The sequence below is a fragment of the Oncorhynchus keta genome, chromosome 9, assembly GCF_023373465.1.
Source record: "Oncorhynchus keta strain PuntledgeMale-10-30-2019 chromosome 9, Oket_V2, whole genome shotgun sequence".
In the NCBI taxonomy this organism is placed as follows: domain Eukaryota; kingdom Metazoa; phylum Chordata; class Actinopteri; order Salmoniformes; family Salmonidae; genus Oncorhynchus; species Oncorhynchus keta.
In genome coordinates, this window is record NC_068429.1 from 46,036,391 (window position 1) to 46,180,569 (window position 144,179).

Genomic DNA, 144,179 nt, shown 5'->3' on the forward strand with positions numbered 1-144,179 from the left:
TCAAGTAAGTGACAGTGTCGAGCAAAGCACAATGTTGCCTCCAAATCGTTTTCTTGCCTGACAGACCAACTACAAAGTTAGCTGATTAATTACAAAGCTGGGACAGTTTCCAAATTAATTGCGTCGGTAGAAAAAAGGACAAAAACAATCCACTTGTTAGCTGGCTATGTAAACAAATGTCACTGCAACTCAATATCACATGCGCTCCACTGCGTGGGCATCTACCCTAACACGGCAGCTAAGCTGTCAAATAATAGGAAAATTAGTCAATGTACTACTATAGCCTATGAATATCTGTAGCTACATAGATAACATGACAAACCATGACCTAAAATGTTCCCTTTTTAATTTATGGGATTCATATCATCTTAAAAAATATATAGTACCTATTTGGACCGGTATTGACAGTTTCTAAACACCATCCTGTGGCCATTTCCAAATACCGCAGTATGTGGTATACCGTCCAAGCCTAGATTCCACATGTCGTACTCATTGTTAGGAAGACTTAAGGTGTTATTAGATGTTAATAAGTACTATATCTATTGAAGATTATATGAATCCTATAAAAATAAAAATAAATTTAAAGGGACAATTTGGGTGCAATCAAGTAGAGATTAAATTATAACTACAGAAACGAGTTCATCACAATTTCAGATGGTGGGTGTCGAAATCCTCATGCTTTTTGGGAGATGGAATGATCCAAAAGGATGTCAAGAGACTACACGCTGCTCAGTGCTTACCATGTCATTTGATACAGTACAGTATAATCATGAAGCTGAACAAATACAAAAACACTCCCCCTTTCAAGCACACAATGCTGATGTTGTTGCTGACTACCGTCACCACAGATCTACCGTGCCCATTCTGCCACACTGAAGCATCCAACCATCCCCAAGCTCAGTGGAAACATCATGGCCTTTCCCATCCATCCGTCCATTTCTACAAGGAATATCAGCTCAACGTTTTACATATATATATATCTTATACTTAAAATCACGCTTCCAGGATAGAGAACTGTGCAGCTACTGATAAAAGCTGCAATCGTAGCATCAGGCCCAGAGTTGTACATTTCACACCTCGCTGATTCATCTGTATTATGTACTAACCCCACATCACACAGGTTCCCCCTTCCCACTATTACTCAACAACTGGTGCACATCAGAAATGTGCAGGGGTGTAGCATTGACTGTGGTCACTATGGAAACAAAGCACATTACCATGGAAACTGGGAATAGCCTTTTAAACTTATGTAATAGTATAGCAATCTATCATTACAGTACACACCAACTCTACTCCAAATGAAAATGTGTTATTAACACGTTCCAGACTTGTTACAGAGAACTAGGAATAGAAATCCCATTCATGGCAGATTGCACTAGGTAGTAGTAGGGATACAGGTTGCAACACCATTGTCATCTTTGAACCCAAAATGAGCCAATGTCCTTCTGACTAAAGATTTGGTTCAAAATGCACTCTAAATCTCTCACTGATGCATGCATACCTAAATCATTTACAAAGTATAACCTTCCAATATAATTAAAGGAATGAATCATCCTGGGTCACACAATGCCTTGGGGGAAACTAACCTACAGAGTAGTATTGATTAGAGTAAGACGACTTTGGAGAAATTCTGCAACAGTCCAGATGCTGTCCATAACTTTTCCGTCCTTTCCCAGCCTGCATCCTGACAATGATGAATGCATTAGGAGAGCGAGAGATGGCGACTAATTGTTAGTACTACAATACAAGCTGTTAGCTAGCGAGCAAGAGAGAAGATAGATGTTAAGTTTCAGCTCTGCAGATGGACCAGAGTTACTGTAGGGAGGGTAGGGGAAGGGTCCATTGAGATGAACATGTGTGTTCTTGACTTTTGATCCCCAATAACCTCTGCCGAGTCCCCAACAACCAGATGTTGCAGTTCAGGGGAAATGGGAAGAGAGGCTGATGCTTCTTCCGATTTTGGACATTAACGAGGCAACACTCCATCTTAACTCCTCCTACACATTTACTGGTTAGGTTTTACAGTGCAGAAAACAACCCCCCGACAGTTTTTCTCGTCGTCAAGACCATTATGTAGGTGGATCTACTTTCAGGCGTTTCTTTTACACCTGCTAGATCTCCAGTAACAGTAGAGAATGTAATGAAAAATAACATTTCAGTTAGCTTATTTCAACATCATAGATAATGAAAGTGAAAAACATTTGAATTATTTGAGACACCATTTGGCTGTGTAATGTTATGTAAACCCCACTCTACACCCATTTAGTCATTATGTTGGAGGGAAAACCTATTTAAAATTGGCTTGTCGGACTGTGCAAACATTTAAAATTAAGTTTTTTTTCATCACATGCACAAGTACAGCGAAATACCTTTCTTGCAAGCGCTTTCCCAAAAATGAAGTAATCAATATCAGTAGTACTATAAAATAAAGCAGAACAAAAGAAGAAAGAAATAAGGTTGCAAGAAATAAGATCATTTTACCAAAGTGCTTTCAATCAGAGCAGAAAGTTCCGTTGAAAATACCTTTCCATCAAACCTAGTTCATAGAATTTTTTTTTTTAAACACCAGGATAAAAAGACCACTTGTGTTAGCTCCAAAAATATGCCAGTCAAGTCATTTTGTGAAAGGATTTTGCGAGGAGAGGAAACTGAAGTTTTGGTCTCAAACTCATCCTCTCTCACTTCCTGTGTGTGTGCCTCCATATCTGGATGGGTCAGTGATACATGGCGAAGTCCACTATGCTTCCAAACAATGAGTGCAGTCTAACTCCAGAGTGAATGCCTGTCATAGATGGAATCCATAATAATGATTCTTTGGGATGTTGGAATCCACTGCCTGACAACTGTTGCCTGTGCCTCAGATAACTAGCACCCCTAACTCATAACAGAAGAACGCATTATAGCCATGGCCCTTTACACTCATGTAAATGAGATGCTATGAGCATTGAACAGTGTGTTCTGTGTGTCTGTTGCAGTGTTTACATGGCAAAGCCCTGATAACCATCCTCAAGCATCCAATTTGTAGCCCAATGTGATAAAACTTCTATACTCATGAATGTTGAAGATGGAAATACTTCTGTGTGTTTCTGGCTATTAAAATACTATTGTGATTTCACTAAAATACTCTCTTACAGCTGGGGGACGAGTGGTTATCGACTGCGTAATGTCATTATTGAATCAGACTTCAAGTGACGCTTTATAATCCAAAGTAATGTAAAATTCCATTAATATTTGTGCCCTGAGTCACTTGAAATACATTTTTAGAAATAGAGTTAGATGCCATTTCATGTTATTGAATTAGAAGTCTACATTCCAGCATTGATTTGTTTTGAACAGAGATAACAATACTGAGATTGACATTTATGGCAGACTGATAGAGGTCCATGTACAGTGGCATCATATTCAATACATCATATAACACGATTTTCATCCCCATACAGTGGATTAGGAAAGTATTCAGACCCTTTCACGTTTTCCTCCTTTTGTTACAGCCTTATTCTAAAACTGATTAAATAAACATTTTGCTCTCATCACCCTACACACAACACCCCATAATGACAAAGCGAAAAGAGGTGGGGAGTTTCGTGCACATCAACTGAAATACCTTATTTACATAAGTATTCGGACTCTTTGCTATGAGACTCGAAATTGAGCTCAAGTGCATCCTGTTTCCATGAATCATCCTTGAGATGTTTCTACAACTTGGAGACCACCGGTGGTATATTTTATTGATTGGACATGATTTGGAAAGGCACACACCGGTCTATACAAAAGGTCCCACAGTTTACAGTGCATGCCATAACAAAATCCAAGCCATGAGGTCGAAGGAATAAGAGACAGGAGTAAGAGAGAGCTAAGAGACAGGATTTTGTCGAGGCACAGATCTCGTGAAGTTACCAAAAAAATGTATGCAGCATTGAAGGTCCAAGAACACAGTTGCCTCCATTATTTTGAAATGGAATACGTTTGGAACCACCAAGACACCTCCGAGAGCTGGCCTGCCGGGCTAAAATGAGCAATCGAGAAAGAAGGGTCAGGGAGGTGACCAAGAACCCGATGGTCACAGACAGAGCTCCAGAGTTCCTCTGTAGAGATGGGAGAACCTTCCCAAAGGACAACCATCTCTGCAGCACTCCACCAATCAGGCCTTTATGGTAGAGTGGCCAGACAAAAGACACTTCTCAGTAAAAGGCACACCAGCTTAGAGTTAGCCAAAAAGGCACCAAAAGGACTCTCAGACCATGAGAAACATGGTCTGAATACTCAGCAAGATGAAACCCAAGATTGAACTATTTGGCCTGAATGCCAATCATCAAGTCTGGAGGGAACCAAGCATCACTCATCATCTGGCCAATACCATCCCTACGGTGAAGCATGGTGGTGGCAGCAACATGCTGTGGGGATGGTTTTCAGTGGCAGGGATTGTGAGACTAGTCAGGATCGAGGGAAAGATGAACAGAGCAAAGTACAGAAAGATCCTTGATGAAAACCTGCTCCAGAGCACTCAGGACCTCAGACTGGGGCAAAGGTTCATCTTCCAACAGGACAAAGGCCCGAAGTCAGAGGCCGGACTTGAACATCTCTGGAGAGACCTGGAAATAGCTGCGCAGCAATGCTCCCCATCCAACCTGACAGAGCTTGAGAGGGTCTGCAGAGAGGAATGGGAGAAACTCCGCAAATACAGGTGTGCCAAGCTTGTAGCGTCATACCGAAGAAGACTTGAGGCTCTAATTACTGCCAAAGGTGCTTCAACAAAGTACTGAGTAAAGGGTCACTTTTGTAAATGTGATATTTCACTTTATTTTTAATACATTTGCAAAAGTTTCTAAAAACCTGTTTTTGCTTGGTCAATATTGGATTTTCGGCAGGGATCTGCAACCTAATTTTGGCCAAAATGAACTGGAGGGTTCTCTTTTTCCATCTATACAGAGGGTGCTCTAGCAAACAAACAGCAGACCTGAGGACACCATCCAACCTGGAACTGAGTGAGTAGTGTTTGGTCTGATACTATTTTGAAAGCCAAGAAGAAAAATGCAAATAAAAAAGTACATTAGAATGATATATATTTTACTTTATGGATTAGAGGCCGACCGATTATGATTTTTCAACACCAATACCGATTATTGGAGGACCAAAAAAGCCAATACCGATAATAAAAAATGTATTTGTAATAATGACAATTACAACAATACTGAATGAACACTTATTTTAACTTAATATAATACATCAATAAAATCAATTTAGCCTCAAGTAGATAATGAAACATGTTCAATTTGGTTTAAATAATGAAAAAACAGTGTTGGAGAAGAATGTAAAAGTGCAATATGTGCTATGTAAGAAAGCTAACGTTTAAGTTCCGTGCTCAGAACATGAGAACATATGAAAGCTGGTGGTTCCTTTTAACAGTCTTCGATATTCCCAGGTAAGAAGTTTTAGGTTGTAGTTATTATAGGACTATTTCCCTCTATACCATTTGTATTTCATTAACCTTTGACTATTGGATGTTCTTGTAGGCACTTTAATATTGCCAGTGTAACAGTATAGCTTCCGTCCCTCTCCTCGCTCCCTGGGCTCGAACCAGCAACACAACGACAACAGCCACCACATCGAAGCGGCGTTACCCATGCAGAGCAAGGGAAACAACCACCCCAAGGCTCAGAGTTAGTGAAGTTTGAAACACTATTAGCGTGCACTAACTAGCCAGCCATTTCACTTCAGTCACACCAGCCTAATCCCGGGAGTTGATAGGTTTGAAGTCATAAACAGCGCAATGCTTGACACACAACGAAGAGCTGCTGGCAAAACGCACAAAAGTGCCGTTTGAATGAATGTTTACGCGCCTGCTTCTGCCTACCACCGCTCAGTCAGATACTTAGATACTTATTTGTATGCTCAGTCAGATTATATGCAACACAGGACACGCTAGATAATATCTAGCAATATCATCAACCATGTGTAGTTAACTAGTGATTATGATTGAACTTATCTTATAAAAAAACAATCAATGCTAGCTAGCAACTTACCTTGGCTTACTGCATTTGCTTAACAGGCAGTCAGTCTCCTTGTGGAATGCAACGAGAGACAGGCAGGTCGTTATTGCGTTGGACTAGTTAACTGTAAGGTTTCAAGATTGGATCCACCGAGCTGACAAGGTGAAAATCTGTCTTTCTGCCCCTGAACGAGGCAATTAACCCAATGTTCCTAGGCCGCCATTGAAAATAAGAATGTGTTCTTAACTGACTTGCCTAGTTAAATAAAGTTTAAATAAAAGGTGTAAAAAAAATTATATATATAAAAAAAAACATTTATATTATCTTTTAATTTTTATTTTAAATCGGCACCCAAAAATACCGATTTCTGATTGTTATGAAAACTTGAAATCGGGCCCAATTAATCGGTCGACCTCTATTATGGATACTGAATGTTGAGTTAAGGCTGCCAGGCTTGCTAGGACAAACAAGATACAACTTCAATTAGCACTGAGGTGTGACGTGGGAGGTGTCGAGGCCTTTGGGCCCAACAAGTGGCAGGAGTCTTTGAAGCCCTCGCTCACTGTTCAAAGACCACCCACTGGCATGTTCAACAAGACATCTGCCTCCAGAAATAAAAGCTTATCCCAAGTGGGTGTGACACCTACTCCAGTTACCTGCTGCACTGCTGCTTGGAATCCACCTGGCGATCTGTTCACCCTCTGCCCTGGCCTGTCTCCCCCTGTCTGGTTCAGGTAACTCCACCACACTCCCCCCTCTCTCCTGAGCTGTCGCTCGCCTCCAGCACACACGCACTGTTGGGGCGAGTGACTCTGAACTTACAATGGCTTGCCCCAAGTCGTTATATATTAAAAATTGTTCTTGTGCATTTTGCTATTTGCCTCATGCATGCTTTGTTGACTACGAACTTTCTTTACCCAACCGTGGGACAGTCTGTTTGTTCCCACACTCGGGACTCTGACTTTCTATTGGTTACACAGACTTTTGGCCTTCCATCCTATTCTAACCACCAACAAGCTTTCTCTACCCTTAACCTTGTTCTGAACACCTCCAAAACAAAGGTCATGTGGTTTGGAACAAAGTATGCCCCTCTTCCCAGGGGTGTTATTATTACCTCTGAGGGTTTAGAGCTTGAAGTAGTCACCTTGTAACCAAGAGGTTGCAAGATCGAATCCCCAAGCTGACAAGATAAAAATCTGCCGTTCTGCCCCTGAACAAGGCAGTTAACACACTGTTCCTAGGCCGTCATTGAAAATAAGAATTTGTTCTTAACTGACTTGCCTAGTTAAAGTAAAATAAAACAAATATATACATCGGCAGGTAAGAGTGCTCTCGAGCGGCTAGATGTTCTTTACCATTTGGCCATCAGATTTGCCACCAATACCAATGCTCCTTATAGGACATATCACTGATCTCTATATTCATCTGTAAACTGATCATCTCTGTGTACCCGTCGCAAAACCCACGGGTTCATTCTTATTTATAAAACCCTCTTAGGCCTTACTCCCCCCTATCTGAGATATCTACTGCAGCCCTCATCCTCCATATACAACACCCATTCTGCCAGTCACATTCTGTTAAAGGTCCCCAAAGCACACACATCCCTGGGTCACTCCTTTTTTCAGTTCTCTGCAGCTAGTGACTGGAACGAGCTGCAACAAACACTCAAACTGGACAGTTTTATCTCAATCTCTTCATTCAAAGACTCAATCATGTTGAGTTGTCGCTGCTTTGCGTGATGTTTTGTTGTCTCTACCTTCTTGCCCTTTGTGCTGTTGTCTGTGCCCAATAATGTGTGTGTACCATGTTGTGCTGCTACCATGTTGTTGTCATGTGTTGCTGCCTTACGTCTCTCTTTATGTAGTGTTGTCTCTTGCATTGATGTGCGCTTTGTTTCATATTTATATTTTTTGTTTTTAATCTCAGCCCCCGTCCCCGCAGGAGGCCTTTTGGTAGGCCGTCATTATAAACAAGAATTTGTTTTTAACCGACTTGCCTAGTTAAATAAAAGGTTAAATATATATATTTTTTAAATATAGGAGACAATCTTTTTCATTCCAACTTTGCCTGACTCAGGTTGGCCCAGTAGTGTGAAAAGCGTACTAGCGTCTTCAAATTTGGACCTGCTGCCGACTGCTCAGCACATGTGAGGGTGGTGCCTGGGTTAAACAGATGGTGCTGTGTTATTATGCAAGAGCAAAAGCAGGAGGGACAGTGAATGTGTGTAGCTAGCGGATGGCTAAATTAGCATCAAGACATTCTGCATTAATATGGCCCCAAATTCTTCCTAAAGTTTCATTCCTGAAATCGAAATTCATTTAAAAAAAGTCATTTAAAAAGGGTGGAAAGATGTTTGGCATATATTTGGCATTTGCACAAAAAATGATTATTGAGAACTAACACAGTCCTCCTTAAAACTAGTCTAAAGTCTAGCCTGTTAGCATGGACATGTTATCTGCCTCAAAGGAGAAAGGAGGGTATTTAAGAAAATATCTTACTTCACAGTACCCACGTGCACTCCCACACTCATAATCTCTTTTTAATAACATCTACGCTGAAGCCAACCCTGTTTACATGGAAATGTTATCTGCTCCATGCTGCAGAGTGTAGAGCGTTGTGTTGAGGGGGCAGTGACCGTGCTTGGCGAGGGTTCTCTCAAGGCTTTATGTGGCAGTCAGATGTCACATGTAAGAGAGAGTGGTGGGAGATCGGTGTCTGAAGGGAGATTGGTTTGGAAAATGGCACACTATGAAATTCCATTTTAACCAAATGGACAATAAAGTATTGTAATGATCTCGATATAACAGTGGATCACATTCTCAGATCAAACTGTTTATTATACAAATCAAATTGTATGACTACACTAAGTAAATTGTTATATACCAAATAATTAACCCTGATGGCTCCCTCACTGATACAGGATGTAAGAGAGAGAGAACCATTAAGCAAGCCAATATAACAGAACCTGTTGTGCCCAGCCCCCCGCTGTTCCACCAACCACGAGTCCTGGCACCGAAATATTCCAGGCATTCCTTTGATTGGCAGACAGCAGGGGGACTGGCCTGCTGGACCCCACGAAAGCATGAGTGACCGGTAAACGTGCCGTGATAACCACACAACAACAGGATGTCAGAACACAGGCGCACAACTGTCCAAGCGGGTCGCTACATACAGTATCTATTCCATAGCAATGTAATCAATGGCATAATTGGTGGACTGGCAGCCATTGAGTGTATCCACGCCTAGGTTGAAGATGTAATAATTACATGCAGAAGCGTTCGAACAGAGTTGTATATATTTTTTTTATATATAATATATATTTTTTCAATTAAAAATCGTGTTACCAGTGCTGTTGCTTGATTTTATAGGATCGCATTGAAAACAAAAACAGCAGGCTGGGGAATCCAATAAGAAAGTGAATGTAGATGATTTTTTACATGTTTTTTTAAACTAAAGTAATATAATGACAGTAAAGCACTTACGCTATGTATTCGCTGAAATTCACTACGGTTGTGTTCATTTTTTGAGGGTGCAGTAGCCCGTTAATTAAATTGCTAGTGGTGTTTCTGTACATGTCCTACATGTGATGGCAGAGTTTGCTAAACAAATGCCCCTGATTGATACAAATCATCATGGTATCATTCTGCCAAGGTAGGCCTACTTTGCAGTCAACATTTAATTGTGAAGGTTTTTGGGGGAAGCCTTTAGAAATCGATGTGCTAAAAAGCGCATGATGACTGAATTGCGCATCGCAAAGATTCAACCAAGACTTCGTACCCAATCGTTTTCAATACATTGTTTACATGTCCATTGTTGCCTTAGCATATACTGGTAGATAAAAGTTGTAACTTATTTTCTACCTACCTTTCCTTAGTGGCTACAGATGTTTTTCTGTAAGTTGCAACAACCAGTTGAGTGCTGCACTCTCTTGCTGCCTGCTGAAACTGTGCGGCGCACATCTGAACATAGAGTATTTCACAGGCTTTGCATTTGTGTAAGTAACTTTTCGCCTGATTTCTCTATTGTACGACAACTACATAATTGATAGGGTGAAATACCTCCACCACACCACTTTGATACGCATCAGTGGGGATTAAGAAGTGAGTATACGCAATACCCACTGAACAAAAAGTGGGTATACGGCATATATCTGCATATAGCATCCACTACACCACTTAGTGCCACTGGGCTGGATCAACCTGTTTTTCTTTAAACATTGTAAAATATTAACCTAGGTATTAAAATATTTCATGACATCAGAAAACATTGTTTCTTGAGTTCAACACCGGACCCCCCCTTGCTGCAGTGCACTGACAAATCTTGCATTCTACACAATGAAACCCAGCCAATCGTTTGCACTTGGAGAAAGGAAGGAAAGAGAGCGAGAGAGAGGGGGAAACAAACTTGAAATGAGGAACACATTTTAATCATCATCCACACTGGGGTCAAGGGTTTTGGGTTGGTGCACTAAAACAACCTCGACCGCGGTAGACCGATTAATCGGCATGGCTGCATTTTTGGACTCTGATTACATTGCATTCTACGAGGAAACTGCGTGGCAGGCTGACCACCTGTTACGTGAGTGCAGCAAGGAGCCAAGATAAGTTGCTAGCTAGCGTTCATCTGCTCTTATAAAAAACAATCAATCTTCACATAATCACTAGTTAACTACACATGGCTGATGATATTACTAGTTTATCTAGCGTGTCCTGCGTCGCATATAATCAATGTTAATTTATCACCGAATCACAGCCTACTTCGCCAAACAGGAGATGATTTAACAGAAGCGCATTCGCGAAAAAAAGCACAATATACAGAAGTATATATATTTTTAAACCTGCATATTTAGTTATAAGAAATTAATGTTAGCAGGCAATATTAACTAGGGAAATTGTGTCACTTCTCTTACGTTCATTGCACGCAGAGTCAGGGTATATGTAACAGTTTGGGCCGCCTAGCTTGTTGCCAGAATTATACATAATTATGACATAACATTGAGGGTTGTGCAATGTAACAGCAATATTTAGACTTAGGGTTGCCACCCGTTTGATCAAATACGGAACGGTTTGGTATTTCACTGAAATAAACGTTGTGTTTTCGAAATGATCGTTTCTGGATTTGACCATATTAATGACCAAAGGCTCATATTTATGTGTTTATTATATTATAATTAAGTCTATGATTTGATAGAGCAGTCTGACTGAGCGGTGGTAGGCAGCAGCAGGCTCGTAAGTACTCATTCAAACTTTACTGCGTTTGCCACCAGTTCTCTCTACAGGCTGCTAGCCTAGTTTGTCTCTACTAATCCTCATAGAGGGGAATTACAGCCCACTAACTGACTGGAAAAAATATATCAACAGCTAGCAGACTAAAGAAGCAATAGTTTAGTGAAATATGCTCTGATCTCCAGTATTGCCCCAAATTTAACAGCAATCTGTATTCCAGAGATGGCATGGCACACATTCACCTGGGGTCTCTCTCACTAGTGCATAGCAAAACACTTTGCAGCAGAAAACGAAAACAAGTGTTTCTTATTGGACAAGTTCTGCAAGTCCCCCCATGTTTCAGTGAGTTTGGTTACGTTTGGTGCCCAATGAATAATACCCTGAAAACAGCAGGTCAAAGACAGGGTGATGGCACACATTCATTCGCCAGGTCAACACAGCGCCTCAGACATCCCTGTTCATCCTCTGAACAACCCTCAATGCTCTTACCAAGCTTTTCACTGCCTGGCTGCATGACAATTACCTATGATGGGATAACACTGTACAGAGAAGGACAAAGTATTAATCTCAAGGCTTTTTTCATAGAAATCCATAATGCGTCCTTATTCTTTGGGTTGTTGACATGTGTACTGTAGCCTAGGGAAGGCTGGATTGTCATCAATAGGAAAGAGTAATCAAACATCTCTTGGGAGATTGGAAGCTTATTGGATGATTGTTCAAATAGACAAAGAAAAATATGGGATGTTCAAAATTCAACATGAAATACTTCATCATTGTTACAGTGCACTGGGAAAAAAAACACATGCATGGTTGAATTAGGCCTAGAATAACACACACCAGCACAGATTAACTCAACAAAAAAAGAAAAGTCCCTTTTTCAGGACCCTGTCTCTCAAAGATAATTCATAAAAATCCAAATAACTTCACCAAAAGTAAGATGCACAGAGTCCCTGCTCATCTGCATGAACATGCCTTAGGCATGCTGCAAAGGAGGCTTGAGGACTGCATACGTGGCCAAGGCAATAAATTGCGATGTCCGTACTGTGAGACGCTTAAGACAGCGCTACAGGGAGACACGACGGACAGCTGATCGTCCTCGCAGTGGCAGACCATGTGTAGCAACACCTGCACAGGATCGGTAAATCCGAACATCACACCTGCGGGACAGGTACAGGATGGCAACAACAACTGCCCGAGTTATACCAGGACAGCACAATCCCTCCCTCAGTGCTCAGGCTGAGAGAGGCTGGACTGAGGGCTTGTAGGCCTGTTGTAAGGCAGGTCCTCACCAGACATCACCGGCAACAATGTTGGCACATGGGCACAAACCCACTGTCGCTAGACCAGACAGGACCGGCAAAAAGTGCTCTTCACTGACGAGTAGCAGTTTTGTCTCACCAGGGGTGATGGTCGGATTCGTGTTTATTGTTGAAGGAATGAGCGTTACACCGAGGCCTGTACTCTGGAGCGGGATCAAGGTGGAGGGTCCGTCATGGTCTGGGGCGGTGTGTCACAGCGTCATCGTACTGAGCTTGTTGTCATTGCAGGCAATCTCAATGCTGTGCGTTACAGGGAAGACATCTTCCTCACTCATACGCTACCCCCTGACATGACCCTCCAGCATGACATTGCCACCAGCCATACTGTTTGTTCTGTGAGTGATTTCCTGCAAGACAGGAATGTCAGTGTTCTGCCATGGCCAGCGAAGAGCCCTGATCTCAATCCCATTGAGCACGTCTGTGACCTGTTGGATCAGAGGGTGAGGGCAAGGGCCATTCCCCCCAGAAATGTCCAGAAACTTGCAGATGCCTTGGTGGAAGAGTGGGGTAACATGTCACAGCAAGAACTGGCAAATCTGGTGCAGTCCATGAGGAGGAGATGCACTGCAATACCTTAATGCAGCTGGTGTCCACAAGAGATACTGACTGTTACTTTTGATTTTGACCCCCTTTGTTCAGGGACACGTTATTCCATTTCTGTTAGTCACATTTCTGTGGAACTTGTTCAGTTTGTCTCAGTTGTTGAATCAATATAATATATAATAATATATGCCATTTAGCAGACGCTTTTATCCAAAGCGACTTACAGCCATGTGTGCATACATTCTACGTATGGGTGGTCCCGGGGATCGAACCCACTACCCTGGCATTACAAGCGCCATGCTCTACCAACTGAGCTACAGAAGGACCATCTTATGTTCATACAAATATTAACACATGTTAAGTTTGCTGAAAATAAACGCAGTTGACAGTGAGAGGACGTTTCTTTTTTTGCTGAGTTTAGGTGTTCAAATAACATCTGGCTATTAGCAATGACTGACTCAAAGGTTTGAAGGTCTCCAACTTCCTTTCCTGTCCCATTCATTATTCAGGCCTACTGTAAACCGTAAAATACTATCCAATTAGGGGCCACATACAGTTCTCTAACAACATTCCATAATGCTATGATAAATATCACAATAAAACACACCAATGCACTTGTTTAACCTAAACTCAGCGTTCTGTCCCGTGTAGGCTATGCAACATTCCCAGACAACAGCCTACTAGAACGTGTGGCTTTAGGAGCCTAGACCCACTCCTGCGTTTGAATTAGACTAGGTGGGTGATGGGATTATAGTAGTAGCCTACAGAGCCATTGTTGTTACTAACCCTACCAGTAGGCCAACACAACTATTCAGTGTATAATTCACTCTTGCTTCAGTTACAACAACAAAAAAGGTCCACACGCCCCTCTGCAAAGTCCATTGGCGACGCGTAGGCAACGTTGTAGCGATGCTACTAAGCAAGTTCGCTACATATTATACAAAGATAAATGAAAATAACACTTCCATAATTTACATGATCTCGCACCGACTGGATCGTACTACTATTGAAATAACATTATATGTTGCAACTTACCCTCGTTTATTCGAAATATGGTTGGAAAGACAGCACCTTCTAGATAGCGAGCCTGCTATTTTCACTATTTCTATCCGCTGTGCTTTCAAAGGGGTCTGGTTCTGCTTGTAGTTACTGCGACGCTCCGCCCAACAACCGCCCTCTCACTTGGGTTAGTTCTTTCTGGAATCCTTGGGACGTCCCTAACCTTACCTTACCACAACCGTAACCCTTACCTAACCATTTTTACATGTCAACTTCAATAGGGCAACGTCAGAGTTGTGACGTCCCAAGGATTCCGGAAAGCATGGACCCTCTCACGTGGGTGCGGTGAATGCCTGGCACGTATGTATAATTGGTTGTGCTCATAATCCATTGCTTCAAAGGCACAGGCCTTCGATTTATAAGAATGTATGGAGCAACACAATGTTTAAAAAATATGTTGTTTTTTTCATCCCAAAAGACATATAACAGTGCAGCCTATTTAACATGACTGTGCATAAAAAGCCAAACCTGATAATATATCACAGAAGATTAGCCTATACTGTAGGTATCCGAATGCCTCACGTTTCTCTAAGTTGGGGCATTTATGCTTTAGGCATAAATGTTAATTGTGTATATAGATAATTAATTTAATTAATTGCAGGACTTCTTTGAAAGACAATAACATTTAGTTGAGAACTCCCCCTTTAATGTGTCCATTACATTAATAGATAGAAATCATGTAGTCGACACACTCACGTCACCTTGTGGCATTGTAAGGAAATACAGGCTTTCCCTTCAAAAGTTAAAAAAGTCAACCACTCAATACTCTTCATGTTTTATACAATAGTTTACCCCCTGTAGTAGACCTCGAGATTAGAAATAAACCACATCTGCGACCATCTGCGTGTGTGTCTCTTTGCTTTGAACGGTGTTGCAAAAATAATACAAAAATAAATATTGTTACAAGCTGCGAAATATTATTGTTGCTACTGTACAGCACGAACCAATCATCTAGTTTCCACTAGATAGCACAGCCACAAAGTCTAAATAGGCTATATCAAAACAAAATGTAGCTTTTTGGTCTTCATTCAAGGTTAGTTTAGCATTGTGGCTAGGTTTAAAATCACATTTTAGGAAAATAAATGACAGAAATAGAAACTAGTAACGATCATTCTTTGGCGAATCCGGAAATGACGTCCTTTCAGAAATTACGTAAATTTAGTCTGCGTAACATCAATGCACTTCAATGCACAAACGTAACATCAATGCACGATAGTAAGATGTACATTCACTTTTATCCAATAGTAGAAAATAATCATATTTTCTGATTTAGGTAAGCGTCAAAGGCTGGTTGAATAACGGCAGCTAGCTAGTCAGAATGTTTCTATAGATATCAAACAGATAACGTTACATTAATGTACTTATTGCCAATTTCATTAACCATATTAGGAGGATAATATTTTTTTAAACGCAGCTAATTTACAGGACTTTGCTAAAAAAATTGCAGCTTTCATTGATGTGCAGCTAAACAGTCTGCCATACTCCGGTTTGGCAGGGCAAAACGTTTTGGTGATTTCTGGTAGGCCAATAATATATACACAATTAACATTTATGCCACTGTTATGTCTTTTATATTTTTTAAACATTGTGTTGCTCCATACATTTCCAATACTCTACTCAGCAAACTGGATGCAGTTTATCACAGTGCCATCCGCTTTGTTACTAAAGCACCTTATACCACCTACCACTGCGACCTGTATTGTCGGCTGGCCCTCGCTACATATTCGTCGCCAGACCCACTGGCAGCATGTTTCTGAACTCATTCAGTTATTTTTTTTACCTGATTAAGTACATTTGGAAATGTATGTTGAAAATTTTAGCAATATAAATTGCATTTAAGTTACAAATTATGGTTTAGCCCAATATCAAAGCAGTTTTAACCTGTCCAAATCAATAAGCATGCAGAAACAGTTCGTAATATTTAAAACCTAAACCGAAAATGTAGTATCTACACATACATATGCATCAACAGTAAATTCAATCAACTTTTTTTTAAACGAGCACCTTATAAACCATACACACGCACCAAAAACCCTGTTGTTTTTACAAGTGGCAGGGGGAGATTAAGTGAGAATTCAGGTTGTAAACGCTGTTGAAACTACCACAACTAAAAAAATGGAAACGAGATTTTTACATCACTGTTTTGAGAACAACCTACAGAAGACGGAGAGCTACATTTTTAGTGCTGCGTTTCGATTTTGGAGTCGCCAAATCGGAAAGAGCAACACTTATTTGTCAATAACGCGATATCACGTTGAAATAAATTGCGCGAGAGAGGGAAATTAAGGTTCCGGGTCCTGCTTAAACTAGCACCGCAAAAAAAAAGAAATTAGGAATAAGGTGTATATCACTGGTTAGAGGACAATTTGTAGAATACCGCTCGCTACATTTTGATTCAAGTGGGTTGCTATCTGGGTAAGTGTAATTGCAACACATTTGTTTGTGTTAGTCATTTCCATCGATGTCACGCTGAAGACAATAGAACAGGGTGTAAACGTTTGGGGTGTAGTCTTATGGCGTCGTGATGGCTATACACTTTTTTTTATACTAACATCACCAATCTGAGGTAAAAAAGGATGTGTTATTCCACTCAATTGTATGGGGTGAAATGCACGTTTTGTAAGGTAGTAACACAAACTGTCCATATTAGGGAAATTAGCGCAATATACAATAATTTAGTATGGCAAAATAATTAAACATGTTCATTTTAAGATAACAAACAGTATGTTGCCCACTCACACACTATTGCAACAATGACATATTTCTCACTCATTTAACCATTTAGAGAGTTTTAAAATGCTCTAAAATACATTTAGAGCAGGGATGGTTAACTTTGATAGGGTGGGGGCCACAAAAAAATCTAAACTCCTCATGAGGGGTGGCAGTTGCTCAAGTTCTGTTTACCCACATCCATACCCCCCACATGACCAGTAAAACATTTTAGTGGCCCCCCTATTGAGAACTGAGAGAATTGTTTTAGTGAATTAAAAAAAAAAAAAAAAATCCATGGGGAGTAGAGAAAATGTTCCAGTTTTCTGCAATTCTACAGATTTTGCCATTGGCTGGAGAGAAGATTTAGCCATCTTAGAACATGTCAGACCATTCTACTAATTTTGCCATAGGGTTAAGAGAATGTTTGCAGTTTTTAATGATATCTGAGTGATACTGACTAACAAAATCAATGTCGGGCTCCCTGGCCGGTAATTCGACCATGATAACAAGTTGAAAAAACTCACCACAAAATGTATGTTAGAAATCAAAAAAATGTTATCTGACATGGGCTAATTGACTGACATCAAGAGACAAATTGCTGAAGCATAACCAAATTTCGAAATTGCACCTTGTGTACTCTACTATTCTAACTCACAACAGTAAATTGAGACCCCAACTCTAGAAAACATTTTTTTTAAACTTTTCCTTTGGTGGGGAGGTTGATCCGATGGCCTGCAAAAAGGAGTCTGGGCTGGCAGTTACCACTTCCCTGATGGTAGAGAGTTTAAAAAGGCTCTTAAACAATTTAATCAGGGTACTCTAGACTAGAGCCTCAATAGTGTCTTTGCAGCAGCCTGAACGTTTGACCTCTCTACTATGGTGGTGGGCTGACGCTAGCCTTCTAGGAGCATTCTGCATTCTCCCTACAGTTTTCAGCGGTTAGCTTCGCCCACAACTGGCTCATTTGAACTACAATCCCAACATTTGCAATGCAACTTTCGAAACATGGTCCTTGTCTTTCATCAGCGAGAAACAATCCTTCAAATAAAGAAATACACCAACTGTTGCAGTTTTGCACAGATCCATATACAGCTATGTGTGCCTCCATCCAACAAGAATACACTTCCTGAGTTAGGTTTACACACACAGGTGTTCGGAGCACGCTATATGGTGTATTAGCACAGGGGGTCCTCTTTCATCTGTTTTCTGTAAACAAGCGCTGTAACATTGCGATATGGCCGTGTGGGTACTCTAACCTTATAAAGGTGTGTATGAACGTAACATTTTTTTCGTATTTTTTCCTACTGGTATGAAAGACGAGGTCCTTCCAAAACCGTACTGCAAGCGGTGTGTGTTAATGTTCAGACCGAGAGTCGGGCCTCTTAACAAAGCTCCTCAGTACAGAAGACTCCTTTGTCCAATGACACTTATGAGTAATATAATGGAACAATAATGAATAAAGATGCCCAAACAAGCACCAGTAGTGGGTGTTCTTCAACTGTAAAATGCACTAGATGGTGTAAGACATCCACAAAGAATGTCTGTCTAAATAGTGACTGCAGAGCTAGTTCAAACTGCAGTAGGATAGTTCTCCTCACAGGTGGGTGAAACAGCCCATGCTTGGTGAATAGCATTTGGCTGATGTCTGGGAGCAGGACACGGGAGCACTGAATAGATAATGTGAGAGAAGAGAATAAATGTAGTTTCAGCTAGAAAATGAACATCCTGACAGACTGAGGCAGGTTGCTCTGCAATCATCCTACTCCAACAATTGACAGGGATAATGTGGCATTTCTTATTTGTCTGTATGAATTAAATGAGTGTTTCCTGCCTTAATGACTATTAGCTTTACACTACTTGTCCTATAGAGTTGTTGTAGTCTTAAATTATTACTTGGAATAAACTGATAAATGCTCCCAGAATGGCATGCCAGCTAGTGATGAAGCTGTCTGCTCCTGATAGCTAAACTACTAAGGTTGCGGCATTTTAAGTTGGGAGTCATTTTACAGCTTGCATTGATGGTATCATATTTATATACAGTAACTAAATATACTGAACAAAAATATAAACTAAACATGTCACAATTGCAACGATTTTACTGCGTTACAGGTCATATCAGGAAATCAGTCAATTGAAGTAAATTAGACTAATCTGGATTTCACATGACTGGGCAAGGGTCCCACCCCACCCACTTGGGAGCCAGGCCCAGCCAATCAGAATTAGTTTCCCCCACAAAAGGGCTTTATTAAATACAGAAATAGTCCTCACTTTCATCAGCTGTGCAGGTGGCGGTCTCGCAGGGGAAGAAGCCGGTTGTGGGCTGGCGTGGTTACGTTTGACATACTACCAAATTCTCTAAAATTACTTTGGAGGCCGCTTATGGTTGAGAAATTAACATGCAACAGCTCTGGTGAACATTCCTGCAATCAGCATGCCAATTGCTAACAGGGATGTAAAACTATTTCTGCACAACATTTGAGAGAAAGAAGCTTTTTGTGTGTGTGTGGAACATTTCTGGGATCTTTTATTTCAGCTCTTGTTCAGTATAGTTTAGTATTTATTAGGATCCCCAATTAGCTGGTGACGAGGTAGCAGCCTCTCTTCTGGGGGCCAAAACAGGAAACGATACCACAAATAATATACATAGCTTTACATTTTACATTACAACATCAATAGTGATGCAGTCAATCTCTCATCAACTTTGAGCCAGGAGAGGTTGACATGCATGTCATTGACATTCATCCTCCATGTACATCGAAGTGCAACATGTGCTGCCCTGTTTTTAGATTTACAAATAAATACTAAATATTTGACTTGATAGCATTTTTTTTAATGGAGATCTCTCGAGCTGTCTACTACCTTAGATACAGAAGATGTAATTGGCAGACGTGATAGAAATGTGCAAGAACTGACATTGCCAACAGACGGAAATGTGTTCGGAAGAAATAAATATAGCATATATGTAAAAAATAAAAAACTCTTCCTCGACAGATCGATATTCTCAAACTAAAGCTGATAGCTTGCTACGGCCCACCATCTATACCGTCGGTGCATAATGGAATATTTAGCTATTTTTCGAGTCTTGTTTACTTGCAACATATCACATGTTCTCATATGCGCTCACCATATATAAGTGCAGTATTGCTTCCATTGCAGGACAATGGGGAGGCATTTTAGGCACCGCTGTATTACTGTAGATAAGAGTAGCCATTTTCCTAATGACACATTTGAGAAATTATTAACCTTGTTTTCCCTGTCCCCTCGGTTGCAGGTTGTCCATTGATCGTTGAGATACAGCTATGGTCTGCATTCCCTGCATCGTCATTCCCATTCTCTTGTGGGTGTATAAGAGGTTCCTTGAACCCATCATCTACCCCTTCATGGGTCCAATTATAAGCCGATTTTGGCCAGCAAAAAAAGCTGTCCAGGAGAGTGTCACAGGAACGGGTGATATGAAAGCCAGTGAAAAGAGCAATGGATGCCCAGTGATGAGCAATGGAGCATGCAAGGTAATACATTACCCAAAACCTGTTATTGGATTATGGACTCAGACAGTGTTCCACCACTAGTAGACTGCACCTGTAGCAACCTCCAGTGACCAAGGCTCAGACTGGCTATGAATGCTGAAGAAGGCATCGCACACATTGTATACTGAACAAAAATATAAAAGCAACATGTAGAGTGTTGGTGCCATGATCTGAAATAAAAGATCCCAGAAATGTTCCAAATGCACAAACAGCTTATTTCTCTCAAATTTAGTTTACACATTTGTTTACATCCCTGTTAGTGAGAATTTCTCCTTTTCCAGGATAATCCATCCACATCACAGGTGTGGCATATCAATAAGCTGATTAAACAGCATGTCCATAACACAGGTGAACCTTGTGCTGGGGACAATTAAAAAAAAGTGTATTTTTGTAACATAACACAATGTCACAGATATCTTTGGTTTTGAGTGAGTGTGCATTTGGCAAGCAGACTGCAGGAATGTCCACCAGAGCTGTTGCCAGATAGTTGAGTGTTCATTTCTACACCATATGCCTCAAATGTCGTTTTAGAGAATTTGGCAGTACGTCCAACCGGCCTCAACCGCAGACCAACGTTTATGGTGCTGTGTGGGCGAGCGGTTTTCTGATGTGGACAGAGTGCCCAATGGTGCGGTTATGGTATGGGCAGGCATAAGCTACAGACAACAAACACAATTGAATTTTGAATGCACAGAGATAGTGACGATCTCTTGAGGCCATTCATCCATTGCCAACACCTCATGTTTCAGCATGATAATGCACGGTCCCATGTCGCAAAGATCTGTACCCAATTCCTGGAAGATGAAAATGTCCCAATTCTTCCATGACCTGCATAAGCACCAGACAATGTCACCCATTGAGCATGTTTGGGATGCTCTGGATCGACTTGTACGACAGCTTGTTCCAGTTCCCGCTAATATCCAGCAACTTCGCTCAACCATTGAAGAGGAGTGGGCAACATTCCACAAGCCACAATCAACAGCCTGATCAACTTTATGCGGAGGAGATGTATGGCGCTGCATGAGGCAAATGGTGGTCACACCAGATACTGACTGGTTTTCTGATCCCTACCCGTACTTTTATCTGTGACCAACCTATGCATATCTGTATTCACAGTCGTGAAATCCATAGATTAGGGCATAATGAATTAATTTAAATTAACTTATTTACTTATATGAACTTGTTGTGTTGTTGTTCAGTATACATGCATAGTCTCCCTAGGCAGACAGGTTGCCTCCCACAATGTTCCAGCTTAGGTCTGGGATTTCCGAGAGTAATAAACGCAACAACAAAAAGAAACGTCCCTTTTTCGGGACCCTGTCTCTCAAAGATAATTTGTAAAAATCCATGTAACTTCACAGATACTAACAGTTTACAGACAGTAGGCAATTAAGGTCACAGTTATGAAAACTTAGGACACTAAAGAAGCTTTTCTACTGATTCTGGAAAAACACCAAAAGACAGATCCCTGCTCATCTGTGTGAACGTGCCTTGGGCATGCTGCAAGGAGGCATGAGGACTGCAGATGTGGCCAGGGCAATAAATTGTAATGTCTGTACTGTGAGACACCTAAGACAGCGCTACAGGGAGACAGGACGGACAGCTGACCGTCTTTGCAGTGGCAGACCACGTGTAACAACATCTGCACAGGATTGGTACATCTGAACATCACACTTGCGGGACAAGTACAGGATGGCAACAACAACTGCCCGAGTTATACCAGGACAGCACAATCCCTCCCTCAGTGCTCAGACTGTCCGCAATAGGCTGAGAGAGGCTGGACTGAGGGCTTGTAGGTCTGTTGTAAAGGCAGGTCCTCACCAGACATCACCGGCAACATCGCCTATGGGCACAAACCCACCGTCGCTGGACCAGACAGGACTGGCAAAAAGTGATCTTCACTGACGAGTCGTGTTTTTTTTGTCTCACCAGGGGTGATTGTTGGATTCGTGTTTATCGTTGAAGGAATGAGCGTTACACTGAGGCCTGTACTCTGGAGCAGGACCGAGGTGGAGGGTCTGTCATGGTCTAGTGTGTCACAGCATCATCAGACTGAGCTTGTTGTCATTACTGGCAATCTCAATGCTGTGCGTTACAGGGAAGACATCTTTCTCCCTCATGTGGTACCCTTCCTGCAGGATCATCCTGACATGATCCTGCATGTCAGGATGCGGCAGGGTAGCCTAGTGGTTAGAGCGTTGGACTAGTAACCGGAAGGTTGCAAGTTCAAACCCCCGAGCTGACAAGGTACAAAATCTGTCGTTCTGCCCCTGAACAGGCAGTTAACCCACTGTTCCTAGGCTGTCATTGAAAATAAGATGTATTTTTTCTTAACTGACTTGACGAGTTAAATAAAGGTAAAAAATAGAAAACATGACCCTCCAGCATGACAATGCCAACAGCCGTACTGCTTGTTCTGTGCGTGATTTCCTGCAAGACAGGAATGTCAGTGTTCTGCCATGGCCAGCGAAGAGCCCGGATTTCAGTCAATCAATCAATCAATCAATCTTATTTATAAATCCCTTCTCATATCAGCTGATATCTCAGAGTGCTGTACAAAAACCCAGCCTAAAACCCCAAACAGCAAGCAATGCAGGTGTAGAAGCACGGTGCCTAGGAAAAACTCTCTAGAAAGGCCGGAACCTAGGAAGAAACCTAGTGATGAACCAGGCTATCAGGGGTGGCCAGTCCTCTTCTGGCTGTGCCGGGTGGAGATCATAACAGAAAATGGCCAAGATGTTCAAATGTTCATAGATGACCAGCAGGGTCAAATAATAAGAATCACAGTGGTTGTAAAGGGTGCAACGGGTCAGCACCTCAATCCCATTGAGCACGTCTGGGACCTGTTGGATTGGAGGGCGAGGGCTAGGGCCATTTCCCCCGGAAATGTCTGGAAACTTGCAGGTGGAAGAGTGGGGTAACATTTTTCAGCAAGAACTGGCAAATCTGGTGCAGTCCACGAGGAGGAGATGCACTGCAATACCTTAATGCAGCTGGTGCCCACACCAGATACTGACTGTTACTTTTGATTTTGACCCCCTTTGTTCAGGGACACATTATTCAATTTCTGTTAGGCACATTTCTGTGGAACTTGTTCAGTTTATTTCTCAGTTGTTGAATCTTGTTATGTTCATACACATTTTTACACTTGTTAAGTTTGCTGAAAATAAACACAGTTGACAGTATAGGAATATTATTCCTAGCCACAGCAATGTTCAAATTATATATACAAAAAAATATGATTAGACGAAGATGCATAACATGCTAACAAGTTCAGGGCGGAACATTAAAGTGAACGTTTCAGATATAAATACAATGTTTACACTGTCAGATGTCACGTTCACGCATGTCTGGCGACATGGAAATATGATGGAATAGGACCAGAGTCAAGTCAGAGTTAACTGTTGTTTACAAAGCTGCTGGACTGTTGCTTTATATCTGTTGTCATTTGTCATCTGATGAAGCCATCTCTCTTTGCAGACCGAAGTCAATGGCCTGGTTGCTAATGGGGCAGGTGCAAATGGTTCAGCTACTGCAGCCTTTGACAAGAAGACTGACTGACATTTCACTTCACACCTTAAGTTATATTTATCACTGTGAAAGTGTTTTAATACAATATGGAGAAAAACACTAAGTTAATCATTATTCTATTTAGTTGAGTAATGTAGAATCGTTTAATGCTTGATTTAACATAGCAACACAATTGACATTTTCCATAATGCTCATTACAATTGCTTTGAGAGATTGATTAAAGATTGCATTATAATTTCAGGAATTGTCCATAATATATTTGCAGGAATTGTGACATTTTTGTGTTTCACTGTGAGATTGGCTGTGATATTCACCTATTCATTCCTCCCACTGGAGCAGCATCTGTTGTCAAAATGTGAAAGCTGTTCTGTCTTTGGCTGTGTTATCTAGTGGTTTCCTAGTTGCTAAAATTCTACACTGTTCACTCAATTTCAATGTATGTCAGAAAACGAGCACTGAATGGTGTAGGGAATCATTGTACGATCTAAATCACTGAATGATCTTTTCGATAACAAGAAATATTGTCGTTATCGCTGTTTGAAGCTGGTGGACCATAACTAAAAGTAACTTTTGGTGCTAGTGGACCAAAACCTATGGTCCAAAGCCACAACGTCAGAACATTTTGACAGCAGATGACTGTCTGGCGGGAGAAATCAATAGGCGAATAACACAAGATGGGAGGGTAAGTAATACTATGGAACACTATCATTCCACTATTATTGGCAAATATATTATTGACATTTTCTGAAATTACAATGGATTTTTTTTTTCAATCTTATGTGTAGCACCTTTAATAAATGAATGGTATTTCTGCCTTTGGTTTATCAAGCTTGAATCCCTGATGTGTTTATAACATACAATACATAGTTCTGTATAGTATTTAGTATACATTATATACTTCTGAAATAAATTATCAACAATTGAAAAAATTTACATCTTTCCTGTTTTAAAACATTATTTCTCTTTTACTTTGTGCAATGTAGAAATAAAGCTATATGGATTACTTTGATTGTTCCCTCCTACTGAGACCAGGCTAAATTAGATCCAGATCTGTTTGTGCTCTTGCCAACTCCATTGCTGTCATTTTTAAGAGAGCAGAAACAGACTAGCAAACAGGCTAGATCTCATTGCAGCATATAATGATTTTCCCATCTATTATTCAGAATACGTTTCAGCTATACCTGAAGTATTTATCATGCATATATGAGCAGACAGGGATGCCATAGATGCTTATATCATAACAATAATAGGATAAAAGACCTTGATTTTTTTTTCAAACCCACACTGAGGGCCAGATTCCCAGACACGGATTTAGCCTAGGCTTGGACTAAAAGCATGCTCGATTAAGAACTTCCATTGAAATGGCTTTTTAGTTCAGCACGAGGCTTCATCTATGTCTGGGAAAACAGCTTCCAGGGTTTTTTCAGCCTTGTCTTCTAAGTGGCTTGACCTCTTCTAGCTACTACTAGGGCCAGCAAAGGTGAAATATCTGCTCTAGTTACAATGACTAAGGTTAATATATAAGGAATGTTATTCCTAGCCACAGTAATGTTCAAATTATATACACAAAAACATGGTTTGAAGAAGATACATGACATGCTAAGAAACTGCCCCATGAAGTTTAGGGCAGAACATTCGAGTGAACGTTTCAGATATAAATAAAATGTCTTGAATCGACTTGGCTTTGATAACGTGTAAGTATCGAGTCTGTGCTGTGTATTTCAATCTTCAATTTTATGCACGTTCTGCCTAACTGTCAGACGCCACGTCCGCGCAAGTCTGTGGCGACGTGAAAATATGATGGAATAGGACGAGTCAAATCAAGAGTTCTCAAATCAGCAAACGATTGTTTATCATTGACATCTACATCATTAGCTACTGTTCAGTAAGCAGAAGACTTCAGAAGAACCTGGGAGACGTAAGCTAGCTAGGTGCCACGAGAGCAGTGAATTTGACAGGTGAGCTGTCAGCTAATGCTAGTGGCTAGCATAGTTGCTAGCCAGACATAGCTGGCTAGCTACTCGATTAATTAGCTAGTGTGTTATTTTAATCTCATGTCAGTTGCACATCTGTTTCACCTGACAAGTTTCACAGTCTTTAAGGAAGCCTATCAGCTGCGTTTAGGCCGTTTGTTTTGCGGTTTGCTAGTAAACTAGCTGCAGCTAGGTTGTGTGCTAACTAACGTTAGTTGACTTGCTACCGGACAAGTCCATCAAGAATATCTATTTTTGTGTGGTCGGTATTTATGTATATTTGTTTTACTGAAACGGTAACGTTATAGCAAACTGTCAGCCACAGACGCGCAAGGAGGGTGAAATGCAGGTTTGCGACTGCTGTAGCTAGTGAGGTTGCTATGGCTAACCAAGCTAGCTACTTACATTGACATGGTGTCACACCGAGGTAAAGTTGTTTTTATATTCGGACCTCAATACACATTCGCCAAAAGCCATTTTAAATGGCAAAAACAACAACTATTTCATTGCTTGTCACATAAACAAAAATCTATATGATTTATTCTATAAATGTGTAGCATACTTTTCAAACGTTTTGTTTTCGATTATCAAGCTAGGTATGATTTATTCTATAAATGTCTAGCATACTTTTACAACTTTTGCTTTGAGTAGAAATTCCAGTTTTGTTTGAATGAAAATACATCATCTCAAATATTGCATTTAAAGATGAAGAAATCAATAACTAATTCAGTGAATGTCTCAGAGAAAAGTGAAAGTATGCATTTATTTGCAGTAACTTTAAAGAAATGTTTATTTCAAGTGCATTGTTCTATATGAATCTTAAATTGTATGCCGAATCAATGTTTGCATTTTTAGTGCAACAGTTCCACTTTTTTAAGTAGTTACAAGGCACAACAGTCATTTATGTGTCTGTAATTTAACAGCAAAGAGGCCCCTTCCAATCATTTTCTATTTAGGCTTTGTTGAAGTCCTTCTTTGTCATCCTCAGACAAGCTGAATGGTACCATCTCTGGCACACATTCTATCTGCAGTATTAAAAACATAAAACAGGGTTATGTTTATTTACATGTAAATTACAGTTCTGGAATACCCATTCTGTTACACGCTTTTGCAATTAGGAACATTTTCAAATTTAATTGGATTTTTGTTCATATTTGCTAAAGTGACTTTAAATTACATGCATTTGACCTCAAACATGACAGACGCACACACAACTGAGGTGTTAATCATTGTTGAGTAATTCAGGCAATATAAATCATATAGTAATAAAGGCATACATTTGCAAAAAAACATGCGTTTATAAAAAAGGTATCACACATCAATGTTGTAATATCAAACATTACAATAACTAAAGGAGCCTAATGATTTTAATTAGATTTTTTTAACACTTGCAGCCAACAGTATTTTTCAATGACAGCATGTTTGTGGCGACAGTCTTCAATTCAGACACAGGTGTTAATAGGAGATGCAGATAGCTAATTTACGCAGGCAGTAGGCTCAGTCTTCTATCTGTTTCCCTTGAATGCGCTGTAACATGAAGATATGGCCTTGTGGGAACACTAACCCTATAAAGGTGTGTATCAATTTTTGTAATTTACTCATCTCTGATGTTTCCAAAACCGTACCACAAGTGATGATGTTCTGACCAAGCGACAGGGCGCTCTAATGGAGTGTCTAGTTTGAGAAACAGACATCTCACAAGTCCTCAACTGGCAGCTTCAATAAATGGTATCCGCAAAACACCAGTCTCAATGTCAGTTCCTCTATCCAGTGTCTGTGTTCTTTTGCCCATCTTAATCTTTTATTTTTATTGGCCAGTCTCCCAGGTCAGCATCCCAGAGTCGCCTCATCACTGTTGACATTGAGACTGGTGTTTAGCGGGTAACACGCCAGGATAATTTTTTATTTGTGTTATAGTCCCTGACATTATTTTAACATTTCTACAAACTTCAAAGTGTTTTCACCTCTCCTGGCTGACACCTACCCATGAGCCCCCTTTCTTTCCATTTACTGTAACCAGCATCCTTAACAACTGATCACCGACCAATACTGGACGTCCATGGACGTTGAAAAGCAGTAGAAATTTTGTCAATCTGAACCTGGCCTTGATTTCAATATGTCACTTTTGGTACAGTCCGGAGCGGCCTTACTTTGATCCAAACCGTAACCAATCATAGCCGTTGATGTTTCAGAAGTGTGGGGAATACAGTCCAGTAGAGCACAGAGTAAAGTCAAAAGTTGAGTATAGTATAGTACAGTACACAGTATCACACAAGTTATACTCCAATGTACTGTATTGAGCTGTACTGTACTGAACTAGCCTATACTCTACTATTCTGTTCTGTGCTGTACTCCCATTAGGCTCCTGAGTGGCACAGCGGTCTAAAGCACTGCATCTCAGTGCTAGAGACGTCACTACAGACCCTGGTTCGGTCCCAGGTTGTATCAACACTGACGGTGATCAGGAGTCCTATAGGATGCACAATTGGCCCAGCGTTGTCCGGGTTAGGGGAGGGGTAGGCCGTCATTGTAAAATAGGAATTTGTTCAAATTAAGGTTTAAGGAAAACAATACTGAGCTCTACTGTGCTGTACTTTGATGTCCAAACATTTTAAACATACAGTTGAAGTCGGAAGTTTACATACAATTAGGTTGGAGTCATTAAAAGTGATTTTTCAACCACTCCACAAATGTCTTGTTAATTAACAAACTATAGTTTTGGCAAGTTGGTTAGGACATCTACTTTGTGTATGATACAAGTAATTCTTCCAAAAATAGTTTTACAGACAGATTATTTCACTTCTAATTCACTGTATCACAATTCCAGTGGGTCAGATTAGAAGTTTACATACACTAAGTTGACTGTGCCTTTAAACATCTTGGAAAATGCCAGAAAATGATGTCATGGCTTTAGAAGCTTCTGTTAGTCTAATTGACATAATTTGAGTCAATTGGAGGTGTACCTGTGGATGTATTTCAAGGCCTACCTTCAAACTCAGTGCCTCTTTGCTTGACATCATGGGAAAATCAAAAGAAATCTGCCAAGACCTCAGAAAAATGTTTTGTAGACCTCCACAAGTCTGGTTCATACTTGGGAGCAATATCCAAACCCCTGAATGTACCACGTCCATCTGTACAAACAATAGAATGCAAGTATAAACACCGTGGGACCACACAGCCATCATACCGCTCAGGAAGGAGAAGCGTCTCCTAGAGATGAACGTACTTTGGTGCGAAAAGTGTAGCTCAATCCCAGAACAACAACAAAGGACCTTGTGAAGATGTTGGAGGAAACGGGTACAAAAGTATCTATATCCACAGTAAAACGAGTCCTATATCGACATAACCTAAATGTCCGCTGAGCAAGGAAGAAGCCACTGCTCCAAAACCGCCATAAAAAAGCCAGACTATGGTTTTCATCTGCACATGGGGACAAAGATTATACTTTTTTGGAGAAATATACTCTGGTCTGATGAAACAAAAATAGAGCTGTTTGGCCATAATGACCATCGTTATGTTTGGAGGAAAAAAGGGGAGGCTTGCAAGCCTAAGAACACCATCCCAACCGTGAAGCACGGGGGTGGCAGCATCATGTTGTGGGGTGGCAGCATCATGTTGTGGGGGTGCTTTGCTGCAGGAGGGATGGGTGCACTGGATGGGTTTAAAAAAATACATAAATGTTTGACCCAAGTCAGACAATTCAATGGCAATGCTACCAAATACTAAGTGAGTGTATGTAAACTTCTGACCCACTGGAAATGTGATGAAAGAAATTAAAGCTGAAATAGATAATTCTCTACTATTATTCTGACATTTCAGTCTGTGGTGATCCTAACTAACCTAAGACAGGTAAACCCCAATATGCAAAGGAGGATATTGCATACCTTTATACCTTTTTCTATTTTTCTATATCAACATGAATTGGAAATGATATCCATAATTATGCATTTCTGTGTATTACAGATCAGGGACACATGATGGAATTCCGTTACTGCAATTCTGTTGCCCTGTGTACATCCACTTCACTTACTGTAGTTCAATAACCCAAATTCATGTTTTCAAACTCAATGTGTTATGTCATAGCAGACACCCCATTCTTTCTGCAGACATCTTTGAATCTTATAGCTGCAATATGTGACTGGGTGACCTGGCAAGTTAACATAGAAATGTGAATTATAGATCATAATTCTCATTGAAAACAAGTCTAAGAAGCGGTAGAGCTGTTCTATTTTAGTTTTGACTGGATGTGTCAATGTGTAGATTATGTATGTATGATCTATCAGCAGAATTACTGTCTTACCTCAATTTGCCATGAAATTCCTAATTTGAAAGCGATTGTTTTCTTGACACTGTGCTGTGACATTTTCTCTGTATTTCCACCCACCTGGTGTGGCCCCCTAGCAATTTGAGTTCCAGCCAATGAGATTCAGCCCCTCACATTTGGGTGACAGCTAGCAAGAGGCCTGCCCAGCGTTATCCAATGAGGTTGCAGGGTGGGCTCAGTGGACACAGCAGAGGGAGAGCGAGCGCAATGACGTGATGCACATATCTGCACGTGATGTAGTATGCAATTTTCGGGGACCCCTTTTGGCTCGTGAGTGCAACATTCAGAACCACTGGCTAAAAAATTCTACAGAGATTATTTTACCAAACTTTGCATCTGCACAGTTCTTCCATTACATGGTTTTGTTAAATGTTGAATGTAAATTCTTCCTTGTGCATAGAGTATGGTCTGTTAAATTTTGACATCAATTTTATATTTTGCCATACATTTTCAAGTGAAAAATCAGTCTCTGCGCAATTCTGTTACTGTGGAATTTCCCACGACTGTTGTGATCAAACGAATGTGTACTAAAGGAAACCATAGACTAGAACGCAAACTCATACCACGCTATACCACTGTACTGTGTAATGAACATGCCATGTCACCTAATTCATTGCTATGCCCAGGCCAGGTAGTCATCTTTTTCTATTACCCTTGCTTCCATTTTGTAGCTAAATCAGAGTCTGTCACTTTTGGAGAGAACCCTGGAGTACTGATTTGATGTCATGACACATTGCTCCAAGCCTACATGTTTGGGAGAAGTGTATTGATCATTCACTCCAATAGTGTAGTAAATATTTGTCTTACTTCTTTAACGCTGCACTGTTGGGAATGGACTCGTAAGTAAGCATTTCACTGTAAAGTCTACACCTGTTGTATTTGGCTCATGTGACCAATAAAATATATTATTTGATTATGTTCATTATTCTGCAAAGTGGGTCATATTTTCTAATGAAGGTAAGCTCAAACGCTTAATTTAAAAAAATGTTCTCTGATGGATTTGAGGATGCTGCCAGACAGATGTGCATCATAAGCCAGATTTTGGCAGATGTACAGTGGCAAGAAAAAGTAAGTGAACTCTTTGGAAATACCTGGATTTCTGCATAAATTGGTATCTGATCTAAGTCACAAAAATAGACATACACAGTCTGCTTAAACTAATAACACACAAACAATTATACGTTTGTCAAAATTGAACATACCGTGTAAACATTCACAGTGCAGGGTGGAAAAAGTATGTGAACCCTTGGATTTAATAACTGGTTGACCCTCCTTTGGCAGCAATAAACTCAACCAAATGTTTTCTGTAGTTGCGGATCAGACTTGCACAACGGTCAGGAAGTGTTTTGGACCATTCCTCTTTACAAAACTGCTTCAGTTCAGCAATATTCTTGGGATCTCTGGTGTGAACTGCTCTGGAGGTCATGCCATATCATCTCTATCGGGTTGAGGTCAGGACTGACTGGGCCACTCCAGAAGGTGTATTTTTTTCTTCTGTTGAAGCCATTCTGTTGTTGATTTACTTCTGTGTTTTGGATCATTGTCCTGTTGCATCACCCAACTTCTGATGAGCTTCAATTGGCGGACAGATAGCCTAACATTCACATGTAAAATGTCTTGATAAACTTGGGAATTCATTTTTCTGTCAATGATAGCAAGCTGTCCAGGCCCTGAGGCAGCAAAGCAGCCCCAAACCATGATGCTCCCTCCACCGTACTTTACAGTTGGGATGAGTTTTTGATGATGGCGTGCTGTGCCTTTTTTTCTCCACACATAGTGTTGTGTGTTCATTCCAAACAACTCACCTGCATCTGTCCACAGAATATTTTGTCAGTAGTGCTGTGGAACCTCCAGATGCACTTTTGCAAACTTCAGACATGTAACAATGTTTTTTTTTTTTTTTACAGCAGTGGCTTCTTTCCTTGGTGTCCTCCCATGGACACCATTCTTGTTTGGCGTCTTACGTATCATAGACTCATCAACAGAGATGTTAGAATGTTCCAGAGAAGTCTTTAGCTGACACCGGGATTCTTCTTAACCTCATTGAGCACTCTGCGCTGTGTTAGTCTTAGTCATCTTTGCAGGACAGCCACTCCTAGGGAGAGTAGCAACAGTGCTGAACTTTCCATTTATAGACAATTTGTTTTACCGTGGACTGATGAAAATCAAGGCTTTAAGAGATACTTTTGTAACCCTTTCCAGCTTTACTTAAAATCAATTTTGGTTGAGGCACGGTTCACATCAGGCAATGCTTCTTGTGAATAGCAAGCTCAAATTTGGTGACTTTTTTTATAGGGCAAGGCAGCTCTAACCAACATCTCCAATCTTGTGTCATTGATTGGACTCCAGGCTAGCTGACTCCAGGCTAGCTGATTAGCCTCGGGGTTCACATAATTTTTCCAACACATTGTGAATGTTGAAATAATGTATTCAATATAGACACAGACAATACAATAATTTGTGTGTTATTAGTTTAAGCACACAATGTTTGTCTATTGTTATGACTTAGATGAAGATCAGATCAAATTTGATGACCAATTCATACAGAAATCTAGGTAATTCCAAAGGGTTCACATACTTGTTCTTGCCACTATAATTAGGTAGCTCATTAAAGTAGTTCCTTAAATAAGATAAAGAACATTTCTGAGATGCCATACATTTAGCTACTGACTGACTGTGTAGTTAGACCCAAGCTTAAAAAAATTACATCACTGAATGTAGCCTAATGCAGCTCTCACCAGAAATGCAACTCTCACCAGAACCACTGCTTTAAACCAGGGCAAGGTGACCGGAAACATGACCGAATACAAACAGTGTAGCTATTCCCTCCGCAAGGCAATCAAACAAGCTAATAAGCGTCAGTATAGAGGCAAAGTAGAGTCGCAATTCAACGGCTCAGACACAAGAGGTATGTGGCAGGGTCTACAGTCAATCACGGATTACAAAAAGAAAACCCGTCCCGTCACGGACCAGGATGTCTTGCTCCCAGACAGACTAAATAACTTTTTTGAGAGCATGCGCAGACCAGCTGGCTGGTGTGTTTACGGACATATTCAATCAATCCTTATCCCAGTCTGCTGTTCCCACATGCTTCAAGAGGGCCACCATTGTTCCTGTTCCCAAGAAAGCTAAGGTAACTGAGCTAAACGACTACCGCCCCCGTAGCACTCACTTCCGTCATCATGAAGTGCTTTGAGAGACTAGTCAAGGACCATATCACCTCCACCCTACCTGACACCCGAGACACACTCCAATTTGCTTACCGCCCCAATAGGTCCACAGACGACGTAATCGCAACCACACTGCACACTGCCCTAACCCATCTGGACAAGAGGAATACCTATGCGAGTGCTGTTCATCGACTACAGCTCAGCATTTAACACCATAGTCTCGACCCCGCCCTGTGCAACTGGGTACTGGACTTCCTGACGGGCCGCCCCCAGGTGGTGAGGGTAGGTAACAACATCTCCACCCCGCTGATCCTCAACACTGGGGCCCCATAAGGGTGCGTTCTGAGCCCACGACTGCGTGGCCATGCACGCCTCCAACTCAATCATCAAGTTTGCGGATGACACCACAGTGGTAAGCTTGATTACTAACAACGACGAGACGGCCTACAGGGGGGAGGTGAGGGCCCTCGGAGTGTGGTGTCAGAAAAATAACCTCACACTCAACGTCAACAAAACAAAGGAGATGATTGTGGACTTCAGGAAACAGCAGAGGGAGCACCCCCCTATCCACATCGATGGGACAGTAGTGGAGAGGGTAGTAAGTTTTAAATTCCTCGGCGTACACATCACGGACTAACTGAATTGGTCCACCCACACAGACAGCGTTGTGAGATCTGCACAACACATCACCGGGGGCAAACTACCTGCCGTCCAGGACATCTACACCACCCAATGTCACAGGAAGGCCATAAAGATCATCAAGGACAACAACCACCCGAGCCACTGCCTGTTCACCCCGCTATCATTCAGAAGGCGAGGTCAGTACAGGTGCATCAAAGCAGGGACCGAGAGACTGGAAAAACAGCTTCTATCTCAAGGCCATCAGACTTAAACAGCCACCACTAACATTGAGTGGCTGCTGCCAACATACTGACTCAACTCCAGCCACTTTAATCATGGAAATTGATGTAAAAAAATGTATCACTAGCCACTTTAAACAATGCCACTTAATATAATGTTTACATACCCTACATTACACATCTCATATGTATATGTATGTACTGTAGTCTATCATCTACTGCATCTTTATGTAATACATTTATCACTAGCCACTTTAAACTATGCCACTTTATGTTTATAGATCCTCCATTACTCATCTCATATATATATATACTGTACTCGATACCATCTACTGCATCTTGCCTATGCCGTTCTGTACCATCACTCATTCATGCATCTTCATGTACATATTCTTTATCCCTTTACACTTGTGTGTGTATAAGGTAGTAGTTGTGGACTTGTTAGGTTAGATTACTCGTTGGTTATTACTGCATTGCCAGAACTAGAAGCACAAGCATTTCGCTACACACGTATTAACATCTGCTAACCATGTGTATGTGACAAATAACATTTGATTTTGATTTGATTTATAAACTCCGCAAAACAAACGTCCCTTTTTCAGGACCCTGTCTTTCAAAGATCATTTGTAAAAATCCAATAAAGTTCAGATCCTCATTGTAAAGGGTTTAAACACTGTTTCCCATACTTGTTCAATGAACCAGAAACATTTATCAACATGCACCTGTGGAATGGTCATTTTAAGACACCAACCGCTGACAGACTGAAGGCAATGAAGGTCACAGTTATGAAAACTTAGGACACTAAAGAGGCCTTTCTACTGACTTTTTCTACTGACTCTGAAAAACACCAAAAGAAAGGTCCCAGGGTCCCTGCTCATCTGCAGGCATGCTGCAGATGTGGTCAGGGCAATAAATTGCAATGTCCGTACTGTGAGACGCCTAAGACAGCGCTATATGGAGACAGGACAGACAGCTGATCATCCTTGCAGTGGCAGACCACGTGTAACAACACCTGCACAGGATCGGTACACCCGAACATCACACCTGTGGGACAGGTACTGGATGGCGGCAACAACAACAACAGCCCGAGTTACAGCAGGAACGCACAATCCCTCCAACAGTCCGCAATAGGCTGAGAGAGGCTGGACAGAGGGCTTGTAGGTCTATTGTAAGGAACGTCCTCACCAGACATTACCGGCAACAACGTCACCTATGGGCACAAATCCATCGTCGCTGGACCACACAAGACTGTCAAAAAGTGCTCTTCACTGACGAGTTTCGGTTTTGTCTCACCAGGGGTGATGGTTGGATTTGCATTTATTGTCGAAGGAATGAGCGTGACACTGAGGCCTGTATCCTGGGGTGGGATCGAGGTGGAGGGTCCGTCATGGTCTGGGGGCGGTGTGTATCATTGGACTGAGCTTGTTGTCATTGCAGTCAATCTCAACGCTCTGTGTTACAGGGAAGACATCCTCCTCCCTCGTGTGACACCCTTCCTGCAGGCTCATCCTGACATGACCCTCCAGCATGACATAGGCACCAGCCATACTGCTTTTTCTGTATGTGATTTCCTACAAGACAAAAATGTTAGTGTTCTGCCATGGCCAGCTGTATTAATGGCAGAAACATAATTGTAGACCTTCACCAGGCTGGGAAGACTGAATCTCCAATAGGTAAGCAGCTTGGAGAAATCAACTGTGGGAGCATTATTAGGAAATGGAAGACATACAAGACCACTGATAATCTCCCTCGATCTGGGGCTCTACGCAAGATCTCACCCCGTGGGGTCAAAATGATCACAAGAATGGTGAGCAAAAATCCCAGAACCACACGGGGGGACCTAGTGCATGACCTGCAGAGAGCTGGGACCAAAGTAACAAAGCCTACCATCAGTAACACACTACGCCGCCAGGGACTCAAATCCTGCAGTGCCAGATGTGTCCCCCTGCTTAAGCCAGTACATGTCCAGGCCCGTCTGAAGTTTGCTAGAGAGCATTTGGATGATCCAGAAGCAGATTGGGAGAATGTTATATGGTCAGATGAAACCAAAATAGAACTTTTTGGTAATAATATAATAATAATAATAATATAATAATATAATAATATAAAAACTCAACTCGTCGTGTTTGGAGGACAAAGAATGCTGAGTTGCATCCAAAGAACACCATACCTACTGTGAAGCATGGGGGTGGAAACCTCATGCTTTGGGCTGTTTTTCTGCCAAGGGACCAGGATGACTGATCCATATAAAGGAAAGAATCTCCTTCCATCAGCAAGGGCATTGAAGATGAAACGTCAGCATGACAATGATCCCAAACACACCGCCCGGGCAACGAAGGAGTGGCTTCGTAAGAAGCATTTCAAGGTCCTGGAGTGGCCTAGCCAGTCTCCAGATCTCAACCCAATAGAAAATCTTTGGAGGGAGTTGAAAGTCTGTGTTGCCCAGCAACAGCCACAAAACATCACTGCTCTAGAGGAGATCTGCATGGAGGAATGGGCCAAAATACCAGCAACAGTGTGTGAAAACCTTGTGAAGACTTACAGAAAACGTTTGACCTCTGTCATTGCCAACAAAGGGTATATAACAAAGTATTGAGATAAACTTTTGTTATTGACCAAATACTTATTTTCCACCATAATTTGCAAATAAATTCATTAAAAATCGTACAATGTGATTTTCTGTTTTTTTTTCTCATTTTGTCTGTCATAGTTGAAGTGTACCTATAATGAAAATTACAGGCCTCTCTTATCTTTTTAAGTGGGAGAACTTGCACAATTGGTGGCTGACTGAATACTTTTTTGCCCCACTGTATTTACATGTTAAATTTGCTGAAAATAAAAGCAGTTTTTTTTGCTGAGTTTCGATCAGAAGTAAGCCTAGGTCTCAGTTAAATAAGATGATCTATTAACAACTGAACTAGGGCCCCATTCATTTTGAATGAGAACTCAGTTTTACTTCCTATTTCATGAACCATAACAAACATTTTAGTAAAGCTTATAATCTTGACCTGAGGACAGTTTTGATTAATTTAACATAAGTATGTTTTCTTCTTTTTACCAGTACAGTACCTGATGTGGTAGTGGGAGATGAGACAGTGAGAGTGAGCCTCTCCCTACATCCACATCCCATGAGATGGGAGCCAACACAAGCCAGGTCAGTGACCTGTCAGAGAACCAGAGCCTCCGGACCCTGATCGGCACAGAGTCCATCTCAGATAATGACCCCTTCTGGAACCAGCTAATCTCCTTCACATTCATCAGCCCCACTAGCAGGTAAGAACATGCCCCGTATCCTTACACCACAGACAGAATCATGATGTGCTTTTCTTGACCCCGCCACCTGACGAGTTAGGGCCAGACTGCTAAATGACTTAAATGTTAAATGTTAAAAGACCAGCATACCCATCAGGGAAACTATGCTGGCTCTCTCCTCAGTGCCAGACGTCTTGGCTCGACCACTTTTCCCGTAACGTGAGAACTGAGAACATGGTGCACTAGGTAGGGAATAGGGTGCCATTTGGGACGTAGCCCATGATAAAGTAGTACACAACAACCATAGCAGTTGGGAAGACAGCACAAACAAATCTGTGACCAGGCTAATAAAGTAGGCACACAATTGGCACAACATCATCCGGGTTTGCCCGGGGTAGCCCGTCATTGTAAATAAGAATTTGTTCTTAACTGACTTGCCTAGTTAAATAAAGGTAAAATCAAAAATGATAATAAAAACTGAAATTTGGCAAACTATTCCAATTTTAGCAACCAGGAAATGTCAGAGCGATTTCCATGTAGTGCTTATTTGGACTTCTTAGGGCTGCAATCCCGTTAACGGGATGATATGACAACAGCCAGTGAAAGTGCAGGGCGCCAAATTCAAAACAACAGAAATCTCACAATTAAAATTCCTCAAACATACGTTGTTGTATCTTATACCATTTTAAAGGTAATCTTGTTGTTAATCCCACCATAGTGTCTGATTTCAAATAGGCTTTACGGCGAAAGCACCACAAACGAGATTGTTAGGTGACCACCAACTCACAGAAAAACCCAGCCATTTTTCCAGCCAAAGAGAGGAGTCACAAAAAGCAGAAATGGAGATAAAATTAATCACTAACTTTTGATGATCTTTATCAGATGACACTCATAGGACTTCATGTTACACAATACATGTATGTTATGTTTGATCGAGTTCATATTTATATAAAACAAATCTGAGTTTACATTGGCGCATTACATACATTACATTCTCAGAAATCAGAAACGTCAACAGAAATCAGAAATCACATTATAAATATTCCTTTACCTTTTATGATCTTCATCAGAATGCACTCCCAGGAATCCTAGTTCCACAATAAATGCTTGATTTGTTCGATAATGTCCATTATTTATCCATTATTTATGTCCAAGTAGCTAATTTTGTTAGCGCGTACACAAATCCAAACGCTCGTGCAGGTCCATCCGAACGTCGGACGAAAACTTCAAAAAGTTATATTACAGGTCGAAGAAACTTGTCAAACTAAGTATAGAATACATCTTTAGGGTGTTGTTATCATAAATCTTCAATAAAGTTCCAACCGGAGAATTCCTTTGTGTGTAGAGAAGCCATGGAACACAGGTCGCTAATATCATGTGAATTGCGCATGACCAGCCCTTGGCTCTCTGCCAGACACCTGGCTCATTCAGCTCCCATTCAGCCCCACAACAAAGTAGAAGCCTCATTCAAGTTTCTAAAGATGGTTGACATCTAGTGGAAGCCCTAGGAAGTGCAACTTCATCCATATCCCACTGTGAATTCAATAGGGTCTGGGTTGAAAATCGACCAACCTCAGATTTCTTACTTCCTGTTTGGATTTCTTCTCAGGTTTTTGCCTGCCATATGAGTTCTGTTATACTCACAGACATCATTCAAACAGTTTTAGAAACTTCAGTGTTTTCTATCCAATACTAACAATAATATGCATACAGTGCCTTGCGAAAGTATTCGGCCCCCTTGAACCTTACGACCTTTTGCCACATTTCAGGCTTCAAATATAAAGATATAAAACTGTATTTTTTTGTGAAGAATCAACAACAAGTGGGACACAATCATGAAGTGGAACGACATTTATTGGATATTTCAAACTTTTTTAACAAATCAAAAACTGAAAAATTGGGAGTGCAAAATTATTCAGCCCCCTTAAGTTAATACTTTGTAGCGCCACCTTTTGCTGTGATTACAGCTGTAAGTCGCTTGGGGTATGTCTCTATCAGTTTTGCACATCGAGAGACTGAATTTTTTTCCCATTCCTCCTTGCAAAACAGCTCGAGCTCAGTGAGGTTGGATGGAGAGCATTTGTGAACAGCAGTTTTCAGTTCTTTCCACAGATTCTCGATTGGATTCAGGTCTGGACTTTGACTTGGCCATTCTAACACCTGGATATGTTTATTTTTGAACCATTCCATTGTAGATTTTGCTTTATGTTTTGGATCATTGTCTTGTTGGAAGACAAATCTCCGTCCCAGTCTCAGGTCTTTTGCAGACTCCATCAGGTTTTCTTCCAGAATGGTCCTGTATTTGGCTCCATCCATCTTCCCATCAATTTTAACCATCTTCCCTGTCCCTGCTGAAGAAAAGCAGGCCCAAACCATGATGCTGCCACCACCATGTTTGACAGTGGGGATGGTGTGTTCGGGTGTTGCTTTTACGCCAAACATAACGGTTTGCATTGTTGCCAAAAAGTTCCATTTTGGTTTCAGCTGACCAGAGCACCTTCTTCCACATGTTTGGTGGCTTGTGGCAAACTTTAAACGACACGTTTTATGGATATCTTTAAGAAATGGCTTTCTTCTTGCCACTCTTCCATAAAGGCCAGATTTGTGCAATATACGACTGATTGTTGGGGCGGCAGCGTAGCCTAGTGGTTAGAGTGTTGGACTAGTAACCGGAAGGTTGCTGACAAGGTACAAATCTGTCGTTCTGCCCCTGAACAGGCAGTTAACCCACTGTTCCCAGGCCGTCATTGAAAATAAGAATGTGTTCTTAACTGACTTGCCTGGTTAAATAAAGGTAAAATAAATAAAAAAAATTTTTAAAAAATTGTCCTATGGACAGAGTCTCCCACCTCAGCTGTAGATCTCTGCAGTTCATCCAGAGTGATCATGGGCCTCTTGGCTGCATCTCTGATCAGTCTTCTGATCAGTCTTCTGATCAGTCTTCGGCCAGGTCTTGGTAGATTTGCAGTGGTCTGATAATCCTTCCATTTCAATATTACCGCTTGCACAGTGCTCCTTGGGATGTTTAAAGCTTGGGAAATCTTTTTGTATCCAAATCCGGCTTTAAACTTCTTCACAACAGTATCTCGGACCTGCCTGGTGTGTTCCTTGTTCTTCATGATGCTCTCTGCGCTTTTAACGGACCTCTGAGACTATCACAGTGCAGGTGCATTTATACGGAGACTTGATTACACACAGGTGGATTGTATTTATCATCATTAGTCATTTAGGTCAACATTGGATCATTCAGAGATCCTCACTGAACTTCTGGAGAGAGTTTGCTGCACTGAAAGTAAAGGGGCTGAATAATTTTGCATGCCCAATTTTTCAGTTTTTGATTTGTTAAAAAAGTTTGAAATATCCAATAAATGTCGTTCCACTTCATGATTGTGTCCCACTTGTTGTTGATTCTTCACAAAAATATACAGTTTTATATCTTTATGTTTGAAGCCTGAAATGTGGCAAAAGGTCGCAAAGTTCAAGGGGGCCGGATACTTTCGCAAGGCACTGTATATTAGCAACTGGGACTGAGAAGCAGGCCGTTGACTCTGGAACAAATCTGTGCACCTTTCTTCCAAGCTACTAAATACTGCCCCTGCAGCCATAAGAAGTCAAAGTAGATCAAACACCAGTTTTGCAATGTTTACTGTGGCTTCACTTTGCCCTCACCAATTACGTAATTTCCTGTCAATAACATACACACGCACGTACACACACCCTGTTATTTTATACTCCAGAGAACCGGAAACCGGAAAATAACAGTATTTCTCGAGGAACAGGATCAGAACTGGGAACGAAAGTGATCTATACTGTTCCGGAACAGAACCTTTATTTTAATACCGTGGGAACCGGTTAATTGTGTTCTTTTAGATTCCGGGTATTGTTTTCCAGTCCCACAAAATGCAACAAGCGCCTATTCAAAGCCCGTACTCTGTCTGTCTGCCTGCCTGCCAGCTGAGAACTTTTTGCCTGTCTCCCCCTCCAAAGCATAGTCTACTGTAGTTTACTGATGTTACAAGCCTGATTCAGTATTTAAGGAGAGATTTTTAATAAGAGAAAAATATGTTAAATTTTTTCAATACTAGTTTATGCTTATCACATTTCACGTTGAATGTCTCATTTTTTTAAAACTCATTTTTTAACCACTCCACACATTTCTTGTTAACAAACTATAGTTTTGGCAAGTTGGTTCGAATATCTACTTTGTGCATGACCCAAGTAAGTTTTCCAACAATTGTTCACAAACAGATTATTTCACTTACAAATCACTGTATCACAATTCCATTGGGTCAGAAGTTAACATACACTAAGTTGGCTGTGCCTTTAAACAGCTTGGAACATTCCAGAAAATGATGTCATGGTTTAGAAGCTTCTGATAGGCTAATTGATATCATTTGAGTCAATTGGAGGTGTACCTGTGGATGTATTTCAAGGCCTACCTTCAAACTCAGTGCCTCTTTGCTTGACATTATGGGAAAATCAAAAGAAATCAGCCAAGACCTCAGAAAATAATTGTAGACCTCCACAAGTCTGATTCATCCTTGGGAGCAATTTCAAAACACCTGAAGGTACCACATTCATCTAAAGAAACAATAGTACGCAAGTATAAACACCATGCAGCCATCACACTGCTCAGGAAGGAAACGCTTTCTGTCTCCTAGAGATGAACATACTTTGGTGCGAAAAGTGCAAATCAATCCCAGAACAACAGCAAAGGACCTTGTGAAGATGCTGGACGAAACCGGTACAAAAGTATCAATGTCCACAGTAAAATGAGTCCCATATCGACATAACCTGAATGGCCGCTCAGCAAGGAAGAAGCCACTGCTCCAAAACCGCCATAAAAAAGCCAGACTATGGTTTTCATCTGCACATGGGGACAAAGATTGTACTTTTTGGAGAAATGTCCTCCAGTCTGATGAAACTAAAATAAAACTGTTTGGTCATAATGACCATCGTTATGTTTGGAGGAAAAAGGGGGAGGCTTGCAAGCCAAAGAACACCATCCCAACCGTGAAGCACGGGGGTGGCAGCATCATGTTGTGGGGGTGCTTTGCTGCAGAACAGACTGGTGCACTTCACAAAATGGATGGCATCATGAGGTAGGAAAATGATATGGATATTTTGAAGCAACATCTCAAGACATCAGTCAGGAAGTTAAAAGCTTGGTCGCAAATGGGTCTTCCAAATTAACAATGACCCCAAGCATACTTCCAAAGTTGTGACAAAATGGCTTAAGGACAACAAAGTCCAAGTTTTGGAGTGGACATCACAAAGCCCTGACTTCATCCAATAGAACATTTGTGGGCAGAACTGAATAAGCGTGTGCAAGCATGGAGGCCTACAAACCTGACTCAGTTACACAAGTTCTGTCAGGAGGAATGGGCCAAAATTCACCCAACTTATTGTGGGAAGCTTGTGGAAGGCAACCCGAAACGTTTGACCCAGGTTTAACAATTCAAAGGCAATGCATGAAATACTAATTGAGTGTATATAAACTTCTGACCCACTGGGAATGTGATGAAATAAATTAAAGTCCAAAAGCCTAATCCTACTAATTGAAATATCGTAAAAGCATTAAGCCAAATTTAAAGTTATGAAGTATTCTAGTAGTGTTAAATGTCCTTAAAGTTGCAGCTTTTAAATGGGAAAAATTATGGAAATTGGAGTCAATGCTATTCTCAATCACAGATCTATTGAGAATGACAAATGTTTTAGGTCACAATAAGTGAAATTGAGCAAACATTACAAGTATGGAAAAATTGAATGAGAAGTCAATATTTTAGGCTAAAGATAAGGCAAGCTTATGAAAGAAATAATGCGTAGGTGGCCAAGCCCCATCTCCATATTTTACTAGCAATGTGCAACCTACCTACAATGCATAAAGGCAGAAATGCGACTCCGTTTATCCAGTTCTGAGGATGGCACAGGTCTGCGGCCCATGATTTACAACCGATCACATAACACAAAACCAGCAAGGCTCTGACTGTGTCACTTGCTCCATCTGTGCGCTTCAGCACACACAGATGCGCAGATATCCAGATATACCAAGGCTACTATACATCTCTTTCTTGCCAAGGCTCCACCAGAGTGGAATAGGCTGTTAGAAAAGACTTGACTCCACTAAATATATTTTGTCAATGTCATGTTTCGTCTCGTCCCTCCCGTAGCATGCGAGCTTGCGCTAGCAGTCTTTGTGTTAAACATAAACATATTTTTGGGGGGTGATGGCCGCTAGGGGCTGATAACATTGTCTATGGGCAGGCAAAGAAAATAATTTGTTCTTCACTCATTTCTGTCACCTTTCTGTTCGATGGTGTTGGTCCTTTTTTGGGAGGGGGGAGAGAAGTGACTTCAGCTTTCGGACATGTAAAAAATCTGTCCTGCTTGTCCAAAGGACAAGTGGCTAAGAAAGTTAATGTCAAGCCCTGTCCAGCGCTTTAAGCCAAGTCGTCTCCTCCACCCTCTCTCGCTTTCTCGCAAAATTTCAGCCGCATCTCACACACTACACTTGTCTGTCCAATGTATGTAAATAGCTTGCCCGCTCCATAGCAAGCTGCTCTAGCCGCAATGATTGCTGAAGTAATTTAATGTCGAGCTAAATAAAAAAATAAATAAATTGAACCCTATGGGCCCTGGTCAAAAGTAGTGCAGAACATTGGGGATAAGGTGCCATTTGGGACTTATCCCGGGATGCAAACATTAGCTAAAGTGCAGGATGCAGCGAAAGCCCACGTTACAGCAGGCTGTCAACATTAGCTAAGAACTTGAAGTTTGTCTTCCAGGCCAAACAGCTTTTAGGTTCCGGTTTTACACATCAGCTGACTTGGAGTAATGTTCTAACAGACTTTATGATCAGATGTGACCGTATATGTAGTTGACCTTAAGTTACAGTAACAGCTTGCTGAAATGGTAGGTGTTTTCTGATTGTACAGTACAAGCTTATTTACATTAGTGAGGCACGTAAGAGGAGTGGATGTTTTCAAGTGGTAGTGATGGGAAACCGGAGTTAGCCAATGAGAGTTTTGAGACGTATAAAATTGTACTCTAGTTCTGTTTCTAAGAATGAGTGTGTTGTGACTATGCTAACTTGACAGTAGAGGATAGACAGTAGACTGATGATGACAACTTCTCATTTCAGAGAACTGTCCAGAGTTCCACAGTACTGTGGTATAGAATTGACCAACATTTTCTCGCTCTTTCGCTCTCTCTCTCTTGCTCATTCTCCCTCTACAGTTGTAACTCCAAGCTGTTGGAAGAGGCTGTTATTCCCCTGGCCAAGATCCTGAGTACGTCTTATGTTTGTTGGTTTGAATGTTATGCCTGCCTGATAGATATACATGCATACATGCTTACATGCATACATACACACACACACACACACACACACACACACACACACACACACACACACACACACACACACACACACACACACACACACACACACACACACACACACACACACACACACACACACACACACACACACACACACACACACACACACACACACACACACACACACGCACGCACACACACTACATTCGGAAAGTATTCAGACTAGAGGTCGACCGAGTATGATTTTTCAGCGCCGATACCGATTATTGGAGTACCCAAAAAAAAAGCCGATACCGACTAATCGGCCAATTTTTATATATACAGTGGGGCATACAAGTATTTAGTCAACCACCAATTGTGCAAGTTCTCCCACTTAAAAAGATGAGAGGTCTGTAATTTTCATCATAGGTACACTTCAACTATGACAGACAAAATGTGCAAAAAAATCCTGAATTTCTAAAAACCTGTTGTCGCTTTGTCATTATGGGGTACGGGGTACCCCATAACGACAAAGCGACAACAGGTTTTTAGAAATTCATTAAAAAGTGGCTTGCTGAGGATTTGTCTTATTTCGGCAATTTTAAAATAAGGCTGTAAAGGCCTAATTAGTGGAGTGCTGCAGAGATGGTTTTCCATCTAATCTGGAAGGTTCTCCCATCGCCACAGAGGAACTCTGGAGCGTTGTTTTTGCTTTGTCACTATGGGGTATTGTGTGTAGATTGAGAGACAAAAAAAACAGTCTCATCCATTTTTAGAATAACAATGTGGAAAAAGTCAGTCTTAATACTTCACAAATGCACTGTATGTGTATGTAGAGTACCAGTCAAAAGTTTGGACACACCTACTCATTACATGGTTTTCTTTATTTTTTACTCTTTTCTACATTGCATGCATGCATGCATAACATACATACCGAACAAAAATATAAACTAGATTTTACTGAGTTACTGTTCATATAAGGAAATCAGTCAATTAAATTGAAATAAAAATAAATGAAATAAATTCATTAAGCAATAATCTATGGATTTCACACGACTGGGAATACACATATACATATGTTGTATCTAGGGTGAACACCATTTGCCTCAAGCAGCACAACACATCTCCTTCGCCAAGAGTTGATCAGGCTGTTGATTGTGGCCTGTATAATAATGTTGGCCCACTCCTTTTCAATGGCTGAGCAAAGTTGCTGGATATTGGCGGGAACTGGAACACGCTGTCGTACATGTCAATCCAGAGCATCCCATACATGCTCAAGGGGTGACATTTTCATTTTTTCAGCATTTTCAGCTTACAGTTTACGTGTATTATCATGCTGAAACATCAGGTGATGGCGGCGGATGAATGGCACACCAATGGGCCTCAGGATCTTGTCACGGTATCTCTGTGCATTCAAATTGCCATCGATAAAATGCAATTGCAATGCAATTGTGTTCATTGTCTGTAGCTTATGCCTGCCCATACCGTAACCCAACCGCCACCATGGGGCACTCTGTTCACAACGTTGACATTAGCAAACCACTTGCTCACACGACGCCTTTGCAGTTTTGAGGCCGGTTGGATGTATGGCCAAATTCTCAAAAATGACGTTGGAGGTGGCTTATGGTAGAGAAATTAACATTAAATTCTATGGAATCTGCTCTGGTGGACATTCCTGCAGTCAGCATGCCAATTGCACACTCCCTCAAAACCTAAGATATCTGTGGTATTGTGTTGTGTGACAAAACAGCATATTTGAGAGGCCTTTTATTGTCCCTGAGTAATGATCATGCTGTTTAATTCGCTTTTTGATATGCTACAACTGTCAGTTGGATGGATTGTCATGGAAAAGGAGAAATGCTTACTAACAGGAATACAAACCTATTTGAGAGAATTAAGCTTTTTGTGCATATTGAACATTTCTGGGATCTTTAATTTCAGCTCATGAAACAGTACCAACACTTTACATGTTGCGTTTATATTTCTGTTCAGGATAGATTTATTGATGTAATGTGTGTCAGAATCACCAAGCAGTTCTTTTAAATACAGTGTACTGTGTCTTCCTCTCTCCTCTCTGGTCTGCCCCTCCTACAGTTGAGAACAATCCCAGAACAGGGAATTTTGGAGCCCTAGTGAGAATATTCCTGGGAAGAACCAAAGAGTTGAAAATATCCACAGAATGCCAAGAGTGAGTACTATGTGTAAAACCAAGTAACAAGTGCTGTTCCAAGAACAAGTGATGGGATGGGAATCAGTGATCTAAATTGAGTAGTTCAATAATAAATAGACCTACGCCCTGTGTTGTATGCTTATGTTTAAATCAGTGACTGGGATGAAATGGGCACGTAGGCTTAGAGTTTGGGACTATGACATGGATAGTACAATAATTAATATGTTGTGTTCTGTACTCATGATTTAGTGGTAATGCTCTAGCAGAACCATTGACTTTTTACATTTCCCATGGGAATCCACCAAAAGGTATAGTTTGGGCTGTGTTGGTGACAAACCCAACCGCACTGTGGATGGGAGATCCACCTCATCCAAGTTGAAATCCAGATGATCTGATAAGTGTTTCATTCATAAACCTGAGGGTGGAGTGAGTTAGTCAGTTATCCCTCCCTATTCCTCTCTTCAATCTGCTTTTCCAGTTTTACCCACATAATTGGAGGCGTATTTGCATTGTGCATGGGTCATTTGCATTGTGCTGTGATTCGCTCTGGTCATGAACACCATGGGATTTTGTCACCGTAGTTGGATTGGAAGTGGCCTTGCGGTCTAATGATACCCGTGAGAGATCCCGCTTATGGTCACTTGTAAGAGAAGAGGAGCAGCTTTCAAACCTCTAGTAAGGCAAGAGAGACACCAGCGGTTCTCAGACACCAGCTGTCAGACTTCCAGTAAGTAAGAGACATCAACTGAAACTTCATAGTAATTAGTGGAATAGGGGCGGCTCTAAGTTTACCAACTAGATCTGGTGGACCAGATGTGTGCGGTGGTGGAAAGGTGTCTGCATGGGAAAACTCTGGGAGAAAAACATTAAAACATAAAAAATGACAAAATGTGAAGCTATTGATGTTTGTGTGAACTGCAAGGCTACGCTGGTTCTCATAGAACTGTGTAGATCATGCCACTCGTAAAATGGTGGGTGTCCTCACAAGGCTTCACATACAACCTTGCCACAGTTACAATAGAAGCTAGTAGTAACTCACAAAATATAGGAAACACCATCATAACGTGTCTTAATAGGGCGTTGGGCCACCACGAACTGTCAGAACAACTTCAGTACTTCCTGGCATAGATTCTACTGGAACTCTGGGACTCTATTGGAGGGAGGCGATACCATTCTTCCACGAGAATTTCCATCATTTGGTGTTTTGGTGGTGGAAAATGCTGTTTAAGTCACTGCTCCAGAATTTACCATAAGTGTTCAATTGGGTTGAGATCTGGTGACTGAGACACACACACACACACACACACACACACACACACACACACACACACACACACACACACACACACACACACACACACACGGGTTCGATACTGTGACCAAAACAGTCTCATTTGATGATGTAATTTGACTTGGCAGTGCGACACACTTTTTAAAATTGTTCGCAAGGGTGCCAGTGGAAAAATGTACCTGGTCACGTTAGTTTTTGGTTCACAATTTGCTTATTTTTGTATTATATTCATTTATTCAGTATTGTGAAATTGCCCAAAAATCAGCCAACTTTCTGATGAGCCAACAACAGCATGGAAATGCCCGTCTGTGTGTGTCAGGACTCCACATAGCCTACAGGGTTGCACGCTGGCCCGAGGAGGTTTTAGAAACCCCAGTCAATCATCCCTTGTCAGTAGCCAGTGATAAAAAATATTGTAATAATGCTATTTTTAATCTAGGATATATAATTGATTAATAAATGTTAGTTGATTATTTATCATGTGTGCTGTACACATATAGCCTATAGGCAATCTACCTGGCAGAGAGAGCGCGCAGCTCTCAAACAACTGCTTGGAGCAGCTTAACGAAGACTGACAGCGGTAGGGGTAGAAAGGTGGTAGGAAAGATGTTCCAAGTTATGATATCTACCAGTAAATGCTAAGGCAAGAATGGGTGAGCAGAGTAACTTCAAAGTAGTGTATTTCTACCTGGCAGAATAATAATTTGCATCAATCCAGTGGCAATTAGTTTTGAAAACTCAATGTGTGCTACAGAAACACCGCTAGCCAAACACAACTGTCTGGCTGGTGTGCATCTGAATTAAAGGGTAACTACAAAGTTTTTTTTCTCCCTCATACTTAAAAAATGGTCCCCTGATGTGGTTGAAGCATTGTTGTGGATTTAGAACGTCCAGTTTTGTTTTTCCGATTTAGAAAGTGTGATTTTTGAGAATGAAAACCTGACCAAATGTTCTAAAAAATCTAGAAGATTTAGGAGAAAATAACACATGTCACTGTGAAATCTGCAGTAAATGCATTTTGCACTATATTTTAAGTCTATTTTCTTTGCTGTTACAGTAAATCTATCCAAATCAATGTTAGAAGACAATGGCATGCTAATTTAAAGATGGCTAGTCATAATTAGCCTGCTTCTGTATGGAATGCGGGCGCATTATGGGACTCGGGCCAGGTCATTAATATATATATATTTTTTAAATGGGTCTACCAAATCATGTGCTGGTTTCACCAACTGAAAAAGTTGGTAGCACTTGGTAGTACAAGTTAGTGTTGAACCCTGCACACACACACTTGTATCCACATATGCTCCTTTGAGACCCCTCTTCCAAAGTCACTAAGATCTCTTCTAGCCATGGTAGACAAAATAATGGGCAACGGGGCATTTTTATACATGACCATGATGGGATGTTAATTGCTTAATTAACTCAGGAACCCTAACTCTGTGGAAGCATCTGCTTTCAATATACTTGTTTTCTTTATTTTATTTTGGAAGTTACCTGTATTACTTCGGTCATAATATTGCCTTGAATGTGTATTTATGCGAGTGTTGGTGTGCTTATTTAAAAGTAATGCAGTTGCTTTGGTCATGTATTGGCTTGCTTATAATTTTTGGTTAGTGTGCTGGTTAGTGTGCTTACATGAACTGTTGGGACATGCCTTTGGTCATAATATTGGCTTGTATGTGTGTTTTTATGTTAGTGTTGATTGGTGGGCTTAAATGAACTGGTGGTACATGTGTGTGACCAGAAATCAGAGGCTCATCCATCCTTCCTAACTGTCATGGCTGTTGTGACTGTCACTGTGAGAGGCTGCTCTTTTCCTCAGTGGTAGTCAAGGCCGCTGCTACGTCTCTATAGCGGATGTGTCGCAAGGCACGACTGGTGTCACAACTGTTGTCACCTGCTGTGACTTGTTTCTGTGAGTGTCTGCTTTGTTGGTGTTCTTATATGACCTGGTGAATACCAGAGATCAGAGCAGAGGCTCATCCATTCTTCCTGGCTGTGGTAACTGTCTGACTGTGAGAAAAGACAATTAGTCAAGGCTACTGCGTGTCTCTATAGCGGATGTGTCACGAGTCATAACTGCTGTCTCCCTGAAGGGGCCAATCAGTCTGAGGACAAGCCGAGGGGCCACAGGACATCTCTATGTCACAGGATGTCCACTGTCTGTAGCCTTGGCAAAGCCACCTAGCCACCAGTTTTTATTACAGGGTTGTTTACTATGTCCACTATGTCTCCCCCCAGTCTATAGATAGTGGTACTACGGACTTAATGCGATATCCAACCAAATCAGTTTACGTTAACAATGAGCATATTTGACACAATGGAATGAAAGTGCCTGATTTTCATGTTTAGTATTTGTGTTAATTACAATGCCTAGATTTCTCTTGTCTTGATAAAGGAAAAATACAAATCTCAACCAGTGAATAATCTTCATTTTCTTTTTCCTCCCTTTCCAGTCAGCTGTTCATCTGGCAGGCCCACAATACTTTGTTCATGATTCGCTGCCTTCTCAAAGTCTTCATCAGGGAGATGACAGAGGAGGAGCTGCACTTACAGTTCTCCTACCAGGAGAGGGTGCCAGGCTCCTGTGGTGAGTGAGAGAAATCCCTTCATCCCTCGCTTCAGACCTGTATTCCTTTATCCATCCCTCCACGCATGCACACGCACACACATGCGTCCCTCCACCTCCAAATCCATCCCCCTTTTCAATACTGAAGCACAGCCAGGACAGTGTGTCATTGCAGACGGGAGAGTGGAAGAGAGCAGTTGGTGTGGGAATTGGGAAATGTGTCTCTTTTTATAGTAAAACCAGTGAGGAAAAGAGTAAACATCTTGATCAAGTAAAAGATTAGGAAATGATGTGAGTTACTCTGAGGTAAATGGTGAATTTCACAGAACACATACAGAGACTGACAAAGTCTTAAACATACAGTCTGAAGCACAGGAGGCTGCTGAAGGGAGGACGGCTCATAATAATGGCTGGAATGGAGTGAATGGAATGGTATCAAACACATGGAAACCATATTTTTGTGTTCGATACCATTCCATTTATTCCGTTCCAGCTGGTCCTCCACAATTTAAGTTGCCACCAGTCCCCTTTGGCCTGAAGGTGCCACACAGTGACCTTCGGTTGTTATGGCTGGCTTTTTCTTTCATTTATCCCTTTGCCAGTAAGAGTAAATTATGGGGGAGACAGGGTATTTGTTTTACTCAATGCCTATGAGCAAGAAATAATTTACGCTGATCACATATCCTAGCTAACCATCTAGCTAACCGTCTGATGTGATGGTGAGGAAATCATCTTGTATAGTGGGACATTTTTTGCTTTTCGGTAAAACCAAGTAGAGAAAGGGGTAAACATCCTAGTTTGTATAGTGAATTATTGGGAAATGACATTGTGTGTTTTACTTTGACCTATGAAAAAGAAAACAACATTTGCACAGAGTGCACACACACCAGGATCTCCGTTAGGAAAATGTGGTGCTGTGCAACATGACATGGAATATTTTAATATACCGGTCATTTGAGAAATACATTTACCAGACCCATATGCATTGGGTGTGTAACCCATTTGGGCGTCCGACCACAGTGCTCAGAATGACAGAAGTCACTTTTCGATTATGGTGAATCATTTTAACAGAACATGTAATGAAGCAGCCAACAAAACATAATTTTCAAACATTTGCCAAAACTCTATTCTAAACAACGCACCTGATGAGAGCGGTTCCATATGTATCAAAATCTCCATTCAAAACTTAGAAAGAGGTCGGAATCTAAAGATGCATCAACAAGGATGGGTTTCTAATATGACTAGGATTGTGGCTTTGGCTTCTGGACAAGGAAAGAAAGTTAACGTGAAAAGTCTTTCATAAATTTTCCAAAGTTATATAATTACTCCTGTCTATACAGAAATACATCAAATCAGTCAAATACTTCACCAGAAAGCGTAATTTAGCGACAGCGGAATCAAGGATCTATATTTAATTTTCTATTGTTTTTGTTGTTGTTGCTGATTGTTTCAAGCTACAAGCTTGTAGGCCTATGCCTATTTGGGAGGCCCGCAATTTGGGCAGAGCAAGTGGCAATAGACCGAGCTGAATACTGAGTGGTGGCTGTCAGTGAAAAGCATCTAAAATATGTGTGAAGATAATGTCTTGAGTATAATTTAAAATGTTGAGACAAGAAGAAGGGTAGAGACGAGTCTCAGCTGTCTCCCGCCAATTCTTGCGCATTCATTGTTTAATTGTGTGAATTGTGTGCACTTTGATTGTTTTCATTTTTTTTAAATTCCCTGTTACATGTCACCAGTAGTAAATGTATGTAACACGGAATTGATAAAAATAGTAGTTCAAGACGTATAGAAAGGGAGGTAGACGCGCTGAGTGGAGAGATGAATACAATTGAAAGAACCTGAATTGATCATATTTTCTGCAGTTTTTATTTGTCGACTTCATGTATTTTGTTTTAGTTGACAATGGAAGTTCGAGGCCTACTGCTGCATTGGCCTATAGACTGAGTTCAAAGCGCTCATTTCTATAACCGCCAATGGATCGCGGTGTATCAATGTGTCTATATGACAGAGGCTGGTGCTCTCACATTAGTTTAATTGAAACTTTTAGATTTTTACCATTTGAATTCAGATTTTTATGATTTACCATGTGACAATGATTTTGACAAACAAAAATGTTATTATTGAAATTAAACTGTTCCACAAATGCGCATATGAAAATCATAACTGGCACTCAGATCGGTAGAAATGGTAGGATAAATTATTCGCTTCTCCAAACTTGAACAGGTCTTTATAAAATAATTGCATCCACTTTTCCATGGTCGGATTTGCCTATAGGCTACTTTGAAAGAAGGTATGACATGCCTCATAATATCAAGTAAAGGATTCAGGTTTCAAACAATTAAGTAGGCCTATGTTTTCAAAATGCGTACTGCCTCTAGCTCACATTGTGAAGTGCTGGTGACACGCTGATAGCCTGTTGCCTGCACTTAAATGATGAATGGAGGCATGTTTCAATTAGGTTACCAGTTGACAAATAAAAATAGTAGGCCTAGCTATTTTTAATCGTGGCCATGAAAACAGATTAACACGATTGCATTTAGAATGCTTGTACATGAATGGGCTTATAAAAGCATGTTTTACTTCAGCAGCATCCTGCTGAGGAGCTGCAGGAGAAATCCCGCTCAGAATATACTCTTTATGCTGTACACGTGTGATAGGTGTGTTGATAAATGATATGGGCTACATGATGACTAACAAAGATACACAAACGCCAATTTAACCTGTAGACGATAAGCATGACGGGTGGCAGGGTAGCCTAGTGGTTAGAGCGTTGGACTAGTAACCGGAAGGTTGCAAGTTCAAACACCCGAGCCGACAAGGTACAAATCTGTCGCTCTGCCCCTGAACAGGCAGTTAACCCACTGTTCCTAGGCTGTCATTGAAAATAAGAATTTGTTCTTAACTGACTTGCCTAGTTAAATAAAGGTCCATTAAAAAAAAATGTTTTGCCTCCACTAGTATTTCTCCATCAATTAATAAAAAGCATTATTTTGCAATTAAATTTTTTTCCTCCCGGTCATTTTGGTCGGCAGCAGTTTTATTTATCGGCTTTTCATTTTTCTTATCGTCCGATAGCCAGCTAACGGAAACCGTAATGTAGAGACTGATGTCTTAATCACACACACTCTGAAGCTGCTACACACTTAAGCCTATGTGAACTGTGGTTCCTTCATTCATCCCTTTGCCAGTTCAGTCACTCCATTTCCTCATCTGGTATTGTCTTCAGTGGCTGCTGGGTAGGTCACCCTTCCAGAGAGAGGGGGAGAGAGAGGGAGACATGGAAAAACGGCATCACATCCCATCATCAGAGTTAATATCGGCTCTGTAGTCTAGATTGGGTTCCCATTTAAGCCCTTGGCTCCCAAGGGTTGGACTGACGTTGGTGGGAAAAGCTGGGGAAGGGAAGAGAGGGGGACATTAGTGGGAAGAAAAGACAGGGAAGAGGGAGGAAGGGAGGGACGTTAGTGAGAAAAGATGGGGATGTTAGTAGGACGAAGATAGAGTGGAGGGCTGGAAACGCTTAATTGGAAGTTGTTGGAGACGGAGGAGGAGATGGTGCCAACAGGCTGTCTTCACCCTCCACTGTCTCTTTCAATTCTTCTCTCTCCCTGGAGGGGGAGAGAGAAGGAGAGGGATGGAAGAAGGACGTGAGAGATAGAGGAGAGAGAGGGATTTCAATGGCGTATTGCTAGGATTTGCAGAAACCAAAACTGAGACAGAGCAGTTGTTTTTATTCTTGTGATTTCTGTTGTTTCTCTGTTGGTGTTCACAGATTGATACTGTAAATGTGTAGACGGGGAATAGTCTTTTAGTCACAGGAGATTAAACATGGAGAGAGTAACGTTGAACATGTATAATGCATTATAATAGTGTTTGCTACTTGTGTTCATTACAAGACCCATTTGAAGTGTAAAGATATCAAAACATATAATATATAGCATAGATATACAGCATAGACTGTGTGATATTCAGCAACCTCTGTATTCAACCTTATTAGGTAAACACTGTATGAACATTTGCCATGATAAAATGATGTACAAGAGATGTTTCATCCCTGTTGGCTTTGCCAATGAAAATAGACTAGTCTAGTATATATACACTCATTTACTGGGTACACCACACAGTTCACAAAAATTAATCGCTCCCAAAGACAATCACGTGGCCGTGGCTTGCTGAAAAAAGCAGGCGGACCGGCATCGAGACATTCATTTACTGTTTGAAAGTTAGATTGAAAGTTAGAATAGTCAAAAGGAGTGACCTAAGTAACTTTGAGGGAGGTGTGATCGTCGGATCCAATATCTCAGAAACTGCGGCTTTTCACGCATGACAATGTCTAGGGTTTACCGAGAATGGTGCGACAAACAAAAAACATCCAGTCAATGGCATTCCTGTGGGTGAAAATAGCTCATTGATGAGGGAGGTCGAAGGAGAATGGAAAGAAGCGTGCAGGCCACAAACGGACAAATCACAGCGCAGTACAACAGTGACGTGCTGAACAGAATCTCAGACTCGTTGATCCTTGTTATGAGTGGGCTATAGCAGCAGTCGACCAGACCGGGTTCCACTCATATCAGTTAAAAACAAGAAGTGGCTCCAGTGGGCTCGCAATCACAAACAGTGGACTATTGGGAAGTGGAAAAACATTGCCTTGTCCTGCGAATCCTGCTTCCTGTTGCGTCATGCTGATGACAGAGTCAGGATATGGTATTCACAGCTTGAGTCCATGGACCAATCCCACCTGGTGGTGTGACCAACACCCCTGTGGAACGTTTCTGACTTGTAGAATCCATGTGCTGTAGAATTCAAGCTGCTCTGGAGGCAAAGGGGAGTCCGACACAGTACTAGATGGGTGTACCGAATAACCTGGCCACTTAGTGTATATTTAATCAGTATCAAGGCCATGCGTCCTATGGAGCCTTCCCACTGTGCCTTGTGTTCTTCTTACGTGTGTTTGTGTTTGCCTGTCAGCTTGGGTTGCACTCACCACAGCTTCCCATTGAACCCAAATGGACACAGTGGTCTTTTTACTGTGGTAAGGGCGTGATTTTAGCTACTGGCTGATCTAATTGAAACTGGGGTGAAAGCAGAAACAGGCTAGGTAATTGGCTTAACCCTAGTCTCTCTCTTGCTCTCTCCAGACACAGGGAGCGAGGTACTGCTGGAAGAGCTGATGTGTAACCTCGTATACCTGGTGGTGGAGGTTCCCCTGCTGTGAGTATACCTCTCCTGGGGGAATGGGATAAGGTGGTTAGAGGGAATGGCATAGAGGGAGGGGAGCAGATTGAGGTGTGGTAAGTCTGGACCCTCTGTGACGACCTCCACGTGCTTTAATGATTACACGGACAGTGACAAGTGAAAGGCCAGCTCTACACACTACAGGTTCTCTGCGCCTACTATATCACCAGTTAGACTCGTAGCATTTTATACCTCTCCCTTTTTCATATAAAACCTGACACCATAATCTGGTCCTAATGGCACTGTCTGTTGAAGTATCAGTGGTGGCTTTGGACCCCAGACAGGGGCAGATGGTGGTAGACCGAGGTAATATGATCCTGTGTCCTGCCCCATCTCATTGAGCTCCACTGTGAATGCACAAGGTCCTCTGGTGTCACACCAAGGACACCGTCTTTTGTTTTTGTCTTTCTATTCACCTACTCATCTTGCATCTCTGACTGTTTGCCAGCCTCTCTCTCTCTCTCGCTGTCTCTCGCTGTCTCTGTCTCTCTCTGTCTCTGATAGAATAGAGGTCTCTGGCAGAGGTTCAGAGGCAGAGGGTCACTGGATCTCTGTGTTCCCATTGCAGTGCGGTCTCATGGTCCATCTGGTGGGGTGGACACACTCCTTCTCTCACTCCCACACACACCTACACACAGTGAGGCTGTTGAGAGACACTGAGGGTTAGTTCGGGAGGGTCAAAGGGAGAGGAAGGCGGTGAGGGGAGAGGGGCCCTTGGATGGCTGGATTATAGTCCCCTGTTTGGGGGTGGGACATGCAGCCAATGCCCTGGGGAGGGAGCAGGGAGAGCGGATGGTCAGTGTGCATCTTCAGCGGCATTCCAAATAGCACCATATTCCTTATATATAGTTCACTACTTTTGACCTGAGCCTTACGTCTTTGCTGTGCTGATTGGGCATTTCGCTCCGGCTCAGGGGCTTTGTTGGGTTCTGTGGCGCCGGGCTGGTCGTGGTGAGTCGGCCCAGATCTGGCCCGGCATTGCTGGTGGCGCTGGTGTACATTTCAAAGGCATTTCTCCGCTACTCCTCTGTCTTCGCCTTTGTACCTTTCCAACACGCAGCGGTGTGTGTACGCGCACACATGCTTATGCCTGCGCCTGGATGTGTCTTTGTGTGTAAGTTTATCAAACAGTCAGCAGTACACTCATTTCTATGTCTATTTCTTTTGCCTTTAGTTTTCATGGTCGACATTTCTATGAGTTTTTATTTAGGCCTGGCTACACCTATTATGCCATTCACTTCTGAAGGTCTGTCAATGTGCCTGTGCTGAAAGCATGAGTCTCCTCCTTTGTCTGTGTCGTGTGTATGGCCATGCTCCAGGCCAAGACTGCCTCTCTCCCTCACACTCTATATAAAAGCATCGGCATGGCGATCTCCATGTCCCATGGAATGTTCTCAGGACTTCCTTGTCTTCCGTTCCTCCTCCATGTGACCGTCATGCCTAGAACCTATGAACCGTGATGATGATGAGGATAGTGATCGAGGAGTGCATGACGGTAACCTTACTCTTGAGTTGAACACACTCGTAAACACTTTGCAATGTAAGTGTCTTATTCAACTCTCCTTGTAGTAACTCGATCAAAGGCAAAAGGAGGACTGACGGATGTTAATTACTCTTGTTTACATGAGAGCCATTCCAAGGCAAATGTTGTTTGAGGTTTGAAATAAATGATTGACAGGGGTTTGAAACAAACACGTCTCTCTGTCTCTGTTCAGCATTTCATTCCGTTCTTCATTGTTTTGAAGCTCCACAACATCCTTTTTTTCTTTTGGCTTTGTTGCCGTCGGCCCGTTTCCTATCTACGTGCTCCGAGTAGAGAGGAGAGGGAAAGAAAGCCTGACCTTTTGGTAGAATTCAAGAATTTATCCCATTTTTAAAAACATTTAAGAATGTTTAGAAAAAGCTTTTGAGAGTTGACCAGTGATGTACTGCAGCAATCAATATATGATTGATTGATTGAACTCCTTTTGTTTAGGATCCATCACTTGTTATCAACATTTATCCAATAAAACAATGTAGGCCTGACTAGAACAGTCACCTAGGACAGGCACCTAGGACAGGCACCTAGGACAGGCACCTAGGACAGGCACCTAGGACAGGCACCTAGGACAGGCACGCAGCATTTGGAGATGTTTTCCATGGTCGCTTGTGTTACACTGAAAAAGAAAATAAACATCTAAAGGGCACAGATGTTTTATATACAGTACAGACTGTATAATCTGTGTGTGCCAGTTGGTCTGATTAATGCCAAGAGGAGATCAATTCCTCCCACTACCTGTGTGTGTGTGTGGTGGTGGGGGGACACAAGGGTGTTGGTTGTGTCAGTTGAATAGCCCCCCCCACAGTGGTAAAAATAGAACCCTGAAAGTGAAAGGCATCTGTGGCGTGACATCACAGGCTGCGGAACTGGAAGAGCGGGGGGACAGGAAGGAGAGGCACAATGGGGGGGTTCAGAGTGTGAGAGACAGGGATCAAGAAAGCGAGAGTAGGAGGGACAGAAAAAGAGAGCGAGTGAGGAAAGACTGGTGGTGACACTGATGCTCAAAGACCATGGGTCTCTCTCTCTGTCATGACCAGTGTCACTAGACATATTAATCGTATCACACAAGGATTCTCAATCTGTTAGTCACTGCATGTGGGCCAATTCATGAGATGAGAGAGAGCAGCTCATGTCCTCCTCAGTACACACCAGTTTCATTCAGAATACTGTGTTCCATGTGTGTTTCCTGTCAACTGTACAGGCTTGAGCACAAGATATTGAATACGTATTTTCAACCCCCCCAAAAAATATTTTCAATGTCTTGGTTTTTGTGCAGCACGATCACCTTCGTGCTGTCTGTCTGTCTGACTGACTGACTGACTGACTGACTTACTTACTTACTTACTTACTTACTTACTTACTTACTTACTTACTTACTTACTTACTTACTTACTTACTTACTTACTTACTTACTTACTTACTTACTTACAGGGACATCACGTACAGTATCCTGTTTGAGGCTGTGACCACCATGCTGGTGCTGCTGTCCTACCAACTCTTTCACAAGGAGATCCTGAGAGACGGACTCATCTACCAGTACCTGATGAAGGGGCGATGGTGAGTGGAGAGATGGTGACGCACACATACACACCCGACTGTGAGTGAAGGCATTTGAATGAAATACTATTTCAATCCAGGTCTGCTACTGTGTATACTTAAACACATATGGGTCTGCGACTGTCGTGACTCCCGTTCACTCTTATTCGGCATAATCACGACCTAAATGTAACCTTGGCAAGCGAGTCTCTACAATGACACAATCACATGATCCTAACTAAGAAACTTTAGCAGGAGTCTCCATGAGTCCTTGGAAACATGTTACAGATTGTTCCAGACAGGGTTCCGAGTAACATTATCAAGGTCCGAGTAATGTTCTCACGTTCCACGGAAAGTGGTCCAGCCAAGATGTCGGTCTCTGCCACTAAGGAGCCAGTCATCTCCCTGGTGGGTCTGGAGGAGTGCATCCCAAATGCTACCCTATACCCAATATAGTGTACTACTTTTGGCCAGGGCCAATAGGGACAGACCCTACTCTGTCTGAGGTTCAGTGGGAGGCTGGCCAGGGCACACAAGAAAGCTGAGCTTCTGCCTCAGCCAAAAACAAGGCCCACAAAAACAAACACCAGTTGTTTTTCTAAGCGCTCCACTACCCTCGGTCTCGCGCACATGCAACACACATGCAGCACACGGTCTCCCTCTCTCACACACACACGCACGCACACACACACACACACACACACACACACACACACACACACACACACACACACACACACACACACACACACACACACACACACACACACACACACACACACACACACACACACACACACACACACACACACACACACACACACAATAGAGTTTGTGTTTCTCTCCTCACATTCAAACAGAAACGGAAGCCCACCGCTGCTTTTCTTGGGACGTTTTCCCATATCTGTCCAACGTTAAAACAAGAAAATAGGTTGGTTTCCCACAAAAACATCCAAAAACAGTATACACTTATTATTCACAGAAAGGACAGTCATCCTCTCACCTGAGTCCTGACATATTTTAATAATAGATTTTTTTTGTTGAGAAATTTCCACTCTCTTTTGCTCACAATAAATGTGTGGGTAAACAACTTGTCACGCCCTGACCTTAGAGCTTTTTACGTCTCTATTTTGGTTTGGTCATGGTGTGATTTGGGTGGGCATTCTATGTTCCTTTTTCTATGTTTTTGTGTTTCTTTGTTTTGGCCGGGTATGGTTCTCAATCAGGGACAGCTGTCTATCGTTGTCTCTGATTGGGAACCATACTTAGGTAGCTTTTTCCCACAGGGTTTTTGTGGGTAGTTAATTTCAGTTTTTGCACCTTACAGGACTGTTTCGATTATTATTTTTGTTATAGTGTTCAGTTTTAATAAAGAAAGCATGAACACTTACCACGCTGCGCTTTGGTCCGATGATTCCTCATCTTCCAACGACGAATATCGTTACACAACTGTTACAGGTGAAATGGTCAATTATTAGTAATTTCATTGTTTCTGAAAATAGATGGCATAGGGGGTGGAATATGTCATTTTTTATTCAACGGGTGGGTTTAATCCTGAATGCTGATTGGTTAAAACTGAATTCCAGCCGGTGTCTTTGCCGCAAGTTACCACCGGCTAAATCTATGACGTTAAAATGTCAATTTACTCTTCGCAATCCACCCTCTCATTAGCCCAGACAAGCAATTTATAAACTTGATCTCCACTATAAAAAGCATCTTGACATGATCTCACTATTCCTTTTAGACTAACATTTAGTTTTCAACAGCAGAGATTTGTATAAATATTGCTGTCTGTCTCTTCGACATTTACAGCATTGTATCAATATTCAAATTGGATCTCCAGCTGTCCCATAGTAATGAACGTGTTGTGAGTCGAGACGAGACAGGCAGACAGGCAGCGTTTCCCAACCATTCGGAGTCATGAATCAGCTGTCATAGTTTTTATGGATATATACAAAGAAATGTTAATTGAAAATAAGGTACAGGAAACGAATTGCAGCTAGTTTGCGGTCTTTCCAGCTTCAGTTTTTAATGATTGTTAGCTGTGTTGTTGTCTCGCTTCTCTGAACAACAGTGTCCTTGACGAGAGAGCACATTTTCTATGCCAGGTGAAATCACGCCTCATTAGCTCATTGTTATGGATGTATCCAAATAAATGTCTCTAGAAAACAGCTTAAACACATGCAAATGAAGTTACTTTGTAATTCTGGCTGAACTTTGTGACTAAGTTAGCCGTAGTTGGCTAGCTAGCAAGCAAGGGATAAGAACCTTGCCAGCTACTATGGCAATGGAACATTTAGAATGAACGACTGGGTCGCATCCATTGATACAGAACAAAAAGACTGAACAACTGGTTTGTGAACAACTGGTTACCGCAAGTCGCAAAGTTAACAGGCGCTGCCTCCACTTTTCCAGCACCATTTCAACATCATAAAATCACCTATGCGTAGTATAATACAGTGACAACGGAAAGATGCCAAAACCGATTTAGTCCATTCAACTTAAGCTAAATATGTAGCTGTCTATGGTTCTGATTTCTATGTGTTGAACTTCCTTCTTCTCAGGGCAGGGGTGCAATTACTAAATGAATGGTTGGATCATAATCACCAATATATTCATTGACCAGTACGGAGAATTAAGTAAAACCACAAACCCAAATAACTATCACCATACATGGCTAATTTAGGAATGAACCTATTTTAGCTAGCCACCGGAAGAACACAACGAGATGCAACAATTCAAGTTGTTTCTCTCAATGACGCATGCTGTGGATGCCATTTGATAGGAATGATGCCAAATCCAAACTGGCTTCCCTTGACACTTTATTTTGGTGCATTAGGACCATTCACAGTTGAGCTCACTCAGTTTAGCTCAACGGTGATTGCCTCTTATTTCATACTTTTTTTGTCAAGGGGCTCGCAGGCTTTCCTTGCATTCAATGCTACAGGCGGAAACAATGTCATACTCTTTTAGACCAGACAGCATCAGATAGATGGCTTACACATACAGAGACAGAGGGGCACTGTTGTGCTCGTTCAGATGCTTTCTCCGGTGAGACACATTCAACCTCTTGCGAATTGAATGAAAATTATAAAACACAGAGAGACTAAAGATACATTATTTTATGTTTTTATATTTTTTCTTGGGTACATTTTTTGGGGAAGCCTGGTTTTCCTTGGCATCCATGAATACAAGGTGCTGGCTTGTGTGTTGACTTAGTGTCACTAATTGTCTCGTTGTCTATGTCTCATCCTCCCCAGTTTGTCCCTGACCAGTCAGTTGGTGAAGACTCTGCTGTATAACTTCATCAGACAGGAGAAGTGTCCGCCTCCTGCCACACACATCTTTGAACAGCAGTCTGACAGAGGAGGCCTGCTCTACGGACTTGCCTCGGGAGTAGCAAGTAAGTAACAACAGGTGCACAGACAGACAGGCTAATTACTTATACACACACATACTGTACCAGTCAAAAGTTTGGACACACCTACTCATTCAAGGGTTTTTCTTTATTTTTACTATTTTCTACATTGTAGAATAATACTGAAGGCATCAAAACTTTGTAATAACACATATGGAATCATGTAGTAACCAAAATGGTGTTAAAAAATCAAAATATATTTTATATTTGAGATTCTTCAAAGTAGCCACCCTTTTCTTTGATGACAGCTTTGCACACTCTTGGCATTCTCTCAACCAGGTTCACCTGGAATGCTTTTCCAACAGTCTTGAAGGAGTTCCCACATACAGTATCTGACCGACCAGCTCAAACCGGTCGTATGTAGCAACATTTGAAATGTTTTTTTATTTTTACATTGGATAAAAGTAGATACTCAGAGCTACAAAATGGTATATCATACACAAAATCAAATCAAATCAAATGTATTTATGTAGCCCTTCATACATCAGCTGATATCTCAAAGTGCTGTACAGAAACCCAGCCTAAAACCCCAAACAGCAAGCAATGCAGGTGTAGAAGCACGGTGGCTAGGAAAAACTCCCTAGAAAGGCCAAAACCTAGGAAGAAACCTAGAGATGAACCAGGCTATGAGGGGAGGCCAGTCCTCCTCTGGCTGTGCCAGGTGGAGATTATAACAGAACATGGCCACGTAGTTCAAATGTTCATAAATGACCAGCATGGTCAAATAATAATAATCACAGGCAGAACAGTTGAAACTGGAGCAGCAGCACGGCCAGGTGGACTGGGGACAGCAAGGAGTCATCATGCCAGGTAGTCCTGAGGCATGGTCCTAGGGCTCAGGTCCTCCGAGAGAGAGAAAGAAAGAGAGAATTAGATAGAGCATACTTAAATTCACACAGGACACCGGATAAGACAGGAGAAGTACTCCAGATATAACAAACTGACCCTAGCCCCCCGACACATAAACTAAGACAGGAGGGGTCAGGAGACACTATGGCCCCATCCGATGATACCCCCGGACAGGGCCAAACAGGAAGGATATAATATAACCCCACCCACTTTGCCAAAGCACAGCCCCCACACCACGAGAGGGATATCTTCAACCACCAACTTACCATCCTGAGACAAAGCCGAGTATAGCCCACAAAGATCTCCGCCACGGCACAACTCAAGGGGGGGGGGGGGCAACCCAGACAGGAAGATCACATCAGTGACTCAACCCACTCAAGTGTCGCACCCCTCCAGGGACGGCATGAAAGAGCACCAGTAAGCCAGTGACTCAGCCCCCGTAATAGGGTTAGAGGCAGAGAATCCCAGTGGAAAGAGGGCAACGGGCCAGGCAGAGACAGAAAGGGCGGTTCGTTGCTCCAGAGCCTTTTCGTTCACCTTCACTCTCCTGGGCCAGACTACACTCAATCATATGACCCACTGAAGAGATGAGTCTTCAGTAAAGACTTAAAGGTTGAGACCGAGTTTGCGTCTCTCACGTGGGTAGGCAGACCATTACATAAAAATAGAGCTCTACAGGAGAAAGCCCTGCCTCCAGCTGTTTGCTTAGAAATTCTAGGGACAATTAAGAGGCCTGGGTCTTGTGACCATAGCGTACGTGTAGGTATGTACGGCAGGACCAAATCAGAGAGATAGGTAGTAGCAAACCCATGTAATGCTTTGTAGGTTAGCAGTAAAACCTTGAAATCCGCCCTTGCCTTGACAGGAAGCCAGTATAGGGAGGCTAGCACTGGAGTAATATGATCAAATTTTGGGGTTCTAGTCAGGATTCTAGCAGCCGTATTTAGCACTAACTGAAGTTTATTTAGTGCTTTATCCGGGTAGCCGGAAAGTAGAGCATTGCAGTAGTCTAACCTAGAAGTAACAAAAGCATGGATAGATTTTTCTGCATTTTTGGACAGAAAGTGTCTGATTTTTGCAATATTACGTAGATGGAAAAAAGCTGTCCTTGAAACAGTCTTGATATGTTCGTCGTTTGTCAGAGGACAAACCATTCACAGAGACAAACTGATATCTTTCCGACAGATAAACCAGGCCAGAACTTGTCCATGTTTCCAATCTGTATAAAAGAATGTGGTGATCGATGGTATCAAAAGCAGCACTAAGTTCTAGGAGCACGAGGACAGATGCAGAGCCTCGGTCTGATGCCATTAAAAGTTCATTTACCACCTTCACACGTGCAGTCGCAGTGCTATGATGGGGTCTAAAACCAGACTGAAGCATTTCGTATACATTGTTTGTCTTCAGCAGGGCAGTGAGTTGCCGCGCAACAGCCTTTTCCAAAATTTTTGAGAGGAATGGAAGATTCGATATAGGCCGATAGTTTTTTATATTTTCTGGGTCAAGGTTTGGTTTTTTCAAGAGAGGCTTTATTACTGCCACTTTTAGTGAGTTTGGTACACATCCGGTGGATAGAGAGCCGTTTATTATGTTCAACATAGGAGGGCAAAGTACAGGAAGCAGCTCTTTCAGTAGTTTAGTTGGAATAGGGTCCCAGTATGCAGCTTGAAGGTTTTAGAGGCCATGATTATTTTCATCATTGTATCAAGAGATATAGTACTAAAACACTTGTGTCTCTCTTGATCCTAGGTCCTGGCAGAGTTGTGCAGACTCAGGACAAATGAGCTTTGAAGGAATACGCAGATTTAAAGAGGAGTCCGTAATTTGCTTTCTAATAATCATTATATTTTCCTCAAAGAAGTTCATGAATTTATTACTGCTGAAGTGAAGTCATCCTCTCTTGGGGAATGCTGCTTTTTATGTTAGCTTTGCGACAGTATCAAAAATAAATGTAGGATTGTTCTTAATTTCCTCAATTAAGCTCTTCGATACTGCACGGTACTGTCTTTCCAAGCTAGTCGGAAGACTTCCAGTTTGGTGTGGCGCCATGCCATTTCCGTTCCAATTTTTCTGGGAGCTTGCTTCAGAGCTCGGGTATTTTCTGTATACCAGGGAGCTAGTTTCGTATGAGAAATGTTTTTAGGGGTGCAACTGCATCTATGGTATTGCGCAAGGTTAAATTGAGTTCCTCAGTTAGGTGGTTAACAGATTTTTGTCCTCTGACGTCCTTGGGTAGACAGAGGGAGTCTGGAAGGGCATCAAGGAATCTTTGTGTTGTCTGTGAATTTATAGCACGGCTTTTGATGCTCCTTGGTTGGGGTCTGAGCAGATTATTTGTTGCAATTGCAAACGTAATAAAATGGTGGTCCGATAGTCCAGGATTATGAGTAAAAACATTAAGATCCACAACATTTATTCCATGGGACAAAACTAGGTCCAGAGTATGACTGTGACAGTGAGTAGGTCCAGAGACGTGTTGGACAAAACCCACTGAGTCGATGATGGCTCCGAAAGCCTTTTTGGAGTGGGTCTGCTATGACTACAAGGTCCGATAGGAATTCAGGGAACTCAATGAGGAATGCTGTATATGGCCCAGGAGGCCTGTAAACGTTAGCTATAAAAAGTGATTGAGTAGGCTGCATAGATTTCATGACTAGAAGCTCAAAAGATGAAAACTTCATTTTTTTGGGGGGGGGCAAATTAAAATGTGGTATCGTAAATGTTAGCAACACCTCCGCCTTTGTGGGATGCACGGGGGATATGGTCACTAGTGTAACCAGGAGGTGAGGCCTCATTTAACACAGTAAATTCATCAGGCTTAAGCCATGTTTCAGTCAGGCCAATCACATCAAGATTATGATCAGTGATTAGTTCATTGACTATAATTGCCTTTGAAGTAAGGGATCTAACATTAAGTAGCCCTATTTTGAGATGTGAGGTATCATGATCTCTTTCAATAATGACAGGAATGGTGGAGGTCTTTATCTTAGTGAGATTGCTAAAGCGAACACCGCCATGTTTAGTTTTGCCCAACCCAGGTGAAGGCACAGACACGGTCTCAATGGGGATAGCTGAGCTGACTACACTGATTGTGCTAGTGGCAGACTAAACTAAGCTGGCAGGCTAGCTAACAGTCTGCTGCCTTGCCTGTACCCTATTTCATTGTGGAGCTAGAGGAGTTAGAGCCCTGTCTATCTTGATAGATATGAAAGAGCGACACCGGTTGAGCATTCCTACAGCATTTCCTTCCAGAAACCATGAGAAAGTTGTCCGGCTGCGTTGACCGTGTGAGGGGATTTATACTACTATCTGTACTTACTGGTGGCACAGGCGCTGTTTCATCCTTTCCTACACTGAAATTACCCTTGCCTTACGATTGCGTCTAAAGCTGGGCTTGTAGCACAGCTATCCTCGCCGTAAGGCGATTGTTCTCCTGTATATTATGAGTACAGCGACTGCAATTAGAAGGCATCATGTTAATGTTACTACTTAGCTTCGGCTGTTGAAGGTCCTGACGAACCACGTCCAGATAAAGGGTCCAGAGTGAAAAAGTTGAATGGGAAAACAAGTTGAGTGAGGGAAAATATAAAATATAAACAGTAATTAAAAAAGTTGTAAAGTTGTCAGGCATCAAAGTAAGGTTGGCAACAAAACGCACAGCAACACGTAAACAAGTCTGCAAGTTGTGACCGAAAAGTGCTTCGAGCCGCTGCGCTGCCACGGTGATTAGTGAGCTGCTAAAACCTCTGTGCTCCCTTTCCCCCACTACATTATGGGAACATTGGGAAAGTAACACCTCACTGAACATTACTCGGCCTAGCAGAGCTGGTTAGGTTGTTATGTTATCCAGAGCGTTGGTGACAGATTGTCCGTTCGTAAATTCAGAGTGTTTCGTGTTCAGAGCGCACACTGGACGCTCTGGCCGATGAGTAGTGTTGATCCGAATGTTCTGACCTTACATCGGCAGTCAAGCACCCAAGCTAACTGGCTAACATTGGCTACCAAGCAAGCTACTTCCAGACACAAATGAGCGATCACCCCACTCTGACCATTTTACTCGCCCTCGCGGAGCTGGTTAGGCTGTTTTCATGTTATCCAGAGCGTTGGTGACTGTAACTGCGCTGCTGGCAACAATTTAATTACGCTATTTTGCAGATTTTTACTGACACCGGCCATATTCAACAGTTGTTGAGCGCTCGTAAATGAATCAGTTTATTCTGTGCTCTGGCACACTCAGATGAGAGTGCTCTGAAATCGGAGTAGGTGGCCAGACTGAATTTACGACCACACCCGAAATGGTTACTTGCATAGTAGAGTCTTTTGTTAAAACATGTAGCTAGCTACTTAGGTAAACAATTAACCATAATCCCAACTCATAACGTTACTACCCTGCATGAATCTGCAGGTAGCTAACCAACCAGGTTCAATGTTAGCTCGCTAACATTAGGCTATAGCTAGCCAAACAAATAGCTCTGAGATACGAATAATAAGATGTGTTAGATAGCTAGCTGGCTAATATTGTACCTGGTTGGTTAGTTACATGCTGATTCATGCAGGGTGGTAACGTCATGAGTTGGGATTATGGTTCATTGTTTACCAGGCTACAGTTGGAAGTTGGAAGTTTACATACACCTTAGCCAAATACTATGAAACTCCGTTTTTCACAATTCCTGACATTTAATAGTAAAAATCCCCTGTTTTAGATCAGTTAAGATCACCACTTCATTTTAAGAATGTGAAATGTCAGAATAATATTAGAGTGATTTATTTCAGCTTTTATTTATTTTGTCACATTCTCAGTGGGTCAGAAGTTGACATACACTCCATTAGTATTTGGTAGCATTGCCTTGAAATTGTTTAACTTGGGTCAAACGTTTCGGGTAGCCTTCCACAAGCTTCCCACAATAAGTTGGGTGAATTTTGGCCCATTCCTCCTGACAGAGCTGGTGTAACTGAATCAGGTTTGTAGGCCTCCTTGCTCGTACATGCTTTTTCACTTCTGCCCACAAATTCTCTATGGGATTGAGGTCAGGGCTTTGTGATGGCCACTCCAATACCTTGACTTTGTTGTCCTTAAGCCATTTTGCCACAACTTTGGAAGTATGCGTGGGGTCATTGTCCATTTGGAAGACCCATTTGCGACCAAGCTTTAACTTCCTGACTGATGTCCGGAGATGTTGCTTCAATATATCCACGTAATTTTCCTGCCTCATGATGCCATCTATTTTGTGAAGTGCACCAGTCCGTCCTGCAGCAAAGCACCCCAACAACATGATGCTGCCACCCACGTGCTTCACGGTTGGGATGGTGTTCTTCGGCTTGCAAGCCTCCCCTTTTTTCTTCCAAACATAACAATGGTCATTATGGCCAAACAGTTATATATTTGTTTCATCAGACCAGAGGACATTTCTCCAAAAAGTACAATCTTTGTCCCCATGTGAAGTTGCAAATCGTAGTCTGGCTTTTTTTATGGCGGTTTTGGAGCAGTGGCTTCTTCTTTGCTGAATGGCCTTTCGATCCGTGAACGGGATCGTTGTCATCATCTGACACTAATTAGCATAACGCAACAAACATTAATCTTCCTAGAAAATATGCCTATTCATGAAAATCACAAGTGAAATATATTGGAACACAGCTTAGCCTTTTGTTAATCACCCTGTCATCCAAGATTTTCAAAATATGCTTTACAGCCAATGCTAGACAAGCATTTGTGTAAGTTTATCATAGCCCAGCATAGCATTATGCCTTGCTAGCAGCAAGCAACCTTGTCACGGAAATCAGAAAAGCAATCAAATTAAATTGTTTACCTTTGATGAATTTCAGATGTTTTCACTCACGAGACTCCCAGGTAGCCAAAGTTCATTTTTTCCCAAAATATTATTTTTGTAGGCGAAACAGCTCCGTTTGTTCTTCACGTTCTGCTGAGAAATCGCCCCGGAAATTGCGGTCACCACAACGCCAAAAAATGTTCTCTCCAAATTAGCTCCATAATATCGACAGAAACATGGCAAACGTTGTTTAGAATCCATCCTCAAGGTGTTTTTCTAATATCTATATTCGATAATATATCCATCGGGACAATTCCTTTTTCTCTAAGACCGATTGGAGTAATGGCTACCTCTGTACTTTACGCGAGAATCTCTCTCGGAGCCACCATGTGACCACTTACTCAATGTGCCCCCATACGGCTATTCTTCAACAGAAATGCGTAAAACTATGTCACAATGCTCTAGACACCTTGGGGAATACGTAGAAAGCATAAGCTCGTTGATGGTACATTCACAGCCATATAGGGAGTCATTGGAACGCAGCGCTTTCAAAACCTGGGGCACTTCCGGATTGGACTTTTCTCAGGCTTTCGCTTGCAACATCAGTTCTGTTAACCTCACAGACAGTATCTTTACAGTTTTGGAAACGTTAGAGTGTTTTCTATCGAAAGCTGTCAATTATATGCATATTCTAGCATCTTTTCCTGACAAACTATCCCGTTTAAAACGGGCACGTTTTTTTCCCCAAAAATGAAAATACTGCCCCCTAACACCAAGAGGCAAAAGACTCCACTATCCAAGTTACCATTTCAGGTGCGGTCGTATTATCAGCTAACGTTAGCTAGCAAGCTAAAAGTAACCTTTTACTTGAAATGAAACCACTTTCTGTCAAAATTAGATATGTGTAATCTCTGAAAATCTTACCAGTATACATCATTCATGGATGGACACGTCTCCTGTCGGATGCCATGGTTGCTCTTAGTTTTAAGATGTAATCCGGAGACAGATGTTTTTTTCCATTTCCCTTAGCTATCATACTCGAATTCCACTGATTACAAAATTAGGTCCTCCAGAAAGTGGAGAGCAACACGTAAGCAGTTTTTCTACACAATGCGTAAAAAAAACAAAGCAGCGTTAGACAGGATTACAAAGATATACTGACCAACTCAAATAGACAGAAGCGCACATTTTATATTTAAAAAATTGTTCACTTTCAAACGGCTTGCCTGTGAAGTAGTGACCCGCGGCATATGCCTAGTTTCCTGAAACGGGTCACATATGCTGAGCACCCGTTGACTGCTTTTCCTTCACTCTGCGGTCCAACTCATCCCAAACCATCTCAATTGGGTTGAGGTTGGGTGATTGTGGAGTCCAGGTCATCTGATGTAGCACTCCATCACTCTCCTTCTTGGTCAAATAGCCCTTAAACAGGTTGGAGGTGTGTTGGATCATTGTCCTGTTGAAAAACAAATGATAGTCCCACTAAGCGCAAACCAGATACGATGGCGTATCACTGCAGAATGCTGTGGTAGCCATGCTGGTTAAGTGTGTCTTGAATTCTAAATAAATCACATACAGTGGCACCAGCAAAGCACCCCCACACCATCACACGTCCTGCACCATGCCTCCTCCTCCGGTTGGAATCAAAAATCTAACATTTCGACTCATCAGACCAATGGACAGATTTCCACTGGTCTAATGTCCATTGCTTGTGTTTCTTGGCCCAAGCAAGTCTCTTCTTCTTATTGGTGTAATTTGGTAGTGGTTTATTTGCAGCAATTCGACCATGAAGGCCTGATTCATGCAGACTCCTCTGAACAGTTGATGTTGAGATGTGTCTGTTACTTGAACTCTAAAGCACTTATTTGGGCTGCCCTTGACTGACCTTCATGTCTTAAAGTAATTATGTACTATCGTTTCTCTTTTGCTTATTTGAGCTGTTCTTGCCATAATATGGACTTGGTATTTTACCAAATAGGGCCATCTTCTGTCTACCATTCCTACCTTGTCACAACACAACTGATTGGCTCAAACGCATTAAGAAGGAAAGAAATTACACAAATTAACTTGTTAATTGAATTGCATTCCAGGTGACTACCTCATGACGCAGGTTGAGAGAATGCCAAGAGTGTGCAAAGCTGTCAACATTGAAGAACCTAAAATATAAAATATTTTGATTTGTTTTACACTTTTTTGGTTACTACATGATTCCATATGTGTTATTTCATTGTTTTGATGTCTTCACTATTATTATACGATGTAGAAAATAAAATAAAATAAAGAAAAACTCTTGAGTAGGTGTCCACACTTTTGACTGGTACTGTGTATACACACACACACACACACACACACTGATATTTGATGTGATGTTGTATTACCTGGGTCTGTACAAGCAATTATAAGTAGATCTGAGAGTGCCAGGAAATGACATTATCTAAAAAAAGCCCAGTTACGGCCTTAGATTTTTATACTTTGCCTCGTCTCGTCTGAACAGAAGTCGCATAAATCACAGGATTAGTTTTACATCCCATCATTTCAACTTTAAAATGTAATTGTACTGATGTAAGCCAAGACTCTCTTAGACATATTAGTAGAGGACAGACAGCGCCGGCATGACTGTACTGAATCTGTGTCTCCATCATCCAGAGAGTGCAAGGATGCATTTCATTTTAATGAACAGCCCAGAGACTCTGTCAGACTCTGTTGCCTGTTTTACTTCCTGATTTTCCAGGAACAGACCAAGACAGTGATGTCAGACCTCTCGTCTCTCTCTGGATCTATTTATCATCTTTGGTCGGAATCTGAGTGTGCACTTCGTGTTGAAATTATTGATGATCCAAAAATGACACTGCAATGGTATTTTGTATCAATTTCCAATCATAGCCAGTAGTCACTAATGAATAAGTGGTATTTTATGCATTGAATAACTACACGCCATAACTCCCCTACAGGGACTCCCTCCCTATGTGTAAGGTAATGTCCGACTGTTCCCCAAAATCATTGTCATTGCTATAGTCTGCCATTCTAAACACTGCCCACACACACAGGAGTTGGGGTTGCTAGGGAAACCAAGACACTCGACAACCCTCTCGTATTTTATTCTCAAGAAGCCTTCCCCCACTGTGATAAAACAATATATCTGTTTTGGAGACCTCTTTGGCGGATGGAGATTCATTATATATTTGATCAATTAAGTTAATGACTGTGGTATAGCTGCCTTTGTTTTGAATTGGGGTTTTCCTGTTTATAGTTCGATTTTGTGGAGTCCTCGCTCTCTGTGATACCAGTACTGTGTCCCAAATGGCACCCTATTCCCTACATAGTGTACTTTTTAAAATTACTATCGACCTATGGGCCCTGGTCAAAAGTAGTGCACTAAATAGGGAATAGGGTGCCATTTTGGGACACATCCCGTTTTAATGGGGAAGTAGTGAAGTACTGTAGCAGAGTAAACAATGATCCCTTAGAGTCAGATGACTGCCTGTTGTGTTTTAACTGTGGGAATCTCTCAGTGCCAGGGATGTGGCTGGTTAGGTCTCTGAGACACACACACACACAGCTACAGGACCTTCTCTTCCTCTTATGCTGGATTTAGCCTGTGATAAAAAGATAATCAGTCATCATAAATGTTTTGCTGGCCAGGAACAGCCAGGGGAATCCAGAAAGCCTGTCATGGCCAAACCACAGCCTGGATGTCCAGGGCCAGCTGTCTCACTGTCTCTGTGGGATGGGGGCTGTGGGTCACGGCCTAGAGCTCAATGCTACTTGGACAGATATGAGATTTATCTATAATTTACTGATAGTAAAAATAAATAAAGAGATCACATGAAGATAGACAGGAGAGCATTGCTGAATGGAAGAAAGAGGTTTAACTTTTCTGTACTGTTTTGTGACAGGGAGCTTTGATCAACCATATCCCTCCAAAGTGTGGAGTGTGTTAGCAAGGTGGATGTTTTTCTTTATCGCTCAGTTTCTCATTTCTCTGATTCTCCACTTCTGTATTTCCCTCTTCACTCCACTTAGTACAGGCCCTTCACAGGCCACTAAAGGCTGCCGGGTAGGGTTCAGCTGGAGGTTAGATGTCTGTTTTATTTACTAAGACTGTGATGTGGTTGTCTCACCTAGCTTTCTGAAGATAAATGCACTAATTGTATGTCTCTGGATAACAGCATCTGCTGAATTAATTAAATGTAAAAAATGTGTGTATCCATCTGTGCGCCAGAATGAGGGCCATGCCTTGATATTGTTCCATAATGTCTCCCATTCACAGACGGTACGACAGAGTGCTGTGTGCTCACAGATAGGACAGGGCAACTCCCCTCGATCTATCAGGCAGTCCACACTGTAGTCTACCCGGAACAGATCAGACATGACACATAATGAAGGCTGTGTGCTCAGAGACAGATTTAGAGACCGAGAAAGAGTCCTGTTCCGACCAGACTAGACAGGTGTTTGTACTTCATGATGTTAGTTTCTTCGTTACTTAGTTTCTCTGTCTGCTTTTTTTGTGCATCTTCATACACATCCTCCTCTCCCATTCTACTGTACAATGGCATCATTCTACAATGGCAGCTAGCTAAATCAGTTTACTGCTTGTCTGCATGCCAAGGCTACAGCTAACTACAGTCTACAATGCATCCTGATTGTAAATCAAACTTTAGTACCCTACTCACACTGATGTCTTTATATAGGACAACAAGCCTGTTCTGTCTGACAGCCAAGCCGAGAATGAATGGTATTTGTACAGCAGTGTGCAGCATGTAGTCCCCTGGACAATAAAAGAGGATGTGGAGGTGTTAACACTAACAGGGGACTGGGCTGGCTAAAATGTCTAAAATACGAGTGAATCGGTCCGCGGACCCCAAACCGATCCAAATATGTTGGGGGTGAAATCCAAAGTTGTGATATGCTGCACACTGAGTATACAAAACATTAATAACATCTACTTCATCATGACAAACTGACCAGGTGATCCCTTATTGATGTCACTTGATAAATCCACTTCAATCAGTGTAAATGAAGGAGAGGATACAGGTTAAAATAAGGATTTTTAAGCTTTGAGACAATTGAGACATGGATGGCGTGTGTGCCATTTAGAGGGTGAATGGGCAAGACAAAATATTTAAGTGCCTTTGAACGGGATATTAGTAGTAGGTGCCAGGCCAAATGGTTACTAACCAAAACACAGTGGGGAACAAAGGGCCTTCAGAGAAGGGCTAAGAACTTGTAAAATAATGATTTAAATATATAATGATAATTATATTATTTTCAATGATGTTCTGATTTGTTTTCAGTTTTTGTTGGAAAGAAGAGAAAATAATATCCAATCTTTTTTCTTTGCTGGTCCCTGGGGAGATAAATCTAGCTAGCTAAGTCAGCCACTGGCTAGGTCATCAGAAGCAAGCTAAAGACATCTGCCATTCAACTGCATTAGGGCAACATTTTGGTGGAATCAGTGGAAAACCAATCACATTTTAACTTAATGAGTGGGACCATTTTTACAAAAAACATATGGAAACTTCTGCCTTCTTGCGAGCAGTAGTTTTCCCACGGTCTAGCTAGATAGCTTTTTTGGTCGGCTAGTTTTCAGTGGCTGCAGCAGGTGTTGCCAAAGAGGATGTTGTTGCTAATGTTGTTGCTAAGTTTCAACAATCCTGTTTGCATTCATCTTCCTTGATGTTTCTACAACTTGATTAGAGTCCACCTTTGGTAAATTCTATTGATTGGACTTGATTTGGAAAGGCATATAAGATCCCACAGGTGACAGTGCATGTCAGAGCAAAAAACAAGCCATGAGGTCAAAGGAATTGTCCGTAGAGCTCCGAGACATGATTGTGTCTGCAGCAATGTCTGCAGCATTGAAGGTCCTCAAGAACACAGTGGCCTCCATCATTCTTAAGTGGAAGAAGTTTGGAACCACCAAAACTCTTCCTAGAGCTGGCCACCCAGCCAAACTGAGCAATTGGGTGAGAAGGGCCTTGGTCGGGAAGTTGACCAAGAACCCGATGGTCACTCACTCACTCTCACTCACTCACTCACTCACTCACTCACTCACTCACTCACTCACTCACTCACTCACTCACACACACACACACACACACACACACACACACACACACACACACACACACACACACACACACACACACACACACACACACACACACACACACACACACACACACACACACACACACACACACACACACACACACACAGTGCTGCTGCTCCATGGGAAAGCTAGGCCTGTGTGATTGTAGCGGAGGAGCAGGAAGGAAATACTTTCAGGGAACAGGAAGAGGCCAGTTGGAATCACTCCTCATCAGACGAGATGGGACCGCTACTGAGCACTCTCTCTGTGGAGGACTGGAGAATTCTTCCTACTCCCAATGCACTTTGTGGCTATGAAAGATCCCATTTCATAATGAAAGGAAGGAAGACACGGCAAACCGTGAGAGGCAAAATCAAGAAGCAAAGGGAAATGAAATAAATAACATTGTTGTGATCATAAGGATGTAACAAGGATCTTATATATCTCTATAGATATACCAGGACACAGGGCCCTGTTGGAGAGCATGACAGAGAGCAAGAGCGATAGGAGAAGAGGGGTATGAAACGAACTAGAGGGAAATATATTAAAGAAAGAGATACAACCATGGTCAATCATAGAAGAGAAAGAGGGCGAGCGGCCATGCCATGGCCAAAGTGAGACTGAGGGAGTGAGAGGCTGTCTAAATGGGGGGGGAAAAGAAAACCATTGTCAAACAAAACAAGAGAAAGTGGGCCACTGACCAGAGGGAGAGTCTGTGTGTCTGAATGGAATGGCGGTCATCGGTTTCCCACAGATAAGTGCTCTTTGTTGGTGGCAGACGCCTATCAGCGGGCCATCAGCAGCCGGTCTGTCTCTGTCTGTGTCTCTGACTTGTGTGTGTGTCAGTGTGTAGCGATCTACTGCCTGACTGTGTGATCTGAGTTATACCCTGACCTCTCTGTAATCCCCAAGAGCCTCAGTGTCTGCTACTGCCTCATCTCCTCCCTCCCCACACGCACACACACACAGTGATAGATAGACGCCATATAGGATGTTGGCTGACTAGTCATGTCCACAACTGGGACAGATCGTCCCCTCAACTGGATGAGCACAGATTAGAGACTGCCTGGGGTGTCCACACTGGAACAAAGTGTGTAATGTGGCAGAAACGGCCAACATGCCTTGGAGGCCTGGGCAGGCAGACAGACGGGTTTGGTCAAGGCTCTCTATCGAATTGTTGTGATCACATGTGTGACTCGGCGACGTGGTGAATCTGAATGAATGTGTGAGAGCTGTGGAATCCTCACTGTCACAATGTTCCCTTCATCTCTGCTCTCTAGATGGGATGGGGGCCTGGATGGATGGACAGACAGACTCGCTGGTTTGTTTCCCCTCTTCAAGGTAGGGCCAATTTCTCCACTACTTATTCGCTCCCAGTCCCAGCATGACAATATGATCCTGTTTCACATGGCACCACAGGACAGAGAGCGTGTGTGTGTGATCTTTAGCCCTGTGACAGTGTGCTCTTTAGTGGGGTATTCCCAGGAAGTCTGTCAGCCATCCAACCAGTCAGTCAGTCAATCACTTAGCCTGCCACAGCCAGTCAGTCGGGCTGTCTGTAGGCAGGGCGGTAGCCAACATATTCATCTATTCATCAAACCAGTTTTATATCAGCCCTCTTATTTGTCTCCATGGAGAGAAAAGAGAGCTTTGAAGCCACCCAACCAACTGGATTGTAATTTCCCTTTTACTGTACTGTCATTATCATTATGTTCCAACGCTCTGGGCAAAATTACAATCTTAAGGTGATTCCAGACAGACATATGGCTTAGTTTCCAGTGAAAACTGTTGCAAACTCTTACAAACACCATTCGGAAAACGGTTAGGCTATATCCATGCACAGTAACATACAATGGCATTAATGCCATTGATAGCAGTCGCTCCATTTCTTTTGTACTATATGCATTGAGTCGTCGTCATCACTTGTGGCAGGGAGTAGCCTTCGTAATTTGTTAAACATGCCATCCTGTATGCTGCCTATTGTAGTTCATCTGTACTCAAACTTTGTCTCCCCTCATACCATTGGTAGCAGTTGCTCCACTTCTTTTGTTTGAGTTACTACCAGTGGTGTCAGTAGAGCTTTGTAATCTGTTTAGCATAGCATGACTCCTGTCCAGTATCCCAAAAGCTACCACATCCCCCCCCACACACACACACACACGCTCCTGGCAGCCTGTCTGGGTTCTCCCAAAACAGACCATGGCTCCGATAAAGCGTTGCTCGAGTATACCACTATTTTATGTTTCAAGATTGTTTTTCTGGCTGGCTTTTGCGTCTGTTGTGGGGATTTGCACCCTGTCTACAGTAGGCCTGGGCCTGTCTGCCCCGACCCGTCCCCGCTCTCTTTCCTAGCCCCTGCCTAGGCACCCTGTCTGCTGTCTGCCTCGACCCAGCCCGGTCTCTCTTTCCATGTCTGAGTACCCTGTCTACAGTACGCCTGGGCCTGTCTGCTGTCTGCCTCGACCCAGCCCGGTCTCTCTTTCCATGTCTGAGTACCCTGTCTACAGTACGCCTGGGCCTGTCTGCTGTCTGCCTCGACCCAGCCCGGTCTCTCTTTCCATGTCTGGGTACCCTGTTTACAGTACGCCTGGGCCTGTCTGCTGTCTGCCTCGACCCAGCCCGGTCTCTCTTTCCATGTCTGGGTACCCTGTTTACAGTACGCCTGGGCCTGTCTGCTGTCTGCCTCGACCCAGCCCGGTCTCTCTTTCCATGTCTGAGTACCCTGTCTACAGTACGCCTGGGCCTGTCTGCTGTCTGCCTCGACCCAGCCCGGTCTCTCTTTCCATGTCTGGGTACCCTGTTTACAGTACGCCTGGGCCTGTCTGCTGTCTGCCTCGACCCAGCCCGGTCTCTCTTTCCATGTCTGGGTACCCTGTCTACAGTATGCCTGGGCCAGTATGCCCTGACCCAGCCCCTGCTCCCTTTCCTAGCCCCTGTTTGGGCCTTCTGTCTATCTGCCTCTCGTCTCTCTTTCGCCCTGGCCCCCGCTTCCTCGCCCAACTCCTGCCTCCTGGACATGGCACCATGACTTGGCCTGGATTAGTCAGTTTTAGTGCCCGCATTACTACCAGAGAAGGCATGCTCTGGGCTAGAGTGTGGGGGGGTGGGAGTGGAAGTTATTAAGACATCAACATGAAGAATATAGCATGTCAGGAATTGGACCAGGAGTAATGTAGAACCATTGTCAGGGTAAAAACTTCTGGCCCTCGTTGTGAGGTGTGTACTGGTCAAATGAAATGTTATTTGTCACATACACGTGTTTAGCATATGTTATTGCGGGTGTAGAGAAATGCTTGCATTTCTAGCTGTAACAGTGCAGTAATATCTAACAATTTCACAACAATACACACATCGAAAGGAATGGAAGTAAGAATATATAAATATTTTGGTGAGCAATGTCTGTGACAGACTAAGATACAGTTGAATGGATAGAATACAGTACATACATATGAGATGAGTAATGCATGTTTTCAGTCTCTTTTGAACAGTTGATGTTGAGATGTCTGTTACTTGGACTCTGTGAAGAATTTATTTGGGTTGCAATTTATGAGGCTGGTAACTCCTTTCCTGTGGTGGTCCTCATAAGAGCCAGTTTCATCATAAAGCATGATGTTTTTTGCGACTGCACTTTAACATCCACAGGATCTGTGTCCCGCTTGCAGACTAACGTAGGCTAATGTGATTAGCATGAGGTTGTAAGAAAGAAACAAAATTCCCAGGTCATAGACTCATCTGATATGGGCAGATGCTTACATTCTTGTTAATCTAACTGCATTGTCCAATTTACAGTAGCTTTTACAGTGAAAGAATACCATGCTATTGTTTGAGGAGAGTGCACTTGAAAATGAATGAATAAACCGATTTTGATACATTTGGGCAGTCTTGATACAACATTTTGAACTGATATGCAATGTGTCATTGGATCAGTCTAAAACTTTGCATGTACATTGCTGCCATCTTAGTGGCCATAGTCTAAATATCTCCGGGGATGGAATAATACGTTATGGGCTTTCTCTTGCATTTCAAAGAAGATAGTACAAAAAAACACATGTTTTTCTTTGTATTATCTTTTACCAGATCTAATGTGTTATATTCTCCTACATTCATTTCACATTTCCACAAACTTCAAAGTGTTTCCTTTTGAAATGGTATCAAGCATATGCATTTCCTTGCTTCAGGTCCTGAGCTACAGGCAGTTAGAGTTGGGTATGTCATTTTAGGTGAAAATTGATAACAAAATGTAAAACAATTTGACATTTTGCGGATTGACCTTCATGTCTTAAAATAATGATGGACTGTTGTTTTTCTCTTTGCTTATTTGAGCTGTACTTGCCATAATATGGACTTGGTCTTTTACTAAATAGGGCTATCTACTGTATACCACCCCTACCTTGTCACAACACAACTGATTGTCTCAAACACATTAAGAAAAAAAAGAAATTCCATAAATGAACTTTTTACAAGGCACACTTGTTATTTGAATTGCATTCCAGGTGACCACCTCATGAAGTTGGTTGAGAGAATGCCAAGAGTGTGCAAATCTGTCTTCAAGGCAAAGGGTGGCTACTTTGAAGAATATAACATATATTTGGATTCTAACACTTGTTTGGTTACTACATGATTCCATATGTGTTATTTCATAGTTTTCACAATGTGAAAAATAAAGAAAAACCCATTAATGAGTAGGTGTCCAAACTTTTGACTGGTACTGCATTCAGAAAGTATTCAGACCCCATGACTTTTGCCACATTTTGTTACAGTACAGCCTTATTCTAAAATTGATAAAATATATGTTTATTTTCATCAATCTTTACACAATACCCCATAACGACAAAGCAAAAACAGGTTTATAGATTTTTTAAATAAATGAAATCACATTTAGATAAGTATTCAGACCTTTTTACTCAGTACTTTGTTGAAGCACCTTTAGTGGTGATTATAGCCTCAAATCTTCTTGGGTATGACGCTACAAGCTTGGCACACCTGTATTTGGTGAGTTTGTCCAATTATTCTATGCAGATCCTCTCAAGCTCTGTCAGGTTGGATGTGGAGAGTTGCTGCACACTATTTTCGGGTCTTTCCATAGATGTTCGATCCGGTTCAAGTCCAGGCTCTGGCTGGGCCCCTCAGGGACATTCAGAGACTTGTCTCGAAGCCTCTCCTGCATTGTCTTGGCTGTGTGCTTAGGGTCGTTATCCTGTTCGAAGGTGAACCGTCAGCCCAGTCTGTGGTCCTGAGTGCTCTGGAGCAGGTTTTCATCAAGGATCTCTCTGTACATTGCTCCGTTCATCTTTCCCTCTAGTCTCCCAGTCCCCGCCTCTTAAAAACAACCCCACAGCATGATGCTGCCTTCGCCGTGCTCCACCGTAGGTCGAGAGCCGTGCGTCCTCCGAAACCCAGCCAAGCCGCACTGCTAGGAAGAGTCTTGGTGGTTGCAAACTTCCATTTAAGAATGATGAAGGCCGCTGTGTTCTTGGAGACCTTCAATGCTGCTGAAATTTTTTGGTACCTTTCCCCAGATCTGTGCTTCTATACAATCCTGTCTTGGAGCTCTATGGACAATTCCTTCGACCTCATGGCTTGGTTTTTGCTCTGAAATGCATTGTCAGCTGTGGGACCTTTATATAGACAGGTGTGTGCCTTTCCAAATCATGTTCAATCAATTGAATTTACCACATGTGGACTTTAATCAAGTTGTAGAAACATCTCAAGGATGATCAATGGAAACAGGATTCACCTCAGCCGTGTGTCATAGCAAAGGGTCTGAATACTTATGTAAAACAAGGTATTTTTTTATTTATTTTTTAAAATACATTTTCTCAAATTACAAATTCTTTTTCGCTTTGTCATTGTGGGATATTGTGTGTCGATTTTATTTTATTTATTTTATTAATCCATTTTATAATAAGGCTGTAACGTAACAAAATGTGGGAAATGTGAAGGGGGTCTGAATACTTTTCGAATGCACTGTATGTGTGTCGGCAGTCGTCACAGCATTGTATGTTCTGCTGTGTGTATGTTTCTCCTAACGTTGGTAAATGTATTGGTGTGTGTGCATATTTTTCCTGTTGTTGGTAAATCAGCACGCCTACAGACCTCACGACATATTTAATAAATCCTCTTAAGGAAGCTGATTTTTTAAATTTTATATAAAAACAAATCGCGGTTGTGACTATAACAGAACGTGCGTTTCATCGAAAAGTGCAGGAAAATCTGATCACTGAAAATGGGAAAATATATCCATGCGCAACTTCAAACAATTGTTAAAAGTGACCCACATTAAATGGGGCCGAGGTTACAATACCTACAGCTTCCACACAATGTCAACAGTCTTGTCATTTGTCTCGGATTTGTTTCTTGGTCAAACGGACACAAGGAAGCCGATTTCTTCCGGTCTCCGACAGGATGTTTTGCTTGAGAAATATCCGGACATGATTTCAAGACGTGGAGCTAAAGAATAAACATCGCCCCGTGATCATTTTGATAGATTATTAACGTTTACTAATACCTAAAGTTGCATTACAAAAGTATTTCGAAGTGTTTTGTGAAAGTTTATCGTCAACTTTTTTAATTTTTAAAAATTACGTTGCGTTATCAAACTCAGTTTTTTCCTTGATTACATAGTCTTCATAGATCGATATCTAGGCTATATATGGACCGATTTAATCGAAAAAAAAGACCCAAATAAATGTTTATGGGACATCTAGGAGTGCCAAGAAAGAAGTTTGTCAAAGGTAATGAATGTTTTATATTTTATTTCTGCGTTTTGGGTAGCGCCGGCTAACGCAAAATCTGTCGTGTTCGGTGACGTTGCAGTATTTTGTGGGTACATGCTATCAGATAATAGCTTCTCATGCTTTCGCCGAAAAGCATTTTACAAATCTGACTTGGTGGATAGATTCACAACGAGTGTAGCTTTAATTCACTACCTTGAATGTGTATTTTAATGAAAGTTTAATGAAAGTTTGAGTTTTATCAAAAACTATAGGTGGCGCTCTGAAATTCCGCTGAGTGATGTTCCTGCATGGGAACTGTATTCTGTGACATCCTTAAGAAGTTTTAAGCTGCTGGCACTCCGCCACCATGTCCTAATTCATTTACTCTACTGAAAATAAACCGAAGACTGGAAATAAATAACCAGCACAATCTGTCTGTTCTGTTCCTCTCAAACACACACACACACACACACACACACACACACACACACACACACACACACACACACACACACACACACACACACACACACACACACACACACACACACACACACACACACACACACACACACACACACACACATTCTGTCCTTGTCTGCTCCCCCCTCCCTCCCTTTCATGTTTCCAGTCAGAATGACTTGTTCCAGGAAGCTGGGGTTTGAGAAATTCCCCCTACCCACTTTTTGGGCCTCTTTTATCAATCGTGTGCAGAACAAATTTGTGTGTAAATGTTTTGCAGGATTTCAGCATTTGTGAAAGGTTTAGGAACTCAAATTGTTAAACAAACCATTTAGGGTGTAAGAAACATGATAACTCTTGTGTGGGAGGGTTTGAGTGAGCTGGTTTGGAAGAGAGAGTGTAGGTAGCTTGAACAACAGGTAAACAAAACACTTCCAAGGTGTCAAACGTTGGATCAAATCTTGTGTGGGAGTTGTGAGAGTGTAGGCTGATGTGTTACTTTGCTGGTTCTGCTTTACTGACTGCCATCACTTCTTAACGTCATCTCCTCACAAGTCGTCCTCCGTTAGACTCAACAACAGTGTAGATGCGATTGAGCAGACGTACAGTTGAAGTCGTAAGTTTACATACACTTATGTTGTAGTTATTAAAACTCGTTTTTCAACCACACCACCAATTTAGTGTTATCAAACTATAGTTTTGGCAAGTCGATTAGGACATCCCCTTTGTGTAATTTTTCCAACAAATGTTTACAGACACAATATTTCACTTATAATTCACTGTATCACAATTCCAGTGGGTCAGAAGTTTACATACACTAAGTTGACTGTGCCTTTAACAGCTTGGAAAATTCCAGAAAATGTCATGGCTTTAGAAGCTTCTGATAGGCTAATTGACATCATTTGAGTCAATTGGAGGTGTACCTGTGGATGTATTTCAAGGCTTACTTTCAAACCCAGTGCCTCTTTGCTTGACATCATGGGAAAATCAAAAGAAATCAGCCAAGACCTCAGAAAAAAAAATTGTAGACATCCACAATTCTAGTTCATCCTTGGGAGCAATTTCCAAATACCTGAAGGTACCGCATTCATCTGTACAAACAATAGTTTGCAAGGATTCCATGGGACCACGCAGCCGTCCTACCGCTCAGGAAGGAGACACGTTCTGTCTCCTAGAGATTAACATACTTTGGTGCGAAAAGTGCAAATCAATACCAGAACAACAGCAACGGACCTTGTGAAGATGCTGGAGGAAACCGGTACAAAGTATCTATATCCACATTAAAACGAGTCCTATATTGACATAACCTGAAAGGCCACTCAGCAAGGAAGAAGCCACTGCTCCAAAACAACCATAAAAAAGCCAGACTACGGTTTGCAGCTGCACATGGGGACAAAGATCATACTTCATGGTTAAATGTCTTCTGGTCTGACAAAACAAAAATAGAACTGTTTGGCCATAATGACTATTGTTATGTTTGGAGGAAAAAGGGCTTGCAAGCCGAAGAACACCATCCCAACCGTGAAGCACGGGGGTGGCAGCAGCATGTTTTGGGGGTGCTTTGCTGCAGGAGGGACTGGTGCACTTCACAAAATAGATGGCATCATGAAGTTGGAAAATATGTGGACATATTGAAGCAACATCTCAAGACTTCAGTTTAAGCTTGGTTGTAAAATGGGTCTTCCAAATGGACAATGATCCCAAGCATACTTCCAAAGGTGTCGAAATGGCTTAAGGACAACAAAGTCAAGGTGGCGAGCATGGAGGCCTACAAACCTGACTCAGTTACACCAGCTCTGGCAGGAGGATTGGGCCAAAATTCACTCAACTTATTGTGGGAAGGTTGTGGAAGGCTACCCGAAACGTTTGACCCAAATTAAACAATTTAAAGGCAATGCTACCGAACACTCAATCAGTATATGTAAACTTCTGACCCACTGGGAATGTGATGAAAGAAATAAAAGCTGAAATATATCATTCTCTCTACTATTTTTCTGACATTTCACATTCTTAAAATAAAGTGGTGATCCTAACTGACCTAAGACAGGAAACTTGGATTAAATGTCAGGAATTGTGAAAAACTGAGATTAAATTTATTTGTCTAAGGTGTATGTAAACTTCAGACTTCAACTGTAGATTTCTCAAAAATATGTCATGCCAGTGTCTTGTCTATGATGGCGCTAGCTGTTAGTGTATGACTCGTTAACAGCACACAGATGGAACCCTGAGAGACTGACAGCATGCTGGGTGAACATGAATACGGTAGATACTGTTCAAGGTTCACTTTACAATCAACTATCAGCCATTTCTCATAATGAGGATTTGATGTCCTGTCTAATGGCAATAATAGTGACAGTATCTTTATGTTCATTATGACAATCATTGTATGGGTCAGTCTAGACCGTTGGACCATGATCAACTGAATATGACACACACAGACGGACGGACAGACGGAGAGAGGGAGAGAGTGTGGTAGACCACTGTAAACTCTTATTCATCCTAACACGGAGACTTTTCTCTCAGAGGGAGCCTGATAGCTGGGGAGAAATGCCAAACAGTCATGAACGGGTTGCAGTGTTAATTCCTGGTTGAATAGCAAGAGAAGGGCAGTGTTGTTGTTGTGTGGGTGGTGTGGCAGACCAAGGGCTAGCCTGGAGCCGAGGATGTGCCCTCAATGCACCCTGCCTTCTTCCAGCCCAGGCGCCAGTCCCTGTGTCCACATTAAGCCTCTCCTCCTCCTTCTGTAATGGCGCGACAGGGCCAGAGCCAGAAAGGCACATGCGATATTGCATTATTGTATTTGTGTAGTGGGAAGGCAGGCAGGCAGGCAGGCAGGCAGGCAGGCAGGCAGGGTAAGCAAGCCAGATGCATAACAGTGCGGTAAAGGGAGTAGAGGGGGGGAGAAAGAAAGAGATTGAGAGAGAGGTGGATAAAGAGAGTGTCAGTAGAGTGAGTCAGGAAGCATTGCTGCCAGACAGCCAGACCCTGGCTCTGCTTTGCTCTGGTCTGTGTCCAAAATGGCACCCTAATCCCTATATAGTGCACTACTAGTATTATATAATTTTTTAGGTAGTGTGCTACGTAGGGAATAGGGTATCATTTTGGACGGAGACCTGCTTTCACAGAGATGGGTGTGGTGTAGCCGGTCTGGTGCCAGTGATGAGCAGGGCTCAGTCACAAGGGCTCCTTATCTACCCCACTCCTCTCCTCCCTCTCACCCCCGACTCCCCCGCTCCATTGGGTTACTGCCGCCAGCCGCCACCGCTAGACGCCATGCAAGGAATTAGCTTGGAGTGCTTGACCAGCACTGTGGCCCCTGGGCAGGCCACAGACTGGGGGCTGAGGGAGACTGGCAAGGACGTCACTATCCTGAGGGGGGACTGGGGGGGGGCGAGGCGGACAGAGGGGAAAGCAGGGATGTGACCATGGTCTGTTTTGTGCTGTGGATGGTGTTTGTTTATGTCCTTTGGCCGAGGCACTGAGATGTCCAGGCAGATTTTCCACCCACCGGATCCATACAGTCCAGCTCTAGGGCATTAGACTGAGTCAGGGATACACACACACACACACACACACACACACACAGAAAGACTACTGCTCCCCAGTCACATTTTACATTGACAAAATGCATTTGCTGTGATTCAGTTCTTTCTCCAAGCACACAGATGAATATGGACCAAAGCATTAACCCAGCAGATCAAAGAAGGAACGTGGTTTTGACGATAGCAGAGCTATTACTGCCCATAATTGTGTAGGAAGAGCAGTCAGGCTTGGAAACAGGACTGTAGTAATGTCTATCACCTCTAGATGGAGACAGATCCATTTCACTTTGATAAAGATTAGTCTTCTAACACACGGTCTGTGTTCTTTCCTCTGATAGTATAAGGCTTAGTAGAGCCACAATGCACTGTGTTAAAAAAAAATACAGTACCATGTTCAGAATGTATTTTTAATAGCAACATCTTAATTGTTGATCCTGTACCAGGCATTGTAGGTTGCTTCTTTTCATTGTCCCATTTTCTGTACATTTATTTTTTAGCATCATTTCTACAAAATATTTTCATATATATTTATGAGCAGTTACTAGTGCCTATAATAATGCGTTTCACATTGCTTATAAGGTGTTATAAATATGCTTATAAAGCACAGGGATGTTTTTCATGGTTCAAGCTATGCCCTTTAGTTTCAGTGAAGGGAAATCTTAATGCTACAGCAGTTTGGGAAAGGCCCTTTCCTGTTGCAGCATGACAATGTCCCTGTGCACAAAACGAGATCCACACAGAAATGGTCTGCACAGAGCCCTGACCACAACCCCATCGAACACGTTTGGGATAAATTGGATCGCCAACTGCAAGCCAGACCAAATCAAATTCTATTTGCACCGAATAAAACAGGTAGACCTTACAGTGAAATGCTTACTTACAAGCCCTTAACCAACAATGCAGTTCAAGAAAAAATAAGAAAAAAAAATATTTAAAAAAGTAAGAGATAAGAATAACAAATTATTAAAGAGCAGCAGTAAATAACAATAACGGGGCTATATACAGGGGGTACCAGTACAGAGTCAATGTGGGGAGGCACCGGTGTCGGGGTAATGTGTACATGTTGGTAGAGTTATTAAAGTGACTATACATAACTATAACAGAGAGTAGCAGCAGTCTGGGTAGCCATTGATTAGCTGTTCAGGAGTCTTATGGCTTGGGGATAGAAGCTATTTAGGAACCTCTTGGACCTAGACTTGGTGCTCCGGTACCGCTTGCCGTGACGTAGCAGAGAGAACAGTCTATGACCAGGGTGGCTGGAATCTTTGACAATTCTTAGGGCCTTCCTCTGACACCATCTGGTATAGAGGTCCTAGATGGCAGGAAGCTTGGCCCTGGTGATGTCAGTGATGCCAGCAGCATACCACCTCACTGTTGGCTTGCTTCTGAAGCTGAGTAGGGTTGGTCCTGGTCGGTCCCTAGATGGGAGACCAGATGCTGCTGGAAGTAGTGTTGGAGGGCCAGTTGGAGGCACTCTTTCCTCAGGTCTAAATAAATATCCCAATTCCCCAGGGCCCTGTGTAGGGTTCTGTCTTTCGGATTCCACGTTAAATGGGTGTCCTGACTCTCTGTGGTCACTAAAGATCCCATGGCACTTATCGTAAGAGTAGGGGTGTTAACCCTGGTGTCCGGGCTAAATTTCCAAGCTGTCCCTCATTCCGTCACCGAATCATCCCCAGCTCACAATTGGCTCATTCATCCCCCTCCTCTCCCCTGTAACTATTTCCCAGGTCGTTGCTGTAAATGAGACTGTGTTCTCAGTCAACTTACATGGTGAAATAAAACACATATATATATTTTTTAAATGTACTGGGCTGTACCCTCTGTAATGCCTTGCGGTCGGAGGTAGTTGCCATACCAGGCAGTGATGCAACCCATCAGGATGCCCTCGATGGTGCAGCTGTAAAACCTTTTGAGGATCTTCGGACCCATGACAAATATTTTCAGTCTCCTGAGGGGGAATAGGTTTTGTTGTGCCCTCTTCATGACTGTCTTTGTGTGTTTGGACCATGTTAGTTTGGTAGTGATGTGGACGCCAAGGAACTTGAAGCTCTCAACCTGCTCCACTACAGCTCTGTTGATGAGAATGGGGGCATGCTAGGTCCTCCTTTTCCTGTAGTCCACAATCATCTCGTTTGTCTTGATCACGTTGAGGGAGAGGTTGTTGTCCACACGGTCAGGTCTCTGACCTCCTGCCGATAGGCTGTCTCATTGTTGTCGATCAGGCCTACCACTTTGTCGTCAGCAAACTTAATGGTGGTGTTGGAGTCGTGCAGTCATGAGTGAATAGGGAGTACAGGAGGAGGGGACTGAGCACGCACCCCTGAGGGGCCCCTGTGTCAAGGATCAGCGTGGCGGATGTGTTGCTACCTACCTTTACCACCTGGGGGTGGCCCGTCAGGAAGTCCAGGATCCAGTTGCAGAGGGAGGTGTTTAGTCCCAGGGTCCTTAGCTTAATGATGAGCTTTGAGGGCACTATGGTGTTGAACGCTGAGCTGCAGTCAATGAATAACATTCTCACATAGGTGTTCCTTTGGTCCAGGTGTGAAAGGGCAGTGTGGAGTGCAATAGAGATTGCATCATCTGTGAATCTGTTGGTGCAGTATGCAAAAATGGAGTGGGTCTAGGGTTTCTGGGATAATGGTGATGTGAGCCATGACCAACCTTTCGAAGCATTTCATGGCTACAGACGTGAATGCTACGGATCGGTAGTCATTTAGGCAGGTTACCTTAGTGTTCTTGGGCGCAGGGACTATGGTAGTCTGCTTGAACATGTTGGTATTACAGGTTGAAAATGTCAGTCAAGACACTTGTCAGCGCATGCTCGGGAATACACGTCCTGGTAATCCGTCTGGCCCTGCAGCTTTGTGAATGTTGACCTGTTAAAGGTCTTACTCACATAGACTGCGTGAGTGCTTGATCACACAGTCGTCCGTAACAGCTGATACTCTCATGCATGTTTCAGTGTTACTTGCCTCGAAGCGAGCATATAAGTGATTTAGCTCGTCTGGTAGGCTCGTGTCACTGGGCAGCTCTCGGCTATGATCCCCTTTGTAGTCTATAATAGTTTGCAGGCCCTGCCTCATCCGACAAGTGTCAGAGCCGGTGTAGTACGATTCAGTCTTAGTCCTGTATCGATGCTTGGCCTGTTTGATGGTTCGTCGGAGGGTATAGCAGGATTTCTTATAAGCTTCCGAGTCCCACTCATTGAAAGCGGCAGCTCTCCCCCTTAGCTCAGTGCAATTGTTGCCTGTAATCCTTGGCTTCTGGTTGTGGTATGTACTTACAGTCACTGTGAAGACGACGTCCTCCATGCACTTATTGATGAAGCCAGTGACTGATGTGGTGTACACCTCAATGGAAGAATCCCGGAACATATTCCCGTCTGTGCTAGCAAAACAGTCCTGTAGTTTAGCATCTGCTTCATCTGACCACTTTTCTATAGACCGCGTCACTTCAATTTTTGCAGGAATCAGGAGGATATAATTATGGTCAGATTTGCCAAATGGAGGGAGAGCTTTGTACACGTCTCTGTGTGTGGAGGAAAGGTGGTCGAGAATATTTTTCCCTCTGGTTGCACATTTAAAATGCTGATAGAAATTAGGTAAAACTGATTTGTTTCCCTGCATTAAAGTCACTGGCCACTAGGAGCTCCACCTCTAGATGAGCATCTTCCTTTTAGCTTATGGCTTTGTATAGCTCATTGAGTGCGGTTTTAGTGCCAGCAATGATTTCTGTGGTGGTATGTAGACAGCTGCTATGAAAAATACAGATGATATACTCTCTAGGTAGATAGTGTGGTCTTCAGCTTATCATGAGATACTCTACCTCAGGCGAGCAAAACCTCGAGACTTCCTTAGATATCGTGCACCAGCTGTTGTTTACATAAATGCATAGGCACCCGCCCGTGTCTTACCAGAGGCTGCTGTTCTGTCCTGCTAATGGAGTGTATAACCCACCAGCTGTATGTTCTTAATATCATCGTTCAGCCACGACTCGGTAGAACATAAGATATTACAGTTTTTAATGTCCCGTTGGTAGGATAAACATGCTTTCAGGGTCGTCCCATTTATTTTCCAGCGATTGAACGTTAGCTAGCAGGACGGAAGGCATGGGCAGATTAGCCACTCGTCGCCTGATTTTCACAAGGCACCCTGATCTCTTTCTGCGAAATCTGCATTTCCTTCTCTAGTGAATAACGGGGATCTGGGCCTGGTCGGGTGTCTATTTTATATCCCTCCCGTCCGACTCATTGAAGACGAACTCTTCGTCCAGTTTGAGGTGAGCAATTTCAGTTCTGATGTCCAGAAGCTCTTTTCGCTCAAAATGTTGCTGCTACCGTCTCTTATGTACAAAACAAGTTACGAACAACGTGAAAAAACAAACAAAATAGCATGGTTAGTTAAGAGCTGATAAGATGGCAGCCTTGTGGTTGAAGCATGTCCCCGCACCAATGTCCAACATCTAGTGGAAAGCCTCTAGTGGAAGAGGGGACCAACTCCATATCAAAGCCCATGATTTCGTAATGATGTGTTTGAGCAGGTGTCGAGCAGGTGTCCACATACTTTTGGTCATGTAGAAAAGCATGCATCTGTCAGAAAATCTATTAAAAATGTTACAAATAGCCGATTCATTAACATGTTTTGCTCATATTACATACCTCTTCCGAAAATACCTAATATTTTGTGACAACCGATGCATCCTCTCCTACCTTGTCGAATTGACAGTCATTGACGTACAAGTCATTTTGCATGCTAAACAACCATAGGGAATTCAGTAGCCTAGTAAATCTTAGCCTAGGCAGCCGATAGTGTGCAATACACTCGTGTCCCCCGTGGACCGGCTCGTACATAAAGCATCCTCCATGTAGGCTGCAAAGGCATCATTTTCCTCCATTGCTTGAATGGCGAGCCGCTGGGAAAGAAACAATTGTGTGTACTGTCTAAATGAAACACAATTTTCCACCACCATTTTCAGATTTCTTTATGCTTTAAGATGTTGCTTTAAGATTGTCTGAAATCCCAAAATGGTGGTGGCCTTATTAGTTCAGTGACTATGTAATTTGTTAGGTACAGTATACGGAAAATATAAATGTTCTGTCACAGCGAAAATAATACATGCAGGAAGTCCAATCGATTGTGAGGTATGGCAAATACATTGTGATACATTTGGGTTGCGGGTTCTGAAATCTCTGCACAGCAAGGAGGAAAGGAGCCGACCTAATCCCGCCTCCTACTTTTACCTTTCAACCCCTTTTCACCTGCCAATCAACATTGTCCATCTTCCCTCTCTGACTGTAAGCTACATCCCTAGTTGCATGGTGTGATCAAATCATTACGGCAAAAATATATCTACTAAAATGAGAGGGAAATACGGGTGACAAGTAACATCCACTTCATAGGATGGGCTAAAAGGTTCAGTTATGTCACAAATGTTTAATTTGATTGTAACTTTCCTACAGTAGCCAGCTGACAGTTAACATATCCTTGTAAATTAAATTAATTTTGTTGCAGATATAAAAGAAAGGCTTGGTAATGATGCATGCATCTATCGAAATGCGATTTATGCCCTCAGTCCAAGTTTTCATTGGGGTAAATCAATTATGCTATTATTACATTTATGATTAGCCTACATTTACATTTTCTAATTGGTAGAATGACAATCATTTACAAGATGATGCAGGGGATTTAGTTTGCAATCCAGGGACAAATTGCCTTCCTGGAGCGAGCAAAAGAATGTGATAATGTTGGCTAGTTTCATAAAATGGGAAAGTATTCTTATAGCCTGTTTTGTATCAAATACACTTGCCTTAAATACCCTACTCCTTGAAAGCTGTGTATTGATTATACAGTGCCTTCAAAAAGTATTCATACCCCTTGACTTTGTGTCACTGGCCTACGCACGTTACCCAAAGTGGAATTGTGTTTTTAGAAACATTTACAAATGTATTAGAATTGAAAAGCTGAAATATCTTGTCAGCTATTCAACCCCTTTGTTATGGCAAGCCTAAATAAGTTCAGCAGTAAAAATGTGCTTAACAAGTCACATAATAAGTTGCATGTACTTAGTCAAATTGCAAAGAAATGTAGCAAAACAATGTATCTTTATGTCCTGAATGCAAATCATTATGTTTGGAGGAAATCCAACACAACACATCATTGAGTACCACTCCTAAATATTTTCAAGCATGGTGGTGACTGCATCACGTTATGGGTATGCTTGTCATCGGCAAGGACTGAAGGAAAACCTTTTTTAGTCTGCTTTCCAACAGGCACTGAGAGACAAATGCACCTTTCAGCTGGACAATAACCTAAAACACAAGGCCGAATGGTAAGCAGCTACAGTGTTGCATTGAATGTTCCTGAGTGGCCTAGTTAGATTTTCAAGCCAATTTAAGTAAAAACTATGGCAAGACATGAAAATGGCAGTCTGGCAATGATAAGTAAATGAACTTGACAGAGCTTGAAGAATTGAAATCCTTCAGAGTCTATTGACGCACCTGTGCGTCATTCTAATTAACATAAAACATATTTTCGTTTAAGCTGGAGATATTGCATGGGCTCCGTCTCAATCCACTGCATCCGCCTAAGTCTCCCTTCCGCATCTGCTGTAGAAGGTGACTGAGCTACTGCGGTGTTTGTCAGACCATGAGACATCCTGAAAATCACCTAGATGTAGGACAGACACTTCAAAACCTTATTCCAAGGGGTATGAATACTGTCGTGATAAATGGCGGTCACTGCAGTCAACAGCTGCAGTGTTGCTCATTGGATTACCCCAGATCATGGAATAGGCTATGTGAATGTTTATAAAGACAAAAAGGAAGACATATGGAATTATTCAATTTGGATGGATGGTTGACATGACAGAAAGGTAGGCGGATATTTTCTTATCTAAAACTTGGGTGAATCTTTGCTTCAGTATACTCTTCTCAAGCTCGTTTACGTCTGTTTCGCTCACGGGACTCAAGCCTGGATGGGCTCGCACCTAGTAAAAACCTTAGAATTTTTAAATATATTGCGCAATTGGCTAACTAAATTCACCAGCGACATCATTAGGAGATAAGGATTGTGAGCACAGTGTTTCTGATCAGATCAACGATGATCTTCTAATGTATTTGTGTGGCTACGATGCCATCTTTAGAGCACAGCATGAAATAGGCTATTACCGAGGTCTGATGATGCTTCTGACAATATAGTAAAAGGCGTGTTGTGTTGGTTTTGGGTGATGTGCTAAAGTCTGTATAACCCTGTGACGTACGGTACCAGTCAAACGTTTGGACACACCTACTCATTCAAGGGTTTTTCTTTATTTTTACTATTTTCTATGTTGTAGGATAATAAGTGAAGACATCAAAACTATTAAATAACACATATGGAATCATGTAGTAACCCAAAAAAGTTTTAAACAAATCAAAACATACTTTATATTCTTCAAAGTAGCCACCCTTTTGCCTTGAGACAGCTTTGCGCATTCCATATGTGTTATTTCATCGTTTTGAGGTCTTCACTATTATGTTTCCTCCAGGTGGGTTGTGGAGTGTGTTCGCGCTGGGTGGAGCCGGCAGTAAGCCAGGATTGGAACAGGAACAGAACCCTCTGCCACTGTCCAATCAGAGCCTGTTATTGCTTCTGGTGCTAGCCAATCTGACAGATGGACCCAACAACTGTCCCAACCCCTACAAACAGGCTGTCACATGCTTCAAAAACACACAAGGTACAGAATATGCGCTAGTACCAGTATAAGGTGACAGGGGGACCTTTCAATGAATGGGTACTAAACCTGTGTGTTTTCCACAGACATGTCATCCATCCCTACAGAGCAGCACTATATGTTTCAGATTAACTTCAACAGCCTTTACACAGCTCTGTGTGAGCAGCAGAGATCCGACCAGGCTACACTGATACTCTACACACTACTTCATCAGAACACCAACATGAGGACATACATGCTGTCACGCACAGACATGGAGAGCCTGGTGAGTTAGTCGCAAATTGCGCACACATACACTACTCTCTACACACTGCTGCATCAAAACACAAATATGAGGACATATGCTCAGTTTATTAGGTACAAATTTCAAATCATGTTGGTCACGTTTTCCGGCACCACATTCTCCGAACGGAAACTCTGAAATGTACTCTGTGTAATCTGAGTCATCCTCTTTGACTTAGTTCTTATTTTTTCCCTGCTGACACAGTGGGGCACAGTAGACAGCTGTTCCTGTGGGGTGTGCTGTGATGTCACCTCTTAGCAGTTTTAAGTGTATTAGGGAACGCAGAGGGGGGAGCGCCACAGACCATTGCTCTGCAGGACCCACCTGTGACAGAGGATCACTCCCATACACAGTGGAACCATGCTTGAACAAACACACACACACATGGGTGGACACACATAGCGCTTCCCGAAGCACCCCGCTGTGGAACAATGCTGGAGGCCTAAACACACAAACACACACTTTCTCTTAGTGTAGTCTGGGATGTTGGATTCGTGTCAGAGCTTGCTCAGTGCACTCTGCCTGCTTATTCTGCAACAGTGTCAGTCTGCACAGCAGGAATGCAGAATTTCACAACAGAAGTTGACAGAATGGCTGTTGAACCATGGCAGTTAAACCATCAAAACAGAAACACCATGCAGACACGTACCCTGGAGAAACACCATGCAGACACGTTCCCTGGAGAAACACCATGCAGACACGTTCCCTGGAGAAACACCATGCAGACATGTACCCTGGAGAAACACCATGCAGACACGTTCCCTGGAGAAACACCATGCAGACACGTTCCCTGGAGAAACACCATGCAAACATGTACCCTGGAGAAACACCATGCAGACATGTTACCTGGAGAAACACCATGCAGACATGTACCCTGGAGAAACACCATGCAGACACGTTCCCTGGAGAAACACCATGCAGACACGTTCCCTGGAGAAACACCATGCAGACACGTTCCCTGGAGAAACACCATGCAGACACGTTCCCTGGAGAAACACCATGCAGACACGTTCCCTGGAGAAACACCATGCAGACACGTTCCCTGGAGAAACACCATGCAGACATGTACCCTGGAGAAACACCATGCAGACACGTTCCCTGGAGAAACACTATGCAGACACGTACCCTGGAGAAACACCATGCAGACACGTTCCCTGGAGAAACACCATGCAGACACGTTCCCTGGAGAAGCACCATGTAGACATGTTCCCTGGAGAAACACCATGCAGACACGTTCCCTGGAGATACACCATGCAGACATGTACCCTGGAGAAACACCATGCAGACATGTTCCCTGGAGAAACACCATGCAGACACGTTCCCTGGAGATACACCATGCAGACACGTACCCTGGAGAAACACCATGCAGATATGTTCCCTGGAGAAACACAATGCAGACATGTTCCCTGGAGAAACACCATGCAGACATGTTCCCTGGAGAAACACCATACAGACATGTACCCTGGAGAAACACCATGCAGACACGTTCCCTGGAGAAACACCATGCAGACACGTTCCCTGGAGAAACACCATGTAGACATGTACCCTGGAGAAACACCATGCAGACATGTACCCTAGAGAAACACCATGCAGACACGTTCCCTGGAGAAACACTATGCAGACACGTACCCTGGAGAAACGCCATGCAGACACGTACCCTGGAGAAACACCATGCAGACATGTTCCCTGGAGAAACACCATGCAGACACGTACCCTGGAGAAACACCATGCAGACACGTTCCCTGGAAAAACACCATGCAGACACGTTCCCTGGAGAAACACCATGCAGACACGTTCCCTGGAGAAACACCATGCAGACACGTTCCCTGGAGAAACACTATGCAGACACGTACCCTGGAGAAACACCATGCAGACACGTTCCCTGGAGAAACACCATGCAGACACGTTCCCTGGAGAAGCACCATGCAGACACGTACCCTGGAGAAACACCATGCAGACATGTACCCTGGAGAAACACCATGCAGACACGTTCCCTGGAGAAACACTATGCAGACACGTACCCTGGAGAAACACCATGCAGACACGTTCCCTGGAGAAGCACCATGTAGACATGTTCCCTGGAGAAACACCATGCAGACACGTTCCCTGGAGATACACCATGCAGACATGTACCCTGGAGAAACACCATGCAGACATGTTCCCTGGAGAAACACCATGCAGACACGTTCCCTGGAGATACACCATGACCCTGGAAAAACACCATGCAGACACGTTCCCTGGAGATACACCATGCAGACACGTACCCTGGAGAAACACCATGCAGATAGGATCCCTGGAGAAACAACATGCAGACATGTTCCCTGGAGAAACACCATGCAGACATGTTCCCTGGAGAAACACCATGCAGACACGTTCCCTGGAGATACACCATGCAGACATGTACCCTGGAAAAACACCATGCAGACACGTTCCCTGGAGAAACACCATGCAGACACGTTCCCTGGAGAAACACCATGCAGACATGTTCCCTGGAGAAACACCATGCAGACACGTACCCTGGAGAAACACCATGCAGACATGTACCCTGGAGAAACACCATGCAGACACGTTCCCTGGAGAAACACCATGCAGACACGTTCCCTGGAGAAACACCATGCAGACATGTACCCTGGAGAAACACCATGCAGACATGTACCCTAGAGAAACACCATGCAGACATGTACCCTAGAGAAACACCATGCAGACATGTACCCTGGAGAAACACCATGCAGACATGTTCCCTGGAGAAACACCATGCAGACATGTACCCTGGAGGAACACCATGCAGACACGTTCCCTGGAGAAACACCATGCAGACATGTACCCTGGAGAAACACCATGCAGACATGTACCCTGGAGAAACACCATGCAGACATGTACCCTAGAGAAACACCATGCAGACACACACACAGTAGACCAGGACATCCTGGTAAACAGTGTAATTTGTTACTGAGTTTACTATCCTGGCTAAATAAATACATGAAAATATGAATAGCCAACGCACATGCTCGTTCTCTAATTATTTTTCTCCTTCCCCTCCTCCTTAGGTGATGCCCATCCTCAAGATCCTGTATCATGTGGAAGACAGGAACTCTCATCACGTCTACATGGCCCTCATCATCCTCCTCATCCTCACTGAGGAAGATACCTTCAATAGGTCCATACATGAGGTGGTGAGTACTGACCCCTCACTCTAACCCTCACCATCCTCCTCATCCTCACTGAGGACGATACCTTCAACAGATCAATATGTGAAGGGGTGAGTAGTATCCCTGATTGATTGAGCCCTGAGAATGTACTCCAGTGTCACACACAAATGATGCACACCAGTAATTGCACTCCTATGACAGAAGGGACACAGCCCTGCAAACAACATGTGTTCCCTCTCAGCACATTCTGGTTATAGACGTCTGAGACATTTCTCTGTATGAGGTATGATTTCTCAAACATCAGGACATGTGCCATTTCAGATAAGAACAGTACATTCTATGATAGGCACTGTCTCCCCATCTCCCTCTCTGTGTATTTCAGTCTTCATTTTTTCTTCCTACTCAGCTTGTCAATGAATTCGCCGTGTGTTTGAACAGAGAGCCTTTAAACCACTTAGGACACGGTGCTTGACGCCATTCTGCTCTTCCATTACATTTCAGTTGTGTGAATCATTTTTGACATTTTAAAGTCATTCCTCTCTTTCTCTGTACGTGCGGAGCCTATCGAGTTTCAGTCTACTGGCTGGGCTGCATATGAATTTGTCTCTGTCTGAGTCCCAAATGGCACTATCCCCCATATAGTGCACTACTTCTCACCGGGGCCCATAGGGCTCTGGTCAAAAGTAGTGCACTATATAGAGAATATTGTGTCATTTGGGAACCCTGTTTGACTGCAGCAGGAAATCCTAAAGCCTAGGCTGTAGCTGCCAGCAGACTTCTCTCTGAGTCTCTATGTTTTGAATGAAAATCCATTTCACATTGGTCTCTTTGCTGTTGACATGTAATTTCCAGCAGTTCTAGGTTCAATGTAAACCAACCACAGTCAGGCCAGCTCTCAATATTCAGATGGGTGTTTTTCATCATAGAAAAATCAATGCAGAAGTACTGTAATGCTGTTGTGGTGTTTTGGGGCTGTGAGTTGAGCCTGAGATTAGACTGCCATGTTGGTCTATGTTTTGTCCATCAGTTGCTGATGGTTGTCACCCAGTGCCTAAGGTGCTGTGTCACTGTGACTCCATTTAGTGTCTCCAGAGCCAGGTGGATGGACTCGGATCATGTATTACTACACACATCACTGCTAGGCTTCTACAACCTCTGTTGCATTTGATAGTGCAGACGTGACCATGGCGCAGCCTAGTCAATTTCACAAATGATCTCTTTGAAGTCTAAATCTGTGATAGTTTGACAGTACAGAATAGGTCTTTAAATTAGTGCATTATTCTATTTCTGCATGTTAGTGAAAAAGAAGGTGCAATCTCAAATGCATTATTTAATGTGTAATTGTGTGTGTGTCTAGATTGCTTTTTCAGAATCGATATCCTTCCCCAACATAAAGTAAGGCCAAACTTTAAGACATCCTGTCCTGCCAACCGTTACCGAGACTTACTTTACTTCTGACATGAAGTGCTGTTACCGTGGTCGCTAAGCACCCTGGAAACACAAGGTTGACAACCAGAAGTAATAGGCCTACTGTAGTAATGGAAAAATAGTCGAGCCATCAAGTTGCATGAAACACTTACAGTAAATATCTTGTTTAGGAGAGAGGGGGAGAGGATTTTGATATTTGTGTTTTACAGAGAAAAAAGTTATTTGTGATCGAAACGGTGATAGCTACTGCTGGTGGTGCTCTAATTTTCTAAGTACCGGTGTTTCTACTTTATTCATTTAGAAGTGGCGTGCCACTGCTAAATTGTTGCCGCCACACCAAACATTGTTATTATTATTATTATTTATTTTTGGGGGATAGAAAAACTGTCCGTGTAAAGCTGAAATGACTAAAACCAGACCAAGTTTGTATAAAATTTAATTGACCTATATGTTTTATATATTTGAGAACTAGAAATCGACTAAATAAAAGCTAAAACAATGAAACAAATGCCATGGCTGGCTTACCGATCGGGCACACAGGGCACATGCCCAGGGGCCCAATTGATTTTGTTATAATGTTTGATCATAAGAATAGCCATGGCAAAATGCAACATTTTCTCTCCGCTTCATGGAAAACATTTATAAAATTGCAGGAAAGTAGTCCCTTTTTGATCCCCAAAAAAAACGTGCTCATTGCTAATAGCACACCTGCCTGATAATATGGTATGGTCCCATATATAAGCTATGGTCAAAAGTCAGCCCTAAAAAATACCCCGGGGGGCATGCTGCTGTGGACCCCCCACCCGCCTCTCCCTCCACGACCTTTGCCACCACTGCTAATTGTTTTAATTAAATGCTGAGTAGTTACTCACTCTCCCACCCTCCCTCTTTCCCTCCCTCCCTCTTTCTCTTTCTCCCTCTCTCGCTCAAACTCCCCCTCTCCCAGGTATTAAAAAACATAACTTGGTATTCAGAGCGTTCATTAACAGAAATCTCCCTGGGTAGTCTACTCATCCTAGTGGTCATACGCACCATCCAGTTCAACATGACACGGACCAGGGTGAGTACACATGCGCACACACACACACACACACACACACACACACACACACACACACACACACACACACACACACACACACACACACAACACACACACACACACACACACACACACACACACACACACACACACACACACACACACACACACACACACACACACACACACACACACACACACACACACACACACACACACACACACACACACACACACACACACACACACACACACAAATACACACAAAAAAAAAAAACAAATCTCAACATACACTTTGTTTACCCTCTCCTAGCTTTGTTTTCTCCCAAGATCGTCTCAATGGAATTCCAGGTAGGTCAATACACGTCTCTCATTTCCTCTCTTCCAGGATAAGTACCTGCACACCAACTGCCTGGCTGTCCTGGCCAATATGTCTGCCCAGTTCCGCTGCCTACACCAGTATGCAGCCCAGCGCATCATCAGGTGAGGAGGCTACAGCTCCGTCCTCCGTAGAACTATTGCTGACTGTCAACACAGACACGGGTATGGCCAATGCTTGTTAATGGGTATTGATATGATCTCAACTCGAACTAAAGCCTACTGGTAGATTAATAATTGTAGAGGTTTAGCAGGTCTGTGCAGCACCTTCTGGTGTAGATATTCCAGGGTTGTGTTTTGTGCTGAGTGGGAAAGACCACCTATCTTAGCTACTGATGTCGCAGCGTTCCCTCACCAAGGCAGTAGAGGCGGAGAAAAACAAAGGTTGGATTGATCGTCCTCATCAGAGAGGATTTAAATGAGTCATTATGCGTTTGTTTTCTTCCTTGACTCATGGCCTACAGTACCTTCTGTACTAAAGTCTGCCACTATTCAGTCACAAACATTACCATAAAAAAAAAATTGTTTTTCTTTTTATAAGGTCTGCCATAGAGGACCAACCCTTGCCAAATCACCACACCAGTATGCAAGCATTAGCATGGATTGATTCACAACACATCATTTCAACATTTCCATAACAACTGTGTAAAATGGCTAAGATAGTCGATCGTTATATTGGCCGATTATCACATTCCCATCCATTTCTTGCAGATTGACGCAGTGCTTCCAGATTGAAAACAGTGTTTTTGGATTGGTGGATTGGAAGTACAGATGGGTTACACATTTCCCTTGGTGCCAGTGACCATGTTGGTTTGGTGCATGACGGAATTAAAGACAAGCACATATAAAGTATAAGGTCAACATTTTAAGGGTAATAATTGTGCATATTTATTCTGTTTTGTAAATGATCCTGTAGGGTGGAGTGGTAGTATTTTATATGGTGATTATTTGATGTGTGATTGAGTTAGTGATTGAGTTTGGCTTCTCTGAATGCCTTGACGACTTGATACATAGCAACAGATTCCAGATTGCCTTGGTAGCTTTACTAAGCACACAAACAAGCTTAGACAAACACATGTATAAGAAAACACACTCACTCAGTCACACGGACACTTACTCCACCCTGATGATGGAATAAAGTTGCTGGTCATTATAAGACACATAGTTAGTGGGAAAGTGCTTGGAATTACGTACTTTGTGTTTATTTTGACTTTCTTTTACTCTCTTTTTTATTTTTAAAACAATTGATATTAGATATTTCACTGGATGTACAGATTAAACTCATGCCAACGTCTTCGTCAGCTGCAGCCTTTGTAATGATGTAGCCTAGGTCTATTGCTCATCTCGTGGCTCCTCACATATTAGACCACTTGGCTAGCTGTCATAGATCTGTGGTTGGCTCTCAATAAAGACATCACGTCTTCTGGTTGTGTATTCTGGCTTTGAAGCAGTCAGTCAGTCAAGGAAGGTAATGGTTATGACTCCAAGCTGTTGAGAGGGAGGAGAGTTCTCATGACTCTGTGGTTAGAAGTTAACTATATGAATGAATGGGAATGTGAAGGGCTTGCCCAGTGACTCACCCAGATCATTGTTCCAGATGAGCCCTGGTTAGGAGCACACACTCCACTGGTCATACATTCTAACACACATACACGCACACATACTCCCTTTCAATGTTCACCCAGAACGACCAGACAAGCGCATGGCCTCTCCTCTTCCTCTCATCAATTCATTCAGGATCATTTAATGCTGTACGTGACCACGGAGAAATGGAAACAGAAATGCATACACACACACTCTTTCGTGTTTTATTATTACTAAGAGAGTAGCCGAGCTGACACAGTCTTTCTTCAAATTGTATTAGTCACATGCGCCCAATACAACAGGTGTAGTAGACCTTACAGTGAGATGCTTACTTACGAGCCCCTAACCAACAATGCAGTTTAAAAAAAAAAAAATGACTAAGAATAAGAAATAAAAGTAAGGTTTGGGATGTGGAGGGGAAGGTAATAGTAGTTCCTACACTGATTTGCTTGTGCATCTCTGCATCTCAGCCCCATTGCAGATGCCTCCAGATCTTGCCTCCTCTCCTCTACATCATCTCTCTACACGTTTACAATTGAGTCATTTAGCAGACGCTTTTATCCAGTGCGACTTATAGGAACAATTAGGGTTAAGTGCCTTGCTCAAGGGCACATCGACAGATTAGTTACTTAGTCAGCTTGGGGATTTGAACCTGCTACATTTCGGTTACTGGCCCAGGGCTACCTGCCGCCCTACATGTATCTAATTTCACAAACAAAGTAGAAAATACTACTGTGTAGTATAAGAGCATGTGAAGTATATCTAGAACGCCAAGCCTCAGGCAAAGCATTGGTTGTAATTTTACATTTTAGTCATTTAGCAGACACTTTTATTCAGAGCGACTTGAGTGTATAAGTATTTTCATGCTTTTTCCTACTGGCCCCCCATGGGAATCGAACCCACAACCCTGGCTACACAGGACTGCTACATGAACAGTCAGTGTCGTAAAGGAAAGTTATTCCAATGATTTTACTGCATGCTCAAGGCTTAAGTCAATGTTAGATTTTCTTTAACTGTCAAGTGAGAATAGTTTGCTGGAGTCAAACCCAAATTCCAATCCTTCATTACTTTTGGCTGTTATCAGTTATTATTCTGGGATATCTGTTGAGCTATAATATTAAACAAACTGACAATCAGTGATGGCTTCTCTTGCCTCTTTTTTTTTACGAAATTGGAGAAAACAAATTATTTTATGTATTTTTTTGTCCTTTTTTCCCTCCTCCCCTTTTCTTTCAGCTGCGCCAGCCTCCACATGCGGAGATACTTGTATGTTCTAGACAATATGTATTTCCCCCACTCCAGTTGCAGTCGCCACAAACACTGGCTGGTTCACCGTGTGCGACGCACTAGGACAGGAGCTTGTGCTCGCTCATTCTCAAGTCCTATGCTTCCAGGTTACAACCAGACTCTAAGACTACTAGTCTTTTGCTGCCCTCTCTTCCTGCTTCTTTTACATTTTTTAATTATCTTTCTGTCCTGCTGATTGCTGCATGAGCACAGCATCATTTGTATTGCATCTTTGCATGCTGGAATGATTCACGGATAGTGGACTCGCTGAATGGATCCAAAATGACCCCCTATTCTCGAGTGCCCTACCTTTGACAAAGATACATTCTACACATGCATGTTCTTTGTAATGCCGTGTCTGTCAATCGGTGGCGGTCAGTGCCATTTAAGATGAGTGAGGAAAAACATTATACTGTATTACAGCATATTGGATGACTGTCATTTCATATTCCATTCACCCAGTTCAATGTGAAACAGCAATATTTTTAGGCTACTACACGATACTCAAATGTTCTTATGCCTATCACGAGGTTGCTACAACCATGCCTATGAATGAAAGTTTACAACATAGGTGCATACAGGTTGAGAGAAATTGTTGGTGTCATTCTATCCCGCCTTGCACACTCTTGCCTGCATCTAGCTGATCTATGGTGTAACTATTAGTCGAACAGTTGCAAACAAGAGTTTCTATTTGACAAATTATGGTATGTTTATCGCCATTTAATTCCATTTAAGAATCGTTTTTCAACAGAATCGGTGGTGTGAATACACCCTTGATAACACATAAACACAGTTCACTTTCATACCAACCACGTTGTATTCCTTCTCGCATCGATGCGATTTTCTCCTCTCACCTTTTTTCCCTTCACTTGTGGACTTCAATGCACAACACATCAGCTGTGTAACCAGGCGAAAAAACCTTTCCAAGCCAATCCATATCATAACCACTACACACAACCTACATCGTTGTCACCATATTATATCAAGTAATGTCATAGTCAACATAGCTAATAGAACTAACGTGTTAGTAAACCAGCTACAATCATGCAGTAACATTAGTGTACAATTTAGCACTTAAACTGGTGGGCCCCGGTGGCAATACATTTGTAAAAATCAAAACCTTACCTTGACTTGGAAGAGTTCCAGTGTTGTGTTGGATAGTCTTAGCCAGCTAGCTAACATAGCATCCCTCTGTTTGAGCATGGTGTTTGAGGTGGCTAAACTAGCCAGCTGCATTTGCTAGCTAAGTAAGTGAAACTAAAAGTGAGGGGGAAAAATTACCATCTCTGTCTATCTTGCTTCTCCATTTTGGAAGAAATGTATTTGTTCAAAACTGTTCAACTATTTTCTTTCTCTCTCTTTGAGTCAACTACTCACCACATTTTATGCACTGCAGTGCTAGCTAGCTGTAGCTTATGTTTTCAGTGCTAGATTAATTCTCTGATCCTTTGATTGGGTGGACAAAATATCAGTTCATGCTTCAAGAGCTATAATAGGCTGGGGGACGTCCTCCGGAAGTTGTTATAATTACCGTGTTAAGTCTATGGAATGTGGTGAGAACCATGAGCCTCATAGGTTATGTATGGAAGTAAATGTACCCAGAACCTAGCTGTCCTCAGGCTACAACATGTAGCTACCCTACAGAGTGCTGCTGAGACTACTGTAGACCTTAATTGCAAAACAGTATGTTTTAATCAATTATTTGGTGACGTGAAAATATTTAGTATAGTTTTATCTAAAAAGGATCAGTTACATTTTTTTTTTTTAACTATTTTTTTATTTAATGAAATTCACTGAGGATGGTCCTCCCCTTTCTCCTCTGATGAGCCTCCACTGCTGCCTGTGCTGTAGACTAGGGTTTTGCAGTCAGTCAGTGTGGCAGAGTCTTTGTGCTGGTGGGGATCACCAGGTGTGCCTCTCAGTCTTATTAATACCATGGTTACAAAAGACGCCATAGAATCTTAGTACGTAGAATGTATGCACACATGACTGTAAGTCGCTTTGGATAAAAGCGTCAGCTAAATGGCATTTATTATATTATTAGTTACCCTACAGACAGACTCAGCCACAGGCCTCTTAGCCAGCACTGGTAATCATATCTCAATACAATTTTCAGTACCTCAATCACCCCACATAAAGCCAATGATAAATGGACTCCGTGACCTGCATCAGATGAATGGTGCTGACATGTGTAGCAGGTGTACATCTCAGCTCAGTACTGCATTTATCTGGCTAGGCTCTTTGTGCAACAATTTGGGAGATTCTCTCCTATTTGGTCTAGCTATATGAGAGAGAGAGAGAGAGAGAGAGAGAGAGAGAGAGAGAGAGAGAGAGAGAGAGAGAGAGAGAGAGAGAGAGAGAGAGAGAAGTGTGTGTGCGAGAGAGAGAGAGAGAGAGAGAGAGAGCAGAGAGAGAGAGAGAGAGAGAGAGAGAGAGAGAGAGAGAGAGAGAGAGAGAGAGAGAGAGAGAGAGAGAGAGAGAGAGAGAGAGAGAGAGAGAGAGAGAGAGAGAGCGAGAGCGCAAGTGTGTGTGAGAGAGAGAGAGAGAGAGAGCGCAAGTGTGTGTGAGAGAGAGAGAGAGAGAGAGAGAGAGAGAGAGAGAGAGTGTGTGTGAGAGAGAGAGAGAGAGAGAGAGAGAGAGAGAGAGCAGAGTGAGAGAGAGAGAGAGAGAGAGAGAGAGAGAGAGTGTGTGTGAGAGAGAGAGAGAGAGAGAGAGAGAGAGAGAGAGAGAGAGAGAGAGAGAGAGCAGAGAGAGAGAGAGAGAGAGAGAGAGAGAGAGAGAGAGAGAGCGCAAGTGTGTGTGCGAGAGAGAGAGAGAGAGAGAGAGAGAGAGAGCAAGTGTGTGTGCGAGAGAGAGAGAGAGAGAGAGAGAGAGAGCGCAAGTGTGTGAGAGCGCAAGTGTGTGAGAGAGAGAGAGAGAGAGAGAGAGAGAGAGAGAGCGCAAGTGTGTGAGAGAGAGAGAGCGCAAGTGTGTGTGCGTGCATGTGTGTGTGTAGGTGAGCGTGTGCGCGCTGCTCACCGGTGGCCAGGCAATTTAGCTCTCTCTCAGTAGGTCAATCTGACACAGCTTCCAGGCACTATGTCTAGACTAGACATGAACAATTGAACAGGTTGCCATGCCACTGATGCCAAAACAATAGTGTATGACAGCTAGCAACCTGCCCTGTCAATCAATTAGTAACAAAGTGTGCCCCCTCCATCTCACCACCTTTATAAAAAGGCCATGGCTGTGGATAAGACTTTTCCCTGATGTTTTTTTCCCCTCAGACCTAAGGACCCGAAGCTTCTGCTCGTGTGCTGATCACGTTCTCGGCATTTGTTTATTCTCTACTTTACACAATCTCTGCTCTACTCTGTGTAACTCTGTGTTGTCTGTTCACACTGCTATGCTTTATCTTGGCCAGGTCGCAGTTGCAAATGAGAACTTGTTCTCCACTAGCCTACCTGGTTAAATAAAGGTGAAATAAATAAAAATAAATAAAACTCGTAGAGAACAGGCTACTCAGGCTTGTTTAATAAAGTTAGATCAAAGCTGAATCAATGTCTGATCACATAATGATAGTATTCTACATAACAAACCGAATATAGTAGCATAGTATAATGTTACTGCAAGACAAAAACACCACGTAATTTCTCTCTTGTGGCCAAATTCAACAATGCGCGCCACTAGGCAAGATACACAGGTAGACTATGCTATAGTTTTAACACCATCTGCTCTAAAATTTGCTCACTTTACAAGATCATTCAACTCATGAAACTGATTGAGATGAAATGGTTGGTATGCAGATGCTGCATGGACATTTCACCGGTAAAACCTGAAGAATTAGGTAAATAAACACTTGGCCAGAACGTGATCTGCACATGTGCAGAAACTTCAAGGCCTTTAGTCCAGGAAAAAACAGGTCCGGGAGAAGCCGTATCTGCAACCACTCCCATTTAAAAAAGCACAGAGACCTCATAACAAAGGATGTTTTGTTCCCCTTCAGTTTTTCCCCTTAGGTTTTCAAAGAGGACACAGCTTCAGAGCATGCCCAGACGTTAAATTAACTGAATAAACAATCCCAGATCTCAGTCAAAGCCAGCATAGTGTGTCTATGATTTGGAAACAACAAAAACAAAACTGAGCATGCCCATATCTCATTCATTTTACCAAGTGTGTCTGTTATGTTTTGGAATCAACAAAAACACACACGCCATGTAAAAGCCCCAATTAAATATATATGACATACCCAAGTGTGTATGTTTTAGAATCAACAATTAAGCAATAGTACACGAGGCTATGTGTTATGACATTTTTATCTAGGCTGTGATGTGGTCATATCCGCGAGGCGAAGCCGATTGGTGTAGTCCACCACAGCCATGATAAAAATGTCATAACACATGGCCTCGAGTGTACTATTGCTTTTATACAACGGGTTACCTGCATTAAAAATCAAGATTATTTCCCAAACTATCAATTTTGAAACAAAAACATGATGCTACATTCACTAACACTGGTGACATTTTAGGCGGTCTCTAGTCGTTAGTTATTTTCGTATTGACTGCCATGTAAGGCAAAATTTCCCAAATGCTGGTTGATAGTTCCAGAACATTGGTTTCTAGGGACGCTGTCCATGGTTCTGAAAACAGTGCACATCTGGTCTATGCATAGGAAAATGTTATGTCAGATGGAAACATTGTAGTGGCGCTGTCCATGGAGCTGAAAACGGCGCTGAAACATTGTAGCAAAGACATTGATACAGCATATCAAAATAGAATCCACAATTACACTTTTTTTCAGATGTTCACAGCATCGACAGCTATTTATTCGTGATACACATTGAAATGCATATTTCCATTCAGTACTTGTCTAATGCCGGGGACTCAAGCGCAGCTGGCCACCTTTTCTCAGGAACAACTGCCTTGTTGTCGCACGTAGCTGTTAGGATGTTACTCCATCTCCTTCTGTTATCCATGGACGGCTTCCAATAGCTCCTAAGAGAGCTTTCAGCCCTGCTGGATGAGCTGCTTTCAGAGCTGCTGGATGGCAGTTGTCCTGATGCAGTGTTTGGTATACCTATGGGATGTGCCAGCCTCAGAGAGAGAGCGAGCAATTAATAATGACAATATGACAATGATTCTATTCATGTTTATTATATTCATATACTGTATAGCAGCCTAGCTATTTGAACAAAATGTTATACCTTGCACAGACGGGGCAGCATTGATGAAAGAGTGTTGTGAGTCCCATTGGCTCTATGGTATACCACATGTTGTCGTTATCAGAGAGATTTTGTCTGGGGTGTAGATAAAAGGCTGGGGCATGTTCAGGTAATTTCGTGATTTTTCTAGCGATCAAGCAAAGCTCTTTCCCTAGGTTTTCATACATGCAGCCACAACTATTCTCTCGGTCTCTTTCCATGGGATTTTTGTGGTTCTTGGATTCTTCATTGAAACTCAGTGTTGCCTATCTCGATCCATTTTTGTCCTCTTTTATTACGAATGAGTCTGGCTTCAGTTTGCGATTTCCTTTGTTGCCTCTTTGGCCAAAAGCAACTGCAAATCAAACCACACCTTATTCAGTAATCCTCTAGGGGTGGCGGGGCTCAAGGCTTCGGATTTAGGTCCTGCTGTGTTATAGCTGGGTGTTGGCTGGTTCTGTCCCTGCCCTCCCTTCTCAGCTGTTTTATGATACCAGCAAAGACATTGTTTGCTTTCAGGAACTCAGTTTCTCTCATCAGGCACCAAGGCCGGCTCAGTGGAGGCTCATTTAAGTGGCAGTGTAGGCCTGCCTGCAATCCAGCAATGCTGCTGATTCTATATCAGTCTCCTTTAGCAGTCCATGCGGTGGCATAAAAACTCAGGAGAATATTACCCTTCTCCTGTTTTGAAACAGTTGCCAGATCGATGTTTATCCCCTTCTCTGACAGCCATTTCAGAAAGCACTTCACTGACTGACCTTCATGTCTTAAAGTAATGATGGACTGTCGTTTCTCTTTGCTTATTTGAGCTGTTCTTGCCATACTATGGACTTGGTCTTTTACCAAATAAGGCAATCTTCTGTATACCACCCCTACCTTGTCACAACACAGCTGATTGACTCAAATGCATTAAAAAGGAAACACATTCCACAAATTAACTTTTAACAAGGCACACCTGTTAATTGAAATGTGTTCCTCATGAAGCTGTTGAGAGAATGCCAAGAGTGTGCAAAGCTGTCATCAAGTCAAAGTGTGACTACTTTGAAATATCTCAAATCCAAATATATTTTGATTTAACACTTTTCTGGTTACTACATGATTCCATATGTGTTATTTCATAGTTTGGATGTCTTCACTATTATTCTACAATGTAGAAAATAGTTTTTAAAAAATAAAGAAAAACCCTTGAATGAGTAGGTGTGTCCAAACGTGTGACTGGTACTGTATATACATTTGCAAATATTTCTAAAAACCTGTTTTACTTTGTCAATATGAGGTATTGTGTGTAATTTCATCCATTTTAGAATATGGCTGTAACGTAACCACGTGGAAATAGTGAACGTGTCTAAATAGTTTCCGAATGCACTGTATGTGTGTTTTCCATGTGTGTCTGTGTGTGTGCCTGCCCTGCTCCTTCCCCTGCTCCTGTGTGTTATTAGGCGGTGAGCTCCCCTGTGTATTCCCACACGGCTGTTTACTCGTCTCTATTTGTTATTATTGAGCATCAGCCACCATCTGCTCTGCTGTTTCTAGTGGGGGATAGAGAGAGACTGAGCGAGGCTGTCTGTGCATCCCAAATGGCACCCTATGCCTTATGTAGTGCACTATATAGGGAATAGGGAGCCATTTGGGGGTGCACTGTCTATTTTTCATGGGTAGGGGCATGTGGTGATGGACAGCTCAGTACTGCATGAGGAGCCTAGGCTGAATTGATTTAATGGTTTATGTTCTGTGGTCCAGGCTGAGTACTCTGAGATAGAAGAGAAAGATTACAGGAATGTTACTAGGAAAAATGGTTGTTTGATTCAATGGTGGACTGGGTGCCGATGGTATGCCAGTTGAAGCTGGTTGCTTAGAAATTGCATGCAGTAATGACTGTAGCTGTACAGATTTTTTCTCAAGTCTGAGGTGTATCTATATAACATTATCTACATATTGTTTTTGCCAAAATATTTTTAAAAATCTCTCATATTGTTCCCACTTGGTTTATAAAGACGATAGAGAAAGAGGATGTGTCTCGGTCTGTGTGTGTTGGCATGTAGCCTATGTTGTCAAGTGTTTGTGTATATTGATGTGTGTTGATCCATGGTGGCCTGTCAGTGGAGCAGACCATTAAATACTTTATTTTTGTATTATTGTAATATTTCTACTTTTTACCTCTTTTTCTCCACAATTTCGTGATATCCAATTGGTTGTTAGTTTTGTCCCATCACTTCCCATACGGATGGTCGAGAGCCATGCATCCTCTGAAACACGGTTCTACCAAGCCTCACTGCTTCTTGACACGTTGCTCACTTAACCCGGAAGCCAGCCGCACCAATGTGTCAGAGGAAACACTGTACATCTGGCGATGTGTCAGCATGCATGTGCCCAGCCCGCCACAGGAGTCTCTAGAGCGCGAGGAGACAAGGACATCCCGGACGACAAACCCTCCCCTAAGCCGGATGACGCTGGGCCAATTGTGCGCCGCCTCATGGGTCTCCCGGTCGCGACCCAGGTCACACAGCCGTGATCGCACCCGTGTCTTTAGTGATGCTTCAAGCACTACAATGCAGTGCCTTAGAATATATATATATATATGCCATTTAGCAGACGCTTTTATCCAAAGCGACTTACAGTCATGTGTGCATACATTCTACGTATGGGTGGTCCCGGGAATCGAACCCACTACCCTGGCGTTACAAGCGCCATGCTCTACCAACTGAGCTACAGAAGGACCGCTGCGTCACTATGGAGGCCGACCCTGAGAGACTTAATGATGTACAGTGCCTTGCAAAAGTATTCATACCTCTTGGATTTTTTCACGTTTTGTTACAAAGTGGCATTTAAAACATTTGTCAACAATCTTCCCAAAATACTCTGCCAGAGGAAGATTATTATTTTTTTGATTAATATATATTAAATGAAATATAGTCGTTGTAGAAATATTCCGTTGCCGGAGTCAATACATGTTAGAAACACTTTTGGCAGCGAGTACAGCTTTGAGTCTTCTTGGGTAATTCTTTAAAGGTGCACTAAGCAGAATTCCTAGTTGCATAAATTCTCACAGTTTGCCTATTTTAAGTTTGTGCAAAACAAGTAATGCATAGTGTTGAGAATCATAGTACTATCTAAACTGCTGTCTAATATCTTTCCAATAAGCAAATATATTGTATTTTCAGCTGTTTGAAGCTGGTGTACAAAACCGAAAGTAAAAGACGCAAAAACTTAAGAACAGGAAATATAGAAATAGCGCACATAGAACCGATCTACCGCTTCTAAGATTTGATGTCAATGAAAATGGGAGATCTTTAACTCACATTTCTATGTGATTTTGGTCGGGTCGCCCCAAACAAGTTGCAGCTTTAAGAGCTTTAGACACTGGATTGTGCAATATTAGACCATTTATTATTTTCAAAGTTCTCCAAACTCTGTCAAGATGTTCGGGATCATGGCTAGACAGCCACTTTCAAGTCTTCTTGGTAAGCAACTCCAGCATAGATTTGGCCTTGTGGTGTAGGTTCTTGTCTTGCCGAAAGGTGAATTCCTTTCCCAGTGTCTGGCGTAAAGCAGACTGAAGCAGGTTTTTCTGTAGGATTTTGCCTATGCCTAGCTCCATCCCGTTTCTATTTATCTTGAAAAACTCCCCAGTGTTTGCCGAAGTCAAGTATACCCATACCATGATGCTGCACCACCATGCTTGAAAATAAGGAGTGTTGTGTTGGATTTGCCCCGAACATAAGGCTTTGCATTTAGGCCAAAAAGTGTATTCCTTTGCAATGTTTTTTTGCAGTATTACTTTTGTGCCTTGTTGCATACAAGATGCATGTTTTGGAATATTTGTATTCTGTATATTTGTGTATTTGTTTCACTTTGTCATTTAAGTCATGATTGTGGAGTCACTACAATGTTGTTGATCCATCCTTAGTTTTCTGCCATCACAGCCATTGAACTCTGTAACTGCTTTAATGTCACCAATTGCCTCATGGTGACATCCCAGAGCAGTTTACTTCCTGTCCTGCAGCTCAGTTCAGAAGGATGACTATCTTTGTGTCTGGGTGGTTTAATACATCATCCACAGCATAATTATTAACTTGACCATGCTTAAAGAGAGATTAAGTGACTGATTTGTTATTGTTACCCATCAATATACCAATCACTGCCCTTTTGCGGCACTTGAAAATCTCCCTGGTCTTTGTAGTTGAATCTGTGCACTCCAGGCCACTCTGAAACTACACAGAATGTATGTAGAAGTTATAATGGACCTATATATATATATATTATTTTTTTTAAATGCCCTTTTTCTAGCCCTCAAATAGATTTTAACAAACAAATCAGTTTCTTAATGTGGCCATCAAGCCCCAAAATTTACCCACCCCTGTTATAAGTTTACCAATAGAACAAGGATTGGTTGACGTCCATATTCTGTTACACAGAATATATTTGATGATTTTGGAGAAAACGGATGTGAATAGTAACGTTAATCTGATGCCTGAATGATATTGGGTACCAAACATGTATAAGCAGCATGTGTAGTCAGTCTCCGTCAACAACGAACGTGGTCTGCAACTCTAAAGAACATTATTGAACAATTTGTTTCAGAATAGATCAGATTTTACCCTGTTTGTTTGTTTCGACCTTGCCTTGCGAGGCTGCATACTAAAGATTCAAGCATCCCTTGCGCAGCCTTGTTATCATGCCATTTACTTCTTAGTACTACCAGTCTCTGTGTGTGTCCCAACTGTCACCCTATTCCCTTTATAGTGCACTTCTTTTGACCAAGGCCTATACAGCTCTCGCATAGAGTTAGAGGACTCACATCTGTATCTATCCCGTTATGGTGTCTGTGACAGCATAGTCAGCACCATTGAAGCCTTATCCATTTTGAAGTGGTCAATTTTCTTCTTATTTTGTAGATTGAAAAAAGAATAAAGCAAATATTTGTGATTTTCCGCAACCTGCAATGTTGGGGTCCTGAACCAAATCTTATGTCATTGATTTATTGTGGCCATTAGATGGTCGTGATATAACTTAGACATTTACAAACCATATTTAACACAAGTTGAAGAAGAGAAGGCTCTGATCATTGGCCCAACCCATAGGAATCCCCAACCAGTTGACTACTTTAAAATGGTGGAAGCGCTCAATTATATCCATGAGTCCTCTAACTAACTCTATGGGCTCTCGTCAAAAGTAGTATGCTGTATAGGGAATAGGTTGCCATTTGGGATGCATATGTCTTTTATGTACATCAAATCCATCAGGATCTTCTACATCTTTCACACAACAATCTTTTTCTTTGTTCTATTATTTTCTATTATATTTAGCTGCACTTTTATCTCTGAGGCATGTTTGCCTTGCTTTCATTCCCCTGGTTGCATTGTTGTTTGTGTTATCATGCCTTGTGATGATGATGCCTCTGTTTGGAATGACACACAGACACACTGTTTGGAATGATTTGTCAAGACAGCTAATGTGTAGATAGACGGATGAAAAGCATATGCCAAACCGCCAAATCTGCAGTTGAATGAGTCATACAAGCCTTTTCTAAAGAATCCATAGACGTACGTAGCTGGAGCTTCTGTCTGCATCCCAAATGGCCCCCTATCCCGTATTTAGTAGACCTTAGGGCTCTGGTCAAAAGTACTGCACTTTGGGGTGCCATTTGGGATTCACCTTATTATTATACATTTATTTCAACAAGGAACACAGGCTGAGACCAAGGTCTCATTTACAGCTGGGCCCTGCATGTTCATGTTTACACATACAGTTTAGGTACAATGATTAAAAAAAATAAACAAGACAAACAAAACCATCACAGATAGTGATTTGTGATCTATAGTTTCTAAATAATGCTACTGAGAAATTGCTGTATTTTCTCTCATTAGGAATTTGTGATTTCTAAAAAATATATTTTCTAAGATATATGTGGGTCTTTCTATAAATAATGGGTCCAAAAGTGTGACTTTGGGATGGATCAACATTTCAAAATGGTTAATATATGCCAATTAGCCCATAAACCAAAATGCAGGGTTCGTACAGACATTGGAAAGTCAAATTCATGGGCTTTTAATTGTTTTACTTTTTCAAGCACAATCATCATTTTCAAGGATGTACATTTTATATTGTATTGTTTTTATAGCCTATAGAACAAAAACTCTCCCCAAAAAGTATGCAAAAAGTGTCAGAAGTCTACATCTGTCACAAAAACTGATTAGAAATTAAAATATTGGATATTTACATTTGATCAGGAGAGTTTATAATAATTTCGGCAACAATAATTTCAAAGACCTTTTCAAGAAGAAATGTCTGATTTTCAAGGTATTCCAGTAGGCCTATTTGATTTTCTGAGTTACTTGTTGTTACATTCTAATGTTGTGCTGACCAAAATAAATTTGCACAGTATTTCAAGTGATTTCTTTAGATAATTGAACAGAAAAAATGAATTGAAGAAACTATCCCTGATCAAATTGGTAGTCCACCCAGTGGGTACGTTTTCTGGGTTTGAATAAAATCTTTTAAGTGCTCACAAGGGAGCCACACCCGCAAATCTCATTTCGCACGTGCATAGGGTCGCACGTGCATAAGTCTGAATACCAAATATTGAGAAGTACTTAAATCAAAATGCGTAAAAAAGGCATACTAAGTCTGAATCGGCCCAATTGTGAATATGCCCATTAGGCTACTATGGAATTTGTCATTACTATGTAATTTATTATAAGTATCAAGTTAAGGTGACTCTTCCGGTTAGAAACATTCCATTTTCCAATCACATATATTATTTGGAATTTATGTGCCCATGAAAGCTGTTTTCACGCCATCACATAAGGAGACATGAAATGGTACGTAGTTAATCCGTTTTACCTCATTTCTACCAGCATGTTAAATGTGCAACCAGAGGGAAAAAAAAACTCTAGACCACCTTTACTCCACACACAGAGACGTGTACAAAGCTCTCCCTCACCCTCCATTTGGCAAATCTGACCATAATTATATCCTCCTGATTCCTGCTTACAAGTAAAACCTTAAGCAGGATGCATAAATAAAGAAGTTGTCAGATGATGCATATGCTAAGCTACAGGACTGTTTTGCTAGCACAGACTGGAATATGTTCCGGGATTCTTCCGATGGCATTGAGGTGTACACCACATCAGTCACTGGCTTCATCAATAAGTGCATTGATGACGTCATCCCCACAGTTGACCGTACGTACATACCCCCACCAGCAGCCATGGATTATAGGCAACATCCGCACAGAGCTTAAGGGTAGAGCTGCCGCTTTCAAGGAGCGGGACTCTAACCTGGAAATCCCGCTATGCCCTCCAATGAACCATCAAACAGGCAAAGCATCAATATAGGACTAGGATTGAATCGTACTACACCGGCTCTGACGCTCGTCGGATGTGGCAGGGCCTGCAAACCATTACCGATTACAAAGGGAAGCACAGCCGCGAGCTGCCCAGTGACACGACCCTACCAGACAAGCTAAATTACTTCTATGCTCACTTCGAGGCTTGCAACACTGAAGCATGCATGAGAGCATCAGCTGTTCTGGATGATTGTGTTATCACACTATCCTTAGCCGATGTGAGTAAGACCTTTAAACAGGTCAACATTCACAAGGCCGCAGGGCCAGACGGATTACCAGGACGTGTGCTCCGAGCATGCGCTGACCAACTAGCAGGTGTCTTCACTGACATTTTCAACCTGTCCCTGACTGATTCTGTAATACCAACACGTTTCAAGACCACCAAAGACCACCAAAGTCCCTGTGCCCAAGAACACTAAGGTAACCTGCCTAAATGACTACCGACCCGACTACCGACGTCTGTAGCCATGAAGTGCGTTGAAAGGCTGGTCATGGCTCACATCAACACCATTATCTTAGAAACCCTAGACCCACTCTGATTTGAATACCGCCCCAAAAGATCCACAGATGATGGAATCTCTCTTGTACTCCACACTGCCCTTTCCCACATGGACAAAAGGAACACCTATGTGAGAATGCTATTCATTGACTACAGCTCAGCATTCACAATACAGGAAACGGAGGACTGCGCATGCCCCCATTCCCATCGACGGGGCTGTTGTAGAGCAGATTGAGAGCTTCAAGTTCCTTGGTGTCCACATCACCAACAAACTAACAAACAAACTAACATGGTCCAAGCGCACCAAGACAGTCGTGAAGAGGACACGACAAAGCCTATTCCCCCTCAGAAAACTGAAAAGATTTGGCATGGGCCTCAGATCCTCAAAAAGTTCTACAGCTGCACCATCGAGAGCATCCTGGCTGGTTGCATCACTGCCTGGTAGGGCAAGTGCTCGGCCTCCGAACGCAAGGCACTACAGAGGAGAGTGCGTACGGCCCAGTGCATCACTTGGGCCAAGCTTCCTGCCATCCAGGACCTCTATACCAGGCGGTGTCAGAGGAAGGCCATAAAAATTGTCAAAGACTCCAGCCACCCTAGTCATAGACTGTTCTCTCTACTACCACACGGCAAGCGGTACCGGAGTGCCAAGTCTAGGTCCAAAAGCCACCTTAACAGCTTCTACCCCCAAGCCATAAGTCTCTTGAACAGCTGGTTACCCAGACTATTTGCATTGACCACCCCCCTTTTACGCTGCTGCTACTCTATGCATAGTCTACCTACATGTACATTTTACCACAATTACCTCGACTAACCTGTGCCCCCGCACATTGACTCTGTACCGGTACCCCCTGTATATAGCCTCGCTACTGTTATTTTACTGCTGCTCTTTAATTTATTTTTTACTGAACACTTATTTTTCTTAAAACTGCATTGTTGGTTAAGGGATTGTTAGTAAGCATTTCACTGTTAGGTCTGTTGTATATGGCACATGTGACAAATACAATTTGATTTTCCAACCACAAGAAAGGGTTTTAGACTGTTTTTAAATCAACTTGTGAATTGTATTGAATGTAGCTATGTTCCCCTGTTATATCTTAATGTAATGACATTTTAAAAATTGGCTGATTATTATCAATTTATCAACAGCAAATAAGTTGCCCACCGCAGGAAATCCTCAATGGTACCCTAGTTTATAGAAATACCCATGTGTAGTGCGTACCTCAATCAGCATCATGTGTGTTAGTGACAGTGTTTGTCTCCTCTGTAACGCTGTCTCTGTCTGTTTTTCTTGAGTGAGATGTGAGGAGGATGTTGTTGCTAGTCTGATTCATGCTGTTGCTTCTCTCTCACACCCCCTTCTCCCCTCTCTGTCTTCACCCCCTCCTCCCCTGTCTCGCTCCCTCATTCTCTTCATTCCCTCATTCTCTTCACCCCCTCCTCCCCTGTCTCGCTCCCTCTCTCATCCCTCTCTCTCCCTCTTCACCCCCTCAGCCTGTTTGCACTGCTGTCCAAGAAGCACAACAAGATTTTGGAGCAGGCTACCCAGTCTCTACGGGGCCTGCGGCGGGCAGACTACGTGAGTACCGTTCCCCTACTTCCCTGGTCCCCTGGACCTCCAGCCACGTCAACTGCAATCAGCCACACACACCACAGCCTCCTCTGTCTGCAGGGAGGGAGCAGGCCTGGGGCTGGGGGGGGGGCTGATGCCTGACAACCCCCCCTCCCCCTAAACACACAGGAACAAAGACACAGGTGACATGAATGCAGATGCAAACCCAGTAAGAGACAGAGGCCATACGCAAACCTAGACACCCAGACGCACAGACCCAGAAGTGGCTGGAGGTGTGTGCGTGTCAGTGATTAGGCTCCTCCCACACACAGGCAGAAGGGAAGCACCCTTCACCCCCACTCTCTTTTGTTTGTCTCCTTAATGGCCCTTTTTCCTTCCAAAACACACACACACACACACACACACACACATATACACCCATATACTTGATAATACCATTGCTATGTCTAGAGTCGTTGATGCTGAATTAACTTCTGGCCAATGATATCACTTCACCCAAACATTACCCTCCCTCGTCACATTGTGTTTTGAATACATCTTTATCAATTATATCATGTTTGCTATATGTCTGTGTGAATTATATCATGGAAGGTCTCCTCCAAGCTCAACAATAAGCTGGTCGGGGTCATTTTCATTGGGGCACACCATAGCAAAACATAGTAAGTCAAATGTTTTGCAACAGAAAACAAAAACAAGACATTTATTATTGGACCAGTTCAGGTAGTACCGCCCCCTGTTTATGTTTGGTGTCTAATAAATATGACTCTGGTCTCAATGGAAGAAGTTGTGACTAGATTCCAACCAGGTCTCAGGGATCTTGTTCTGTGTTCGTATCTCATGTCCGGTCTAGACCTCAAAGTTTGTTCTGTTACTAAGTCATGTTTTTAAGAGGTTTTTATTTAGTCTCTAGGAAGAAGGAAATCCTGCAGTTTAAACATAAAGGTGGTTATCATAACATCCAGTCAACAACCTACAATTACTTAATTTGTTTGCGCCTCTCAATCAAGTCAGCTTCTCAATCAGTCTCTACAAACGTCATAACACTTTGGATGCAAACACACAAATACACACACCTTCATATTTGGCACACACATTTAAAAACTGTTTTAAAGTTGATTTTCCTTGTGAAATAAATACATTGGAGATTACTCACCAAAGCTCCTAATATTAACAACTATTTGTACTGCAATAAATACACATTATGCATATATACAACAAGCAGCTATGAAAATGTGACGCTGATATGCACACAGCGGTGTTGTTGTCTGTAGAGCCAGGCAGGCTGTGTGAGTCGTGTTGTAGTGTAGTGTGCTGCGTTGCAGGGGGGAGGATGGGAGATGAGGGGAGACTAGGCAGGACAAAGGCAGAGTGACAGGCCCCACTTTGCCTTCAGGCCTCGTGACTGATCTGCCGTGACGCAGAGCCACAAGCTCAGACACGATTTACAGAGGGTAGAGGGGGGAGAAGAGAAAGGCTGACGAGGAGTGAAGGGGTGAGATGGGTGAGGAGGGAGCAGGCCTTGGTAGGTAGGGGAGAGGCTAAGAGGGAAGGCTGAGGAGGGAGCTAGCTGTGGGAGAGGGGAGGAGGGAAATGTAGAGAGGCGGGGGATGAAAGGGATGAGGTGGCACGTGGCAGTAATTAAAGTTGACTCCAGAGTGTGCGTGCCGGGTGAGAAGGGGCGAAAGCGAGGGTGATGGGTGGGGTTGACTTTACTTCTTCCCCTACAATCGCCCCTAGTCCTTCGTTCCACTCCAGCCACCACCACCACCCTCATTCACTGCTCTCTCACTCCATCTCACCCTTATTTTCTCTCCCACCCCATTTATCACTCTCCCCAGTCCTCTGTCACTGTAATTCTCTAGGACACACCATCTCTCTTGCTCTCCTTCTCTCTCTTTGTTAGTAGTAGATGGTGTTGTAATAGGAGGCCTCGGAGATAGTGGATCTACCTTTGGCCTTTTACTGGTGATAGGAGACTGGCGAGGCCACTGTTCTCCTCTTTTCATCTCTTGCTTTCCTGCCTCCCAGTCTGCAGCCTTCACCATCCCCTTCTCCCCCCCGCCCCCTCTCCTGGGTGACTGGTTGCAGTGACTTTCTCCCTCCCTCGAGGTCCAAGGGGTTCTTCTCCCCCCCCCATTGCCAAAGCAAGTGAAATCGATAATTAACTCAAGTGAAATAAACAATCAAAAATATACAGTTAACATTACACTCACAAAAGTTTCATATGATGTCAATATATATTGTTGTAGTGATGTGCAAATAGTTAAAAGTACAAAAAGGAAATAAATAAACATAAATATAGGTTGTATTTATAATGGTAACTGTTCTTCACTGGTTGCCCTTTTCTTGTGGTAACAGGTCACAAATCTTGCTGGTGTGATTGCGCACTGTGGTTTTTCACCCAATTGATATGGGAGTTTATCAAAATTGGATTTGTTTTCCAATTCTTTGTGGGTCTGTGTAATCTATGTCTCTCTAATATGGTCATACATATTTGGCAGGATGTTGGAATGTGTAGCTCAGTTTCCACCACATTTTGTGGGCAGTGTGCATATAACCTGTCTTCTCTTGAGAGCCAGGTCTGTCATCGGCGGCCTTTCTCAATAACAAGGCTATGCTAACTGAGTCTCTTATCAATCAAATATATTTATAACGCCCTTCTTACATCAGCCGATGTCACAAAGGACTATACAGAAACCCAGCCTAAAACTCCAAGCAATGGAGATGTAGAAGCATGGTGGCTAGGAAAAACTCCCTTGAAAGGCAGGAAGCTAGGAAGAATCCTAGAGAGGAACTAGGCTCTGATGGGTGGCCAGTCCTTTTCTGGCTGTGCAAGGTGGAGATTATAACAGTACATGGCCAAGATGTTCAAACGTTCATAGATGACCAGCAGGGTCAAATAATAATAATCACAGTGGTTGTAGAAGATGCAACAAGTCAGCACCTCCGGAGTGAATGTCAGTTGGCTTTTCATAACCGATCATTCAGAGTTAGAGACAAAGTCAAAGATTTCCTTAATTTTGGGTCGGTCACAGTGGTTAGGTATTTGTATTTTTTCACCTTTATTTAACCAGGTAGGCCAGTTGAGAACAAGTTCTCATTTACAACTGCGACCTGGCCAAGATAAAGCAAAGCAGTGAGACAACAACTACAAAAGAAAACAAGTTACACATGGGATAAACAAACGTACAGTCAATAATACAATAGAAAATGTGTATACAGTGTGTGCAAATGAAGTAAGGAGGTAAGGCAATAAATAGGCCATAGTGGCAAAGTAATTACAATTTAGAAATTTACACTGGAGTGATAGTTGTGCAGATGAGGATGTGCAAGAAGAAATAGTGCTGTGCAAAAGAGCAGAGAGAAAAAACAAATATGGGGATGAGGTTGAACAGACTAGTAATAGGGGTTGCGGCAATGGCGGTGGATAATATTAGGAAGAGAGGGTCCAGATTGTCTAGCACAGCTTATTTGTAGGGATCCAGATTCTGCTGCTCTTTCAGGACATCAGATGTCTCGATTTGGGTGAAGGAGGAGCAGGGGGGGCTCTGGCCAGATGCTGCTGGTGGTGCAGAGCTGTTGGTTGGGGTAGTCAGGTGGAAAGCGCGGCCAGCCGTAGAGATATGCTTATTGAAATTCTCGATTATCGTGGCTTTATCGGTGGTGACACTGTTTCCTAGCCTCAGTGCAGTGGGCAGCTGAGATGAGGTGCTCTTATTCTCCATGGACTTTAGTGTTCCAAAACTTTTTGGAATTAGTGCTGCAGGATGCAAATTTCTGTTTTAAAAAGCTAGTCTTTGCTTTCCTAACTGACTGTGTGTATTGGTTCCTGACTTCCCTGAAAAGTTGCATATCACGGGGACTATTCGAAGCTAGTGCAGTGTGCCACAGGATGTTTTGGTGCTGGTCAAGGGCAGTCAGGTCTGGAGTGAACCAAGGGCTATATCTGTTCTTAGTTCTACAATTTTTGAAAGGGGCATGCTTATTTAAGATGATGAGGAAGGCACTTTTGAAGAACAACCAGGCATCCTATACTGACGGGATTGGGTCAATATCCTTCCAGGATACCCGGGATACCCGGGCCAGGCCTGCTCGCAGAAGTGTTTTAGGGAGCATTTGACAGTGATGAGAGGTGGTCATTTGACCTTGGTCCCATAACGGACGCAGGCAATGAGGCAGTGATTGCTGAGATCCTGGTTGAAAACAGCAGAGGTGTATTTATAGGGAAAGTTGGTCAGGATCATATCTAAAATATCCACATATCCATGTTTACGGATTTGGGGTTGTACCTGGTAGGTTCCTTGATAATTTGTGTGAGATTGAGGGCATCTAGCTTAGATTGTAGGACGGCCGGGGTGTTAAGCATATCCCATTTTAGGTCACTTAACAGTACGAACTCTGAGGATAGATGGGGGGCGATCAATTCACATATAGTGTCCAGTGCACAGGTAGGAAAATAAGAATTTGTTCTTAACTGACTTGCCTAGTTAAATAAAGGTTAAAAAAATAAAATGTAAATTTAAAAAAGGAGCTGAGGGGGTCTATAACAAGCGACAACAGTAAGAAACTTATTTCTGGAGAGATGGATTTTTAAAATCAGTAGCTCAAACTGTTTGGGCACAGACCTGGATAGTAGGACAGAACTCTGCAGGCTATCTCTACAGTAGATTGCAACTCTGTCGCCTTTAGCAGTTCTATCTTGATGTAAAATGTTGTAATTGGGGATGGAAATGTCAGAACTTTTGGTGGTCTTCCTAAGCCAGGATTCAGACAGCTAGGACAACAGGGTTGGCGGAGTGTGCTAAAGCAGTGAATTAAGCAAACTTAGGGAGGAGGCTTCTGATGTTAACATGCATGAACCCAAGGCTATTCCGGTTACAGAAGTCAGCAAATGAGAGCGCCTAGGGACACAAAGGGCCTGGGTTAACCTCTACATGCCTGGGGCTCTGTGGTGTGTGTTTGTGTTTATGAACAGAGCCCAAGGACCAGCTTGTTTAAGGGGCGTTTCTCCAGGTTCATTTTTCTGTAGGTGATGGCTTTATTATGGAAGGTTTGGGAATCGCTTCCTTCGGTCTAATTCTGCTCTGCATGCGTTATTTGGTCTTTTAAATTGAGGATATTTTTTTCAGAATTCTGCATGCAGTCTCAATTTGGTGTTTGTTCCATTTAGTAAATTCTTGTTTGATGAGCGGACCCAGACCTCACAACCATAAAGGGTTCTGTGACTCATTCAAGTATTTTTTGCCAGATCCTAATTGGTATGTCAAATTTTATGTTCCTTTTGATGGCATAGAAGGCCGTTCTTACCTTGTCTCTCAGATTGTTCACAGCTTTGTGCAAGTTACCTGTGGTGCTGAGGTATGTATAGTTTTTATGTGTGCTCTAGGGCAAGGGTGTCTAGATGGATTTTGTATTTGTGGTCCTGGCAACTAGACCTTTTTTGGAACACCATTATTTTTGTCTTCCTGAGATTTACTGTCAGGACCCAGGTCTGACAGAATATGTGCAGAAGATCTAGGTGCTGCTGTAGGCCCTCCTTGGTTGGGCACAGATGCACCAGATCATCAGCAAACAGTAGACATTTGACTTCAGATTCTAGTAGGGTGAGGCCGGGTGCTACAGACTGTTCTAGTGCCCTCACCAATTCATTGAGATATATATATATATATATATTATATATATATCTCAATGAATTGGTGAGGGCACTATATATACACACACACACATACATACACATACAGTGGGGCAAAAAAGTATTTAGTCAGCCACCAATTTTGCATGTTCTCCCACTTAAGTTGCTGGGCAACACGGACTTTCAACTCCCTCCAAAGATTTTCTATGGGGTTGAGATCTGGAGACTGGCTAGGCCACTCCAGGACCTTGAAATGCTTCTTACGAAGCCACTCCTTCGTTGCCCGGGCGGTGTGTTTGGGATCATTGTCATGCTGAAAGACCCAGCCACGTTTCATCTTCAATGCCCTTGCTGATGGAAAGAGGTTTTCACTCAAAATCTCACGATACATGGCCCCATTCATTCTTTCCTTTACACGGATCAGTCATCCTGGTCCCTTTGCAGAAGAACAGCCCCAAAGCATGATGTTTCCACCCCCATGCTTCACAGTAGGTATGGTGTTCTTTGGATGCAACTCAGCATTCTTTGTCCTCCAAACACGACGAGTTGAGTTTTTACCAAAAAGTAATATTTTGGTTTCATCTGACCATATGACATTCTCCCAATCTTCTTCTGGATCATCCAAATGCTCTCTAGCAAACTTCAGACGGGCCTGGACTTGTACAGGCTTAAGCAGGGGGACATGTCTGGAACTGCAGGATTTGAGTCCCAGGTGGCGTAGTGTGTTACTGATGGTAGGCATTTTTACTTTGGTCCCAGCTCTCTGCACTAGGTCCCCCCATGTGTTTCTGGGATTTTTTCTCACCGTTCTTGTGATCATTTTTGAAAAAACGGGGTGAGATCTTGCGTGGAGCTCCAGATCGAGGGAGATTATCAGTGGTCTTGTATGGTCTTGTATGTCTTCCATTTCCTAATAAAAACTGAAAAATTGGGCGGGCAAAATTATTCAGCCCCCTTAAGTTAATACTTTGTAGCGCCACCTTTTGCTGTGATTACAGCTGTAAGTCGCTTGGGGTATGTCTCTATCAGTTTTGCACATCGAGAGACTGAAATTTTTTCCCATTCCTCCTTGCAAAACAGCTCAAGCTCAGTGAGGTTGGATGGAGAGCATTTGTGAACAGCAGTTTTCAGTTCTTTCCACAGATTCTCGATTGGATTCAGGTCTGGACTTTGACTTGGCCATTCTAACACCTGGATATGTTTATTTTTTAACCATTCCATTTTATATTTTGCTTTATGTTTTGGATCATTGTCTTGTTGGAAGACAAATCTCCGTCCCAGTCTCAGGTCTTTTGTAGACTCCATCAGGTTTTCTTCCAGAATGACCCTGTATTTGGCTCCATCCATCTTCCCATCAATTTTAACCATCTTCCCTGTCCCTGCTGAAGAAAAGCAGGCCCAAACCATGATGCTGCCACCACCATGTTTGACAGTGGGGATGGTGTGTTCAGGGTGATGGGCTGTGTTGCTTTTAAGCCAAACATAACCTTTTGCATTGTTGCCAAAAAGTTTGATTTTGGTTTCATCTGACCAGAGCACCTTCTTCCACATGTTTGGTGTGTCTCCCAGGTGGCTTGTGGCAAACTTTAAACAACACTTTTTATGGATATCTTTAAGAAATGGCTTTCTTCTTGCCACTCTTCCATAAAGGCCAGATTTGTGCAATATACGACTGATTGTTGTCCTATGGACAGAGTGTCCCACCACAGCTGTAGATCTCTGCAGTTCATCCAGAGTGATCATGGGCCTCTTGGCTGCATCTCTGATCAATCTTCTCCTTGTATGAGCTGTAAGTTTAGAGGGACGGCCAGGTCTTGGTAGATTTGCAGTGGTCTGATACTCCTTCCATTTCAATATTATCGCTTGCACAGTGCTCCTTGGGATGTTTAAAGCTTGGGAAATGTTTTTGTATCCAAATCCGGCTTTAAACTTCTTCACAACAGTATCTCGGACCTGCCTGGTGTGTTCCTTGTTCTTCATGATGCTCTCTGCGCTTTTAACGGACCTCTAAGACTATCACAGTGCAGGTGCATTTATACGGAGACTTGATTACACACTGGTGGATTGTATTTATCATCATTAGTCATTTAGGTCAACATTGGATCATTCAGAGATCCTCACTGAACTTCTGGAGAGAGTTTTCTGCACTGAAAGTAAAGGGGCTGAATAATTTTGCACGCCCAATTTTTCAGTTTTTGATTTGTTAAAAAAGTTTGAAATATCCAATAAATGTCGTTCCACTTCATGATTGTGTCCCACTTGTTGTTGATTCTTCACAAAAAAATACAGTTTTATATCTTTATGTTTGAAGCCTGAAATGTGGCAAAAGGTCGCAAAGTTCAAGGGGGCCGAATACTTTCGCAAGGCACTGTATTTCTGTATTGCTTTAGTGATTCACAATAGTGAAGGTGTTGTTAATTTTCTTCAGTTTTCTGTTTGCCGTGTTTTGATTTGATAGGGGAGCTCAGAGGTCAAATATACTTTTTAGGTTTTCTACTGCCAAGTTTACACCTTCACTATTACAGTGGAATGTTTTGTCCAGGAAGTTGTCTAAAATGAATTGAATTTGTTGTTGCCTAATTTATTTTTTGGTACTACTTTCCTTCCATCTATAGCATTACTTAATATTATTCAGTTCCTTTGGCTTTGATGCCTCATGATTGAGTATTGCTCTGTTCAAGTAGACTGTGATTTTACTGTGGTCTGATAGGAGTGTCAGTGGACTGACTGTGAACGCTCTGAGAGACTGGGTTGAGGTTAGTAATAAAGGAATCTACAATACTACTGCCAATAGATGAGTTATAGGTGTACCAATCAATAGGGGTCCCCTCAAAGCCTACCATTGACTATGTACATGCCCAGCAAGCGACAGAGCTGCAGGAGTTTGTTGGTTATGTAGTCGTAGTTGTGACTGGGGGATGCTGTCACCTCCAGGTAGGTGTTTCTCCCCCTGTGTGCTGAGTGTGTCAGGTTCTTGTCCAGTTCTGGAATTTAGGTGGCCACAGACTACATGTCCCTGGGCCTGGAAATGATTGATTTCCCCCTTCAGGATGGAGAAGCTGTCTTCATTAAAGTATGGAGATTCTAGTGGGGGGTATAAGTAGCACACAGGAGGATGTTTTTCTCTGATGAGTCTTTCCTTTTGGATTTCTAGCCAAAAGTAACATTTTCCTGTTTTGATTAATTTAATAGCGTGAGTTAGGTCTGCTCTATACCAAATGATCATACTCCCTGAGTCCCTTCCCTGTTTCACACCTGGTAGTTCGGTGGATGGGCCTACCAGCTCTCTGTAGCCTAGAGGTAACCAGCTCTCTCTTTTCCTCCCTCCTTCTCCAAAGCTTCCCTCTTCCCTTCCCCATGTGCTTAGAGCTGTGGATGTTCTCATTAGGCTAGACTGCAGCTCAGGGCACTGAGCTCCATATGACACCTAGATATATTCTAATCCATGTGAGCTCGATGGACCACTCTGATGAAATCTGCCTTCTGGCCCATATTCATATTCAGTCCCACAGTCCCTTTGTGAATGACAGTGGACTTGGCTGGCTATGAACATGTTATTGTTATCATGGGCTATAGGGACATTGGTCTATATGGCAGCTTTCTGGCCACTGGCCACAGGCAGCAGACCTGATTGAGTCACTGATCTGCTAGGGAGGGGTAGAGTATCTAGCCCTGTCCCCATCCCTGTTCCTGTTCAGTAGTATCTGCTCGGTGTCAATGCCAAGTGGGGCGGGACAAAACATATTTAACTAGCCACAATACTCCTTCCCTCTGTAGTCTCCCTCATCGTTCTCTCTTTTCTCTCTCCTTCTCTCCCTCCTCTTTCTTTCCTCTCTGGTCTGTTTAGCAGAAAAGTGGATGTAAAGGCCGTAATATAAAGCAGCTGGCCCTGACAGTATTCCGTTCCCCGCTGCTCGAGGGGAGGAGGAACGGGGGAGTAGAGAGAGTGAACTGCGAGAGAGACCGAAGGGGTGTAGAAAAAGAGAGGAGGGGAGTAGGGAGAGAGAGAGTTTGTGACTGACTGGCATCTGGAAACAATGTAATTTGGCATGGTGGCCAGGCTATGGAGAGAGAGCGAGGGAGAGGGAGCTAATGTTTGTTTAATGTAGGATTGTCCTTAAAGCAGGAGGATATTAAAAAGAGAGGATGAGAGACCTCAAACACTCAAACACGGGGGCGTTTCCCCCTAATACCTGTGTGTTCCAAATGGCACCCTGTTCCCTTTCTAGTACACTACTTTTTACCAAAAAGTGGCAAATGTAAATTAAAATGTAGTGCACTTTATAGAGAATAGAGTGCCTTTTGGGACTCAACTTTGTCTTTGCATCTCCTCACCACCACCAAATCCCCCTCCTCCTGTTCATCAACCCTTGTTCCTTACCTCCCACGCACACAGCATTCTCTCTCTCTCTCTCTCTCCCTTTTGCTCTCTCTCTCTTTTGCTCTCTCTCTCCCTCGTGCTCTCTCTCTCTTCCTCTCTTGGTCCGGCTCTCTCGCTCGCTCGCTCGCTCTCTCTCGCTCTCGCTCTCTCTCGGTCTCTCTCCCGTGTTCTCTCTCCCCTCCCTCCCCTGCTCTCCCTTTCTCTCGCTCCCTTGCTTTCCCTCGCTCCCTCGCTTTCCCTCGCTCCCTCTCTCTCTCACTCGCTCCCTCTCTCTCTCTCCCTCGCTCTCGCTCTCTCCCCCTCGCTCCCTCTCCCCCTCACTCTCTCTCTCCCCCTCGCTCCCTCTCTCTCCCTCGCTCTCTCCCCCCCGCTCTCGCTCGCTCTCTCTTCCTTGCTCTCCTTTTCCCTCGCTCCCTCTCTTTCTTTCCCCCTCCCTCTCTCTCTCTCTCTCTCTCTCCCCCTCGCTCTCTCTCCCCCGCTTGCTTTTCCCCCTTCGCTCTCTCTCTCCCTCGCTCTTTCCCCTTCGCTCTCTCTCTCCCTTGCTTTCTCTTGCTCTCTCAAGCTCTGAAATTCAAATTCAGATTGCTTTATTAGATGAAATATAATTTGTAGATATTGCCAAAGCAGCATAGTGGTACAGCATTTCAGTAAATACAGTACAATGCAATGAGGATATTGAAATACAGTTCAGTTCAGTAGTAATTATAAAAATAGTACATATAATCATGTATACAGGTACAACACTACTGCTGTTGTATTGTCATCTTTAATTAAAGAAAATAATACCTTTAATTAAAGAAAATAAGATGATAAAAAGAACAAAGGAATGGCTAATAAATTAATTTACATTAAGAAAATGTAAATGGATGATGGTTACACTATGTATGGGATGTCCCTCCAGCTATGGAAATCATATACATATCTGGAAGTAATATTAGCAGTTTGTCCCTCACCCAGAATAATTCCCATCTTTATGTCATTAGTAAATGCACAGAAGTTGGGAATTGATTGACATATTATCTTAAAAAAATATGATATTATTTGGGAGTATTTCTCACAGTATCTCTCTGTCTCCCTCTCTGTCTCTGTGTGTTTGTGAAGCTGGGTCTGGTTAGTGTCAGGTCTGTAGAGGGTTAGGCCCTGGCCCCTGGGGACAGGCCAAGGGCAGCTCCAGCCCCTATCCCCTGTAAACCCCCTCAGCAGAGGTCATGTGTCTGTTTACTAATGAACATTTCAAAGTGACTGCTGTTAAGCACGCACACACTCACTCTCTCTCTCTTTCACTCCCTCATTCTCTCCAGCTATCCGCCCACCCCTGCCCATCCCCCATCTTACTCTACCACTCAATCCCTCGCCTCGTCCTTTCGTGATGAGCTCAACTGAACGTTAGGGCCCGGACTCAGTAGGACCCAGTAGCAGGAATGATTTGTTGATGAAGGATGATGTGTTCTGTTTTTGTTTTCCCTCTTAAGAATAGTTTAAATAAATTAAAGAAAGTAAATAGTGGTTTGGACTCATCTCTGTGAGGAGATCAAAGCACCACACAGATACATCCTAAACCCTACATACTGTATAGATAACCTCTTTAACATGGCATACCAGACCTCCGTGTGTCTCTGTTTACATCTGTGGGCTCACTGAATCTGCTCTGTTTAATTGTCTGTATATATACTCACCGATTCAGCCTGGAGCACTATTCCCTCTGTGGGTTAGTCCTGCTAGCTAGAATATTGCATCACATATACTGTAGCTGTTGTGCTGCTTGTCTGAATCCATACTGCAGCGGTATCATTTATTTGTTTGTTTTCAAACGCTAAACTAGTACTTAGGAATACTACAACAGTATGATGACACACCACAATATGCACAGGTGACCCTGCTAGTGCGAGGAGATTCATTTCATCCCTTTCGCTCCTGCTGCTTTACCTCCACACCCCCTCCGTCATTAGTTTCCACTGTCACCCTGCTTATGGCAGGCAAACCTTCCGACAGACTGCTGCAAAGACTGAGAGAGGATGAGTCAGAGGCTGCCCACTTGTCTGTCTGTCTGTCTGTCTGCCTGCCGGTCCATCTGCCTCTCTCCCTGTCTGTTCTTTCTGTCTGTCTGTTCTGCCTGCCTGTCCGTCTGCCTCTCTCCCTGTCTGTTCTTTCTGTCTGTCTGTCTGTTCTGCCTGTCTGTCTTCCCGTCTCCCTCCCTTACTGTCTGCAGCCAGCATCTATCTTCAGTAGGGCCGCCCCAGCCAGCTGGCTCTCGGGCCTAATACTATACAGGTATTTTATGTACTGTGGTCTTTACACTGCTGGCTTAGATAGAGAGGGAGGTAGGGGGGAGTAGCTCAGACTGAGGCTGAGGTTACAGTCAGCAGGTGGAAGCAGCCAGTTAGTCACTAATCCACTAATGACCAGCCAGTCATGGGGGCTGGATTAGCATGAAGCTACCACTGCCAGGGAGCCAGGGCACTAGGCAGACCAGACCAGCCAACCTCTCAGTTCCAGCCAGCATTCCTATTGGCCTCTAGCTAACTGTCAGGGCAGATAGGCAGGTCAGACTCCCAACCCAAGCCAACTTTACCCAGAAGCCCACTAGGCTGAGCTATCGCTGGGTTAGCTTACAGATGTTGGTGAAATAATAAATGCCACCCAAAGCAATTTTACAGTACAGTAAACACTTAGAGTACGTTGAGTACAGTACGGTCCCATATGTGGACCCAGCGGAAATCAACTGCAAAGTGCAAAGTGCCATGCTTCTACCAACTGGGATCACAAAATGACTTCAGATATGGGTGTCTGATGAAAGAAAGTAAGGCACGAGGGGTGGATGGGAGTTTGGCTGGTAGTGTTGTACTTCTATAATGGACTACAGGGCCCCCTCTAACAGCATGGGTTTCAGCAAACAACAAGTGCTACTTATCTGACTTCTGAACTGGAGTCTCTTAGCATACACACACACACACACACACACACACACACACACACACACACACACACACACACACACACACACACACACACACACACACACACACACACACACACACACACACACACACTCTCGCTCTCCCACTTCCATGGATTCAGACACACACACTCTCTCACCCCTAGACACACTACTCGTCTCGAGCCTTTAATGAAGTCAAAGCCGAAATGTTAGCGGACAAATGAAAGCTCCTGTAATTACATGGGCTGAGCCCTAATTGAGCCTCCATAATACTCAGAGTACTGAGACTACAGCTCTTTACAGTTCAGTTCAATTCAGTTAACGCCCTGTATTCTGCCTCTGTCGCTGTCTGTCGTGTCAGACAGACCGATATCATTGACCATTTGAAGAGATTTGGAGAGGTTTGTGCTGTGTTTGTAAGTGCAGTGTAGATATTTCCGCAGAAACAGTTCTAAGCTTTTATCTTTCATCTATTCTATACTGTATTGCATGAAAAGGGGTTGGTGGTTGGAATAAGACTTGCCGACCTAGACACTTTCTGCAGAAGGCCCTCCTCCTCTTCTTGTGTGGAAGCCAGTTTGTGATTAAGTGAGGGGCTTCGATAAAACTGCTGACCCTCCCTGTCTGCTAAAACTGCGTCTCTCTATCTCTGTCTCTCTCACCCACTCCTCATCCTCCTCCACTGTTGCTGATTACTTCCTTTGCGTACAGGAAGTGTGTTTGTTTACCTTGGGAATAACAAGGTTTCTATTTCAGAAAAGGGGGGGGGGGACATTCTGTAGACCTCCTCGCTGTCCGTCCACACACACACACCGCCCGTCCCCCTCCCCTTTAATCTGGTCCAGTTCATATGGCCATAACAGTAAGGGGGAGATGAAGGGCAGGGGAAGAGGGGAGGGATGGCCCTGTACAGTGTGGTGTAATTGTGATTATGGAATGCCTCCCTCTATGTGCCATAATGCAGGTCAGAGAATTACCCATTACAGCCTCCCAAAAGAATCTTGTTGTTTCAACGCCAGCTCTTTTCTGTCTGTGTGTTTCACTCTCGTTCTCTCTCCCCCTGGGGCTGTGGTGCTGGTTTGGTTGCTGGTGTTGTTTTTATTGTTTCACTGCGGTAGGTGGTTTTGACCGGTTTGGATTTTGCATACTCCCCTACCAAACCTCCCGAGTGGAGCCGAACATACACGCATGCACAGACACACACACAAAGTACCTCCCGTGTGGGGCGGGACAGCCAATACATTAAGCTGCTTGTTTATTCATGCCAGCTCTCCTGCTTTAGGAGAAAATCCTGCAGATGTTCATGTCTCTTCACTAAGCCTGCAGCCTCATAGAGAGCATTGTTAAGAGCAGAACACACACACGCAGTAGGACACACACACACTCATACAATGGAATAGTCACCACCATTGATAATTCAACACATTTAAATGTTCTCAGCGCTTCATCTGCATGACTTGGGGAAGTATTTCTCCTTCTATTGACAGTAAATAGTGCACATAGCTGTAACAATTGGAATTCATCGTACTAACAGACAGTTATTCTACTTGGTCATTTTTTTTCTTCCTTTTGTGGTCTGTCTGGTCTCTTAGCACACAGATCTGTGAGGGAGGTTGTCTGCCTTTTGCCTTGACAAAGGCTATGTTGTGTTGCTCTACTCCCACTCAGATAGCAGATATGACCTGACACACACACACACACACACATATTCTTTCTCCTGGCCGTCACACCTCACCACTGACCCATTAACCTCTGACCTATTCAATATAGACAGGCCCGGAGGCTCTCCGTAACCACGGTAACCAACTCTAGCCCCTGGCGACATATCAGAAGGCAGGCTGTATTGGCGTTGTCATTATTAATAACTGATGATCAGCCCTGTTCTGTAAATGAGTAGGTAGTGGCAGACACAGAACACACACACACAGAACAAATATATACACACACACACAAAGAACACAGCAGGACGTAGACACTCAGACAGAACAGACAGTCCCCGAGGCCTCCCCTGACCCTGTGTCATGCTGAATGCTAAAACCAGTCTTAACACACACACGCATGCTCAGCCCTACCCTCCAGGTTTAAGGATCAGCAGTACACAGATTAACAGTTATCTCCCAAGTGTACACAGTCTCTCATCTACAACACACACACGGTCTATGTCTGCGGTTATGCAAATAGCCAAACAAGTCAGTCAAGAATTCAAGGCACACTTCACCAGCATGGCTACCACAGCATTCTGAGTGGCGCCACGGTCTAAGGCACTGCATCTCAGTGCAAGAGGCGTCACTACAGTCCCTGGTTCGAATTCAGACTGTATCACATCCAGCCGTGATAGGGAGTTCCATAGGGCGGTGCACAATTGGCCCAGCATCGTCCGGGTTTGGCCGGGGTAGGCCGTCATTGTAAATAAGAATTTGTTCTTAACTGACTTGCCTAGTTAAATTAAAAAACTAATTTAAAAAAGATAGGATCATTGTCAGTAATGACTACGGCTCACCTCCACACAAGCACCTGAAGCCATTCGTCCCATATACTGTACATCCTCAACATCTGCGATAGGGATAGAATGAACATATCTCATGTATGGGACTCCCAATCATGGCTGTTCAAAAGTTTTAGAACACCTACTCATTCAACTGTTTTTCTTTATTTTTATTTTTTTCTACATTGTAGAATAATAGTGAACACATTACAACTACGAAATAACACATATAGAATCATATAGTAACCAAAAAACTGTTAAAGAAAAATATTTGAGATTCTTCAAACAGCCACCCTTTGCCTTGATGGCATCTTTACACACCCTTGGTATTCTCTCAACCAGCTTCCCCTTGAATGCTTTTCCAACAGTCTTGAAGGAGTTCCCACATATGCTGAGCACTTGTTGGCTGCTTTTCCTTCACTCTGCGGTCCAACTCATTCCAAACCATCTCAATTTGGTTGACGTCTGGTGATTGAGGCCAAGTCATCTGATGCAGCACTCCATCACTCTCCTTCTTGGTAAAATAGCCATAACACAGCCTGAAAGTGTGTTGGGTCATCGTCCTATTGAAAAACAAATGACAGCCCCACTAAGCTCATACCAGATGGGATGGCGTATTGCTTCAGAATGCTGTGGTAGCCATGCTGGTTAAGTGTGCATTGAATTCTAAATAAAACACAGTGTCACCAGCAAAGCACCCCCACACCATAACACCTCCTCTTCCATGCTTTACGGTGGGAAATACATATATTTACATTACATTTAAGTCATTTAGCAGACGCTCTTATCCAGAGCGACTTACAAATTGGTGCATTCACCTTATGACATCCAGTGGAACAGCCACTTTACAATAGTGCATCTAAATCTTTTAAGGGGGGTGAGAAGGATTACTTTATCCTATCCTAGGTATTCCTTAAAGAGGTGGGGTTTCAGGTGTCTCCGGAAGGTGGTGATTGACTCCACTGTCCTGGTGTCGTGAGGGAGTGTGTTCCACCATTGGGGAGCCAGAGCAGCGAACAGTTTTGACTGGGCTGAGCGGGAACTGTACTTCCTCAGTGGTAGGGAGGCGAGCAGGCCAGAGGTGGTTGAACGCAGTGCCCTTGTTTGGGTGTAGGGCCTGATCAGAGCCTGGAGGTACTGAGGTGCCGTTCCCCTCACAGCTCCATAGGCAAGCACCATGGTCTTGTAGCGGATGCGAGCTTCAACTGGAAGCCAGTGGAGAGAGCGGAGGAGCGGGGTGACGTGAGAGAGAACTTGGGAAGGTTGAACACCAGACGGGCTGCGGCGTTCTGGATGAGTTGTAGGGGTTTAATGGCACAGGCAGGGAGCCCAGCCAACAGCGAGTTGCAGTAATCCAGACGGGAGATGACAAGTGCCTGGATTAGGACCTGCGCCGCTTCCTGTGTGAGGCAGGGTCGTACTCTGCGGATGTTGTAGAGCATGAACCTACAGGAACGGGCCACCGCCTTGATGTTAGTTGAGAACGACAGGGTGTTGTCCAGGATCACGCCAAGGTTCTTAGCGCTCTGGGAGGAGGACACAATGGAGTTGTCAACCGTGATGGCGAGATCATGGAACGGGCAGTCCTTCCCCGGGAGGAAGAGCAGCTCCGTCTTGCCGAGGTTCAGCTTGAGGTGGTGATCCGTCATCCACACTGATATGTCTGCCAGACATGCAGAGATGCGATTCACCACCTGGTCATCAGAAGGAGGAAAGGAGAAGATTAATTGTGTGTCGTCTGCATAGCAATGATAGGAGAGACCATGTGAGGTTATGACAGAGCCAAGTGACTTGGTGTATAGCGAGAATAGGAGAGGGCCTAGAACAGAGCCCTGGGGGACACCAGTGGTGAGAGCGCGTGGTGAGGAGACAGATTCTCGCCACGCCACCTGGTAGGAGCGACCTGTCAGGTAGGACGCAATCCAAGCGTGGGCCGCGCCGGAGATGCCCAACTCGGAGAGGGTGGAGAGGAGGATCTGATGGTTCACAGTATCGAAGGCAGCCGATAGGTCTAGAAGGATGAGAGCAGAGGAGAGAGAGTTAGCTTTAGCGGTGCGGAGCGCCTCCGTGATACAGAGAAGAGCAGTCTCAGTTGAATGACTAGTCTTGAAACCTGACTGATTTGGATCAAGAAGGTCATTCTGAGAGAGATAGCGGGAGAGCTGGCCAAGGACGGCACGTTCAAGAGTTTTGGAGAGAAAAGAAAGAAGGGATACTGGTCTGTAGTTGTTGACATCGGAGGGATCGAGTGTAGGTTTTTTCAGAAGGGTGCAACTCTCGCTCTCTTGAAGACGGAAGGGACGTAGCCAGCGGTCAGGGATGAGTTGATGAGCGAGGTGAGGTAAGGGAGAAGGTCTCCGGAAATAGTCTGGAGAAGAGAGGAGGGGATAGGGTCGAGCGGGCATACACAAATACACATGCAGAGATCATCCGTTCACCCACACTGCATCTCACAAAGACACGGTGGTTGGAACCAGAACTCTCCAACTTGGATTCCAGACCAAAGGACAAATTTCCACCAGTCTAATGTCCATTGCTTGTGTTTATTGGCCCAAGCAAGTCTCTTCTTCTTATCAGTGTCCTTTAGTAGTGGTTTCTTTGCAGCAATTCGACCATGCAGTCTTCTCTGAACAGTTGATGTTGAGATGTGTCTGTTACTTTAACTCTGTAAAGCAGGCTGGTAACTCTAATGAACTTATTATCTGCAGCATTATTTTCTTGTGGTGGTCCTCATGAGAACCAGTTTCATCATAGAGCTTGATAGTTTTTGCGATTGCGCGTGAAGTAACTTTCAAAGTTTCACGCATTGACTGACCTTAATGTCTTAAAGTAAATGAAGGACTGTCGTTGCTCTTTGCTTATTTGAGCTGTTCTTGCCATAATATGAACTTGGTCTTTTACTAAATAGAGCTATCTTCTGTATACCCCCCCCTAACTTGTCACAACACAAACGCATTAAGAAGGAAAGAAATTCCACAACTTAACTTTTAAGAAGGCACACCTGTTAATTGAAATGCATTCCAGGTGACTACCTCATGAAGCTGGGTGAGAGAATGCCAAGAGTGTACAAAGCTGTCATCAAGGCAAAGAGTGGCTACTTTGAAGAATCAAAAATATATTTAGATTTGTTTAACATTTTCTTTGGTTACTACATTATTCCATATGTGTTAGTTCATAGTTTTGATGTCTTCACAATTTTTCAGCAATGTAGAAAATAGTAAAAAATAAAGAAAAACCCTTGAATGAGTAGGTGTTCTAAAACTTTTTGACCGGTAGTGTAGATATCTGTAAAAATAAATACTGTATGCTTCCCTCCTTCACTGAGTGTACAAAACATTTGGAACACCTTCCATGGTTGTCAAGTTGTCTGGATGTCCTTTGGGTGGTGGATCATTCTTGATACACATGAGAAACTGCTTGAGCGTGAAAAACCCAGCGACGTTGCAGTTCTTGACACAATTATACCGGTGCGCCTGGCACCTACTACCATACCCCGTTCAAAGACACTTAAATATTTTGTCTTGCCCATTCATTCTCTGAATGGCACACATACGCAATCCATGTCTCAATTGTCTCAAGGCTTAAAAATCCTTATTTAACCTCTTTCCTACCCTTCATCTACACTGATTTGAAGTGGATTTAACAAGTGACATCTTTAAGGGATCATAGCTTTCACCTGGCTTCACCTGGTAAGTCTGTCATGGAAAGAGCCTAATGTTTTGTACACTCAGTGTATATTGCTATTGCTGTATTAGAGAGGAGAGGGAAATGTGGCTAGACAGAGGAGTATAGGAGTGGGGAAGGGGGCAGGTGGTGTGGGTGTCTGGATTTATTTTTTTAAGTCTCTACTTCATTACATATGAGGAGAGACTGGGGCACCTCTCATTTAATCAGCCTAGCATGTCTAACACACACAAAGACGTTGAGCTTACACACACACACACACACACACACACTTCGAATCACACACAGACGTCTAGCTTGCACATTTGCATCTGACCTGGATTCCCTGGTGTGCAGTGGGCTAATCTCATTACAGACAGAGCTCTGCTGCAGGGAGAGAGAGAGCTGTACGAGTGGGAAATGCAAGCTGCCACCTCCAACGCTTCCTGCTACTCTCCTCTTTACTCTTTCTCCCATTCTCTTCCTCTTCTCTCTTCTTCCCTCTTTTGTTTCCTATCCTCTCTCCTCTTATTCTCCCCTTCACTCTCCTCATCCTCTCATCTCCTCTTCTTCAGCTAGACTAATTATAACCTAAAACTCTGGAGTCTGTGCCTGGCGGGCCACCACCTCCCCTCCCTATGAGCCCTGGTCAAAAATAGTACACTATACAGGGAAGAGGATGCCATTTGGGAGGCAGATGGTACCTCTGCTCCATGACACACCATCAATCCTTATTAGTCAGTCAGACAAACAGACACTGCTCAGTGAGGCTCTGTCTGGTCTGGCTGCCTCTGCTGTCTCAAGGTCGCTGTCACACACACATCTATTACCTGTCCTCCTCCTTAATCCTAAGTATAAAAAATAAAACACTAATATATCTTGATTCGATTAGTATTCAACCCCCAGAATCGATACATAATCATCTTTGGCAGCAATTATTTCTGGTTATGTCTCTAAGAGCTTTCCACACATGTATTGTGCAACATTTGCCCAGTTATTATTTTCAAAATTCTTCAAACTATGTCAAATTGATTGGTGATCATTGCTAGACAACCATTTTCAGGTCTTGCCATATATCAAAAGATTTAAGTCAAAACTGTAACTCGGCCACTCAGGAACATTCACTTTCCTTTTGGTAAGCAACTCCAGTGTAGATTTGGCCCTGTGTTTTAGGTTATTGTCCTGTTGAAAGGTGTCTGGTATAAAGCAGACTGTAAAAGGTTTTCCTATAGGATTTTACCTGTGCTTAGCTCCATTCCATTTATTTTTATCATGGAAAAACTCCCCAGTCAATGTTGTTGATCCATCCTCAGTTTTATCCTATCACCGCCAATAAACTCTGTTACTCTTTTAAATTCACCATTGCCCTCAAGGTGATGTCCTTCCTGTCCGGAAACTGAGTTAGGAAGTATGCCTGTATCTTTGTAGTGACTGGGTGTATTGATACACCATCCAAAGTGTAATTAATAACTTCACCATGCTCAAAGGGATTTTCAATGTCTGCTTTTTTATTTTTACCCATCTACCATACAATGTAGGTACCCTTCTTTGTGAGGCATTGGAAAACCTCCCTGGTCTTTGTGGTTGAATCTGTATTTGAAATTCACTGCTCTACTGAGGGACCTGTGTGGTGTACAGAGATGATGTAGTCATTAAAAAATCGTGTTAAACACAATTACAACTTATTGTGTGACTTGTTAAGCACATTCTTTCTCCTATACTTATTTAGGCTTGCCATAACAAAGGGGTTGAATACTTATTGACTCAAGACATTTCAGCATTTTATTTTGAATTCATTGTAAAAAATGTTTATTTTTATTTTTATTTTATTTACATAATTCCTCGTGACAAAACATCTCAATTTATTCCATTTAAAATGTAGGCTATAACACAACAATGTGGAGTCAAGAGGTCAAGAGGTGTGAATACTTTCTGAAGGCACTGTATGTTTCATTAGTAATGTGTGTTGGGTTAATATTCTCCTGCTTCCAGAACCAATGACATCAGCCAGATTTCAGGAAGTGATTGATGATTGGCTTCTCCTAATCGATAGCCAAGTCTAGTCCTATCATTGAATTCTCTCCATAATGTAGCGAGATGTAAAGCTGTCATTAGGTTTAACTGTGTTGAGTAAAGCAGCCATCACCAGAGCTTTTTACTGACTGACATTTACTGACTGAGCCTGTTACACACACACACACCTACACACAGTGTTTAAAAAAGTGTCATAACGCTAATAACGTTGGCGACAGACTCCCACCTTGCTAAAAATGTCTACTGGCGGGATTCACACCACAGGTAGATCAGGGCAGACTCTGAGGAGGTGGCCATGGTAACGGACGTGTGTGTGTGTGTGTGTGTGTGTGTGTGTGTGTGTGTGTGTGTGTGTGTGTGTGTGTGTGTGTGTGTGTGTGTGTGTGTGTGTGTGTGTGTGTGTGTGTGTGTGTGTGTGTGTGTGTGTGTGTGTGTGTGTGTGTGTGTGTGTGTGTGTGTGTGTGTGTTGGTCAGCCTGCATTGCTAAGCAGTCAGATCGCCACTGGGCTTATTTCATTAGTGTCTTTAAGCTGCTTTGGACTTCTTGACTCCAGACTAGAGTTGTCCTTAGTCAGGACTTGGGTTCCCTCTCAGCCTCTTGCGGTGCAGCCTTATGATAGCAGGTTCACTTTAAAGGCACACTCCTTTATTCCTTTTTTTTCAGTCAAACTGCAGTCCCACCACTTGGTTTGCTAGAAACCTGAAATCTCCAAATTCCACAAAAGCAGTGCTAGTAGGAATACGACCAATATCAAAAAAATGTATTATTATTCAATTCCATGTGTCAATCCCAGGCTAGTAGCTCTCTCTCAAGACAGCTGTTTTAAAGAAATGTTTTGTTTCTCTTCGTGTTGTCTGATTTGTAGTCATGGGAAGTCACAAATGATCAACACACACAAACCAGGGCTACCGTTGACGGTAATTGCCGGCTTTTGGCCGATAAAATAAATTGTCCGGGGCTGCATATCATACATCACGATTTCACCCTTCAGCACCATTCTCACTCCTTGCGCACTGCCTTATGTGCATGCGCCTGCTGCTGAGGAGAGGGAGAGAGAGAGCGAGAGAGGAGCCTTGGGATACTGTTGATTGCGAAGATGGAGGCCTGAAGTAAAACGAAAGTTAGAGTATGCCTATAGTGAAAAGCCTTCAAGGGGAATGTCCTCCGTATTGGACAAGTTTTAATATTGTAGTGGACAAAGATGAGAAGAACGTTGGTGCACGACCTTATGCAGGCTACTGCGCAACTCGCTATACATGTAGGATGCAAAAAAAATATTGTAATTATAATCATTTGATTTATCATTATATATACGGTACCAGTCAAAAGTTTGGACACATCTACTCATTCAAGGGTTTTTCTTTATTTGAACTATTTTCTACATTGTAGAACAATAGTGAAGACAACAAAACTATGAAATAACACATGCTTTTTTTGGTTACTACTGTTACGACAAATGAGTGACAACTACATGATTCCACATGTATTATTTCATAGTTTTGATGCCTTTACTATTATTCTACAATGTAGAAAATAGTTTTTTTTTAAAGGAAAACCTTGAATGAGGTGTGTCTAGACTTTTTTTTTTATATATACAGTGCATCCAGAAAGTATTCAGACGCCTTTACTTTTTCCACATTTTGTTACGTTACAACCTTTTTCTAAAATTGATTAAATAGTTGTTTTCCCCCCCTTATATCAATCTACACACAATACCCCATACTAACAAAGCAAAAACTGGTTTTAGACATTTTTGCAGATTTATACAAATTTAAATATTACATTTACATAAGTATTCAGACACCTTACTCATTTGGCAGCGATTACAGCCTCAAGTCTTCTTGGGTATGACACTACAAGCTTGGCACACCTGTATTTGGAAAGTTTCTCCATTCTTCTCTGCAGATCCTTTGAATCTCTGTCAGGTTGGATGGGAAGCATTGCTGCACAGCTATTTTCAGGTCTCTCCAGACATGTTCGATCGGGTTCATGTCCGGGCTCTGGCTGGGCCACTCAAGGACATTCAGATACTTGTCCCAAAGCCACTCCTGCGTTGTCTTGGGTGTGTGCTTAGGGTCGTTGCCCTGTTGGAAAGTGAACCTTCACACCAGTCCTGAGTGCTCTGGAGCAAATTTTCATCAAGTATCTCTCTGTACTTTGCTCTGTTCATCTTTCCCTAGATCCTGACTAGTCTCCCAGTCCCTGTCTCTGATAAACATCCCTACAGCATGATGCCGCATCCACCATGCTTCACCGTAGGGATGGTGCCAGGTTTCCTCCAGAAATGACGGTTGGCATTCAGGCCAAAAGAGTTCAATCTTGGTTTCATCAGACCAGAGAATCTATTTTCTCATGGTCTGAGAGTCCTTTAGCAAACTCCAAGCGGGCTGTCGTGTGCCTTTTACTGAGGAGGGGTTTCTGTCTGGCCATTCTACCATAACTGCCTGATTGGTGGAGTGCTACAGAGATGGTTGTCCTTCTGGAAGGTTCTCCTATCTCCACAGTGGAACTCTGTAACCAAGGCCCTTCTCCCCCGATTGCTCAGTTTGGCCAGGCAGCCAGCTCTAGGAAGAGCCTTGGTGGTTCCGAACTTCTTCCATTAATGAATGATAGAGGCCACTGTGTTCTTGGGGACCTTCAATGCTGCAGACATATTTTGGTACCCTTCCCCAGATCTGTACTTTCACACAATCCTGTTTCAGGGCTCTATGGACACTTCCTTCGACCTCCTGGCTTGGTTTTTGCTTTGACCTTATATAGAACAGGTGTGTGCCTTTCCAAATCATGTCCAATAAATTTAATGTACTAGTGATGAACTCCAGTCAAGTTGTAGAAACATTTCAATGATTATCAATGGAAACAGGATGCACCTGAGCTCAATTTCGAGTCTCATAGCAAAGGGTCTGTACATCTTTAAAAACCTGTATTTTCTTTAAGCTTTAGCCCGACCCATCTCTTTAGGGGTTGATCCAAGCGTTTTGTACTGACAACAGGCAAGCACCCAAGCTAACTGGCTCACTTGCTGGCTACTTCCAGACACAAATGAGAGAACACCTCACTGAACATTACTCGCCCTAGCAGCGCTGTTTAGGCAGTGTTTTATGTTATCCAGAGCGTTGGTGACCGCAACTGTGCTGTCAGAATGTCCATTCGTAAATTCATAGCGTTTCGCTCTGGGAGCGTTCAGACAGCACACTGGACGCTCTGGCCGATGAGTATGGTTGATCCGTGCGTTCTGACCTCACAACGGCAGTCAAGCACCCAAGCTAACTGGCTAGCTCTGACCATTTTATGCGCCTTGGCAGAGCTGGTTAGGTTGTTTTCATGTTATCCAGAGCGTTGATGACTGTGACTGTTGTGACGGCCCTGAATTTTTCTGAACCGTCTCAGTGCAGCTCCTTCCAATAGGGCGCTTTCCCTTTAATTCCCAATTAAATAGCCAGCATCAGCTGCACGAAAGGGGGTTGTGATGGAGACGTGCATGAGGATGTGTTCAACCCTCAGTTCCGAAGCTTCTCTATTCCGTTTGTTTTGTTGCCGTTAAACGTGTGTTTTGTAGCCTAAGAGAGTTTACCCAGGATCGGATCCACTCATCGCGTCCCTGGACTACACCTCTCCGTTCTTCGTGGCCTTTCTCCGCTGGAGATCTATTGGCGGATTGGATTGTCTGACTGACCGACTGACTACCACCTTTTGTATACGGTATTTCATTTGTTTGGATGTGATGTATACTGTGATTTGTGTAGTTAGTGGTAGTTGAGGACTTAAGTAAGAGTTGATCCGCTTTAAAGTTCTGTGGTAAAGTAATTGTTATATTGATTGTATGTTTAATACTGGGTTTACGCTACACTGAATGAACGGACAAACATCGCGTGACAAAAGTCACTTGAGTTCACTGAACTCCTTTACCGGGCAGGACTCTTTTAGGCCCGAGGTACAGGACATTTCTGGAGGAACCAGAACTCATTGTGATATTATTATATGTGTGTGTGTAATCATTGTTGTTGCTAATACAACCCACGCAACAGAATATAGTTGTTTTTTAAGTTCTTTCCAATGTTTTAAGGGTTTATGAAAAGTTTATTTCCATCCTGACTTTTACATAAGTCCTTTGTATTGGTGTAGACTTGACGGACCAGATGGGACTCATTCCCACCCAAACTAAAAGGAGAAACCAATGTTTTCTCTGGTAGGCACAACCTACCTGGCACCCCTATAAATAATAACCTCAAGTCAAAACCGTTACATAAAAAAAATGGCACCCCAGATGGGACAGCTCAACATTGAGAACTAACCAAAGCAAATATTTTGTGTGGAATTAAAACAATGGATTCACCCCAAGATAATGTGCTCATCCATGTCATACCTGTCAATGGAATACACAGGGCCATTCTGACCATCAAGCTGACAATACAAATCATAATGTGAATGGAGATAATGGAGTTGATTTGGGCCAGAGCCTGGAATCTGAATGCTCGGCCTGAGCCACAGGCCACAGGCGGTCTAACCAGTTACTCACTTATTGACATGGATCTGTGTGGAAGTACTGAGCTAGTCCTCCCTCTGACACCCAACCTTCCTCCATTGTCTGGTTTATCTCCAGAGGTTGTAGTCTTACAACTTCAAGGTGACATCCTTGATATTCGTCGGACTCAACAACATCTCCAAACTCTTATCCACCATAAATTCAAATGTCTGAGGGAAGAGCAACAACAGAGTGCCATGGAATTCAGAAACTCACTGAGCACTCTAACCCACACGCTGAAAGAGCTCAGTGAGAGTGGAAGACGGGAAATGACTGGTGCCATGGACAGGCAGTTTGACTACCAACGAAACCAACTCACTGCCACTCTCCAATGGCGCCTGCAACATCACCACACTGAGGTCCTCAAGGATGTTAATTCTGTTTTTCTCCCATGGTTAACACTGTAGACCACTTGCAGACAGAACTCTCTAATTGTGTTAAAATGTTGGATGACGTGTCTGTGGACATGGCCTCCATTAGGCACAACTCCTTACACAGAGTTTCCCTGGTGTCCACTTCAGTTCAGACCACTGAGGGCCAAGCTGGCACCTCTGAATGTCCAAGACCGTATCAAGTAAACCCTTCCAGAAACCACAAATCACAACAGGCCAACACACCTAACTCTCTTCGCAGGAATGACCATCCTTCTCTGGGTGCTTTAACCAGAGCTGAAACCCCAAGAGTCACTGCCTACGCCCCCATCGACATCCCCTTCCTTTCAGTTAATACCGCACCAATCGGAAGCTAAAAAGTTACATGATTGGGGTTCAAATGTGGCAGTCTTCTCTGCCATTGCTCGAAATACCACTAACCCTTGATAATCCTTCTGATGATCTCCTTTTTACAGGCTGAGAAGAGCTCAGCTGGAACAGCCAGAGGGAGTTAAGGCTGTTGGAGCAGCTGCAGATAATGCTGATGTATGTACTTCAAAGCTAGGACGCACCGGGCTCCTGAAGCACAAAATATTCCTTACACAGGAAATGCCGATCAAGCAAAAGCCATATCGTTTGTCCCCAGCGAAGCTAATCATCCAAAAGGGACTCATAAATGATATGTTAACCC

The 144,179-nt window shown here is 42.8% G+C and overlaps 2 protein-coding genes across 8 annotated transcripts in view; one reads left to right on the plus strand and one right to left on the minus strand.

Moving 5' to 3' along the window:
- The window catches only part of LOC118387941 (alpha-adducin), a 46,523-nt gene extending 32,115 nt beyond the window's left edge, over nt 1-14,408 (minus strand). For 3 of the 7 annotated variants that reach the window (XM_035776796.2, XM_035776799.2, XM_035776798.2), the window contains exon 1: nt 14,113-14,407. The gene's annotated coding sequence lies outside the window, so the exon portion shown is untranslated. Of the gene's footprint in view, nt 1-14,112 lie in introns of all 7 variants that reach the window. The other 4 variants (XM_035776802.2, XM_035776801.2, XM_052526008.1 and 1 more) reach the window with 3 other exon arrangements.
- Nucleotides 14,409-25,605: 11,197 nt separating this feature from the next.
- LOC118387944 (dymeclin) lies at nt 25,606-119,549 on the plus strand. The gene is made up of 15 exons (XM_052524746.1): nt 25,606-25,864; nt 37,295-37,506; nt 44,722-44,774; nt 46,900-46,993; nt 50,723-50,856; nt 55,977-56,049; nt 59,045-59,170; nt 62,410-62,552; nt 93,523-93,711; nt 93,795-93,973; nt 97,039-97,164; nt 99,515-99,628; nt 99,999-100,093; nt 117,380-117,464; nt 119,487-119,549. The coding sequence occupies exons 2-15, from the start codon at nt 37,367-37,369 to the stop codon at nt 119,547-119,549; spliced, it is 1,614 nt and encodes a 537-aa protein (XP_052380706.1). The 5' UTR covers nt 25,606-25,864; nt 37,295-37,366.
- The last annotated feature ends 24,630 nt before the right edge of the window (nt 119,550-144,179 follow it).

Bases quoted from the DNA above. Each gene is read 5' to 3' on its own strand.
- LOC118387944 (XM_052524746.1), top strand. From the start codon at position 37,367: ATGGGAGCCAACACAAGCCAGGTCAGTGACCTGTCAGAGAACCAGAGC. The intron at 37,507-44,721 runs GTAAGAACATGC...CTCCCTCTACAG, and splicing joins TTCATCAGCCCCACTAGCAG to TTGTAACTCCAAGCTGTTGG. The intron at 62,553-93,522 runs GTAAGTAACAAC...TGTTTCCTCCAG, and splicing joins ACTTGCCTCGGGAGTAGCAA to GTGGGTTGTGGAGTGTGTTC.